This window comes from Callorhinchus milii, unplaced genomic scaffold (assembly GCF_018977255.1).
Source record: "Callorhinchus milii isolate IMCB2004 unplaced genomic scaffold, IMCB_Cmil_1.0 Scaffold7, whole genome shotgun sequence".
In the NCBI taxonomy this organism is placed as follows: Eukaryota; Metazoa; Chordata; class Chondrichthyes; order Chimaeriformes; family Callorhinchidae; genus Callorhinchus; species Callorhinchus milii.
Window position 1 is genome coordinate 8789222 of NW_024704748.1, and position 111970 is coordinate 8901191.

Consider the following 111970-nt stretch of genomic DNA (forward strand, 5'->3'; position numbering starts at 1 on the left):
TACTGCTAGGTAAACAGAGGCATGTGGAGTAAGGAAACTAGCCTAAGGATTTGCCCAGCCCGGGAATCAAAACCAGGTCATATCGCTTGCCAGGCGAGCGTGTAAACCACTACACTACAGGATTCCACACTGAAAGGCTTTCAGAGGCTAGATTGTGAGGACTACTTTGGCCGGTTGGTGATTTGATGACAAGAGATAGGATTTTACAGTTGCATCCAGGAGCATGAAAGGGGAAGACTTTTTGTCTCCCGAGGGCAACAGACTGTGGGATGATTTGACAGGAGTGCTTTTGGAGTAGAGGTGGGAGTATTTATAAGGACATGCAGAGTAAAGTGGATTAGAGAGTCTGGAGACACAGCATGAAACTGGAATGAGAATAGATGGCATCAATGGAAGACACTGACACAATGGGTTAATTGGCCTCCTGTCTGCAGAATCTCTGTGATTCCTATTTGTTAGAGGCAGGGCCTGGTGGGATATTGTTCAACTGTGGTAGTAACTTTATGATCAGCTGGTAGACAACCGAATGAATCATTCAGGTCACATTCCTCATGCACAAATGTAGCTGATGCGACTGTGCCCAGGGACATAAATATTTATCAATTATTGATTTCTTCCGACGTTCAAAGTGCTGGCTGTACAGGAAATAGCTGCAGTGTCAGGAGAGTTCAAATAATAGAGGCAGTGAGACTGTGAGTAAGTCAGTGACAACTTACTTTGGAGTACAGGCTCAGTGTGGTCTTAACTCATCACACTGGAGGGTGCCTGAGGCTGGACGGACAGTGTGGGGGATGCTTTACTCCGCCTTGAACCCATCCTGTCACTGATCTGACGGGAGCTTTACTCTATCTCTATACTTTGCTGTTGCTGACCTGGGAGTGTGCACGGACAGTGTAGAGGGAGCTTTACTATCTCTAACCGGTGCTGTCACTGACCTGAGAGGGGCAGTGTAGATGGAGCTTTACTCAGAGTCTAACCCGTTTTTGGGGGCAGCCGGGTGTCTGACATGTGGAAACTCATCACCATGAGTATCCAAACCAGACTTAGAATTCCATATATGTACACCGCCTACACATGGAAATTTCCCTATGTCTGGAATGGAATGCGCACTCTCTCCCTGAAGGCACACATCCTGCTTAACTAATTCTGGAAAGTAATAGGTGCAGGTTGGCAAGATCCAAGGTTTGGGGAGCCCTTAAACTTACATTTAGGTGTCAGCCTTGCTCAGCGAGTAGCACATTCGTCTCTGAGTCAGAAGGTTGTGGGCTCAAACCTACGTCAGGATTTTAGGTTCACAGTCTAGGTGGACACTCCAGTGCGGTGCTGGGAGTATCTGCGCGTCGTGGCTTGAATGAGACGATCTGAGCCTTGCTGAGGTTAATGATAACTGCAGCGAGCAGCATGTGATAATCACAGAGCAGTGGGGGCAACAGACATCAATCCACATTGTTGAATCCGTCGCGATTTGAGCGTCTGACTGCTGCGTCACTGTGCGGAGGGAGGACGGGTATTAATTTGTGAAATGCCGTTAAAGACAATCAAAGGGAGCAAGGGAAGCGGCAGCATTCGCAATGGGCAGGACACAGTGTGTATAACAGCCTCAAGCGTTACCCTGCTCAATGTCAGTCCAGCCTGTACCACTGCACCCACCCCTGCGCCACTCCCACCCTCCCCACCCCCAGCATTCAGATTCTTGAATTGGCCGAAAGCTCCTTCACAAACTCTCTCTCATCTCCTGTCTGTCCCTCCCTACTCCCCCCTCTCTCAATCTCCACCCCTCTGTCTCCTACACTGCAGACAACAAACACAAACCTGCAATGAAAGTCTCAGTCTCAAGGAGATGCGGACTTTTCCGTCACATATATCAAACCGAATTAAATGTGTTTCGCACCATCACAAGACTTCAAATATCTCGCAGTTTAGTGTTAAGTTGGTGATGGGTCGAGGCTACAACAACAATAAAATTACATTTATGTCATGTCGGGAGGACATCCCACAGTGCTGGACAGTCAGTGTTTCAGAGGCTGAGAGCAGGGTGGGAGAGGGGGGGGGGGGGGGGGGGGGGAGTGTTACTCATACCACAGCCTCTCGATCATATTCACATCCGTTAATCTCATCCTTTAATTCTCCTCTTCCTCCGTAGGCTCCTTTTTTCCTTCCCTGATATTTGGTTCCGCAGCCATCACCTGTTGACTGTGTATTTTGTGGGCGAAACACAGCAACCAGTTTGTGCACAGTAATGTCCCACACACAGTGAGTTACCAATTTTATTTGGGGGGATTGTTGGCCAGGACACTGGGAGAGAGAAACTCTTTTCTCTTTTCACAGGATCTTTAACGTCCACCTGAACAGACAGACTTGGTTTAACGTCTAATCCAAAGGACAGAACCTCCGACAATGCAACCCCACGTTGTATTGGAGGCTCAGATCAGACTATGTGATTCCAAGACCTGAGGTGAGGCTTGAACACTAAACCTTCTGATTCAGAGACAAGAGGGCTACCACTGAGCCAGCCTGGTTCTGTCTCCTCTGCCTGACCTTGTAATACAGCTTGTGGGCGGGAAGGACGGTGTTTAATGACCATTCCCAGCATTCCCAGTCAGCAGCACCGTGACTCTGTAACGTTCTCGTGCCTTGCTGAGCGCTTGCTGAGTTAGCAGCTAGACTGCAGCTCAGCTTCGGATGTGACTACAAAATCAATAACTACTCAGCAATTGAAATTGCTTTAAGGGTGATTTAGATGCTGGATTACTTCAAATCTCTTTAACACAGGGAACGAGTTCATTAGCCAGATTTTTAAAAATAAATTTAGTGCGTCCAAATATTTTATTTCTACTTTTCTACCCACTGGCCTCCTCTCTGCCCCTCACGAGGGTGTGGTTCTGCATTGGTTGCCCTCCGGTATCCCCTCCACCCTTCTCCCACCCCCCACCCCCACAACCCAAGTGGCCATTATTCACATGTGTGAGCCTGGGCAAAGAGTGTTGGCAGATCAGTCACAACTGAGCTTGACCTCTCCCCTCCCGGTTGCCAAATGCACGTACAATTTTAGAGAGACAAGGACCCTGGCCCACAAAATACAGTCAAGTCACTTTGCAATGTATTCTGTGAAGCGCTCTTAGATGTCTCAAATACTAAGGCATTATATTAAGTACAAGGATTATCGTTATTATTAAATTGATGCCCTCTAGAACACCAGAACATTGGAGCTTACAACATATAGAAGGAAGAAAGGGAGTGGCGAGACTATGAAGCATTTCAAGGTCAGGAGAAGAGCGTTAACATTAATCTTTTGGGAAGCGATGTGGGTGTAAAGGCTGGACACAGAATATTAACGAGCGATCCGACAGCTCGCTGGCTCTCAGACTGGGGATTGGGGCGTGAGCTGTGAGAGGAATTTAAAGTGAGATGGAAAAAGTACAGCAGACGTTAAAAAAATCAATAAATACATACCACAAAGTGGTTCTAATAAAATCTTCAAAGAGTCGTTTAATCTTAGCATTTAATACAGCGCCGTATCACGTCGTCGAGACGTCTCAAAGCGCTTCGCAGAATATATTGTAAAGTGTATCGACCGTGTAATTTGTGGGCTAATTTAATTTTATTGCTCAATGTTAAATCAGGAATAAACTGTGAAGCATCTCACTGCTTCAAACCGCTGAGTAATTATGTGCGTCTGGGCAGAGAACGCAGCATTCAAAATGCAGGCAATGCAGATTTATCAATGTTAAAATATATACGTGTTTGTTTTAAAAAACTGCAATTGCATTGTAGACATTGCAGAAAAGGAGCAGAGGTTAACACGTCGAAGACAGGAAAAATAGTCCCTGCAGTCCTGTGCAATGACAGTGGTGCAACTGAGGTACTCTGCAGTATTTGAAGTGGTGCATCCGTGGGCTGCAGTGATTTTTAACCAATGCTCTGGCTCCTCGGGAGCTCACCAGGAAAGATACCCGGTAGTTCCATCTCCCTCCCAGATCGATGTCATTAATATTGCAGCCCTGGATATTCATAGGCACTGCGCTGGACCAGTGACAAGGTGCATCATAAATAGGGCTGGGGGGAGACTGAGCAATTGGTTCATCAGCTTTCACACTGCAGAGACAACGAGAGCCAGAGACTAGTTATACAGCAGATAGCCACATTGCAGGGACTTGTGCTTACGAGCCACGGCTGAGCGAGACCTGAAGGAGGCTCTCGACTGACAGGGGCTGTGTGTTTGTGTGCATCAGTGTAGAAATCCACTCTCTCCACCATGGATACTCTAAAGAAAGGTCTGTTCGCTGCCAAGGAAGGAATGGTTGCTGCGGCTGAAAAAACCAAACAGGGCGTGCAGGACGCTGCAGAGAAGACGAAAGAGGGTGTAATGTATGTAGGTAAGGATTATCACTGAATGCCTACAACTTAAACAGGGCACCAGAAACTCTCGTTGGCATTTCCTACTGTACTGCTCATTTCGCTTGGGGGATTTGACAGTAATGCACCTATTAGCAGAGCGAGCTGGGTGTGGCCACTAGGATAGTGCCAGGGGTGGGTGGGTGGGGAAGAAAAGGTGTTCATTTGAAAACTCCCCTCATTCATTTCAAAAGTGAAGCAAAAAATTTTTTTGTTTGTTTGTTTTAAAATTTTTGTTGTGTCAAATGTTTTGGGAACATTTTGTGATGTTAATGTCAGTTCATGTTAATTAATAAAGTAAAGATTTGTATTGTTATTACTGTTATTATAATAATAATAATAATCTTTGTATTTGATACAGTAGCCTATCAAGTCATTGAGATGTCTCAAAACGCTTCACCAAATATATTATAAAGTGAATTAACTGTGTATATTGTGGGCGAAACAAATACATTTATTTATAATTATTAGAAAGTGGGTTTTGTGGGATTGCAAACTGTGCAGAGTACCTCCTCGCCTTGCATTTGGCTTTCTGGGGCAGGATGTGCATGTCCCGTAGTGGGAGTCAATGCTGGCTGGTGGGACGCTCCCACTTCTGCTGGCTTGTTCGATTGCCGACAGCAACAAATTACATTTACACAGCGCCTTTCATGTCAGGAGGACGTCCCAGGGCGCTAGATAATCGAGGGTTTGCACCCAAACGGGGGTGGGGGGTTGGATTCTGGAGGGGTGGGGCCAAGAGGATGGGGTAGGTCTTGAGACGGATCTGAAAGGAAGTGAAGGAAAGGGTCCCACGTGTCAGAACAACCAGAGTGATAGTTTGCACTGTGTTGTTTTGGTGTTGATTTAACGGTGCAAAATACTTCTCAGTCGTGTTCCCTCCCTCTCTCTCCTCCCTTCCTCGCCTCCCTCTCTCCTCTGCTCTGGTCTAGTCTGGCTGCAGTGTGAGATGATGGTGAAGCGTGATAGAGGTGGGAGGAAGCGAAGCTGGTGCAGAAGGTCAGCACTGTGATCAGTAACTGATGGGGGTGGAGGTGGGGGAAGGGGTGAGGGTGACAGAGGGAGGAGAGGAGGAGAGGGAGGGCAGAGAGGGAGGAGAGGAAAAAGAGAAGATGGAAAAGAGGGATGGAGAAAGGAAGGGCAAGAGGAGAGGAGAGGGAAATGAGGGAAGGAGAGGGAGGGAGGAGATGGAAAAGAGGGAGAGAATGGAGGGAGGGAGGTAGGAGAGGAGGAGACAGAGGAAAGGAGGAGAGGGAAGGAAGAGAGGAGGTGAGAGAGAGGGAGAGAGAGGGGGAGGGAGGGAAGCGAGGGAAGGAAGGTGAAAAGGGAGAGAGGGAGGGAGGAGACGAGGAGGACGAGATGAAGGGAGGGAGGTGGAGTGGGTGTGCTGTTCTTCATTGAAGCTCTAGATTCAACACCAACCTTCATTTCCATTCCAGATTAGCAGACATAGCCAGAAGCCAAAGAGAATGGCAGCCTGTGTACAGCTGCGGGAGGAATATCTCAGTCAAAATACACAGTCAATTCACCTTACAGTATATCCCGTGAAGCGCTTTGAGATGTCTTCTTTGAACCTGTCCCTGAATCTCACCGTGTCAGTCTCACATAGTGTGGAGGGGAGGTGGGAGGCAGCATCAATGGAGCTTAACAACCATTTGGGTCTGTGCCCAGAAAGTCAGGTTTTATTGATGTCCTGCCTCCCCCACCACCACTAAATGCAACCCTTTCTCCTGTAGCATTAACAAAACATTTAGATCAATCTTTCAACAACTACTCACAGGTCAGGTACACCGCTGGTTACATGCCATGCTGTTTCCCTTCACCTCAGCACTTTCCTTTGAGATGTTATGTTGCTCCCCGTCCCTTTTTATGATCTCTCTAAGTGGAATTGCACTGGTATTGCAGTTAAGCACACAAAATAGACCCACAAAATACAGTCACTGCATTTCACAGTCCTTCCAGATCACCAGGAAACTGTATTGAACCAGGACCTTAGTGTCCTGAGCTGCAATGGACAGAGAAGACCTTTACCTCCTCTATCAGTCAGAGCTGATTAATCCTATGTCCAAGCTTAGAGCTGAACCTCCAGGCTGCACAATGGCTCAGCATCTCTGATCAACTCAGCTCTGATTTGAGATAAGGTTTGGATAAACACAATAACCTCACATCCATGAAAAATTCCCGTTAAAACATGTTTAATTTCCCATGAAGGCTAACAGATGTATTCCCCATCCAACCGGAGTCTGAGCCCAAGACCCAGCTGAGAATGAAATTAAAATTCTGACCTTATTAGAATTTTCCACCGTTCGCCTCGCCGCTCTCCCTTATTCCATTCACAAGATGCAACTTATCCCAAATTCCGGGCAAAGGGCCTTTATCCTCCAAACCTCTTGTGATTGCACGGTTGCAACCAAACTAGGTAGAAATATGTATGAAGCCTGAAACAAGTCGATGGAGTCAATGTTAAGAATCAAGAACAGCATCAGGAGATCACCCTCTATAGGTGGCATAGTATCACTACAACATGTCTCAGCGCACACAGTGTGACCCGGCCTTAACATTCTGAATTCACAATAAATTACAATTATATAGTTAGTGCCCTCCAAATTGGCGCTGGACAGTTAAGGGTTTGTACATGAGCCGGGGGTTGGAATCAAGGGGGTTGGAGGGTAGCAGGAGTGGGGCTGGGGGTGTGGTCAATGGCACAGTCAAAAAGGAAGGTCTTGAGATGGGCCTCGAGTGAGAGGGGACGAGGCGGGATTTGGGGATGGAGTTCCAGAGGATGGGAGTAGAAAAGCTGAAGACTTGTCCACCTATGGTGGGCGGGCAGGGTGGGGGAATGGAGCAGGCCAGTGCCTGCCGAACAGAGGGAGCTGATGTACACTTGTGTAACTTTTTTTTCCTTCCCTCCTCCTCTCCAAAACAGGTACCAAAACAAAGGAAGGCGTCGTACATAGCGTGAACACAGGTATTGAACTGATCTTTCTCTGATTTGAAAAAATATAACTGTCCTCAGATCATTTACCATTCATTATTAACATTTGCTTTGGTTGGATTGTGCAGTGGCTGAGAAGACCAAGGAGCAGGCTAACATGGTCGGAGGAGCTGTCGTCGCTGGAGTCAACACAGTGGCCAACAAGACGGTGGAAGGGGCAGAGAATGTGGCAAGTTCAACTGGAGTGGTGAATATGGTGAGGTTAACATTACATTGAAGCTCAGTGGTAGCACTATCGTCAGAAGGTTGTAGGTCCAAGTCCAACATCAGCACTTGGAATCACACAATCTAAGCTGACCCTCCAAAGCAGTGCTTGGAGTGTGTTTCATTGTTGGAGGTGCTGTTCTTCGGATGGGACGTTAAACAGAGGTTTCCTCTGCCTGTTCAGGTGGATTTGAAAGATCTCATGGCGCTATTCGAAAGGAGAACAAAGTTTTTCTTTCCTGGTGTCCTGGCCAACAATCTCCCAAATATAAACTTGGTCACTCACTCCATGGCTGTTTGTGGAGACATTGCTGTGCGCAAATTGGCTGCTGTGGACATCCACAAATACACAGTCACCGCAATTCACAGTCTTTCCGACATGATGAGGCTCAGTACCAAATGCAAGGATTATTATTATTGTTGTTTGCAGACCTATGCTACAACAGAGGATCTGAGAATGTTGAGGATACTTTAAAGCCTCTCGTTTGCTATGAGCTCTCCCTCTGCCATGTGTTTTTTCTTTAAAAAAGACAAATGATTGTGGGGCAGTGCAAGGTATTAGTGTTGGGGAATGGGGGCAACTAATGCAGTGAGCTATTGGGCACCAATGCAGTATGCTGAGGTAATGATATCACAGGCAAAAAGGGGCCCTCAAAACTATAGTAGCCCTGGGCCAGATTAAGCTTGATGGGGACCCGGGGCTATTATAGTTTTGAGGGCCTCTCTTTGCAAGTTCAGTTCTTTCCCTTTACCAGTTTAGGACGCTATATCAAATGCAAGGATTATTATTATTACCAACACCAATGCCGACAGCGATGTGAAACACTCGATTGTCAATTTACCTTCACAGAGACACACACACACAAACAATCACAGACAGAGACACACAGAGACAAAGACACATGGGAACACACAAGGACAGAGACACACACACAGACAAAGAGACAGAGAGAGACCCACACACAGGTGTCAGTGGGGATCCTGCACAAGGCTGCGGTCACTCACCAGGAGTGAGGTCTGTTTCCCGCTGCTGCCACCGTCCCAGCATCCCCCGTGTGGCCGCGACTCTCCCGCCGATCACGACTGCGCAACAAGCCCTCCGACCTGGGAGAAGCCTGTGTCTGCGGGGGTCAAAGTGTTACAGAGCCATTGGCCCGAGGCACAGCCACAACTGTGTTTGGGGGTCCTGGGCTGCTGTGTCACCCCGGCCCTGAGTACAGGTACAGACACCGCTGATCTGTTGGAAGGGCGCAGAGTTGACATTGCTGTGTGCAAAGCTGGCTGCCACTTTCGCCCATAAAACACACAGTCACTGCACTTTACAGTGAATCCTGTGAAGCACTTTGGGGCATGAAAGTGCTGTACCAAGTGTAAGGATTATTATTAAGGATTTTTGAGTCTGTGCCGGCTCTTTGAAATGAGCAAGTAATGTCAATCCCACTCCCCAGCTCTTTCCCCGTAACCCTGCAAACCCGTCCTCCTCATATACCCATCCACCGCATTTTTAAAAGTTGTTATCGAATTGGCCTCAACCACCCTTTCAGGCAATCTACTTTACAGTATATTCCGTGAAGCACTTTGAGACGTCTCAAAGACTTGATAAAGTGCTATATCAAATGCAAGGATTATTAAGGATTATATACTGGACTAAAGTTAAAGGTGATACCCTCTCCCGTTTGGGTATATGTGAGTGAGGGGAGAAAGAGCAAGGGGACTTTAGTTAGACTTGTTCTTTGGTTCGATATTATTTGCCATTACTTAAATGCACAGCTGATGCCTCCACCAACGCTGGTCCTCCTAGCTGCTGCATCCCTCCAGATGTTCTCACGTGCATTGTTTAATCCGACACTTTGGAAAGTTTGCTGCAAATGCAGATGCAGCAGTCATGTGATGGGAGTACATGCTGGTATTTCTGGTCCTCCACCCTCTGGTGTTCCCCTCCCCGCCACCATAAATGAGTTTGCACGCGATTACTGAAATAGGATCAGACATTAATGGATTCATCCTGGGCTGACTGGCAAATGAAATACTCTGCATCTGCTTCCGTCTGGGTGATTTCACTTTGTGTAGAACAATCACTGATGTGTTCAAGTCTTAAAATAGCCTTCACAGAGATTGGTCATGTGATGCCAAGCTGCGGAGTCAAATAGCAAATCTGCTTTGAGATACAAATGCTACAGGAACGCTCACGCAGTCTGCAGTGAACCTGTACTGAGGTGTAGATTATATCGAGCTGTACAGTAAATCTATACTGGATACAGATTCTGTAGGGTGGGTTGGTGTACAGGCTACAGCACATTATGCCGTAACCAATTTTTAGCTTCCACAACCTGAAAAATGTACACAAACCTCTGTTTATCTATCTGTAGGTAGGAAGCCTGTTGTGAGTCGATTGGCAGATTGCTTTCCAGAGGTAATAATTGCTTCAAAGAAATGATAATAATGTGGTCACTCAATCCACGACTGTTGGTGAGACACTGCTGTGCACAATTGGCTGCCGCATTTTGCCCAAAATACAGTCAATTCACTTTGCAATATATTCTTTGACGTGCTTTGAGACTCTCAAGGAAATGATAGGCACTGGCTCTCTCTGCAGGAAGTGCTGATCTGTTCTGTTCTGACTGTTTGCAGAATGAAGTCCGTCGGGAAGTCCCGGCTGGGGAGGCTGAGGGAGAACAGACCATGGAAGAACCACTGGTTGAAGCTATGGAGGCCACTGAAGAGGTTTGTGTGGTCTGCAACAGGGGAACTGAAATCACTATCGGCCTCCCCCCCAGCCCACGCTCTCGTCCACACCCCAGCTAACTAAACAACAACAACAAATTACACTTATATGGCGCCTTTCACAACAGAAGGACACCCCAAGGTGCTGGACAGTCAGGGGTTTGGACCCGAGTTGGAGATTGGGTCAGGGGTCGTGGAGGGCAGGGAAAATAAGGGTAGGAAGGTGATCAAAGTCAAAGAGGAAGGTCTTGAGACATTGCTTGAAGGAGATGAGGGAGCAAGGTGAAAGGACTGTGGGATGGAGTTCCAAAGTTCCAGAGAGGCTGAAGGCCTGCTCGCCAACTATGGGGCAGGCAGGGGAGGGGGACACGGAGCAGGTCAGTAAGGAGTGAGCAGGGCAGAGCTAGGGAGGAGCAAGGTTGTAGAAGACTTTCAAAGCAATGACCAGGATTTTGAACTATCCTCCGGGGGATGGGGAGCCAGTAGAGCTGGGCATGGTTAGGGGGTGATAGGCTCACAGAGCTTGGTGCACTCCAATATGATTAAGTAATATTGGAGTGCAATATTACTTAATGACAGGCAGCTGACAATATGCCTTATTCTGATGCTTTGCTTTTCCCTCTACAGACTGGAAAATGAAAAGCCAACTCATCTCAGAAGATTATCGGTGCACTCCCCTCTTTCCCCTCCCCAACTTTCACACCAGTAAGGCCATAATGAATTGAGGACCACAGGTACTAAAGCAGTGAAGCTCTCCAAAGTCACACTTATTTCACTCTTATTTCACTCGTTCTGTGGTCAGCATACAAAGTCCTTTGAATAATCGACTCAGAGCTGCTGTGGATCAATAATTGTGGTCACCTGTCTGCCATTACCCGCACACACACCCGTCTTGTGTCTCTGTGTGTCCTTGTCTGCTTTTCTTTCCTTGGATTGACCGATTATTGTTGGTTGGTTAGAATTCAGTTGGTAGGAATCGCGAGGTTTAGTGCATGCTGCCCACGTCTGTGTCTTTCCCACTCATTAGTTCTGACGCTTGCAGATTTTATAATAAATGAAAAGTAAAATAAATTTGAAAGCTTAAAGTGTCCGCTCTTTACCTTCTCGCTCCTTTCTCCTTCAGAACCAATACATTGAGATAAAATTTTATAGCAGAGAAGGAGGCCATTCGGCCCATCGTGCCTGTGCTAGCTCTTTGAAAGTTCTATCCAACTAGTCCCATTTCCCACACTTTCCCCATAGCCCTGCAAAAAAATGTTTTGAAGTAAATATCTAATTCCCTTTTGAATCTTAGCTGTCCAAGGTCTGCAGCTCAGGAATTAGTTAAATGCACTGGACACAGTCATGCATTTATTTTGTTAATATTTCTGATCATCAGCAAATGTTAGGATTAAGTTTTGTTTCTAATTTTGGCCCCGAACCATAACAAGCAGCATTCCCAGGTCAGCCCACAGCATGGGTTAGAGACAGTAAAACTCCCTCTAACAGTAGCACAAAAACACAATTTCTTAGCAGAGAACTAAGATTCTGTTCAGCACCTTACAGCAGGGGCTTCACCTGCTCAGTAGAGAAAGTTCAGAGGGAAGTATGTGAGATGTGGTAATTAATATAGATTAAAAATTAAACCAAAAGCAGTCTTGCCACAGAACTCCCCCAAAATATTTGAAAATGTTTAAAGTAAATATCTTTCTTAAAAAAAAGTAATTAAACAGCAACACTTGTGGGTGGGGGGAGGGGTCGTTTTATTGATTAATTGGTTATGAATTATTGATTACAGCAATTCCTTTGTAAATTAAAGAGACAGTAAAACATAGCAAAGGTTGTCAATCACTTGATGCTGTTGAGCATTGCTAAAAGGGTAACTTGGCACTGGATAGTTTTGAGCCAACATCTTGAGCTACTTGCTTTCCTTTCTGCTCCGCCAACGAGACGCCTTTGTCCACAACTGAAAGAATGGAAGAGAGAGACTGTCAGTTCTGATCCAAGTCCTCCAGGAGAAACCCAATTAAAAGCCTGAAGCAATGCCTGACCATTGCTTCAGGCATTGCTCTCAGCTGTATGCAACAGAGAGAGGAGGTAGTGCTCTGCACATGGCAATAATAATAATCCTCACATTTAATACAGTGCATTATCACATTGTTGAGATGTGCTTTATAAGCACTTCACAGGATATAAATATACTGAAAGTGGATTGACTATTTTGTGGGCGAAACGTGGCAGCCGGTTGTGCACAGCAATATCCCACAAACAGCCGTGGAGTGAGTGACCAATTTTATTTGAGGGGTTGTTGGCCAAGACACCAGGAGACAGAAACTCTTATCTCTTTTTGAATAGACCTCGGTTTAATGTGCGAAGGATGGCACCTCCAACAATGTAATACCTTCCCAGCACTGCACTGTAGAGAAATGATCAATGGCAGGTGAGGAAATGAAGTGAGTAACCAATTTTATCTGGGAGACTGCTGGCCAGGAGACTGGGAGAAACTCCTGTCATTTTTCAAACGGTACCATGGGACTTTTAACACCTAGGCAGCCAGGTTCTCGATTTCACGTCATCTTGGCAGCAAGGGGAGAGCACTCTGTACCTTGGACACAGTGTTGCAGATAAACGGAGGACTAATAAGCAGATTGAGGCAAAGGAAGAGATTGTACCTGCATTCACGGTATCCTGGGCTTTCTGTGCAAACTCAGTAGTAGCACCCTCCGCCTGTTTTGCTGGAGATAAGAGAAAGGAGAGCAAGGGGTGAGGATGTGCGAGAACAAATCGAAACACTCCAGGTCCCCACTGTACACATTCAATGGTTTTAACATGATTGAGGATTCTCACATTTACCATGATCATATTCTCAGCATTTTGCGGGTAGACACACTCCTTACCTGCCATTTCTCTTAAAACTTAACTTTTAAGCATTTGCTCACTGTGTTCGCCTTCCTATCAACAGCAACTTGCATTTATACAGTGTCCTTCACCCGGGGCAACGGAGCGCTAGACAGTGGCGGAGGCTGACTCCGAGCTGGGGGGAGGGAGATGACCGTAAGCACGGTCAAAGAGGAAGATCTTCAGTCATGATCTAAAAGAGGGGAAGGATGGGGCGAGGCGGAGGGATTGGGGGAGAAAGTTTCTAACCTTTGAGGTGTAGCGGCTGAAAGCACAGCGGGGATGGTGGAGCGGAGGGGACTAGGGTCAAGCAGGATGCTGGAGCCAGTTGAGCGGGGCAGCGGATAGTGGAGTGGGGAGAAAGGAGATCAGAAAGATAAGGAGGTGCCAGGTCTCAAAGGCATTTGTAGATGAATGAGAGGAATCGATCCGTTGTGTGATAGGGATCTGTCTTTCCTCTCCTTATCCAAGTTTACCCCCAAATTCTAATGAATTAGCTGCTCATCTCATTGTTCCTTGTAGCACCTCAGTGGTGAGGATTGGTTGCCACATTTGTCTATATAACATTCAATTTCATTACTATTCAATTCTATTTTGTAAAGTGCTTACTGTACAGGTAAGAAGCTATATAAATGCAATCCAATTATACGCCCCTCTGGAACAGATCTCTCCACTTCGTCCCTTGTCTATCTGTCTTCAAGTTCCATCTAAAAATCCACCTCTTTGATTATGCCTATGGTCACCTCGCACTTCCCCTCTCCTCCCTACTCAGGGGGTCAATCTCCACCACTATAAAGAACTGAGACATAATTCTATGTGAAAAACGCTATACAAACGCAAGTTGCTTTTATTATTTTCTTTTCTCCTCTCAACTCAACAACTTGCATTTATATAATAATCTTTGCATTTTATATAGTTTCTTACCATGTCAAGATGTCTCAAAGCACTTCAGATAATATATTGTAAAGTGAATTGACTGTATATTTTGTGGGAGAAATGCAGCAGCCAATTGCACACAGCAGTGTCCCACAAAGTCATAGATTGAGTGATCAAATTGTGTTTTTTTTTAATGGGAATATTACTCCTGGAAAGCAATCCGCCAATTGACTAACAACCAGGGTGCTACTTACTGCTAGGTAAACAGAGGCGCGATGGAGTAAGGAAACTTGCCTAAGGTTTTGTCCGGTCCAGGAATTGTACCCGGGTCCTCTCACTTGCGAGGCGAGTGCTCTAACCAATACATTATAGGACTTATATAGTGCCCTTCACATCCGAGCGCTTAAAAGCAGTGGCGCCTGATGCCGAGCCGGGGAAAGAGGGGGTGTGACCGTAGGCATGTTCAATGAGGAAGGTCTTCAGACATGATCTGAAAACGGGCAAGGAAGGGTAGAGAGATTGAACTCTAAAGGCGACTCTGAAGGCACTGACTCAAGGGAAAGACTGGGCGTGCCTGTTATATGGCTGAATAACATTCATCAATCTTCTGAGCTGATGTTATTCAATCTTGTATAATGCACTTTCACAGGCTTCACAGTTGCGGAGCACAATGCTGAGCCGGAGGGAAGGGCGAGGTGACTAGGTACGACAGATTGTAATCCCAAATTGAGCTGTAACTCTCTTAACATATTCCACACCCTCACTTCAACACTTCGATATACCCAACACTCTTCACAGTAACACAAAATCTAGTTAATCCAGAACTCCGCCATTCGCATACTCACCGGCACTAAACTCCGTACCCCCATCACAGCAGTTCTCACCAGGCTCCATTGCCTATCATCAAACGGATTGACTTCAAGATTCTCACACTCGTTTTCAGTGCCCTGGCACCTCCCTACCTTTCGGAAATCCTCACTTCCCTGCTGCTTGCCTCAAACGGGCCTCCTATTTGCCCCTCGTGCCCTCCGCTCCACCATCGGTGGTCGGGCTTTCAGGCACTACACCCCCAATCTCTCAAATTTTCTCCCTCAATTCTTCCACCTTGACCCCTCCTTTCCCATCTTCAGGTCACGCCTGAAGACTTTCCTCTTCAATCGTGCCTAGTGACCTCTCCCCTCCCTCTGGCTCGGCATTGTGCTCTGCCACTTTCAAATGCTTTGAGATGCTACCCTACGTGAGGGTGCTATATATATCTGCTATACACTTTCTCATATACTGTACATTACTCATCCTTCATTATAAAACTCACTAATTCACTCCACGCCCCTTAATAATAATAATAATAATGCTAGCATTTGATACAGCGCCTTAGCACATCATTGCGACATTTTAAAGAAGCCTGTGCATGTTTGTGGGTGAAATGCGGCAGTCAATTGTGCACAGCAATGTCCCACAAACAGTCAATGACCAAAATATTTTTTTTTGAGGGATTATTATTAAAAGCCATCCGCCAATCAACTAACAACCACGTTCCTACTTAGTGAGTTTTAGGCAAATTAGGTAAGTTTCCTTACTTCACATACCTCTGTTTACCTAGCAGTAACTCACTCCACACCCCTTACTTTTTACTATAGCCTACATCCCTCAAAATAACACTCAAAATAACAGCGCACAATATAACATTCTATGATATATCCCACACTGCCCATCAAAAAAATTTGATATACCCTGGGTCTTGGGTGATTCACTGTAACATTTGACCAACTCACACACCACTTCAGACAGGTATAGAATATGTATGTACAGCTACAGTACCTCCTTCATTGACTGCGGACTGCACGTCTGGGATGGAACATTTCTGACTGAAAGACATTTCTTCAAGCAAGAGATGGGACACGTCCGTGAGATGAGATGAGATAGTTGCAGGAGATGAGGCTGAGACACTAGTGCAAACTTGTTTGTTTGGGTAAATGAGCACAGGGCTTTTATTCTATCGGATAGGTCCGCCCAGTCAGGCTCAGTCTGACATAGCACGCACATGTGGGTGTGTGAGATAGATTTCTGTTTGCTCAGAGAAAGCAGATGATTGAGCCCCGAGGGCAGGGAGGCACAAAATAAACTGGATAATTGTAGTAGAGAACATAAAAGAAGCAGGGGCTGAAAAAAAGCTATTCAGTCGATCCAAGATGCACAATTGTTTGGGATTATTAAAGAAGGAAATAGATACTTGGGGAGAAAGGATATTAAAGGAAATATGGAGAAAAGGTGGGAAAATGGCAAAAGGTTTCAAGATCCTCACTCGTGTTCAAATCCCTTCATGCCCTGGCACCTCCCTACCTCTCGGACCTACTTACTCCCCAACCCATTACCCGCTGCCTCCGCTCGACTGGTTCCGACCTCCTGCATGTCCCTCATGCCCTCCGTTCCATTATCGGTGGCCACAATTTCAGCCATTACACCTTGAAACTCTGGAACACTCTGGTTCTTTTATCCCTCTGCCTTGTCCCTTCCTTCCCCATCTTCAGATCACACCTGAAGACCTTCCTCTTCGACCGTACCTACGGTCACCTCCCCCTCCCCCTGGCTCGGCATCGTGCTCCACTATTGTCAAGCGCTCTGGACTCTACGAGCTCTGCCTGCACAGTCCAGATCTTTTAGATCTGCATCTTTCTTCTTTTCATGATTTTAAATACACGTAATTAACTTTCATGGGTGATAGAGACATGTACACACACGAAAAAGAAACAATAGAGCAGATGAAGAAAGCGATTAATGGACGTGTGGAATCATGAGGGAAATGATATGAGCTGCATAGTTTTTGACGAGTTGGAACTTGTAGACTTTGGCGAAGAGAGAAGTGAGAAATCTAGGCTCAATGTGACTAAAGCATGAACAAGAGTTTCAGCTGTAGTGTTTGAGAAAATATTCTATTTGAAAAACAGGCAGATGGAGCTCAGTTTGACACTTCGGAAGACGGCACCTCCGATAGTGCTGCACTCCTTAGTACTGCACTGGAGTGTCAGCCTAGATTATGACTTTTAAATTCCAACATTGAACATGCAACCTTTTGACCCAGAAGTTATAGTTCAACCAACTGAGGCAAATTGTGATGTGTAACATCTGGAACTTGCCTATATTCCAAGGAGGGATGATGTGCTGAGGCTGTATATCCAGAGGAGACACAGGTTGAGGTCCTTCTGCGGAGAGAGCTGATTATGATAGTCACATCCAGTCCTTCCTTTGAAACCAGCCTCAAATATTACCTGAAGGGCTTCATGAATCATTAGAGTTTGGTGTCTTGGTTTGGGAGATGCATTTCTGATAAGATCTTAAGGATCTGAGCATTGAATCCTAGTTGGTTTGGTTGCTACAACAACTTGCATTTAAATAGCGGGCTTCACGCGTGGCAGTGTCTCAGAGCACTTAACAGTGGGGGACTCTGATGCTGAGCCGGGGGAGGGAGGAGGTGACCAGAGGAGTCACCTCTGCAATATAAGAGAAATTCTCATCAAAATCCTGATCCCAACCTCTGGGTACAAATCCTTGACTGTCCAGCGCCTTGAGATGTCCTCCCGATGTAAAGGCGCTGTGTAAGTGCAATTTGTTGTGGCTGTAAGAGGAAGATCCCAATTCCAACCTGTCCTCTACGTTCCTACCACCACAGCCTACCACAACCCTCCAAATTAACTGCGTGTTTGTGGGACTTTGTTGGGAGAATATGGTTGCCATGTTAGCCTAGAGTTGCAGTCACTACACCTGACTTCTCTCACTCATCTACAAACCCCTTCACTCCCTACCTGTCTTACCTGCCTACTCCACCATCTGCTGCCTCTGCTCGGGTGGCTCCAGCCTCCTGCTTGTCCCCTCTGCTCCACCATTGGTGGCCGTGCTTCCAGCCACTACTCCCCTAAGCTTTGGCACTCTCTCTCCCACTCCCTCCGCCTTGTGCACTCCTTCCCCTCTTTTAGATCACGTTTCAAGATCACCTTCCTCTTCGATCGTGCTTACTGTCATCACCCCCTTCCTCCCAGCTCAGCATCAGGTTCCACCAGTTAAGTGACACAGAGATGCTGCCCCGAGTGAAGGGCATTTTTATAAATGCAAGTTGTTGTTGACATTAATTTTCTGTGAAGCTCAGGCTCAAAGTGCTTCACAAAATATACTGTAAAGTGAATTGACTGTGCATTTTGTGGACAAAACACAGCAGCCAATTGCGCATAGCAATGTCCCACAGTGATGGATTGAATGACCTCATTTTTTTAACATAAAGGGATTACCTTCGGAAGGCAATGCAACAATCGACAATTGAGTAACAACAGGGTTTCTACTTACTTCTAGGTAAACAAAGGCTTGTGGAGTAAGGAAGCTTGCCTAAGGTGTCGCCCTGCCCAGGAATCAAACCCAGGTCCTCTCACTTGTGAATCGAGCCCTCTAACCACCTTAGCATAGTGGTTATATATACTAGACTTGGGAGGCCATCCAGCCAGCAAAGATTCATTTTCTTAATCCCTGGGATGAAAGTGTTAACTACAATTAAAGGCTCTGTCATACTGTGAAAAAATTAGTGTGCAGGAAGGGAAAATGAACCCAACATTGTGATGGAGCTGGATTATCAGTCGGGATGGTTAACTTGGGTATGTATACTCTTTAAATTAATTCACAAGCTAAATTAGTGATGACTTTGTCCTCTTGTAGAGAGATCCAAAACAAAGGGGCAATCTTAAAATTAGAAATAATAATTCTTGCATTCATATAGGGCCTTATCACAACATTGAGACATCTCAAAGTGAATTGACTGTATAATTTTATGGGCAAAACCCGGCAGCTTCTTGCGCACAGCAGTGTCCCACAAACAGTCACGGAGTGAGTGATCAAATTATTACTTTAACATTTATTTTTGGAAGAAAATATTACCCCAGAAAGCAATCCGCCATTCGACTAACAACTGGGTCCCTACTTACTGCTAGGTAAACAGGCGTGGAGTAATGAAACTTGCAAAGGTTTCACCTCACCCAGGAATTGAAATTTGAATGTAACTTATATAAATGTAAGTTGTTCTACATACCTTCTGCAAGCTACAAGGTAAGATACACGCTACATACCTTCTGAAGACACACTAGAAACTTTCTGTAGGATATACACTAGATACTTTTTGTAGGATACACACCGCAGAAAAGTCACGGGAAGCACCTCTGCACATTAGTGTGATGTAAAAAATGCTGCAAGGACAGAGTGAAACAAAACGGTCACAATACATCAGCATAAGAAAGGTTTTTGTTTTTTTTAAATTCAAAACTTTTAATAATCGGTCAATTCACCTTCATGCAATTACAAAGAATGTAGAAAAGAACACAAGACTGTGGTTTTAAAAAGATTCATCCCAGGCATATAAATTACATTGGTTACTTCATTCCACCCACATGGGCAAAGGCCAAAAACTTGACAATTCTGACATGCTTAATCTGACAGAAATACGCAAAACATTCTCACAGCGTCCCTTTGTTTCGTTCCCGACCTAAACCGAGGTACACAAAAGAGGTGACAAAACGTACTCCAAAATCTTTTACAACGATTTTGGCGCCATTGATAATACCCTGGGGGTTGTTACAAGCGACCCAACCCTAACAATTAGATCTAGGCGGTTCAAAGGAATCCAGTTGCTATGGTTGAAAGTGCATCGTTGTAAATCTAAACAGGCAAGATTACAAAATGGCCTTGCCAAATCATTTGCCTGTTCAGTCTGCAAAACAAAATAATCTTCATTGCAGTATAAATTGCTCTTACTTGGACAACCCCACTTTACGGGTAGCCAATGGGTGCCAAGTCTTTATGGCTTTACTTTACATATATATTGGGTGGGCCGAGGAGGGAAGAAAGGTCAAAAGAAAAAGTCTATAGGCAAACAACGAGCTACTGCTCATAAAGGAACACCAATATTTTTATATCCTATATGTGTTATTCAGACAAGTGTTTGAGGCAAGTTTGAAGACTGAAGGAGACTGACTAACTGCAGACTTTTGACAGCTGTAGGTTTCCAAAAAGGCTTGCAGAATCCCGGACACTTCAATCCTTCTCTCTCCTCCCCCACTCCAACCTCCAGTCACAAAGAAGCAACAGAGACATGCATGCACTCCACAGCATTAGCTCATCTTTGCTGACTCACAAACTATAGTCATATGCTTTGTTCACAAACCCGAGTGCTCTCAATAAAATAAAAGCATTCCTTTTCTTCAATGTGAACATGTGCATTAATGCACATGCCTTCTCTTTAAGCCAGCTATTGTGTAGTACAGTGTAGAAATTACCACATTGGGTTTTTTTTAGGGGGAGGTTGGGAAAGAAGTAATGAAATCTCCCCTTGGTGGGGAAGATCCTATCTGTGCATTGATTACCTCTTTTTCCCCACTTTATCCACTCTAGGTCTCAGTTATGGGAAGGGGATTCCAAATCCCAGATAACCATGGCTTAATACAGCTGTGCTCTGGCAGTCCATACACTCACATACTGCTGAATAGAAAAGACCATTGCTGTATTCATCAATCCACTGCAGTGTGTTGCTCAGCAACGACTGCCTGTAAACAGTGCAAAAACTTCCTGAAGACAGTAGGCTTCTAAAGAAGCACACTACCGAGAATTATGAGGGCTGACTAGCACACATATGAAACAGTAAAAGAAACATTGACAATCCCTTGAAGAAACCCATCCCATTGAGGCGTGGTACAATTAAATTTAGTGGCAAATAGTCCAGGCCCCAATCTCAAACTGGTTCTCATCTGCGGGTTTGTGTAGAACAGGACTGGCTATCAGATCCAGAACAGAATGTGCCACAGATGAGGCTCCATTCATTGGTTCCATAAAACGTGGTTCTAAGCAACAATAACAACATCTTGCATTTATATAGCGCCTCTCACGCAGGGTAGCGTCCCAGAGCGCCTGACAGTGGCGGGGTACAATGCCGAGCCGGGGGGAGGTAATTGTAAGCAGCAGTTCGAGGTTGCAAAGGTTTTCTGTAAGCCTTAATATCGACACTTAGACAGTGTTAATTAGATGATTATTCAAGCTATTGACTAGTTCCGACAGCTTCTATTGGAGAACTAGTGTTTTGATGGTTTAAAAGGTAAAAAAAACATTAAAAATCTCTAGTATTATATGTAAACGTGTGATATGTTTGAGGCCAGTGAGAGGGGGAAGGGCGATTTGAAACAAACATTATGAAACAAACTCTATGTAAAGGTCAGGCCAGCCTCATTATACACTTTGAAGACTTTCTCAATGGCGTTGACGTAAGCTGAGGTTCTCAAATCCAGACCCAGGTTGTATTTCATGCCCGTGCGCATGATTTGCTGAAAGAGAAAATAAGATTACAACTAAATACACAAAAATTACTCACTAGAAATAAAATTAATAATATCCAACACAAGAGTCATGCAACACAAAACCACACCCAAGGCAAGTTCCCAACTTCAGATGAGTAATTGGGAGGTACTGAAAGCAGTTCACATATTTTCATATGCTTTGCAAAAAAACCATTTAGAAATGTTTTCTATTTGCAAGTCGAAAGCAAAAATACTTTTAGCGTCGACACAACTGATGATATAATAGTCTCATAAGACAAGCCTTCGCTCCAATGGGTTCAATGACCTTGGAAGAGGAAACAATTGTATTTTAACTTATACTTGCAAATATTGTGTGCATAGGAAAGTGGGTAGCCTAAAAAATTTCCATACCAAGCATGTCAGCAGACTGTCTCATCTTAGGTCACGCGAATGAATGTCACTCATGGACAGGTTGGGAATCTCACTTGGAGAAGGGGCACATAATGCTGTAGGAAACACTGGGTCTAAAGTTTGCTGGTCTAGCATACAGATCATTATTAATGAGCTTTTCCATAACAGAATATCCATTGTACGGATTTAGCATAAAAGTCATAGACTCATACAACATAGAAGAAGGCCATTCGGCCCATCGCGCCTGTGTTGGCTCTTTAAAAGAGGTATCTAATTAGTCACACTCCCCCGCTCTTTCCCCATAGACTTGCAATTTTTTTCTTTTCAAGTTTATATCCAATTCCCTTTTGAAAGTCTTTGCGATTAGACTTTGAGGTTGACTCAATGTCTCACTGGCATGAGGAAACTTTATTTTCTTGGGGGTGGGGCTTTTAAGATTACTATAGCTGTCCTGAATCTCACTAGGGTGGGTATTTGCTGTAGCTGACTGGAAAAACACTGCAGTTCCCAGCATTGCCAACCTTCCCAATGTTGTGATTAGTCAGAATTGCATCAAAGGCAATGATGGGGGGGAGGGAGGGAAAAAGAGGGAAGGAAAGGAAGATGCAGATAGTTTACTGAAAATTGAACCATGGGAAAGTGTTTACAGAACAAACCAAAATAGTAGGTCTTGTGGGAATGATTATATCTGAATTAATCAGGACAAGGCAAGGCCTTTGTCGGTAAACAAGATACCAAACTGCAAACGTAACATTGCCAAGGGCTAAATACTTAGCAGCTGCGTGTGGCAGAATAGGTCTCTCCAATATTGAAATGGGGGAAAGACACAAATTTATCCCTTACTGTCCAATGATCTCTGAAGGGACTCGCTTATTCAATTCCTCAGTGTACTTCTCTGTGTTTGCAACTGAAGCTTGAAAGGGGACTGGATCTTGTTACATGAATTCAATTGGATAATCTAGGACGGAATGTTAGTTCTCAATTTATTACCACTCCCTGAATCAGGAATGGAAGATTTCATTCCCCCACTGCTCTGTGCTGCAGCTTGAAAGTATAATAATAAACCTATAATTTGATATAGCGCCTTATCACATCGTTGAGATGTCTCAAAGGGCTTTACAGAGTATACTGTAAAGTGAATTGACAGTGTATTTTGTGGGCAAAACAAAGCAGTGTCCCACAAACAGTTGTGGATTGAGTGACCAGTTTAGGCTGACACTCTAATGCAGTGTTAAAGGAAATGCTAAGAGGAAAAAATCTTTCAAATGAGACATTAAACCGAGGCCTTGTCTGGGTGAGAGTTAAAGGTCTCACGGTATGCTTGAAAAAGAGAAGGTAGATTCTCCTGGTGACGTGACCACCTTTTGGCTGTTCAGGGACCTTGCCGTAATATCTGTCTACCAAAACCAGTGCTTTGAGATGTTATCAACATGATAAGGCACGATAAAAATGCACATTCTTTCCACTATTCCACCCAAGAGGAATTTGTTTTCTACATGTACGTGTCCTGATGGGATCTTTCAATAATAGGAATTCTTGCATTTGATATAGTGCCTTATCATGTCTTCGAGATGGCTCAAAGTGCTTCACAGAATTTACTCTAAAGTTAATTGATTGCATGTTTTGTGGGCGAAACACAGCAGCCAATTGCACACAACAGTGTCCCACAAACAGTCGTGGATTGAAGTGACCAATTTATTTTTTTTAAAAAAGGAATTATTACCCCTGGAAAATTGATAAGCCAATCAACTAACAAGCAGGTTCCTACTTAGTGCTAGGTAAACAGAGGTGTGTGGACTAAAGAAACGTACCCAATATTTCACCCTGCCAGGAATTGAACCCAGGTCTCTCGCTTGCAAGGCGAGTGTTCTAACCACTGAGCTACAGGACTCCAATATTAGATGTGGGATTTTTAAATGCCAAACAGCCAGCAGACCAGACCATTGTATTTGTGCTCGTGATAGGCAAAAAAAGGAGAAACTTCACATATCAGTGAAGGTCCTCTATGAAATCTGAAGAATAACTAAATCAGTGCTCGGTTACACAGCAAGGGATGGGAATCAATATAAAGGCAACTTGAACTCCACAGCCGGAGGTGAATCTGCAACTCTTCAACCCCAGTCCTTACCCTGGCTGAGCGCTCCATGGTGTATGCAAGTCCAGAGTGCACAATATCCTTCTCGGAGGCACCCTGTGAGCGAGAGAGAGAGCGAATGATTTAGTAAAACCAGCACTTCACACACAAATCCTGTTGTTCAGGGATGGCGCCTCTTTTTGCCTTTTCCCCTTTATTGGGTCAGTTAATCAGTTAAAGCGATTATTCCAACCTAAACAAACACTCTCCATTCCAAGCACCTGTGGCTCTTCTCTCAGGTTTCACAAGAAACTGGTGTATAAGGTAATTCAAGGCGAGACTGCACACTAGCCAGGAAACAACAACAAATTAGTGTGGAGCTTTTCAAGTTGGTAGTATGTCCCAAGGTGCAGGGCATTTAAGGGTTTGCACCCGAACTGGGTGTTGAAATTAAATGGGTTGAAGGGTAGGTGGAGTAGGAGTGTGGCTGAAGGCACGGTCAAAGAGGAAGGTCTTGAGATGGGCCTTGAAGGACGCAAAGGAGGGGGTGAGGCAGAGGGAGGGATTCAGGGATGGAGTTCCAGAGGGTGGGGACAGAAAAGCTGAAAGCCTGTACACCAACTGTGGGGCGGGGGACATAGAGCAAGCTAGTATAGAATTAAGACATATTGAAAGTTACCATGATTTGATCCCAAGATCTCTACATTTAGCAGCAGAGCTTGATCAGTCAGTAGGTGGGTTTAAAATGGTCGTAGTTTCACAAACCAGCTTACAGAGAGCTGATGGAAAGTAGCCAATGACAGGCCTCAACTTAAAAGCCATCCTCAACAGCAGACAACACCTGCTGTTCACTTCCACCTGGTTTTATAATGAGAATGAGTCACTGCAATGTGGTCCCCGCATGGATATTATAAAGAGATCAACACAGGAAATGAGAATACTGCTTGTAGACATGGGCAAACACCCTGAGACAAAGTCAGATTATGAACTGATGTCTGGTTTAATTGAACGGACTCCTAGTTTAAATGCGAGTCTCTGGTACCTTAATGTCAGGCTCACAGGTTGGCAGCAAATGAATCTCCCTCTGCTCTCAAAGTTATTTTATATAGGAGTAGATCTGTCAAGCAATTTACATTGCACCATCTCAGAACGGAACCCAGCATGTGTTCGATAGCAACTCACACTCCCTTTCTTGCTCAGTGATTCTCATTGCCTTTGTGAAGTGTTTTGAAATTTAATAATAATAATCCTTGCATTTGATTTAAATTGGTGCTACATCAAAGCACTGAGAGTCCCAAAAGTGCTTCACAGAATATATTGTAGTGGATTGACTGTATACTTTGTGGGCGAAACGTGGCAGCCAATTGTGTACAGCAGTGTCCCACAAACAGTCATGGATTGAATGATCACATTTTTTTTAAAAAAAGGATTATAACACCCGAAAAGCAATCCCCCAATCGACTGATAACTGGGTTCCTACTTGCTTCTGGGTAAACAGAGGTGTGTCTAAGGTTTCGCTCTGCCCGGGAATCAAACCCTGGTCCTCTCACTGGCGAGACGAGTGAGTTAACTGCTACGTTACAAGACTCCCATTCTATTTGAAAGATGCCAGATACAGTAAATGCAGGATGTTGCAGAATTGGTCAGACATCCTCCACACGTAGGAGAGCAGATGTCTGACAGATTTCTAAGGAGGCCAGAAGCCTGGTGAACTGAAATTCACAGCATCCTTTATTCGAGGGAATTAAAACAGCTCAGAAGCAGGATCAAAGGCTCATGTAGATCACACAAAGACTCTGCTGTGCTCCTCTCAAACCCGGAAAGGGAAAGTTCTTTATCGTGAACAATTAATAATAATAATCAATAATAATAATCCTTGCATTTGATATAGCGCTTTTCACGTCGGGAGGACGTCCCAAAGCGCTTCACAGAACACACTGTAAAGTGAATTGACTGTATATTTGTGGGCGAACGCGGCAGCCAATTGCGCACAGCAATGTCCCACAAACAGTCGTAGATTGAAAATGACCAATTTAATTATTGTTTTTGGTTTTTTGGAGGGATTATTATTAGGCGTGTGGAGTAAGGAAACTTGCCCAAGGTTTCGCCCTGCCTGGAATTGAACTCAGGTCTCTCACTTGCAAAGCGAGTGCTCTAACCACTGAGCTACAGGACTCCACGTGACTTCAGTGGTCGAGAGGAGCGCAGTGCATGATAAACAAAACTGAGCACTACACAGAAATCTAACCATTCCTGGTCCTGTCTAGTACAAATAAAGTGACACGCTTCAACATTTATATCTGCTAACTTTGCTCAGCAAAGTCTTATTTCATAATTTCTTTCCTTCCAAAGCAAACATACAGCTTCTAGATCTTGTTTGAATGGAGCGCCAAGGGAATTACAATCTTTCAGGCTCTGTGACCCTATAAGCCCCATCATCGTCCGAATCCACTGGCTTCCGATCACACAGGGGATACAGTTCAAGATACTGGTCCTCACCTTCAAAGCCTTTCATGGCCTTGCTCAGCAGGCTCTGGCCTGCTTCACGTCCCCCGCCTCACCCGACCCACCATTAGCAGGCGGGCCTTCAGCCACTCTGCCCCCACCCTCTGGAATTCCATCCCACAGTCCCCCCTCCTTGCCTCCTTCAAGACTCGCCTCTTCGACCATGCCTTCGATCACCCTCCTTTCCCCCTGCCCGCCACCCTCCCCGATCCCGACCCCCAGCTTGGGTCCAAAACACTGATTGTCCAACGCCTTGGGACATCCTCCCTACATGAAAGGCACTACACAAATGTAATTTTGTTGTTGATGTTTATTCTGTGCTGCCCTTTAATCTCTTGCTCATTTTCACTTAGGAAAATGAATCAAACAGACACTAAACCTGAGTATAATTATCCCTAATAATGACATTTTTTCCCCCCATCACACCCATGCCTCCCAGGACCATGAAGCAGAATTGGTTAAAAACACAAATTCAAATCTAAATTGAGAGCAGATTCCCCCACTCATGCATTTCACATCACATTTTCCAACTCGCCCCAATTTTCTCCTTTACTTCCCTCCTGATTGAAGCTGCTGACTGAAATGGCCTGAGCTAGGCTTTCGTGGCTATGTTTTAAGAGGTTTCATTTCAGAGGCTAGACATTCAACCAGAAACCTGATTTCAGCCCTCACTGAACATAGGAAAAGAAGCCATTCAGTCCACCAAGCCTGTTCCACCAGTTTAATCACATCACCACACACCTCACGTAGTTTGTCCAGACTGGTTTATCTGTCCACTGCGGATATGGGAAAGGAAACCCAATCGGGAGACTCACCGCAATCCTGGCCTGGAATTCCGCTGTTGGCACAACTGGTATTGTACCACCATGCTTGCCAAATTTCCTCTCCAAACTTTCTTGGACAGACACTGCAAAGAAATGAGCAACCACTTAATTGTAGAGACAAAATGGAACCATGTATAGCACCAACAACAACTTGCATTTATGTTGCGCCCTTCATACAGGGCAGGGTCTCAGAGCACTGTGCAGAAAAACCCTGTCCCCATCAATCCCAGGGGTAATGATAATCTTTGCATTTGATACAATAATTACATGATATCCCTCCTCAAACTCTTTTCAGGGGATAATAGTGGCACTATTCTCTCACTCAAACCCAGGTACAGGGGCAATAAAACACCCATCACATTCCACTATCCCATAATGTTGCAATTTTATAATAATGATCCTTGCATTTGACACAGTGCCTTAGAATGTCATTGGGACGTCTCAAAGCACTTCACAGAATAGTATGTGGCACTGATTTTTGGGCTCACCATTCGGGACAATGTTCCACCCAGCTGTGGGGGAGTGACCAATTTTATTTGAGGGACTGTTTCCCAGGACACTGGGAAAAAAAGCTTCCTCCTCTTTTCAAATTGTGCCATGGGATATGTAATATTCACCTGAACAGGCAGACTTTTTTTAAAAAAAGATTAATACTCCTGGAAAATACAGATCTGTCAACCGACTAGTTGACAGATCTGTTAGTCTATCTATCTATCTGTCGATAGACTAACCGACTATCTGTTAACCGACTAAGGGTTCCTACTTGTTGCCCCCGTTCGACAACCCATTTGTGCAGAACAATTAGCAGTTTCAACCAAGCTTGTTGTATGGAACACCTTTATGCTAGAGAATCAGGACTTAAATAAAAGAAGGCAAGTTGGAAAGCAGCCCTGAAATATGAGCATTCTTGCAGGAGGATTCAGTGAGTCAGCCACTCGCTGAGCAAGCTACCAGTCACTGATCCAAACAATTACTGAGCTAGGCAAATAGAGGCATGTGGAGTATGGAAACTTAACTAAAATTTCACTCCTGCCTGGGAATCAAATCCTGGTCCTCTTGCTTGGGTGACGAGTGCTCTATTTAATACCCTACGGGACTCCACTCCCTAACAGCCTAATACAAGGCTTGCCTCCACACATGCCTTTTGCAGATCTTGTTTCAGCATTCCTTTTGTTTTATGAGAATGAGGAGCAACATTTTCAGGACCTCTCAGAGAAACACCCCATGAAAACAGATTGGTGATTTATTAAAGAGAGAGAGTGGGTGCGTGTTTCATGCCTTGTGAGCCTCGACTGGATTTGTTCTTAGCTGGATCATGACAACCCAAGCTGTAGAGGCGACAGATCAGCATAAGGTATAATAATAATGTTTAAATTTGAATAGCACCTTTCGCTCGGGGCAACATCCCAAAGCACTTCAATTGAGTGTATATGTAAAGTATAGTGACTGTGTGTTTTGTGGGTGATGTAGCTAATTTATGCACAGCAATATTCCACAAACATCAATTAAGTTAATGACCTTTTTTTTATTTTGAGGGATTGTTGGCCAGGACACCAGGAATAAGAAACTCCCTTCTCTTTTCAAATAGTACCAAGGGATCTTTAACATCCACTTGAACAGGCAGATGGGTCCTCGGTTTCATGTCTCATCCGAAAGACAGCACCTCCAACAATGTCTCACACCACTAGCACTACACTGGAGTCTAGTCACTCTAGACAATAAAAGTTTCAAGTCCCTAAGTGGGGCTTGAACTTACAACCTTATGACTCAAGATGTGACAGTACTACCACTGAGTCAGCCAGTGATATGTATGATAGTTCTCCAACAGTACTTAGCAGAAAATCTTTTCCAACTCCCCTCTCCATGAGGGATCAAACTGAGCTGCCATAGGAGAATGCACCACCCAATTACTGTGCTGCTAATCATTGCTGCTCAGTCTGCAAAATCAGGATTCTACACTGCTTTCTACCGAGTTAAGAAAATGCGAACGTTAATGTGGTAGACTACTCACAGAAATCCTACTCTACTTACTGAGTACACATCTACTTACTGAGTAGGTGGTAGTTGGAGTCCCGTTCGTATTTGAAGGTCAGACGGCCGTAGCTGACGTGGTTCAGGTTTTTCAACCATTCAAAGTAGGAGACGGTGACTCCTCCGGCGTTCAAATACAGATCCTGTAGAGAAACACAGGGAGAACGGGAATGTCAGGCACAGGGAGAAGTGGGAAAGTTGGGCAAAGGGAGAAGTGATAGGGGGAATGTGCTCTCGAACTGGATTTACTTAAGTCAATACTCCTGAAAGTTTTAATTTTGGCAAGCTGGGTCTCCTGACACATGAAGACTCCCATCACCATGCTTAAGAACAGTCAAACCACTCAAGAGTTCTACCTGTGCATGGAAATTTCCTTTTGTCCAGCATGGAATGCATACTCTCATGGAAAGATGCACCCTGACCACTTATTCTTGGATAGTATATTAGGTGCAGTTTGGCAAAAGCCTAAACCAAGGTTGTGACACCAGAGTATGTGCTGGGGGAACCGCTGCAGACTAACCAGCTAAAACCACTGTGAACATGGTTTGTCCAGCTAGGACCCGTTAGGGCTTTGGCTTGCAAGATTAACAGGAGCTGAGTGGGAAGACTCCTAGCTCCCAGTGACTGGTCTGTTCCTCCAAATTCTGCTAATGAGCCAGGCTGACTAATTTGACATCAACAGTTCCTTGGATTACTGCAGACTCTCCACCTGACGAATTGGACTACCGAGACTGCTACAGAAGATCGAATGATTCCATATTCTATCAAAGCCAAATCGCTTACCTTCAATGTTGAATATCAGAATCTCAATAGGAAACTTAATGCATCATCAAATAGTTAGTTCCAGCACCCCTACTGTTAGCTAGAGGCAACTAACCCTCCTCTGAATACTGACCGGAATCACCATGATGTTCCTCTCCAGGAAGATCCTGTCAGCTTCAGGAGTTATTGGTCCGTTGGCTCCTTCAGCAATGATCTGCAAAACACAAGGCTCCAGTTAGTACCACCAAGGTTCCGAGATGATATAATCACAGAAGGCATTAATGTAGATAAACAACATTTCCTCCAGTGCTGGACCCAGATTATGCATAATTTAGATATGTAACAGCAATCTTCATTTATACAGCACCTATCATGTAGGGAGAACATCACAAAGCAGTTTACAAAGACTGAGTGGTAGCCCAAGCTTGGAGAAAGGAGGTAGTCAAAAAGATAGGGTTTGTGTTCAGGTTTGGAAAGCCTACAAGGCGTGGGCAAGGATGGGGGATTTGGAAGAGTTCTACAGGGTGAGAGCAACGTGGCAGAAAGCTTGTCCATCAATGATGAGACAGGGGAATATTAATAATAATCCTTAGATTTCATACGCCTCTGTTTACTAAGCAGTAAGTAAGAATCCGATTGTTAATCGATTGGCAGATTGCTTTGGCGGGGTAATAATCCCCTTTTAAAAAAAATTTGGTCATTCAATCCATGACTGTGAAACGTTGCTGTGGGGAATTGACTGCCTGCCGTGTTTTGTCCACAAAATAGTCAATTCACTTTACAACATACTCTGTGAAACTCTTTGAGACGCATCAACAACATTATAAAGCGCTATATAAAATGAGACATCTAAAGGATGATTATTATTATAAAATAACCTACTGTCTGACCCATAGGCAGTGCCAAGCTATTTACAGGAGGTGACACAACCCACCACGAATCATTGTGTAGAACAGAGAGCAATTTTAAAGCCCGTCTGTGGCAAGAGTACTTTAGTAGGTATGTGAGAGACATCAAGCTTTCAGTGCAGAGGACACGGGTGGGGCACTGGCAGAGCAATGGGGTCATTAAAGTTGCCTTGAAGCAAATATAGTTGTGTTTGCATGATGAGTTTGAAGATCATATTTCACCGGATGGTTCATTAAATAAATAATTACTTAGCTACTGATGAATAAGTCAGCCCCTGAAACGTGCACATCTGTCGCACTTCACTTTGAGATGCTTGACAGGCAATTACTGTAAAGTGTAGGAATACAGAAACAGCAGGATGCATTTCAGACCAATTAACCTATTCCACCAAATTTTACTGTCAAATATTTTAATCCCATTACAAACTTTACAACAAAGTCCCCTAAACACGAATGAATAATCCAAGGGATTGTTGGCCATGATCCTTAAAGTCCATGTGAACAGGCAGAGGGGTCCTTGGTCCAACATCACACCTGAAAGAAGACTTTTGAAATGCAGAACGCTCAGAGTACTGCATTGCGAGTCAGCCTACACTGTCAACTCCAGTCTCAACATAAGGTTTGAACCCATTATCTTTTAATGTGAGAGGTTGATGTATTGAGGATCTTGGGGGTTAAAAGCTTGTGATTCTAGAGTGAAGAGAAGACTGAGGAAGGCGAGGAATTCTACTGAATGGGGTTCTGGGAAAGAAAGAGTTGGTTGAAAAAGGTGGTGCTGATCGAGTGCCTCACCAGCCTTAGAACAGTGGTTGTGGCTCACATTCTATAATGATCATAGAGGATATTATGAACCATGTTTAGACAAGCTAAGGCGCTTAGGTCTTGAGAGAAGATGACTCAGAGGAGGCATCACAGAGGTGTATAACATTTTAAATGGGATTGAAAAAGTAAACCTGAAACAATACTTTAGGATGCACCAAGACAGTAGAACAAGAGGATGCCGAGTTGTAAAGGGCAATTTCAGGACAGACACCAGTAAGTTTTTCTTTACTCAGAGGGTAATTAATGACTGGAGCAGGAAGCTTGGTTGAGGCCAACAACAACTATTCCATTTATAGAGCGCCTTTCATGTCAGGAGGACGTCCCAAGGCGCTGGACAGTTGGGTCAGGACCTGAGCAGGGGGGGAATGGTCAGGGTGAGGGGAGGGAAGGGAGGGAGCGAGGAGGGGGTAGAGAGTCGAGAGGGGAGCTGAAGGCACGGTCAAAGAGAAACGTCTTGAGACCGGCCTTGAAGGAGGAAAGGGAGGAAGCGGCGAAGGCACTGGGGGATGGAGTTCCAGAGCCTCGGGGCTGAGAGGCTGAAGGCCCGGCCACCGATGGTAGGGCGATTGGGGCGGGGGATGTGGAGCAGACCGGAGCCAGAGGAACGGAGGGTATGGGCATGTAGGTAGGGGGATAGTAGGTCAGAGAGGTAGGGGGGAGCAAGGCCATGAATGGTCTTGTAGGGGAGGATGAGGATCTTGAATTCGATCCTCTGGGGGATGGGGAGCCAGTGGAGGCGAGCGAGGGTGGGAGTGATGTGGTCGCGAAGCCTGGTGCGGGACAGTACATGAGCTGCGGAGTTCTGAATGACCTGCAGCTTGTGGAGGAGGTGCCGGGAAGGCCAGCGAGGAGAGAGTTCCCATAGTCCAGCCTTGAGGTGATAAAGGCGTGGACCCGAGTTCCAGCAGCGTGAGGGGTGAGGTAGTGCCGTAGTCTGGCGATGTTTCGCAGGTGATGGAAGGCGGTGCCAGTTGTGGCGCGGATATGAGGAAGAAAGGACAGCTCAGGGTCGAACAGAACACCGAGGTTCCTGACTGGCTTTGAAAGGTGGAGAGTGCAGCCTTGGATGCTGATGCTGTCAGCGCCTGAAGTGCGGAGGCGTTGACGGGAGCCAATCAGGAGGGCCTCAGTTTTGTGCATGTTGAGCTGAAGAAAGTTGTCTCTCGTCCAGGACTCAATGTCGGACAGGCAGCTGTCAGGACATCTTTGGTCGTGGAGTTGAGGGTAGAGGAGGAAAGGTAGAGTTGGGTGTCATCCGCATACATGTGGAAGTTAACCCCATGTCTGCGGATGATGTCACCGAGGGGGAGCATATAGAGGGTGAAGAGGAGGGGACCGAGGACAGAGCCCTGAGGGACACCGCAAGAGACAGTGAGGGGCTGGAGGAAAAGCCGTTTGTGGAAACAAAATGAAGATGGTGGGAGAGGTACGACCTAAACCACTCAAGGACAGGGCCTTGAAGGTTGAGGTGGGAGGACAAGCGGTGGAGGAGGATAGCGTGATTGACCGTATCGAATGCTGCCGATAGGTTGAGGAGGACGAGGAGGCAGAGGGAGCCCTGGGCGCAGATGGTCAAGATGTCATTGATGACCTTGACCAGGGCGGTTTCTGTGCTATGGGCAGCACGGAAACCCGACTGAAGGGGTTCAAATAATGCATGGGTGGAGAGGAAAGAGCACAGCTGGAAGGCGACAACTCTTTCAAGGACCTTGGACAGGAAGGGGAGGTTGGAGATGGGCCGCTAGCTTGATAGCTGCGACGCATCAAGGGAGGGCTTTTTCAAAGTGGGAGTGATGATGGCAGTTTTTAGGGGAATGGGAACAGAGCCAGAAGAGAGGCATGAGCTTTCTTTATTCAAACCAATCTCATGACCTTGTGAAACACAGTTTTGGGTATTTCACACAAAGGGGGATCTCCTCCACTGGGACAGAAATAGAAAACCAAAAGCTGCCATCACAACTGCTGTGCAAATGCTACAATGCTTCTGTATACTCAGTAAAGAATTAAAATATGGTTATATGATGTCAGCTCCCCAAACTCCCTACACACCCTTGACAATCCCTACCTCGAAGCTAATCAAATACATTTGCCTGCTCCGCCTCACCCCCTGCACAGAACACTGGGACTCGTTTAATAAACAGCTTGTTGCTGTGATGGTAGTGGGTAGTCTAGAGGGAGGAGATCACGTGGGCTTTCTTTATTCAAACCAATCTTATGACCTTGTGAAACACAGTTTTGGGTGTTTCACACAAAGGGGGATCTCCTCCACTGGGATAGAAATAGAAAACCAAAAGCTGCCATCACAACTGCTGTGCAAATGCTACAATGCTTCTGTATATTCAGTAAAGAATTAAAATATGGTTATATGATGTCAGCTCCCAAAACTCCTAACACACCCTTGACAATCCCTACCTCGAAGCTAATCAAACACATTCGCCTGCTCCGCCTCAGCCCCCTGCAAGCCAGGTTTGCTGCTCATTCCTCTTCCCCCTCCACCTGAGCTTAGCCACAAGTTCCTTCCACTGTGGAAATTTTCCTAAACCTCTCGCTGTTTATAAAACCTTTGCCTCGCTCCCTCCCTTGCCTCCTTCAAGGCATGCTTCAAAACCCTCCTCTTCGATGGTGCTTTCGGCCACCCTCCCTAATCGCCCCCCCCACCCCCGCTCAGGTCTTAATCCCTGACTGTTCAGGCCTTGGACGTCCTCTCGACGTGAAAGGCACTTTACAAATGTAATTTTGTATTGTATCCTCTTCACCTACACTAATGGCTGAAGCGAGCTGGGAAAGGCTCAGGCGGCCCCCACTCACCTTTGCCTTGACCTTGTGGGCGTTTCTCTTTGTCATTTGCTTCTCTCCGGCAGCGGGGATCAGAATGTCACACTCTGCCTCCAGGATCTGCCCTTCGTATGGCTTCGCTTTGGGGAATCCAACAATTGTTCCGTTTGCCTGTAGCCACAACGCCAAACATTTAGTTACTCTGTGACAGATAGAGAATCCTGCAGCATTAGAGAATCCTGCAGCACAGAAGGCCATTCGGCCCATTGCGTCTGTACCAGCTTTTTGAAAGAGCTACCAACTAGTCACACCCCCCACTCTGACCCCATAACTCTGCAAATGCTTTCTTTTCAAGTAAATATCCAATTCCCTTTTGAAAGTCATTACTGAATCTGCTTCCACCAGTTCATAACAACTCGCTGCATACATTTCTTTTCTTCTTCTCCTCTCTGGTTCTTTTGCCAAATATCTTAAATCGTAAGTGCCCATCTTCTCCCAAGTTGTGACATGCTAAGCCTCATTCATAACATAACATGTAGGAGCAGGAGTAGGCAATTCGACCCTTCGAGCCTGCCCCGCCATTCAATCATGGCTGATCTTCTAATCTAACTCCAGCTAATAACCTGACCCTGCCTTATCCCCATATCCCTTAATCCCTTTAGCAATAAGAAATCTATCTATCTCAGTCTTCTTTTCTCGTTTTTCTTTGGAGATAAAATTGCATTCTAAGCAGTGCTTTCCTTCGCATCTCAGTGGCCACTAGTTACCTGCAGTCAGGGCTGAGCAATAGATTGTGATCAGGAGTGGGAATCCTGGCTGATATCTTCCCTCTCCAGCTCTAGGATGGCAAACTCTTGTGTGAGCAATCACTGAAATGTCTCCAGAATTGCAAACAAAAGGCATCTGATTGAGGTTATGTAACCTTTTCCAGTCACTGTACAACCCACCTCTCATCAAATATTGGTATAGCAAAGCTCCAGCAGGTAGAATGCATGACCCATACCAATATTTGTTCTACCCACGTCAGAAAAAAGCCAGATCCGGGAAAATCTCCAATTATCAAGTCTAACACTGCAGGACTTTGTTCAGTCAATAAGGCTGCATTCTACATAGCAGTAGCTGCAGAACCAATTAGTAGCAGATCTGCAGAAACACTATTTCAGTGAACGAGTAGTAAATGTATGGAACAAGCTCTCTAGGGAGATGGTGGAAGCAGAAAGTTTAGATTTTTTCAAAAGCAGATTAAACAGATTTTTTTTAGGAAATAATATCTCGGGACACAGTATATAGGTTGGGACGTGACATGTGCAAGCAACTGCCAGGATGATGGAAGGCAAACTGGATGGACCATGGTCTTCTTTCATCTAGCAATTCTTATGTTCTACCAGTACTCCCACCAGAGGACATTTAATCCCAGTTCTCTTTCCCTCCTCTGCACACTCCAAGATTCCCATACCAGTTTATAGTCTTCCAGCTCCTTGGGATCGATGCCATTGTCGTTCCAGATAGCCCCATCTATTTCACCAATTCCCACACACTTGGCGCCATAACGATGAAGGTACCTCATGGAGTGCAGACCCACATTCCCGAATCCCTGTAGGAAGGCAGATATAATCACTTCATCCTCAAAGAGGCACACTCACCCATTATGGTTTTATACTTTTTTTTATTATTTTTGCTTTTGTATCTCCTTCCCCCCCCTTTTAGATCATCAACTGAAGACACTCCTCTTCAAACGGTCACCAACTTCCCCCAGACTCGGCTTCAGGCTCCGCCACTGTTAAGCACTCTGAGACACTGCCCCGTGTAAAGGGCGCTGTGTAAAATGCAAGTTGTTGAACTGACCTGAATGACAAAAGTCTTGTCTCCAAAACCTGGGGTCATGCCCAGCACACTCATGTAGGAGGCTTCATTGATGAAGTTTTCAATCCCGTGGAAGAGCCCGCGGCCTGTAGCAGAAATGCGGCCATGAATGCCACCCTGGCTGATGGGCTTCCCTGTTACACAGGCGTGAGCATTGATATCCTGGAACACACAACAGCTCTGGAATAAATATTAAGAACCTCAACGTTCTTCCCTCTTTCCCACCCTGGCAATCTATTTTCACCGAAATACCCAAGGAAAGTTCAAGTTTTCATATTCCACAGGACAGCAAACGGAAACTGAATACTGCAATGTGTGAGAGAATGCGTACAATAAGTCTGTTAGGATGACTAACAGTTGCCTGCAAATTGAAATGTAATAACTTCTCCATCCATACCAGGCAGACATTTAGATGCATCTGGAATGATTCGTAGTATATGTGGCCTGCCACCTTGTGGCAATGTTGTGCTATTACAAACATTTCGATCAAGGTAAGATTTTGTTCGGTCAGTCGGGTGTCTGACCATTGCAGAAACCCATTACCAAGTTTGAGAGTATCCAAACCAGACTGACTTCCACAGATACATGCCACTTACGCATGGATATTTCCCTGTGTCTGGAATGAAATGCACACTCTCTCCCTGGAGGGACGCATCCTGCTTACGTAATTCTGGAGAGTATTTGGCGTAGGTTCGCAAGTGCCAAGGCTTGGGGTCGTGGTTGGGGTACTACTGAAGTTTAACCAGTTAAACAATAAGTGCCTGGATAACAGAATAATATTAAATAATAAGGTAGCAATCACAATTCCAACCTCTCACCACTGCTTAGGATCTGGTTTAGTTAATGAAGTTGTTTGTCACATAATAGATATGCAAACGAGTAAACTGGTATAGGAAGGATGCCCTCAACTAACTAGATTTCAGGCAATAGATAAAAATATAACACAGGCAGTAAATTCATTGCAAAGAACGTTTTTAAATGAGATTATACTTCAAATCCAGAATCTATTGGCCAAACTGGATGATCCAGGGTTGGGTTAAGCCATACAGAGTGGGCAGGTCTGAGATTTCACCCTGAGGCTCAAACCAATGGTTGTATGTATGGCCTCTCTGGCTTATTCACAGATTACTGTCCAATAGAATTGAGTTAGGACATTCCCTTCAGAATAAGCTTGGAAAAGCTGTTTGAGGCACTCACAAATACATGGCAAGTGAGAATTCAAAATGGTGGCATCCAGACCTGTTTGGGCCCCTACCACTGTTCAGAACTCATGTCAACACTGTTCCATAAATAGGAATGTGACGTGATTAGGAATATCATAACCTTGATCCCATAAGAGTTTAGGTGAGAGATGAAAATAATGAGACACAACTGAAACAGCTTCAACAACGAAAAAGACCTGGGTGACTCTGATCCGCTTGACAGAGCTAGAAGTTCTGGATTATTTCCAAAGCAAGTATTGAGCCTTGGGCCTGCCATCTCTGAGCTCATTAGCTGGAAGGGACGCTGTCTGTTTTCAAAGGCCACATACAAGGTCCAGCCCGATTCCCCAGCAATCCAGATTTTCAGCCGCTTGATGACAGAAAAATGAACAATTTATATGAAGAGGCAGTCAGTCATAGAGTATAATGGCCAGAAGTCGAAAAATAAAACTGAATGTGCTTCTTTCCTTCCTTGAAGAGATCATTTCCCCGCATTTTCTAGTGTAGCCTTCAATGGAACTTCAACAGACAACTTAGAAGGCTTAAGAGAGGTTTGAAATACAGCAGTGTATCCACAAGTAGTCTCTCGCTGGCCCACCTGCGCTAGCACATGCCTCACCTCACCGTTCTAGCTGCCTTCAGTGGCTAGATACATCGACAGCTTATTCGCTATCTTCTGCTTGCGATATTTAAACAATCACAATGCAGGCATTTACTGGCATTTTTGAACACTGAAAAACACTAGTAAATGCCAGTAACAGCATTTTAATTACACATGGCCAGAAATTCTGGTTTGCCGGACTCAATCTCCACCCCCAATAGTCCTGCCTGCCAGGGTTTAAGTGATCAGAGCCCAAATACTACCACAGAGGGAATCGACCTGCAGACAGGCAGGCCATATCCCTTTCCTTGCTCACCATGTTCATTGGAAGAAGTGGAACACTCCGCAAGGCAAAGAAAGTCTGCTTCCATCTCTCAGTTACTGGGATGTATTAGCAAGCAGTAATAACAAACAGAACACCCGCAACAAACAGACAGCTTTAAATGTGTTCATCAGGCTGTCTGACATTCTCTCTCCCACCTCCCCTCCCGCCAGTACATCTACAAAGCAGACTATTAGGCCCATTCTCATGACTCCCTTGGTGTTCCCACCTGGTGTCCCATTGTGGTGGCAAAGGTGTCAGCGATCCAGGACATCTCTCTCTCACCCGTACTCATATCAGGGGCTGGTACATCAATGCCAGGTCCTAGAACAAAACACAATTGGTCTTGCTTTAATCTTTTAAGTTGGTCTTAAATTATATGCTCTCTATTCTCTTTCCTTCTTCCGCCACCCACCCCCCGCACTACCAATTTCTTTGTTGTGTTCTTAGACTGTGATCATTAGACTTACCTATGTGGTGGGGACGACAAAATGAAACAAAAGAAATTCATAATAAAAGCCTGATCCTGTCCTGACACTTGGGTTTTCCAGCAGAGGCTATTGGGGCAGCAGGAGCTGTTTTTTCCCTATAAATCAACACGTCCTAAAACCAATTTTAGTTGATGGACGTACTACTCAATTAGGTCAGAATTCTGTGCATCCATGTAACAGGGCCTAAAGTAGGGCAGTAACTTCCCGCAAAGATTACTTGCTCAATTCTCAATGTTCTTTTGCAGCTGTCTTTTAAGTTTTGGATCTTGTATTGATTCTTCACTTGATATCATTTAAATAAATAAACATCCTTTAAGGCAGCACTTGATATGCTACTCTGAGAGACCATAAGAGCAATCTCATTAAATAGTATTCAAGATGCAATATTTACCTCTAGGTAAACAGAGGAGTGTGGAGCAAGGAAACTTGCCTAAGGTTTCGCTCCAGGTGATGGATTCATGTGATATGTGTTTGGCTGGGACATGTAGCTTTGCAGGATCAGGTCTTTTATCTGGGTATGGATAAAAATCTTCAAAGACTGAAGAGTCTGAGATAGGTAATAATAATAATCGTTGCATTTGATACAGCACCTTTTGTGGTTGAGATGTCTCAAAGCACTTCACAGAATATGTTGTAAAGGGGAGGATTAACTGCATTTGTAGGCGAAACGTGGCAGCGAGCTGAGCACAGGAATGTCCCACAAACAGTTGTGGATTGAAGTGAAAAATTAAATTTTGTGGGTGGGGAGGGGATTATTAACCCCAGAAGGCGATACACCAATCAACTAATAACTTGGTTCCTACTTACTGCTAGATAAACAGAGGCATGTGAAGAGTGGAGTAAGAAAACTTGCCTAAAGTTTCACCCTCCCCAGGAATCAAACTCGGGTCCTCTCACTTGCTCGCACTAGCCACTACACTACGGGAGAGGTGAGTGAAGCAAGTACCCTATAATCTTCCCCAGCCAGTCTCTCACCAAATTTCTAACAAGGCTCCACACATTATATTGGCCAACACACCGATGGTACCTACTGCAGAGCAGCCCAGCCTTTGTTACAATCAACAACTACAGCAACATGGTGTAGTTGGTGTAACTACAGCAACTCTACCACACAGTCTCAGGATGGGACGCCTTATCCTGGCCATGACGACTTACCAATGAACCCTTTCTTCGCCAGCTCGATGGTGAATCTTCTTGTGATTTTCTCTAATTCTGAATCCTGCAAGTGATGAAGAGTAGACTCAGTCACAGTCAGGCACATTTGACAATGAAACACAGTGAACATACAAAGCAAAATCTGGATTGGTCCAGTATCATTGTGAAAACTCATAGATAATTCCAAAACAACTCCATTTCTTATAACTCTCAGTTGATTTCCTTGTCGGTAAAAAGAGGTTAGAGGTGTTTATCCCACACATTTAGAGGAGGCTGTGTAAACCTGTTCTTGTTTTAATTAGCTTGGAGCCTGGTTTTATGTAAACTGAATAATGCTACCACAGGCACAGAGGTGCAATGTGCTGGTACATGAGTCACACTCAGTGTGCCATACCACTGCAGCAATTGGAAGAAGAAAGCACTTTTTTTTAATAAGAGGCTCACCAGTGTTTAGTGAAATGTAGTGATTTTTTCCCACCAAACACAACATTTAATTGCACCAGCAATTAGGTCTCACAAAAAGCATGAGGTGAATGACCAATTAGTAATTAATGGGGAGGATTGTTGGTCAGGAAACCAGAAGAAACTCCCACATCTTTTCCAATACTGCATGGCATCTAAACAGACAGAGAAGCCCTTGTTTAACATCTCATCTTAATACAGTGCTGCTCAGTTCTGCACTGTAGTGGCAGCCTAGACTATAAATTCAAAGTACCAAAATAGAGTTTGATTTATACATCTTTCAAACTCAGAGGTAAGAGAGCTCCCACTCAGATAGTATCAGCTCTTGTTAACTCAGGGATAGGGAGAACAATTGCAACTGTGACCTTCCTAGTCCACATGGCTTTCTTGGCTTTATCAAGGAGCCCACCTCAGCCTGCCCAATATATGGAGTCAGGAAAACAGCATTCCTTATTAAGGTCAGAAAAAACAGACTTCGCTGGGAACACTCAGCAGGTCAGGCAGCATCTATGGAGAAAGGAAAGTGAGTCAACGTTTCGGGTCGTGGACCCAAACATTGACTCACTTTCCTTTCTCCATAAATGCCTGACCTGCTGAGTGTTCCCAGCGACTTATGCTTTTGTTTCAGATTTCCAGGGTCTGCAGTATTTTGCGTTTTCCTTATTAAGGTATTCTGTTAAAGAAATGTGCATATTTAACCCAAAGCATTTATTTACAATAAAGCGTAATGGCTGTGTCATTTGGTGGCCTGGCAGACAATTTGGCTGCAGCAATGTTCCACAAACAGAGGGCAAAAGAGGGGGGCAGAGAGCGACAGAGAAAGGGGCGAGGAGGGGGGGAAGAGAGAGGGGGAGAGAGAAAAAGGGGGGAGGGGGAGAGAGAGAGTGAAAGAGAGAGTGCAAGAGAAATGGGTATTACTACGTAAAGATCACTGACTTGGTGGAATTCTGAAAAACAATTTTTCTGCCAAAATAAGCAATTGTTCACATGTGTGGAACAAAAAGTTGCTAGCGGTAGTTTGGCTCCCAGCCCTTGGCTCAGGCAGAACCAAGAATGTTAACCAGGGTTTTGCGCGATACGCAGAATATCGTCCAAGGCGAAGAGGATGACCAAAGGCCTGGTCAAAGATACATTTTTGAAGGGGGGAGGGAGACGACAAGCAAAGGGACTCCAGGATGGGTAGATAGGCTGAAAACCTGACTGCCGATAGTGGGGGCTGGCAGGACGGGGGCATGAAGGAAGGTTCAAATAGAAATGTTCCAAAGCACTTCACAGGTAATTACTGCCAAGTGTAGGAATTATTTTTGTAGGAAATACAACCACTTTAATACCCTCAATCTCCTCTCTTCTTGCCTGCTCGATGATCTCCAGACTAGGTAAACTACTTACACAAATGAATTTACTGTGGAAGTATTTATATAATTACTAGCGGTTGTTAGTACCAATGATCTGGTGGATTGCTGGGCAGGACACTGTGAGAAACTCCCTTCTTCAAATCAGTGAATTGCTAAACAAGCAATAATCTTATCGGAAATGTGCCATCTCCACCAATGCAGTGGGCGAGAGTGTTTTAAATGACCAATACTTCTAGTGTTTGTTTCGCACATGCAGGTATGCAGAGGCACACACAATACCACATACACGAGCGCATAGATTAATTCTACCGCCGTGTGAACCACTTTCCTTTTCGAGTCAGAATAAACTCGCCGACTCAGTCACAGCCTGACAGATCTCAGCTGGCTGGGCACCAAACCATTTCAGTGAACTCAGAGATTCAACAGTTTAAACACAGTCAATCAGGCAATACTAAAGCAGATTACAGGGCTAATGAAGGGTTCAGATGTCAAAGCAGTTATTACTTGTTCAGATGATTGAAATTATCCAAATAAGCAGAGGCAGTAAAAGCTCCAATTGCACCTAACTATTGAGATACAGTAACAAAGGTTGCAGAAGCCAGTTCTTCAGTCAGTCTGAGTGGGTGTTGGACTACAGTGACTGTGTGCGTTCCAATCCACACTGAAAAAGCTCCTGTAGCATCACAGGCTCTCAAACTAAATCCTCGACAACCTTCACCTGCTCCTGGGAGTACACCACCATTTATATAGTGCCGTTCACATCGGAAGGACATCTCAAAACGCTTCACACTATAGAGCTCAGTTTTATTTTTACACTGACATCTATTTCCCATCACTGTTAAGGCACGCATTCAGCAACATATGGATCTATCACACACCAATTACTGAAAATAGCAATGAGTTTATATGGCTAGTTTCATTCAGCAGCATATAATACCTTGTCTGGGTGCAAATTAGTCAGACCATGTTTACTACACATGAGCCAGGCTGGGCTGACCCAGACATAAGAGCAATAAATATTAAACGTAAAAGAAGAATGGGGGTGCACTTACTGTGTATTTCTTTGGGTTAATCTTCACTCCAGCTTTGGCACCTCCAAACGGCACATCTAGAAAACAGATCAGGCCATAAGAAATTAGGTAAGTGATGTCATCCTTTGGGTGAAAGGGCTCAAGACGACCTTCAGGTTAAGAGTTTAGCTTGGTTTTTTTCCTGCCACGCTCCTCCGCTCCCCCCATCCCAGATTATTTGTACAAACAACAACAAATTGCATTTAAACAGCGTTCTTCACGTTGGGAAGACATCCCAAGGCGCTGGACAGTCAAGGATATGCACCCGAGCTGGGGGTTGGGATCAGGAGAGGTGAAGGGCAGGTAGGTTGGGGGTAGGAGGGTAACCGAAAGTGAAGGTCTTGAGATGGAGGCAAGGGAGGGGGCGAGGCGAAGAGACTGTGGGATGGAGTTCTATAGGCAGTATTCAAAGCCCTATGTAATAGAGATAAGCACAATCTAAGTCAGGCACCAAAATGCTCTCTTCTCTTCCCCCCCTCCAATAATGGATCATCCGGTAACCCAACCACGAGCCATTTTCACGATGACTGGAAGACATATGAGCCAATAGATAAAACCAGAATGATGTGTTTAATAATTCTTTGTATTGATTTTTCAAATATCTGGCTTGCTTTTGAAACAAGCTAGATTAGTTCTGCGTGAGTGATTCTGCTGCGAGGACAAACCAAGGGAAGAGGGGACATCTTGAGGTCCTCAAAGGGAAAAAGTTTATAAGCGGCAACACTTAGACCAACAAACTAGGTGCTAAGTGACTGGACTGTGGCCAGTGTGGCGATTGCCTAGCAGAATGCTAAAAATGCTCTTGTCCTCTCTCTCTATTTAAAGTACAGGGTATTCACTCCTCACTCCTCACTCCTGTTACCACCCACCTATCCCCCTTGTTTTTCTTTACAATTAATTATTTTTACTATCTGTTGCAGGTGAGTCGAGTGCAACAATGTCTGATTCCACTAACTTCCTCCTCACTCCATTCATGTTACGGAAGATGTCACATTGGGGTGGTCCAAACATGGCGATGGATCATTTTCTGTCAAGACTCTGGACGTCTAAGTACAGTTAGATACTTGTACTGAATATAATTAAGTACTCCTAAATACAATTACCATCTTTCTTCAATTGTTGGTCAATCACTATAGAAAAAAAACATGGGGGCAACAGGACTTTGTGAACACACTGTACTTAATGCATGCTTACAGCACAGCCACTACCAACCACCATTACTCAAAACTACCCTCTCCCCGTTGAGAAGTTGTGAAAGCTCAGAAGATGGGACAAGCTGCAGCGTCTTACCAAGCTTTTCAAGTTCTGTACCTCTTTTCAGGAACTTCTGTAAAATTTACAGACAGCAATACGCTGGAGGTCACATTGTACCTGATTCGATCAGGCCAACACTCCATTAAATTGTCTACATTTTTAAATAAACTTTCTTACAGTTGAAAACAACTTGAAGCTTAAAACCATTAGATACATAATTACTTCTATTTGATAAGAGTAAATAAGGAGAAACTGTTTCGACTGGCGGGTGGGTCGGTTACCAGAGGAGACAGATTTAAGATTGGAAAAGAACCAAAGGGGAGATAAGGAGAATTTCTTTTAACACAGTCAGTAGTTGTGATCTGGATGGTGGAAGCAGATTCAGTAATAACATTCAAAAGGGAATTGGATATTTACTTGAAAAGAAAAAACTGCAGGGCTATGGGGAAAGAGGTGGGGGGAGTGGGACTAGTTGGCGGCTCTTTCAAAGAGCTGGCACATGCACGGTGAGCCAAATGGTCTCCTTTTGTCCTGTAGGATTCTATGATTCATTTAAGTGTGGAAACCATTATGTTTTCCTAAAGTGGAGGAGGCAGAGTTTAAAACGTATTTTGCTGCCTAGAATTACAAAGGACATGTTTGTAGTGAAATGCGGGTGGGGGAAGAGGAGGAAAGGGAGGAGCATATCCGAAATTGAGGATCAGAAAGTTGAGATCAGCACTTACCAACCACAGCACACTTGTAAGTCATCAGAGAAGCCAGAGCTTTAATTTCATCTACGGAGACATCCATGCTGTAGCGGATCCCTGTAATAAGAGAGAGAGGCTGCCAATTACTAAACTGTTATCACAAAGCACTTAGGAAGTTGCAAAACAAAGAGTGATTCAAGCACAACACCTCACAAGGAGGCCCACATTGCGCTGTTAAAGCCATACATACCTTTTACAGCAGACACACAGTTTTTTTGCTCGCCCTTCTCTACTAAAAGTCTGAATAATTAAATACTTCGAGGGGGATGGTAAGGAATCCTTAGGATAGAAATTAACAGGAACTGCTACAATAGGCCAGTGCATTCCACAAGCTCTGCAGTACAGCACCCAGGGAACATGTAACCTCATGCACGTTAGTGCAAGGATAGCATTGTATTTTGCACACACACTCATTACAATGATCCTTGTTAAGCTACACAGTACTGCAGACTTTAAGATTCTTGCCCTGATTTCCAAATGTCTCCAGTCTTGCCTCCCCCTATGTATGTAATCCCCTGCTCCCCATGAAGCTAACATGATCTCTCAGCTCTCCTGATTGTCTTCCAACAAGTAACATGTATATGGCGCATTCGCATAGCATAATAACATCTCCCTCCCCACTCCTTCCAATAATAATAATAATCCTTGCATTTTATATAGCCCCTTATTACGTCGCATCAAAGACCTTCACGGGGCATACTGCAAAGCGCATAACAAAGTCCCATAAACAGCCATGGAATGAATGAACAATTGTATTTGGGATTTTGTTGGCCAGGCAACCGGGAGAGAGAATCTCCCTTCTCTTTTCAAATAGCGCCATGGGATCTTTAACATCCACCTGAACAGTCAAACGTGACCTTAGTTTAACGTCTCATCCGAAGGACAGCACCTCCGACAATGCAATACACCTCTAGCACTATACTGGCGTGTCATCTTAGACTATGTGATTCCAACCCACAACCTTCTGACTAATAGGCAGGAGTGTTACCACTGTGCCAGGCTGCCACACAAACCATTTGCCCCCGGAAAGCGTTCCGCCAATCGATTAACAACTAGGTCCTACTCACTGCTAGGTAAACAGAGGCATTTCGAATAAGGAAAGCCACTATAGGTGTAGGAACCACCAAAGCAGAGAGGAAATGTAGCAGCATGTACTCTTTAAGAGGTTTTTAAAAATTGAGATAAATGGCTCGTGGTCATTTTGACTACAATGGGCTATCTTTTGATAACTGAATTGCCTGCGTCAAAGTTGCTGTTGCTAAAAGCTGTTGGTAAAATCTGGTACTAGCAGGTTGGATCAGGCTAGGTAAAAACACTTGGCAAGTGTAACGAAACTATCACAATGTGACTAATAAATAGCCTAATCAATGCTGCACTCTGCACTTGCATGTTAAAAGCTTCCAGTACAGGAACCGTTCAGCAAAGTATATTTGCAGGTAGTGTGTAGAATATTTGCGAGGACATTGTACTGAGGGCAATACTTACATTTCCATTCTCTTATTGGTTATACAGTAAAACTCGCACAATTCGGATCTGTATAAATCATAATCACCCAATTCATACATCTGTCCAAGTCCTATTCAAGAGTTTATATTCAATGCAAGTTTGACATAATTTATACTTTGCATAAGTCATTAAATGTACAACCTCAACTAATACAATTTATACGTGAGGTTTACTGTATTCACAGAGGGCTGGATACAGGCTGCCCCTCCAGGCCTGAGGAATATGAAACTTGAAAGGGATTCATTATCTCCAACAAGATTACATTTGTATTGCGCCTTTCACATTGAGAGGAAGTCACAAGACGCTGGACAGAGTACAGCATTTCAGACCCAAGCTGCGGTCGGGGGGGGGGGGTTGGAAGGGGGGTGGCTGATGGCACGGTCAAAGAGAAGGGTCTTGAGGCGGGACTTGAAGGAGGCTAAGGAGGGGGCGAGGCGGAGTGACTGAGGGATGGAATTCCAGAGGTTGGGGACAGAGTGGCTGAAGGCTCTCCCGCCAATGGTGGGGCGGGTGGGTCGGGGGATGTGGAGCAGACCAGAGCCGGCTGAGTGGAGGGAACGGGCGGTTTGGTAGGGGGTTAGGAGGTCACAGAGGTAGGGTGGGGCGAGGCCATGGTGGGCTTTGTAGGTGAGGACCAGGATCTTGAACTGGATCCTCTGAAGGCTAGGGAGCCAATGGAGTCGGGCGAGAATGGGGTCATGGAGTTTGGTGCGGAAGAGGACACAGGTTGCAGAGTTCTGGATTATCTGCAACCTGTGGAGGGAGGAGTTGGGAAGGCCGACAAGCAGGACGTTTGCATAGTCGAGTCTGGAGGTGATGAAGGCATGAACAAGAACTTCAGCGGTCTGAGGGGAGGGGTAGTGGCTATAATAAACAGTGAGCAGGAATCACTCAGCAATTACTAATTCTGCTGCATATAACAATGTGCTTCAGCCTGGTGCAGTGGTAGCTTTCTCACTCTTGAATCAGAAGGTTGGAAGTTCAAGCCAAGATTCAAGATTTGAACTCAGATAAGCTGACAATCCAATGCAGCACCTTGGGATGGGGGGTTGCATTGGATATTAAACCAAGGTCCCGTCTGCCTGTTCAGGTGGACATTAAAGATCCCATGGTACTATTTGAAAAGGAAAGGGAGTTTCTGTCTTCCGGTTTCCTAGCCAACAATCCTCCAGATAAAATTGGTCACTCACTACATGGCTGTTTGTGGAACACTACTGCGTGCAAATTAGCAATCGCATTCGTCCACAAATACACAGTCACTCTTGTGAAACAGTTTGGGATGTCCTCTCAACACGAAAGGTGCTATACCAACTGCAAGGCTTATTATTATTATGAATATAGACACAATCTGGAGACAAAGGGAAAACATTGATGGTCAATTAGCATCTGAACAAGAACTTCCAGTACTTCCTGAGCTTCTTTGTTTACCTACTGTGATGAAAAGGTACCATATCTAAGTATGTGACTACAATGCGTCAATTCCTATAGGTGACAATAATTATCCTTAGATTTGATTTAATGCCTTATCACATTGTTGAGATGTCTCAAAGATCTTCACAATATAAAGTGAATTAACCGTATTTTGTGGGTGAAACACGGCAGCCAATTGCGCACAGCAGTGTCCCACAAAATCATGGATTGAGTGACCAAATATTTTTTTAAAGGTATTATTACACCCCGGAAAGTGACCCACCAATTGACTAACAACCGGGTTCCTACTTACTGCTAGGTAAACAGGAGTGTGGAGTAAGGAAACATGTCTAAGGTTTCACCCTCCCCGGGAATCAAATTGGCGTCCTCTTGCTTGTAAGGTGAGCTGGCTAACCATTACTCTACAGGACTCGACGTGAATAGTTTCCAGCTCAACATTCACCTCTAGCTGACTTTGCCAACGTTCCCTCACAGTATCCTGAATACTGTGAGTGGGTGGGTTTGGGCCTTTGCTGGGAGTGGGAGCAGTTTTCCAAGACTAATAAGATCAAGGTTGTACAGCTGTTTAATGAGACCACTTCCTGTTCAACAACAACAACAAAATTACATTTGTACAGTGCCTTTCACGTCAGGAGTACGTCCCAAGGCGCTGGACAGTCAGTTTCAGTCCCAAGCTGGGGATCAGGTTCGGAGAGGGTAGGACGGCAGGGGGGGAAGCAGGGTGATCGAAAGCACGTTCGCAGAGGAGCGTCTTGAGATGGGTCTTGAAGGAAGCAAGGGAGCGGGCGGAGGGACTGCAGGATGGAGTTCCAGAGGGTGGGGACACAGTGGCAGAAGGCCCTCCCACCAATTGTGGTGCAAGCGAGGCGGGGGACATGAAGCAGGCTGGAGTCTGCTTAGTGAAGGGAGAGGGCAAGATGGTAAGGAGTTAGGAGGTCGCAGAGATAGGTGGGAGCAAGACCATGGAGGGCTTTGAAGGAGAGGACCAGGATCTTGAACTGTATCCTCTGTGTGATGGGACACCAGTGGAGTCGAGCGAGGATGGGGGTGATAAGAGTCACGGAGCCTGGTGCGGAAAAGGACACAGGCTGCAGAGTTCCAGATGATCTATAGCCTAGAGGGAGAATTTGGGGAGGACGACAAGCAAAGAGTTTGCATAATCAAGCCTCAATGTAATGGAAGTGTGTATGAGGGTTTTGGCGGCCAGTGGCGGAGCCAAGCGATGTTGTGGAGGTGGGGGAAGGCACAGCAGGTCATGACACGAGTGTGGGGTAGAGTGGATAGTTGAGGGTCAAACAAGACGCCAAGGTTCCAGACTGACTTCGTAAGGTGGAGTGTGCATCCACGGATGGTGATGCTGTTAGTACCTGAGGTGTGGAGGCGCTGACGGGAACCAATCAGGAGAGCCTCAGTCTTGTTGATGTTCAATTGAAGAAAATTAGCTCTCATCCAGGACTTGATGTCTGACAGACATTCTGTCAGGACAGAGGTGGTCCTGGAGTCAAGGGTGAAGGCAGAGAGGTACAGTTGAGTGTCATCTGCATACATGTGGAAGTTGACCCCATGTCTGCGGGTGATGTCACCACGAGGGAGCATATAGATATTGAAGAGGAGGGGACCAAGGACAGAGCCCTGAGGAACACCGCACGAGACAGTGCGGAGTCTAGAGGAGAAACCGTTCGTGGAGATGGAAGTGGAGGCAGTGAGAGGTACAATCTGAACCAGTCAAGGACAGAGCCGTGAAGGTTGAGGTGAGAGGAGAGGCGGTGGATGAGGATAGAGTGGTCGACGGTGTCGAAGGTAGCACAGAGGTCAGGGAGGACCAGGAGCCCTGGTCACAGATGGACAGAATATCATTTTCACTTTGACCAAGGTTGTTTCTGTGCAGTGGGCGGCACGGAAACCTGATTGGCGGGGTTCATGAAGGGAGTGGCGGGAGAGGAAGGAGCGAAGCTGGAAAGTAACAACTCATTCCAGGACCTTGGAGAGAAAAGAGAGGATGGAGATGGGGAGGTAGTTTGAGAGTAGAGGGAAGGTTTTTTAAGGATAGGAGTGATGATGGCTGTTTTTAATGGGTTGGTAACAGTACCAGTGGACAGGGAGAGATTTACGATGTCTGTGAGTAGAGGGGCAAGGAGGTGGAGCTGGGAGGTAAGGAGAGGGGTAGGGATGGCGTCAAGGTGGTCGGTTTCATGCGGGCTATAGTGGTGGTGAGAAAGGAGTGGTCCGAGCCTTAGCTAGTAATGGACTGACAACTGGGGCTTGCTAGTTTCTGCAGTTCATGTGTCACTATTTGCGTAGATGTGAATAACCGTAGCCAGAGTTCAACATCACGTTCTGCCTATTCTCAGGTCAGCACATGTATTGCAAACACTCTGTTAACCAATAACTATCTGAACAGATTAGCAGACACAACCTAGATCTGCTGGAGCAATTCTGAACTCCTGGCAATATTAAACTTGCTTCCGCAGCACAAACAATATCTACAGGGTGTCCACAAAGTCCAGGTACCAGCCCTCAGTTTTCTTTTTCTTCTTCTTTCAATTAATTTTTACTTTCTGTTGCAGATGAGTCGAGTACAACAATGATAACTTATATATAACAATACTGATAACTTCCTTGTCATTCCATTCATGTTTCCAAAGATATCGCACCGAGCATGGCAAGGGATCATTATCTACGATGAAAATGATGGCGCTCACTCACACCTCTGCACTTCTAAATACACATAAACACTTGGACTGACTACAATTAAGCACTTCTAAATAATTATCACCATTCTTCCACTTGTTTTAGTTGTTGTTCAGTGAACTATAGAAAAGAAAATGGGGTTGAACAGGTCTTTGTGAAAATTCTGTAAACATATTGCTTATAAAGTTCAACAAAACTTTCAGTGCATGTTTATTGGAGAATGTTTCCTACTTGGGGAAGGGGAGAATAGGAACTATAGCAGTTAGAATCCATATTGCCTTCAGGAATCTGGTCTGCGTGTTGTTAATGGTGGTCAGTTCTGGGAGAAGCTACAGGAGATTAAATTTGCATAGACTTTGGAAGGAAGGTTTCATGGGGCTAACTGCATTTCCTTGGCTCAGCCTTCATGTGGTCTACCATTTAAAAAAAACAATTTGAACTATTTTTTGAGCAATTTGTCTTTAGACTGGACCCATCCACCGCATACACCAGTGACAGCTCAGCTCCTCTTCAGTTTCCGAGTACCCTGTGAAGCTCCAGAGAGGGAAACTTGTGACTTGCAGGATTACAGTGATATGCTACACTTTTTCCCAGCTGTTACATACACAGTTCTTTCCAACCAAGAGTGCAGTCATCCAGACCTTTGCCATCAGCAATACAGCTTGTGCCACGATAATACTGCGCACTTTCTTAAGGTGCTGTGGATACAGAACTGAATGAAACTGACAGTAATTATCACATGCCAACTTGAAAACGGTGTTCAATTTAGCACTGCTATGTTATCTACTGGTTACTGGTGGGAAAGCCTTGTTCCTCTTTCAAAGTCTGCAGGACAAGCTCTTTTACACTTTCAGCTTGTTGCCACACTGAATTTGTTCCTGGAGGGTGGAGAACGAGTAAGGAAGTGAAGAGCGTGCATTTTAAATGCTAGAAATCACACTTTATGAAGATTTTAGTGTTTCACGGTGTTTCTGTAGCTCAGCTCTCTCCCAGGCTCAAATGCAATAGGCAGACTGCAGCCATTGCTTTCAACTGCAGAGCTCCAAACTCAACAAAGACAAGATGTTACACTCAGAACATTTTTGTAGCATGAATGTTTTTAAAAAAAATCAAGGCTGAGTCATTCTCCACAGAGAAGTAAACAGATCTGCTTTGGCACTACTCCCCAAATCTGACTTGATATTGATTTACTTTGGCACAGCAAGTCATTACATTGATGTATTAACCCATTAACACAAATGAGTCAGAATAGAATCTATTCCGTGGGGAAATGTAGCAGCTAATCCGCAATAGCGAGGTCCAACACACACTGATGTGTGGAGTGAAGAAGAGGAAATCTAAAATCTAAATAAGTTTGTGTTAATGAGTGTGCAGCTTTCTGTAGCATCAGTGCCAGATACATCATGCTGCTAACTGCACACCTGTAGAATTAAGTTGCCATGTTGCCTTGCTGCATCCCGTCAGCATGGCAACCACTATATCCGTTTCTGCACATTCATTCTGAAAACGTCACTCCCTTTATACATCTTACTTTCCGTGTCATCGGTTTCTATTTCCTCTCACTCTGTCCCCGTAGCTCAGGATAAGTACCATGGTTCCTCTCGCTTTTTAACCCATCTGTACTGTATTAGTTCTTACTCTGAGATAAATAGACAATGTTTTGTTTAGTATGATATTGCTGTGCCAACACAACATCATACTGCCAATGTGTGTAGACTTTCGGCCTTTCAATCTGGGCTAGATTTGAACTGCAGAGAAAATCGGGCAGTGTGCTGAACTCAATGCACCACTGTCAATTTATTAACTATTAAAGAAATATTAGTAATAATATTTAATGCACTGATACACTTCAATTCCTGCGTCTATTTGACCCAACACTACATTTCACATAGGGTAGCGTCCCAGAGCGCTTGACAGTGGAGGAGCACGATGCCAAGCCGGGGGGAGGGGACCGAAGGCACGGTCGAAGAATAAATTCAAATTAATTGGCTGCTTATTTATTGTTATAGGATGTAGTTGGGGCAGATTGTCTGCCATGTTTGCTCATCTAATCAATTATATTTTGCAAAGGTTGAAAGACACTGTATAACAGTTATTATTGTACAAGAAAGAGAGAGAGAGATGCACTCTCAGCTGATTTATTTGGGGGCATGGAATCTGGTTCATTTTGTTAAATGCTGTATTCCTCCATCTGACATGACGCCATTAGCCCAAATCTTTTCCCATTGACATCAGCACTCATCCGTGTTTTAGACTCCCAGTTTTTGCTAGTTGACAAGTACCAATGAGTCTCACATGTCAATAAGAGAAACAATTTTTGTGAAGGATCTGTTCTCCATTTGAAAATAGTCTAACTGGGCATTGCCTCTTCAGACTGTGTGACACATTCAATTTAGTGCTAGTGTGGGAGAACATTTATTAAACTTTCATGAGGCCTTTTCGGAGTATCTTATGTGAAATAGTCTCCTAAGTTGCCAGTATATTTTATTGGCACACTAATATTTCTCCTACTACCATTATTGTACCGGTTATACTATAATAGAGAAATGCTGTTCCACTCTGAATTCACTGCAGTTTGCCTAAAAATATGCAGCCACTACACTTGACAATTATTACCTGTGAGGTACTTTGGGAAATTTTATGATAGGTGGTAATGTCAAAAGTAAGGCTTTAATATTAAAGACTAGATTCTCAAAGTGATTTGATCACAATTTTAATCATTTGATATGAATATCTTGGCTGTCAAATAAAAAAATGCTTCCCACAGACAAGTTAAGAGCAAAACAGATTAAAAATGTAGTCTGACAATTGCACTCAGAATAATCCCGTCTCCGGATTGAAAGGACAACGCCACATCATCTGTACTCAAAAATTATACCATCATTATTTTCTATAGAATATCTGCATATATGTTCCTGCACTACATACATCGTCTCTTCAATCCTCATTCCTGCTCTGCCTGTATCTTATTGCTAATATTTCCATACCAGGAAAATACTTTAGACTCTCTGCCAAGCTTTTGTGTCAAGGGCCAAAATGCCAATCAATCTCGTACCTCCTCACCCAGCTCTATTTCAATCGTGCCATTTGTGGAAGCTGTTAAATGGAGACCAAGCACTTCCCTCAGGAAGGCGGGGAAAATGAATAAGAATAAGATATATTAAATAGAGGCCAGTGTTCTATTAAATTAGAACTTTCACTTTCTTTATGGCGATTGGGAGAATGCAGCCTTCTGATAACATTTGAAAGGTTCTACTGGCAAGAAACAGAGGTGGCCCAAAATTGAATTCGAACTCGCTCAACATCCCATATCTGGGCAGCGTGTGAATGGAGGTCAAGAAACATTGGGATGTCAAACATTGGGAACATTCTATCAAATGGAAGAGGATCACAAGCAGCCCATGGGTTATACAATAAGAAACAGTCGGTTTATAGAATTGGATCACAAGCTAAATTGTCACGATGGCTATGTAAAGACATATTCTTGAATTAAGCAATTCGTTTGCATGATATATATTCTTGCAACAAACACAAGAGGGTGGGGCAGAGAATTGCTGTTCCTGTAAGACACCTGCAGAGTGGGTACTAAGCCTATGTAACACTACATCCAGCAGTCCCTTTGGGAGGACAATCGGGGCAGGTATTGCTGCAGCAAACCTTTCAAATAATATGGATCGGTTTATTGCAGCAGTTGTCCATGAGGCTTAGAAGATGGGGGGGCGGGGGGTGTTGTTGTTGTTTCAGCAGCTCGATCAGAGAGGGCATTAAATAAAACCGGTGCCTCCTTCACGGGAAGGGTCATGACAGGTATTATTACTTCACGCACAAAATACAGCCAATTCACTTTACGCTGCTGCTGGATAAGTAGGGACAGGGACTGCAGAGGTACCCCTGGAGGAGGAGGAGGAGGAGGAGAAATATGATCGGGTCGTGTGCTGCAAAAGGGACAGGTAACTGGACTGCAGCCGCCGCAGCCGCCGCCGCCACCACACCCGCCCACTCACCCACCCACCCACACAGCCTTTGCTCACCTCCTTTGCACGGTGTCCTGTGCTGACTGTGCTGAGCTCTGTAGGCCTCGATCACCTCCCACTCGCCGTTGTCCCTCTTGATGGGGAAGGACAGGGCCAGGACGTGATTGCAGGGTTTGATGATCTTCAGGATACCCCGCACCCGGTTCCTCTTCTGCTCGTCCGTCTCCCGGGTCTTCAGGTCCTCCACCAGCTTGTCCTCCACGATCATGGCGCCGCGGTCGAAGAAGCCCTCCACCATTTTGAAGAAGTTGGGGTCGTCGTCCTCGGCGGCGGCGGCGGCGGCGGCGGAGGGATCGCTGCAGTAACGCCTGCACTGGAGCAGGGCGGCCCCGCTGCACAGGCGCTGCAGCCCGCTCTCAGCGGCAGCGCTGGGCGAAGCGGCGGCGGCGGCGGCGGAGGAGGAGGAGGCGACCCCCCGGGCCAGGAGCTCACCGAAATACCGGTACATGGTGACAGGCTGACCGGCGGGGATGTGAGGGAGGGAGAGAGGGAGGGAGGGAGCTCAGCTGAACGGCGACTGTCTCCGCACCCAGTGACAGCACAGCCCAGAGCCGGTCTCTCTCGCCGCCCCCCGCCACCCCCCGCCGTTCCTATGACCGACGACGACGACGAGGAGGAGGAGACGGGGTGGGGAAGAAAATAAGCAAACACACCCCCTTCCCCCCCCCCCCCGCCCATCCCGCCCATCACCCTCCCCGAAATACGTCTCTGCGCATGCGCCCAGCCGTGCCAGCCCACACTGAGCATGCGTGTGGGGAAAGGATGGCGGGGGTGGGGGGGGCACCCGGGACAGCGCGGCCGCTGCTCGTTTGGGTTCGAATGACCAACGGTAGCGCTCGCCTCTTGAGTCCAGAAGCGTGTGGGCTCAAGGCCCACGTCACAGGACTCGGAATCACACCGTCTTACGTTGGCCCTCCCAATACAGCGCTGAGCCGCGTGGCGTGGCGTGGCCGGAGGCGCCGTCCTTCGGCTGAGACGTTAAACCCGGGTCCCGTCTGCCGGTTCGGGTGGATAATAATAATAATAATAATCCTTGCATTTGATATAGCGCTTTTCACGTCGGGAGGACGTCCCAAAGCGCTTCACAGAACACACTGTAAAGTGAATTGACTGCATATTTGTGGGCGAACGCGGCAGCCAATGGCGCACAGCAATGACCCACAAACTGTCGTAGATTGAAAATGACCCAATTTTTTATTATTGTTTTTGGTTTTGGAGGGATTATTATTAGGCGTGTGGAGTAAGGAAACTTGCCCAAGGTTTCGCCCTGACCTGCCTGGAAATGAACTCATTCCGGATGTTGTCGATCCGGCGGCACCGTTCGAAAAGTTTGGTCCTGGTCAGCGTTTCCCCCCCCCCCACCAAAATAAAACAAAAACAGAAGTCGCTGGGAACACTCAAGCAGGTCGGGCAGCATCTATAGAGAAAGGAAAGGGAGTCAACGTTTCGGGTCCATCCACGCCCCTTCGTCAGAAATTCCCAAAATAAAAATTGGTCACTTCTCTCATGGCTGTTTGTGACATTGCTGTGCATAATTATGCTGCTCTGTTTGCCTGCATATACTTTGGGCTAGAAACGCATTTCCGGCAATCCTGACAGTATGTGTGAGGAGGTGGGGGTTGTTTACGGGGCATGAGGACATGTTTAGTTTCCATAAAAAGCGAGTGTGACTTCCGAAGGCTTCTTTATAATATAATAATAATCCTTGCATTTGATATATCGCTTTTCACGTCTTCTCGATGTCTCAAAGCGCTTCACAGAATAGACTGTAAAGTGAATTGACTATATTTGAGTGCTTTTTGGCTTCACATGTTGGAAGAAAGTCAGTGGAGTTATCTTATGCACACTGGCGTTGGTTTACCTGAACTTCTGCTGAAAGAAAGAGAGAATCCGTGCCCAGATAACTGGGGGACAGGGTGGCTAAAAATTAAAGTAAGTTGCAGCCCAAAGTCAACCAAATACCCGAAAGTATCCCAATAATGTGAATTGCCTGCTATGGGTAGCGGTGAGGTCAATTTAGCTGAGTCATTTTGCAAGTTTGCAAGAGAAGGTGGGGGTGGGGTGGGGGAGAGGAAGAAACTTTTGCAGGTATAGACAGTTTTATTTACCAACTCAGGCACCCGCCCAAAGCTATTTTTCTCACGCACAATACGCACAAACACCCGCCCAACCAACCAACCAACCGGCCCAACCCACATTGGAGAGGCGGGTGGCGATCAGCTGACGGCAAAGCGGCCAATCGTATCGCGCGGTTCACACAGCTCCCCGCCCCCCTCTCGCCAGCGCTTCGAGAATCTTCGGCAGCTCCGGATCCCCCCCCCTCACCCCTCCCCCACTACTCTCTCTCTCTCCCCCCCATCACTTCCTCCACACCCACCATCAAAAGGGCTCCGTTCCAACTTTAAAATGATATGTCTGACTCGTGACAAATCCACCGGACACACCCATTGACGCCCCCCCCCCCCCCCCCCGAGCGTTCGGTTTCATCGCCATTTGAGATGATAACATTTTTTCCGTTCGGGTCTTTTCCCAAAGCCATCGCCATCTTGAAGTTGTCAGTGGCAAAAGAGGTAGGGGAGGCTGCGGGCTTTCTGTAACTGTTCTCTTTTTCCTCTCCCCAACTCCCCCCCCCCCCCCCCCCCAAAAAAAAACCCACACACACACACATACACAAATTTAATCAGCTGTTTCTATTTTATGTCCAGCCTGATAGGGTTAAGCCATTTAAAATATATTCTGAATGACAACACTGTAAACACGAGGTTGTTGCTACACCCAACTGTGTATTGGAGTATAATAAATAAAATTGTAATCCTTGCGTGTGGTATATGCCCACGTCATGAAGACTGCTCAGAGTGCTTCACAGGATATGCTGTAAAGTGGACTGTATTTTGAGGGAGAAACATGGCAGGCAATTTGCACACAGCAATGACCCAGAAACGGAGAGAGGACAGGTTTGCAGGGCTATGGGGGGGGGAGAGCGAGATTGATTTGGATCGCTCTTTTCAAAGAGCCGGCACAGGCACGATGGGCCGAATGGCCTCCTTCTGTGCTGTATAATTCTATGGTTCTAAACAGCCATGGTGAGTGACCAATTTTATTTGGGGGGTTGTTGGCCAGGACTCCGGGAAAAACTCCCTTCTCTTTTCAAATAGCTCTATGGGATCTTTAACGTCTACCTAACAGGCAGATGGGACCTTGGTTTAACGTCTCATCTGAAGGACACCTCTGACATTGCATGTTAGACCTGATGTGAGGCTTAAACCCACAACCTTCTGATTCAGATTTGAGAGTGCTATCAGGCTGACTCACATTGAACTAATAGTCAACTGATGCAAGGGTTGCCAACCCTCCAGGGTTGTCCTGGAGTGTCCAGGAATCAAAGATTAATCTCCTGGACACTGCTGCGATCTACCCAGGAGAACAAGCATAGGGATTTCTCAAAATGAATATTGAATAGTGAATCAGATTCATCCTGTTATCAGCTTCTGGTTTGTTTCATACACACATGGAGAATCCCCAATCTAATCGATATTTGAAATGTCAAGGCGTGCTTGCCCTCAACCATCTTGTTGGTCTTCTGATGCTGCACTGCTTCACAATGACTGTTTAGTAGGCAAATGCAGCAGCCAATTTATACGCAGGAATGTCTGACAAACAACCATGAAGTGAATGACCAATTGCTTAGCGTGGGGCAGCACACTGGGAAAAACTCTTCTCTTTCAAAGAGGTATCCTGTATATATTCTGTGAAGCGGTTTATAATATCCTTGCACTTAATATAGCACCTTATCATGTCTTCGAGATGTCTCAGAGTGCTTCACAGAATATACTGTAAAGTGGAATGACTGTGTGTGTTTTGTAGGTGAAACGCAGCAGACAATTTCACACAGTAGTGTCCCACAAACCGTTGTGGATTGAGGGATTACTGCGCCCGGCGAGCGATCCGACAATCGACTAACAACCAGGTTTCTATTCACAGATGTGTGCAGTAAGGGAACATGCCTAAGGTTCGAGACATTCTGATGTGAAAGGAGCCATATCAAATTATTATTATTATTTCAAACAGCACCATGGAATCTTTATCATCACCCGAGCAAGCAAACGGGACCTTGGTTTAACGTCTCATTCGAAGGTCGCTATCTCAAGTGTAACACACCTCCAACATTGCAACAGAGTGTCAGCCTCGACTCTGAATTCCAAGGCCCAATGTGAGGCTTGAACCCACAACCTTCTGACTCAGAGGTGAGAGTGCTACCAAGTGAGTCAGGCTGACGCACAAATGACCCACTAGCCTGGTAATGTGATAAAATGCTATTATAAGATGTCCTGTAAGCAGAAATATTAAAGTTATAGGTAAAGGTGCATTGTTACATTTGCCTCGGGTTTTTAGATGAGGTTCTGAAAAATGCTCATATTTAAAAGATTTTCGGTGGCAAAATTTTCCTTTCTCTTTGGTGTCTCTTGCTCATCCTACATATCCCTGATTGAGATCAGCTGATCAAGCACAGTCCAGAGATTGAAGATGGGATTTTCCTGGTTTTATTTTCACTCCAATTGAGCTTGCAGTGGAGTCTTCAAATGCACTGTAACAGTGGGGGAGTAGAATATTATGAAGTACTGTATATGAAACTGGATGTACTCATGGATGTACTCATGAATATTTTAAGATCGTGAGCTGGCCTTTGGGAAGACGAGACTGTTGTGACATCAGCACTGGGTCACATATAGATTCTGTGAACTGTTTTGCTTTCTCACTGTCAAAAGGCCACCTGACATTAATTGCACCAGTTAAATCTATGGAAAGCAAAGCTGTAACAGCAATCATTTGTTGGCACGAGCAAGAGGCCAGCATTCTCATTCACGCAGAATCTAAACTGGCAACAGATTCAAAGTCTAGAGTCCAAGTCAGTTTCACTGTGTGATTGGACATCCAAATCTAAACCAGTCAATCAAATGCTTAGATTCTGACACACCTCCACTCAGGGTGAACTGTTGAATGCAGTAACACAGTATTTTTGACACGCTTTATGAAAGTTATGTTCTTGTGTTGCAAACTTTTGATGTAATTCACATTGGCCATAGCTCTTCTATAGTAGAAAAATACTACCTATTTTCTCCCTCCATTAGCCACCCCCCAAAAAGTCCAGCTTGTTTATGAATCATAAATTTGGCCCATCGGGGCTGTGCCAGCTCTTTGGAAGAGCTACCCAATCAGTCCCACTCCCCCACTCTCTCCCCAAATCCTTGAATTTTTTTCTTCTTGAAGTACCTTTTGAAAGTTGTTATTGAATCTGTTTCCACCACCCTTTCAAGCAGTGAATTCCAGACCTTAACAATTCTGTATTCAAAAAACTCAGAATCTCAACAGTTAAACTATTTCACCCACAAAAAATAGTCAGTTCACTTTACAGTATATTTTGTGAAGTGCTTTGAGACGCCTCGACGACCTGATAAGGTGCTATATCAAATGCAAGGGTTATTATGATTATTATAATTTGAAAGGTCTGCCCACAAAAGTATTTAATCTTTTTGGCCCTTCCATTGAGGTTTAGGTTGGAGCTTCAAAGGATTCATTCCATTTGAAGTATGAAACAACTTGGCTATTGACTTTGGAACAATCCTTGGCATTCTTAATTTTCCATATGTTAACAACTGAGTGTCACCAGCTAAGATTCAATGATCTCCAGACATCGCGGAACCTATGATGTTGCTGGATATTTTATACATAAAGCCTGACAGCTTTTGATTTAGACAATTGTCACAGTCACAGATTTGACTTTTTTTTAACCTGTGTCCCTCCTAGATTGATAAATTGACTGATTGGAGGGAATTAATAATAAATTTTCAAATTTTCTCTTTGGAATCTAATGATTTTCTGCATAAACCTTTGGGTTCATAAACTAAATGTAATCTGATAAGAATACTTTGCAAGCCAAAGCATGTTATTTATAGAGCAGCATTAGTACAGTGTAATACAGATTAATTACACTGCCCAGTATGGTATTTAAAGTGGTGTTGGTTCAACATAGTATGGTTAGACTGGCACTGTTATAGCAAATATAGACTGCCGTTGGCATAGAATAAGTGGTTGGCACTGGTATAGTGTTGTCTAGATGCACTGGTACATTATGGGACTAATACAATGGCATTAGTACAGCACAGTATATATAGACTGACAGTGCTACTGTATGTTACTGATAAACTGTTACAGAATGGCTTTACCTTGACATGACTGAGCCAGTGCCTCAGTCATGTCAAGACTGACTGATACATTGTGGTACAAATTGAATGGCACTGCCTCAGTCATGTCACATTAGCCACTCTGGTACATGTGAGCAATGTAACGCCCAGCCACTTGGGTAGAATTTTGTTTGGCTTGCATAGTGAACTTTAAGACCTTTATTTTATGTGAGCACAGTAATTGCAGAGGCACAGAAATGGACATGAAAATAATAATAATAATACTTGCATTTGATATAGCACCTTATCGTGTCATCAATATGTCTCAAATACAATACAATACAAAATTACATTTATAAAGCACCTTTCATGTCGGAAGGATGCACCAGTTATGAGCTAATAGATTTGCAGAACGTGCTCAAGAAGCTGAATGACCTACTCCTGTTCCTATGTTCCTATATTCCTAGTGTTTATAGCACCTTGGGACGTCCTCCTGACGTGAAAGGCGCTACACAAATATAATCTTGTTGTTTTATAGGATTTACTGTAGAGTGTAGCCCTGTATGTTTTGTACGCAAATGCAGCAGCCAATTTGCATATAGCAATATCCCACAAACAGCTATGCTTTCAAAGCCAAGTTTTACTTGAGGGATTCTTAGCCAGGACACCAGGAGAAAATCCCTTTTTTCAAATAGCACCATTGGACCTTAAACGTTCAAATGAACAGGCGGAAGAGGCCTCAGTTGTAATGTCCCAACTGAAGGATGGCGTCTCTGACAATGCAGCATTCCCTACGACTGCACTGGAGTGTTGGGCTAGATATAGATTTTCAATGATAAACATATTACTGCAATTTCCTTGGTTACTGGAAATGGCTGTAAGAGTGGATAATTTATTGAGAGTAATTCAGGGTGGATTGCTACCTGACCCAGGGCCCGAACCTCCAACTGAGCCAACATTGTTGATTTGTTGTTTAGTTTGGGTCTAGTTTATGTGATATGGATGGCAATTCAGTTGCTGAAGTAGTTCATATCAGGACTTGGATTCCTGTTAAAGACAACTACAGCTGAGCTGGGTATCAGCTTGAGCTCAATACCATCCCATGCCTGGTACCAGCCAGAGCTCAGTATTAACCTGAATTTAATCATTCTGGACTCTGAATCGTAGTTACTTTCATTGTGATTTCTGGAGCTGCAATTAAGTATAATAGCAGTTATAAAATGTCTGTTAGAGTTGTTGGATCTTATTTTTCATCTAGCTGGACTGACAATATCTCGAGATAGTGTAGTTTTGATTTTTTATGGCAGGAATAAAACTGATACTGTTTGCCAGATTACAGCACTACCTCACCCCTCACGCTGCTGAAACACTGGTCCACGCCTTTATCACCTCAAGGCTGGACTACGGGAACTCTCTCCTTATCGGCCTTCCTAGCACCTCCCTCCACAAGCTGCAGGTCATTCAGAACTCTGCAGCTCGTGTACTGTCCTGCACCAGGCTTCGCGGCCACATCACTCCCACCCTCGCTCGCCTCCACCTCTCCGACCTACTATCCCCCTACTTACCTGCCCGTACCCTCCGTTCCTCTGGCTCCGGTCTGCTCCACATCCCCCACCCTAACCGCCCTACCATCGGTGGCCGGGCCTTCAGCCTCTCAGTCCCTAAGCTCTGGAACTCCATTCCCCAGTGCCTTCGTCTTGCTTCCTCCCTTTCCTCCTTCAAGGCCGGTCTCAAGACCTTTCTCTTCAACCGTGCCTTCAGCTCCCCTCTCAACTCTACCCACTCCTCGCTCCCTCCCTTCCCTCCCTTCACCCTGACTATTACCCCCTGCTTGAGTCCTGACCCAACTGTCCAGCGCCTTTGGACATCCTCCTGACGTGAAAGGCGCTTTATAAATGCAATCTTGTTGTTGTACTTTGTCATATGGGATTACAGTATTACTCTCCAATGGGAATCAAAACAGTCCTCATCAAACTAATGGGCCTCATTTTAAAACTAAGGTCTCTAATTTAGATGACCAATCAATAATGGATAAATGTTTTCCTCTCTCACATCAATGTGTATTGCACTATACAACAAGGATGTTTCAGGTTTGACCGACATTTGTGCTGAGTTAGCTAATCTCAGATGGGATAATTGGATGTCCACTTGATTCCAGAAGGAAAATTCAACTGGGGTTCCTTCTCCTGATTGCTGTCCAGTACATTTGTTATCAGGCTTCCACTAGCAGTCATACAGCTTGTCAACACAGGGAAATGCCTAAATTGTCCAAAGGCTAAATGCTTTTTTGGGCTATGGTAAATTATAGATTACTAGCTATGATAGATAAACATCCTGAGGCTTCTCCATAGTTCAAGTTCCAAATGTTTGGGTAGCAATCACATTGAGAGAGTCTTTCCTATGCAGAAATTTATATTAAGCAGGGAAGGTGAGCTTCAGCAGAAGATTTGAGTGAATGTTGACCATGTACCAATCAGCACAATGTTCTGGATTGCATTATAACTTTGAGCTTGGTGAAAAGATAACATAGAAAATAGAAATATTCAGTTGGAGGGAAGTTTTAATTTTCTACATTTAAATGATTGGAGTTCTGTTTACATTCGTCTCTGTAACTCTCACAGTAGTTAATCTCACTTGGTCTCCCTCCCTAATTTTTCATGAGATGCTAAACCGACATCTGTCTCCTTGTTCAGATGGATGTTAATGATCCCATGGCATTATTCAAAAAGAGAGGGGAATTTCTCCTGGTTTTCTGGTAAACAAAACCCCCAAATAAAAAAAATGTGGTCACTCACTTCATGACTGTTTATGGGACATTGCTGTGCGCAAACTGGCTGCAGTGTTTCACCCACAAAATACACAATCAATCCACTTTAAAGTATATACTGCAAAGTACTTTGAGACATCTCGATGGCATGATAAAGCCCTATATCAAATGCAAGAATTATTCTTATTATTATTATTTTCTCGCCTCAGAACACACAGTAGCAGCTATAATGTCTTTGATCAAAAATATGCAAATAATACGTTATTTTCATGTTGCCCCAAGGTTGTTGGTAGAAATTGTTTGGTGCCATCTACATACTCAGACATCTACATCTCTGTAGTTGAGTCATTACTCCCATTCTTGCCAGACTCCAGTAGCTCCCAGTATTCAGGCAGATTGACTTCCAGATCCAGACTGCCACACTCAATCTTTTCCATCTCCTCCTCCTTCTCTGTCTATTTACTCCTTACCCACTTCATGAGTGGCGAAGCCTTCAGACACTATACCGTCTCTTTGGAGCTCTCTCCAAAAATCCCTTTGCCTTTTCTTTCCTTTAAAACCCTGATCTTGTGCCTTTTCTTCCCTTATTGACAAACTATTTTGCAATTTTGCAGTGGAAGATGCTATTGTTGCAATAGATTCATGAAAAAAAACTGAATCAAATCGAATAGGTATCTTTTCATTCTAGAACAAGTAGATTATTCCTTTATCAGCCAATACGAATTTTGTTAGCAAGAACGACTGAAATGGTCATAAATAGATATTGGGTTTGGATTTTTCAATTTCTATTTACTGAACAGAAATGCTCAGGTTTTCTCTTGAGGAAAGCTGACTGTTACTAGGCAACTTTAGCAGTGTTTGATTACAGAAGCTGCATATTATGGCCAGTTTACATTCTATCACTAATCCTAGATGACAGCTTTGTGATGAAGCACAACTTTCAGTTGTTTTTTTAAAGAGTTCTACACACGCTAACTCCATCAGGAAAACAGCATGTCAGGGTAAAGATTCATTAACGAACCAGCATTAGAAGCAAAGAATTGGGTGCAGTTGATTATAGTTGTTAGTATTTGACTAATCTTCAAATAAATGAGATTTTATCTCATTTCTTTATTTCTGCCCACTTATCTGTCTCAAAACACAGACTTTTGCCTGAAACAGAAATATTTTTTTTACATCTGAAAGTAGCTGTAAAGTGGATGTAAATGTTTTTAGATTCTCTGCTGTACAAGGCTGAGCTTGATAGTTAATGCAATCCTTTTTATTCCCCCATTCTCCCACAGCTTTAGTCTAGTTAGAACTGGTCCTGTTCCGTAGTTTCAATGCAATTAGAAAGGAGTGCCCTTGACATATGGAGTACAGTCTCGTTTATACTTATGTAACACCTCTCATGTTGGGAGGAGGTCTCTCCATGACTCGTTTCTAACTTTAGAAGAGTGTTCGACAGGATACCCGTAGAAACCCTTCTATATATTGAATAGTGCAATGGACTTGTTAGTGTCCACCTGAAGCAGGATCCTTCCATCTTTCCATTATAGGATCAAGATGTTTCTTAAATGAATCCAGTGTTTTGTCTCTACCATTCTTTGTGGGAACTTGTTCCAATTACTCACATTGTTTAGAAATGTTTCCTGGCAACTAAAATAACATTTCCTTTTACAACCATGATACTTTTGCATATCAGAAAGTCTTTCCTACATTTATTTTCTTTATCCCATTTAGCATCTAATTTACCTTTATAAGTAAAGTTGTTTTGCTTCAAACAAAGTGACAGATAATATTAACATTTTCTTTCACTTTTTTCGAAAATGAAAAAATATTGTGGTAATCATTTCGACAACAAGTCATAAGTTTGCCATGGATATAATAGGAAGTGCAGCACGAGGGAAGTGACAACTATGCCAACCTTACAACCCAGAAGGTGACCATTTTTATAGTTGAAAAAGGTAAAGGAACGTTAAAAAAAGTTTAATGATGGGAATTTATTTTCCTTGATTTAGGGAAAGAGCCCTAGCTTATCTAGTTTACCTACCATAGTACTCATACCATTGACGTTTGCCTGCCTGCAGTTGTATACTAGAGTTTGGTTGCATGCTTGTCCTGTTTTTCCTAGTCATAATAAATCTTATGGTCAATAGCAAAGGGAGCCGATGTATTTAGTTTTCTTTGTCTGTGTGGTAAAGTGTGTGTTTTAACCTGTTACACAGTGCATATTGATGTGTGCTTTGACCTTGGATCACTCTCTGCCTTTTACCCACCCATGCTCCTGGTGGTATTTTGGCAACCAAGTTGAACCATTGCACTTCCAGCCTGCTCAGCATTCCCTTCTGTGTGCAATTAACTGATGTTTCAAGCTGAAGTGATCTAACAGAAGATCAGTCAACTTAAAGATTTGTGCATATTTTACATTGATGGTAAATGTTTGAAAACTACAGTTCAATTGCTCATTGATCAGGATGAAAACTCATAGTCTCACTGCATGAATTCCTGGTCTCCTCCCAGCTCCAAAGTACGAGTTTCAGCAATAGCAGCATTTAGATCACTTTGGCCTAGGTGGTAGCATTCCTTCCTCAAAGTAATTTCCATATTTCCCTGATGCTCTTGGATTTGTTTCCTGTCTGTTTAATCTAGATATTCCTATGGAGAAGAACCACAGATTGTCAAAGATCTTACAAAGATTTTGCATAGATTAGAAGAAAGGACAGTTCAGCCATGTGTCTCACTTTCTCTAAGGATTTTATTTGTTTACGAGGATGGGAAGTTTGGGGCATCTTCAGGCGTGATCAATGTCTTCTGCTTCTTTGGGATTGTTCAAGTCCCTTAACCTGTCAAGTTTAACCTGTGTACTTTAACCATGGCTAAAGTGAGCTTGGGAAGGTTAGGGTTGAATTTTTTTAAAATTTGTTTTCATTTTATTATTATTATTTTCACCCATTAATGAATGTTGGCAGTGTGTGTCTGTCCAAGTGTGTGAGTGGGTAGGTGGTTGAATGGGTCCAGGGGGAGAAATAGAGCCGGTAGAGAAAATCACATGTTAGTCTGGTGTAGTTCTACAACAACAACAAAAAATTACACTTGTACAGTGCCCTTCACGACAAAAAGATGTCCCAGGGTGCTGGACAGTTGGGGGTAATCAGTTCTAACTCAGTATCCACAGATACAAGGTCCATCAAGGTGACTAGAGACCAACCAGGAGCAGAAACCCTAGCTTGTTTTTCTTCTCCTCAATCCAGGCCAATTGTAACGTCTTCCATCCTATTCTGACCCTAGTTGAAATCTACTAACTTAGCACAGCTAGGGATCAAACCTGGGACCTTCCCTGGTTTGTATGGCTCAATTACACACCAGCAATTCAGTCTTTGGAAACTATGTTTCAATGTTCAAAGATATCCATTCTTAATAAACAGGCTAGACTGTGTGTATGCCAGGATTTAATATGTAAATGACCTCCAGCTTTTATTCAATGAATTACTTTTCTTCTGAAATAGAAGCGTGGTGCTTTCATTTCACATACAGCTACTGATTACATTACAACTGATCACAACTCTGTGCAATATGTGCACAGGGTTGTTGTCTCTGTTTGTACATGTCTCAATTGCATCTGTTTATACAACCAACAGCATTCAGACCAAAGTCTAATATGAGTGAAGAATGACCTTGGTTCTGACTTCTTAACTGACCATTGGTGAGTTCTCCAAATGCACACGTCTGTAAGTCAGGGGAAAGAAAGAGAAAAGCTGGGGTCAAATTGGAGATCCAAGGGCTGGGTCACTATTAATTTCCCGCATGACCTGCCTGGCAGGAAGCCACTTATTCTCGGGTCTCTCGATGTTGCTGAACCAGACTTCCTCTCCTAGAGAGGCGACCTTATATTAGAAGTCCACTCCTCACAAAGCATGATTTGCAAATACAGCTGAACTGGCTCCAAAGTCTCATGAATGCTAGGCAGCTCCGCAGAACTCCAAGGCACTACTGCTGACAGTCCAGCCACCCTTGCTCATTGGCAGGATTTAGAAGGGCATACCTGTCAATTGGAGGGCAGGGACTCTTCCCACTCAGCTCCTGTTACCCCCACAAACCAAAGCCCTAACAGATCAGGTGGTCCTAGCTCGACAAGCAGTGAGAAACCTTGCCTGACAGCGTTCTCAATGGCAAGCTATGCGGTTTTAGCTGGTTGAATCACACTACTCGGTTTACAATACCGTACCCTTGCAAAAGGTGTACTGCTCAGACTGTTAAAAATCATGACAGAGGAGCTCAATCCTAGAAATGAGTCGTGAAAGTATTGGAATCTGACCGGGGCAGCCACTTTATGGCTGATATAATTAAAGCATTGACCCCAAATCAGGGGATAAAACAGAATCTTATGTTCCATATCACCCGGAAAGCTCAGGAAAAGTTGAGCAGATCAACAGTATTATCAAAAATGCACTGAAAAAGCCTGTTTAAAGAAAGGGAGTAAATGGAACAAAAAAAATTCCATGGGTTTTGATGGTGGTGAACAACAGACCTCTGAGTGACAAATCGGGACTTACAACTGTCTATCTGTTCCATGGGAGACAAATGATCACTCCATTAACTCAAAAGCCTGCTAGTATCAGCTCTGTACAGCTAGAAGAGTGAAAAGAATCTCTAGCATACATGATCAATGAATGCAACGAAGGGCATGAGAGCAAAAACAATTGAGAGTATCAAGAGGGAGTTTTCTTGGCTTAGAGGAGCCATTATAAGACTGGGACTTTGCGGAACAGGTTTCATGAGCCAAACAAAATGTTAAAAAATTTGAATCCAAAGACAGTACGCATTCTGACTGTGGAAGTAAAACCGTCACTATGGCAACGTCAAACAGATAAAGTTGTCTACAGAAAATCAAATGCTGAGGGAGAGCATGGTGCTTTAGCCAACCCGGATCACCCTTAGGGTTAGGGTTAGTGTGTGTACTGTCTTTGGATTCAAAATTTTCAACACTTTGCTTGGTTTATGAAACCTGTTCCGCAAAGTAACAAAATACTAGCAGCATTGAGAAAGAGACAGAGGAGCTGCAGAAACAAGTGCTGTGAAAGGACTTGAGAAACAACAAGCACTGGAAAGTCTTAACTGAAGAAGGTTGCATGAATGTCGAAACAACTTCAAGGAAATGAGTAAAAATGGCCCAAATCTGCTAAATAATTTACCAATCTCTGAAAATTCCTAAGAGGGAAGAGGGTTGTAACAAATGGTTTATGAGCTGCTCTATGCAACATTTAACATGGTTTGTGTAAGAACATATAGCTTAATACTTGTTGAACAAATTACTGTTGTGAGACTTTTTGTTTTTTAGCACACTCAGAAGGAGGCTACAGAGAGAGAAATACACAGCTGAGGAAAGCGGAGAATAGCCAGAATCATAGAAGGACATTCATGCAATCCCTACCTGCATATCGATAAGCAGACGGTACACAAGCAGGTTATTGCTGACCTCAGATGTCTGGTAGTGTGAAGAACACTAATTGATGCAGTCCATTGTGCTATAAAGCATTGGGACTACCTGACATTGTGTTAATTCTCATCCAGCGAAGTTTCACAAAGAGAGGGAATTTGCACATCACAGGGAAGAATCTACACAGGCCACCGAGTATACCATGCGCTTTACATAACGCTGGTATACATTAAGGGATGAGAACTGTCGCAACCCCGAAGTACACTCTGGGGTCCCTGAGTCTTTGCTCTGGCCAACCTGTGCCTAACATTTTCCAGAATTAGGTAAGCAGGATACATCCTTCCAGGGAGAGAGTGCGCATTCCATTCCAATAATTATCTCGGAATTTCCATGTATAGGCAGGATGCATGGTACTCTGTTTGATTTGGATCATCACTTAACCATGGGCCAATTGAGCCAACCCTCTGTGGTGGTTTTGGTTAGTCCGTTTCCTCCAGTGGGGTCTGCAAGGGCACTGCTGATGACAGCACAACCAGCCTAGCTCATCGTCAGTCCAGTCACTGGGGGCAGGGAATCCTCCCACTCAGCTCCTGTTAACCATGCAAGCCAAAACCCTAGGGTGGCCCTCGCTGGGGAAGGTTTGCAAGAGAGCTCAATGGCAAGCTATGCGGTTTTAGCTGGTTAACCTCCAACAGTACCCCCAATGCACTCTGGGGTCCCCAAGTCTTGGCTCCTGCCAAGCTGTGCCTAATACGCTCTGTATTTAAGTAAACAGGGTGTATCCTTTAGGGAATGTGCATTCCATTCCAAGAATTGTCCTGGAGTTTCTGTTTAGACACAGGCATTCTTTTTAGGTTTCAAACATTAATCGTTGGGAAGTGAATGTTTTAAAAGTTGGCTGAGGAGGAACAATCATCAAGTAATGTGAACAAAGCATGTCCTATAGTAGAAGCGTGTCCTGTGCTTCATGTGACATTGTAACACCATTGAGATTACAACATACGTTACCAACATTCCATTACCAGCAGTGGGAAATAGTGAAGTGCCATAAATCTGATATGGCAATCTCTCTCAACAACAACAACAAGATTCCATTTACGTCGGGAGGACGTGACTACAGCTATTATTAACTGAATGTGTACTTCTCTTCTGAGTATTATGGATTTGATGGCAATGCTGGAACTAATCTGATCGATTCTGCTATCCTTCACTCCAACACAAAATCACAAATCTTCAAATGCTCACTTAGTGGCTGAGCAATTGCATTCCCAGATTCAATCACTGACCTAATTGTTTTTGTAAATATGGCAGCCATTTTGTGCACAGCTAAAGTCTCATCAACAGCCATGCGGTGAAAAATGATTCTCTCGAGGTTTATTGGTCAAGACTCAAAGAGAAACTCCTTTCTCTTTTTGAATTATGCGATGGGATCTTTACTGCTCACCTGAACAGGAAGATGGGACCCTAATAGCAGTATAACATCTCATCCATGTTTAAACATGAGCTCAAGCCCTGATGTCGGGACTGAATCCAGAACTTTCTAATCCAGATGTGATAGTACTACCTACTGAACCAAACTAGTTCCCGTTAACCTAAAATGTTAACCTAACTTGAATGCATTCCACCACTGCTATTTCACACCAGGAAGCCTCTCTTCCTACATCTCATTCCATTCAAAATAATGTGTCGACAGTGTAATATATAACTAGCCTGAGTCAAAAGTGAATACATATGTCAAATATTGTACCGTGTAATGTTTTAGTGGTTAATATTTAACACAAAACAAAATGAATAGATCACAGCTCAATATTTCAAACAAGCAGATGTATATTTTCAAACAGAATCTGCCTGAAGTTTATAATTGACAAAATTGCTAATTCAAATAAATCACTAATACTTTGTTTGGACTGATATCTGATTTGTGACAGTGGACTATACAACAACAAGAAGTTGTAAATTCAAAGGGGATAGGGATCCTGCTTGCAACAACAACAACTTGGATTTATATAGAGTCCTCCATGCCGGACGGCGTCTCAGAGCGCTTCACAGTAACAGATCCCGGGACTGAGCCAGGGGGAGGGGGAGGAAAGTGACCAAAGGCGAGGTCGAAAAGAAAGGTCTTCAGCCGAGATCTGAAAATAGGAAGAGAGGGGGCGAGGCGGGGAGTGAGCAGAGGGTGGAGCAGAAGACTTGGGGGATGAGGAGGAGGCCAGACCCAGTGGAACTAAGTCAACGAGGACTGTTTTGAGGAGAGAGGTCAGAGAGGTAGGGGGGTGCAGAGGAGTGGAGGGATTTGAAGACAAGGGTGATGAACTTGAAGTCGATCTTCTCTGGGACAGGCAGCCAGTGCAGTCTGGCAGTTTCTGTTATGAGTTTTATGATCCCAACTACTAGCTCGGGTGCACATCCCTGACTGTCCAGTGCCTTGGGACGTCGTCCTGATGTGTAAATGCGCTACACAAATGTAATTTGTTGTTGTTTATGAGAGGTGAGAAAAAGCATGCTCCTGAAACAGATCTGTAAATAATCCTTGGAGCTGTATGTCAGAGTGCTCGTGGGACCCTCAGGGGCTGTTGGATATTTTGCCAATTTATCCTGATTTCTTCTGAAAGCACAGATGCCCAATGGTATGCTTCCATTGGTGCCATAAATCATTTTCATGATGTGTAAGTCTGGATAGGATTTTTTATATCACCATGGAGGCAATTCCAGGCAAAACCTGATTCTTTTCTAACTACCTTACAAGAGTAGTTACTGGATAATAATCTGGAAGGAAATCCCTGAATATTTTGCCCTGCTATTGAGCTGGGTGCTGATTCTTATTGTTATTACCCAACTGCACAATCCACAATTTCAACCTAAGTACTTTTTGATCTTTATGAGTGAATATTGCACTGACGGGTGAATGTTTGACCCACTGTACAAGGTGTTCACAAAGTCCTCTTACTCCTCCCTGTAACAAAACAACAATATAAGACTACGGAGGAGCTATCAGAGATGCATTGTCACTCCCAACTATATTCTGGAAGATGTTGCACCGAACATGGTGACAGATCATTATCTGCTGTGAAAATGGTAGCGCTCACTTACACCGATCCTCTAAATACAGTTAAACACTTGTACTGAATACAATTGAGTACTTTTAAATATAATTACCATTTTTCCACATGTTTCAGTTGTTGGTTAGTGCATAATAGGAACAACATGGGGGTAACAGGACTGTAAAATTGAAGGCGTAATTAAATATTTTCAAAGCTGGTACACTTTGATCTCAGACTGAAATAATTAAAGCAAAGACTTTCTAATCTGCAAATCTTCAAGAACAGCGACAGCAGTGAGCACACTTGCTTTTGATACGATTAGGGCACTGCAGTAACATTAATGATAGGTTGTGATAGGATGAATTGACCTCTGTAGCCTTGTTGCAGCATCAGTCTTTTCCTCCTCCATCCCCCCTCCCCCCCACCATACACACACACACTATTTCTGGATTGACAGATGCTGGTGCATTTCATACTTGAACTGTTATGTGTCCAAACCAAATTGAACTGCGGAGCATATGGAGCTCAGACACTTTCTAGCCAACAAAGTAACAAAGTTCCAGGAAGTCTTTATCCACTGGGGTGATTTACAACATTGTTGGCAGCTTTTTGAAGATTAAAGCTTATCTGGGTCTGTTCTGCACCTGCAATACAATACAATTCATATAACACCTTTCACATCAGGAGGACGTCTCAAACTGCTTGACGAAGCTAGATGAGCACCTGAGCTAGCGGAGGGAGGTCAGAGGGCCGGTCGGTTGTATGAGATTGGAGCTGAATCGTGCATCACGTGTCTTCTCTTCACAGATAGTCATGAGAAGTTTCAGAAAAATAGCTTCTACTGCTTGTCAGGGATTTGTAGAGTTTACAGCGTATTTCTGATAATGGGAGCACCTTTTATATCCCCAAAAACTGCCTTTTAAAAGAAAAAACGTGTATTTTTACAACACCTTAAAATGTTGGAATGTTTCAAAGCCTCAACAGTAAATGCTGCCAAATGCTTTGTTGGCAAATGTTTCAGCTATTTTGCACATAGCAAAGACCCACAAACCATCATGAGGTGAATGACCAATTTTGTGCAACCCTGCTACTCCTATTTTCTGCTCTTATTCCAGTTTTGGCCATGACTACAGTTTTTGTTTCCCTTCTGATTGTTCTGAAATGGTTAACTAGTTGAAGTCAGACATAACCTGTTTATGAACTTGTTAAGATAATGATATACAGGATTGCATACATAAAGACCAGTCTTGTGGGTGTTGTCCCTCCGCATCCTATTGCTGTCAAGGTTAGAATGGTCTGTTGCAGTATATGACAAACAGCCAGTGGAGCAGATAGTGTAATTAGTGTTTGTTCCTTTGAACCTGGAACCCAGTCGATGAAACCTTCTGTAAGGCAGCAAGACTTTGGCTGTTTCAAACAGCTGGGGAGGGAGGGAGGGTGGAGAAGGAATGATTGAAGTGAATAAAATAAGTTTAACACTGAAATCTCTTTATGTTTGTGTTACAATTGCAATTAAAAAAAAACACCCAACCATGCAGCTAAGATTCTGTCAGTCTGCATTATACATACAGGCAGTGCTACACTGACAAGTGCTTTGACAGACCATGGAGTGGAAATGTTGTCATCTGCTAATGGCTAAAGTGAGTCAGAACTGCGGATTGCAATTCCTGTGTTTTTTAATCCTGGGATTTGGGGTGTTTAATACCCAAAATTTCAAGATCCCGAGGTGCTAAATTTTATCTCAGAAAAATGCCAGGGAACTCAGCCAAGATTATAGGCACTTCACAGCAGCCTCTCCCCGAGCTAGTCACTGGTGACCCTCCCTCCTTGCCTACTTTAGCAACACAACAGACTGATGGAAAGAGTGACAGAAAAAAAATCAGTGGCACATACAGATAATAATTACTCATTTGATTTAGCACCTTGTCACATAGGTGAGACACCTCAAAGAGCTTCATAGAATATATTGTAAAGTGCACTGACTGAATTTTATGGGCGAAACGTGACAGCCAATTGCACGTAGCAATGTCCTTCAAACAGTCGTGGATTTTTTTTTGAAGGATTATTACCCCCGGAAAGTGATCCACCAATCGACGAACTACCAGTTCCTACTTACTGCTAGGTAAACCTTGGCATGTTGAGTAAGAAAATTTGCCTAAGGTTTTGCTCTACCCGGGAATCAAACCTGTGCTTTCTCACTTGTGAGGCGAGCAAGCTAACCACTATACTACAGGACTCCAAATGCTTCATTTGATTTAGCCCCTATAGCATCTCAAACGCTTCACAAGGAATTGCTGTCAAATGTAGTGACTGTTTTTAGATAAAGATAGCACAGAAATGTCCCACAAACAAGGAATCTTCCCAAATACAAATGGAAAAACAGCAATTTGTTCAATCATTGCTAGAAAGAAGCAATGAAGAGAACAGCAGGTGCCCCATCTAGATAAGATGCATCACCAATCTTGTTTGTTCGCATAGTTCCTTGTTAATAATTGTTATTGGATTTCCCAATACGCTGAAAGCAACTTTGGAGACAAGACATCAATTCACTTGCAATTTTCAGCCAAGGTCTAATAGTTAACGGTTGATTTAAGTTGAAAGGCCAGACTCAGCAACTTCATTAGTCATTGAAAAATAATGGCACGACTGCAGTGTACCAGCCCTTTAGCTGCTTCAGTGCCTGGTAGCCAAGTCTTTACTAGTTCAATCTGCTGTTTGGTTCGATATACAAGTACAGCTAGTGGCTTTAAATGCTACAAAGAACCAGAAAAATAAGCAGTTTGAAGTCTGAATTGTCTAAACCCTTTCCCCTTTGAGATCTAGTACTTCTCACGTCCTTTCTACTACAGCATTTTGAATTTCATCTTTTCCCCAGTATGACATTTTGGATTTAGTATTTGTAATATCTTGCAATAGTAAACAGGGAATTTGAAAGCTGTACTTTAGAAGTTATTGCTTTATCTAAAGGAATGTTGACCAGGACACAGGGAGAAACCCTATTCTCTTTTCAAGTAGTTATCATAAGATCTTTTCTGTGCCTCTGAGCACACAGGTGGGATCTCAGTTTAATGACTCACTTGAAGGATGCATCTTAGGTAACGTAAACCTCCCTCAGTTCTACACTAGAGTGCCAACGAGAATGCTAGTAACTGATCTAAGAAATGGCTTGAATCTGTATTAGAAAGACGGTAAGGAACATAAGAACTGGGCTAGGCCATTTGGCCCATTGTCCACACCCCCATCATTAGTGCTCCATGTGGTGAGTACCCTATCATCCGCAGGTACCCCTGTTGCCAGCACCCTATTATACAGGCAGTCCATTTACAGCTCACATCTTTAAGGAGAGCTTGGAGGAGAAAGCCCTGAGGAGGACCTCAGCCAGTCCTCCGAGCAGCCCCAATCCACAGGTCCCTTGTTGCCCCCTCTCCCAACTCATCAAGTGATGCCCAGCAACTTTGTTTTCAGCGGGCCGCTCGTCGGGGTGTCCTTACCTCTGTTTGGCTAATGGATTTGTCAGTCAAGCCAAAAGCTCATCTGTCTTAAAGAGGACTGATCCTTTAACTAGGTTTTACTCAGCTCCTCCGGGAATATTTTAGTTTGCTAGCTATGCCCTATTATGTGTCACTTGTCGTACTGTTGTAGAGGCATGCTAGCAATGCTTCAGTTAACCCCCAGATGGAGAGTACTGCATGGATGAATCTATTTATCCTGAAAACATAATTGCGATTTTTCAATATGCAAACTCATTGTCCACCACACTATCTGAATGCAGTCTTAAATGGTATTTAATATATATTTCACTCAAAACAAATCCTCTTGCTTATTGCTTGACCAATAATCCCCTGCAACGATGTCAACGGAGCACCCATCCTCCATCACTGATGGTCAGGTCAAAGCTGCAGTGGTAAGGCTCCTACATCTAGTGATTCCTGACCTGAAGCTCTTGTCTGAGCTCTGATTACAGCTTACTTTTAGTTTTGAATATTGCAAAGAACTCGGATTATTTTATACGTAAGAAGATTTAAACCAGAACGAGCTGTACATCCTAATTGCATTCAGCTATTTTTAACCCAAACTTTTTTTACCAAAAAATGTCAACTTGAGTTAGTCATTAATGTTTCACCTTTCCATGACCAGCAATTGTTAAACAGTTGGTACCACACGACTTGATGCAATATGTGGGTCGTTCCTCAGGGCCCTGTCCTTGGTCTTCAATATCTATATGCTCCCTGTCGGTACATGTCATCCACAGACATAGGGTCAACTTCCACATGTATGCGGATGACATCCAACTCAGTTTCTCTGCCTCCACCCTTGACTTCATGACCACTGCTGCCCTGACAAAATATCTGTCAGGCATCAAGTCCTGAATGAGAGCTAACTTTCTACAAGACCAAGGCTCTCCTGATTGGCTCCGTCAGCGCCTCCGCACCTCAGGCATTGATAGCGTCACCATCCAAGGATGCACACTCCACCTCATTGAGCCAGTCTGGAACCTTGGCGTCTTGTTTGACCCTCAACTATCCTTTCTACCCCACATCCGTGTCATGACCTGCTCTGCCTTCCCCCACCTCCGCAACATTGCTGGCTCAGCCAATGTTTCACACTGCAGGCTGCTGAGACCCTCATAACATCCAGGCTTGACTATGCAAACTCCCTGCTTGTCGACCTCCCAACTCCTCCCTCCATCGGCTGCAGATCATCCAGAACTCTGCAGCTTGTGTCCTCTCCCACACAAGGCTCCGTGACTCTATCACACAGCGGATACGGTTCAAGATCCTGGTCCTCACCTTAAAAGCCCTCCATGGCCTTGCTCCTCTCTACATCTGCAATCTCCTAACCCGCTACCAATCTGCCCGAACCCTCCACTTCGCCTTGTTGTTGTTGTGTGTTGTGCTGGGGTATTGTCACTTAAAAGTCACACTTTATTATTATTATTATCCAATTCACAAGTATTTCCTACGAGAGTACACTGAACAATAATCAGGAGCAGGACACTAGCTGGTTTATTTTCTCCTTTCATCTTGCCTGGGGCACAAAGGAGAAACTTAGTCCCAAACACCTACCTCAGCTGAGATTGGCTAACTCAGCAGACCTGGAATTAAATCAGTGGACCTTCTTCCTGGTCTGTATGGCTCAGTACAATTGTACTGTTAAAAGTCCCCTTTTTGTTATTATCCAATTTTTCAAGTATTTGATAATATATAATAGTATAATGGCTGTTAGTGGGACACTGCTGTACGCAAACTGGCTTCCGTGCTTTGCCTACAAAGCACACAGTCAAAACCACTTTACAGTATATCTCGTGAAGAGCTTTGAAACGTCTCAACGACATGATATAAGGCATTATATCAAATGTAAGGATTATTATTGTTATTGTTGTCATTCATCACCAAACTAGGGCGATAATATACCAGCTTGGTCACTAGCCATTGATAAGTGGAGATTTGTGAACATTAAGTTGGGGATGGATTTAGGCTCAGCTCTGATGGTCCCATGTTGGAATAACCTCTGACATTTATTGTCTGGGCTCATACATGGAGAGCAACCACACACAAATGGCGCACAGAGATCTATACCTCTGCATGAGAAACTGCATCCTGCATGTGTTGCTTCGTCTAAGATATGGTCTTGTCCTGAGGTTAATTCTCTTGAAACATTTATTTTATTCAATCTGTTCTACCCCCATTCCTCTCCTGAAAATATTACATTCCTTTATCTTTGATCCTGGGGTACACTTCCATACCCTTTGATGCCTCACCAAGTGGCCATTCTTCATATTCGACTCCAAACAGTGAGCAAGATATTTGATTAGAAGGCACATTTTAGCTGAGCTCAATGTCCACACATGTGCACCTTCAACCCTGAGTAATTTCCATTTCATCCCATAATCTGGTGACTGAGACCCAGTACAGCACCCACCTGGTGAGCTCACTAAGATCAGATAACGAAGCATAGACTAACTGAATGTAAGACCTGTCTTGCCTGCATGACTAGGCTACACTAGACTAGCCTTTATGATGAGGATTAACTCACACTTAAGCTTTTGTGTCCCACCCTACCCCATCCCCTCCATTCCATGTAGAGATCTGCTGTCGACTAACTGGGGTCTTCTTATCCAGCACAGATGCTCAATTTTGCTTTCATAAAGTAAGTGAGTTAAAATGCAATATTATTTTAATTTTGAAAGTGATCGGAGGAGAATGAGTCTTGAACATGAAGTATTCACCCTGGGTTTGGGCTCCCCGCAGAGACTAGAGGTGTTATTGCATCTTGCTATACAAATGTAATTTTGTTGTTATTGTTTGCTTGACATTTGCACCATGTATTCCATTCACCCACTGGCACCCTCCTACTTCTCAGACCTCCTCACTCCCCAATCCAACGCATCTCCGCTCAACTGGCACTGGCCTCCTGCTCGCCCCTCGCACCCTCTGCCCCACCATTGGAGGTCGTGCTTTCAGTCACTCTGGAACACTCTCCCTCAATCCCTCCTCCTTGCCACCTCTCTCCCCTCTTTTAAGTCCTATCTGAAAACTTTCCTCTTCGACCGTGCTTATGGCAACCTCACGCCCCACCCCATGCCTTGGAGTCTTGCTCCGCCATTGTTAAGTGCTCTGAGACGCTACCCTGAGTGGAGGGCACTATATAAGTGCAAGTTGTTGTTGTATTAAAAGAAAACCAGAAATGCTGGTATTCTACTACATTGTAGGAAGGTCATCATCTGAAAGAGAACGAAAGGCTTCCCTGCTTGTCGGCCTTCCCAACTCTTCCCAGGCTCCATAACCCCATTACCCTCACCCTCGCCTGGCTCCACTGGCTCCCCATTCCTCAGAGGATTGTTCAAAATCCTTGTCCTCATCTTCAAGGCTTTCCACGGCTTTGCCGCTTCCTACTCTGTGACCTGCTAATCCCTCATCAACCTGTTCCACTCCATTCCCTCAGCTGACTCCATCCCCCGCCTGGCCCGCCCCACCATCGGCCTGCAGCCTCTCCGCCCTCACCCTTTGGAACTCCATCCCACATTCCCTTTGCCTCGCTCCCTCCCTTGCCTCTTTCAAGGCACATCTCAAGACCTTCCTCTTTGACTGTGCCTTCGGCCTCCCTCCTACCCTCCCTGCCATCCTACCCTCGCTTAACCCACCACCCCACCCTGTTCGGGTCAAAATCCCTGACTCTCCAGTGCTTTGGGACATCCTCCCAACGTGTACAAATGTAATTTTGTATTGCATTTAATTAAAATTGGCTGCTGTGTTTCGCACACAAAATCTACAGTCAATTCACTTATAACAGTATATTTTGTGAAGCACTTTGAGACGTCTCAATGCCGTGATAAGGCTCTATATCAAATGTAAGGATAATTATTAAATAGGAAGAGGGTGAAAGGCTCCTGGGGAGAGCAGGAGAATTATAAACACAAATGAGCATCAGGAAACATAATTACATCAGGAAATGTGCATGTGGAATGTAGCTCATGGGAGGGAAGAGTAAAAGAGTTGGAGATAGTAGTAGGAAGCATGAAGTATCAGTGTGCATCACAGCAAGAAAAGGAAAAATCTGTGAGCAATATAGTAGAACATTTATTTAAACAAAACTTTCATATTTTTAACAATAAGTTGTCCAAAGAGCTATGAAGTAATTACTGTAAAAGTGTGGTGACTTTTTTGTAGAAAACACAGAGCTATTTAGGTGCTGCAAGGTCACACAAACAACCATCAGATAAATGACCAATTAAGCTGTGAGCTCAATCTACTTTTAACTGTGGCCTGATTTTTAAGGACAGGTTTCCTCCCGGCTTTGAGCGAGTGTATGCTGATGCTAACTGCTTCCCTCTCCCCTTCGTAATGTTGCTGTTTATGTTAGGCCCTGTGTGTTTCTGCAGGAACAGTGCCTCAAAGTGCTATGATTTTGCATATTGAATTATTTTAAATCCCTCAACTGCATCTTTGCTCTTTACATTCCAGAAGCAGATGTTAGTTCTGCTGTTGTTGAAAAATATATTTATCTGGTTGTTAATCTCACATGACTCAATCCGCCTACATTTTCCCCTTTGCCTGATCTAACCTGTTAATCTGTGTTTATACAAAACTGGAATACAGGATGAAAAATACATTTAAAAGAACAGACAATTACTTCCTAGTATGTGCATATCTTAGTTTAAAAGGGTGTAAAAATCTTAACCTTATTACTGTGAACATAGATTCCCATGGAAGATACAGGTCTGGAAAACACCATTACATTCATATCTAGCAAAGCTCTACATTTGTTTTTGACTACATCCACGACTGTTTGTGGGACACTGCTGTGCACAATTAGCTGCTGCATTTCACCCACAAAACACACAGTCAGTCCACTTTACAATATATTCTGTGAAGCGTTTTGAGCTGTCTCAACAATGTGATAGATGCTATATAAAATGCAAGGATTATTATTGTAATAAATTTGGTTTTAAAAATTCACACAGTGCTCTGACTCTCATTTGCTTCCACTGAATTGTTCGGCAAGTATTCCCTAGATTTTTTGACTACATTAAACATGGATTTATGGTACTGTATCTTTCAACAAGGAACTTGCTATCTGGACCCTGTTCAAAAGGGTTCAAAAGCATACCTTTTAAAAAGTTACAAAGATTTATAATAAATTACATTAGAATATACAGCACAGAAACAGGCCATTTGGCCCAACTGGTCCACATGAGCCTCCTCCTGCCTTTCCTCAACTAAGCCTTCAAGCATAACCTTCTATTCCTTTCTCCCTCATGTACCTATCTAGCTTTACTTTAAATACATCTATGCTATGAATTAAATATATATAATTGATTCTAACATACTTCTTTTTATTTGAGCTGATTTTTAAAAGATAGTACACTGGACTCAATGTTGAAGCTGACAGTGCAAGGGAGTTAAGAGTTACAGGAGAAATGCAGCCAGTAGCACAAGGCACTGGCTAGGTGAGATTACAGTGTGGCAGAGCTGAGATGCAAGAGATTTAAACAATAGGACATTGTAATGACCAGCTGAAGCTATTGGCCCTGACAGTGAGAGGGAATTTATACAGTCGATATTTCTTTGTCTCCAGTGTGAGTATATTCATGAAAATGCAGCTCCTTTGAATTATCGTTCTCAGTAACAACTTGAAAGTCAGCTGTCATCAGTAATCACTCTTTAATAAATTCACAAAACTTTAAAAATAGCCAAATAGACAAAACAGAACAAAATATTAAGACTGGTTCTGTTGGCTAGACTGAACACTGCAGGTCTTTATTTCCGTGAATAGGCTCCTGCACAACCAGACAACGATTTCCTTTTCCTTTGAATAATGATCTACAGAAGTAGAATGATTCTGCTCTTAAAAAAAAGCCACACGCAGATTACGTGCTTCTGAGCATTCTTCCCACTAAAGTAGAAGCAGTTACCAATAGAAATGAGAAAGATTAGAAGGTATAAATCATCTGTTTTCAGTGGGCTGGACTTCCTCACAGCTCTACCTTATTATATCCTTCACTGGTTCTTTTCAATTCACTGGATTCTTGAAGTTGCTTCAATGTACCTGGAGATTATAACAGTTTAACTATGATGGCCATTTTGAATTTCATGGCATGGTTAGGCTGCTATTGCTCTCTCTGGTCTAGTGATTTAAATGCTCATAATTTTTTAAAAATTGAATCAGCATTTTCTGCTAAGACATGATCACCTCCCACCACCACGTCTCTCAGTTGCGCTTGCCATATTGCAGACAATGCAGGAAAACCTTTGAAATACTTTGAGATATCCTCTCAGCATGAAAGGGACAGATCAAATGCCAGGATTATTATTATCGCTCCTCTTTTCCTCCAGTATGACTAACCCGGATTTCAGTGATTATTTATGGGGGTTGTTTGCTGGTTATTCTCCTGTTCTGGTAGCTGTCTTCTATAGTTCTTCCATTTTACCACTCCCTGTGCTTGCAGGATCCCTGACTCTGTGAGCTCCTGGGTACTTGCCTTGCATTTCTTTAGCAGCAGTTGGTTACAAAGATAAACTCTGAGATTAATCAAGCTGCCTGGCAACGTTCCACAGTAATTAATGAGCTGTGTCAAATGATTTCCAACAATACTTTCACATTTTCCCCCAGTCCCTTTCATTGCAGCTATCTGTATTCAGAGGAGCTGGGTGGGTGTAGCGAAGGACTGGCACTGCTTATCAGAGGGACACAGGATTACTGTTAAGTTTATCGCCGGAGCAGCAAGCAGTACATAGAAGGCCTGAGTCAAGTATTCAGACCCAGTGCCTTTCATTCTTTGGAACAAAGTCTTTAAGGACTTAGCTACTGCTTCCATCTATCTAACAACCACTGCCATTCTCACCTATTTTATGAAATTTAACTTGTCAGAGGATTTAAGTGTTCCCAAGCTCCCCAGACTGGCTAGGATCAGACTCCCCTGTTATTGTGGGAGCTATATCAAATGCAAGGATTATTATTGTTATTGGTGGCATTTTTGTAATGTTTAGTGAGATGCAATTCGCCCGGTGCCATGGTTCTTTGAACTGCAGCAGCTCTTGTAGAAAATGTTCAAAGTGTTTTGTAATCCTATTGCACCATCTAAATCCCTTAAGTATTATTTTTCAACATCAGCCAAGTAACTCCAACAGGAAAGATAGAGTGAAAAGAAATCAAATCTCCCTAGCTAAAGAGCAGACATTCCATTAGGCCCTGACCTGGGCAGCTGATCTCAGTTGTTCATCACAAGCTGCAGAGTGCTTAAAGAGGCATGCATTAGCAGAAAAAAAGATAAAAAGGGATTGGGCTATGAGCTAAGGAGAATGGAATCAGTCTCCTGTGGATATCAGGGTTGCATTAATCAATACAGGTTTCACAGGAATTGACAAGTTAGGAAGCAGCTAATCTGGCTCCGGTGGCCGAGAATACAAATCTTTCTTTGCAAATTTTCTCCTCTGACAAAAACAGAGATTAGGCTGAAGAAGCCCTTCACCCATTTGACGTCATTACGAATGCCCACCCTATCATGCTTCCCTCACAGCATTTTTAAAAAATGAATCCAATGTCCTAGCCTCAGACACACTACTCGGTAACATATTCCAATCGGGAACATGTTACCAAGAAGCTGTAGGGTAGCTCCCTTACGTTGTAGTGACTAAATTGTACACAGTGCTCTCTGTACAGCTTGACCAGAGCACTATATAGCTCGAGTATAACTTCTGGGGATTTAATCTCAATTGATTTCGTAAAACGGCTCATCATCTTTACATTTCTTCAACGGCCACAGGTTTTCTATGGATCTTCTTCAAATGTGCATTCTATGAATCATTTTGTATAATGGAGCTTAAAGGCTGTTTTGTGAGAGTAACCCTGTGCTATCTGTTTAGAAGTGTTAATTATAAATAACCACTTTACTCCAGATTGTACAATGTGGTGTAGGAGGTTTTGTCTCCTGAGTACCATCTGCAAATGGGGGTAGGGACAATTATAAACCTCTCACTAAAATGTTAAACTAAAATGTTTCCATTTGTTAACCCATTTTTTATGTTATCTTAAACAGGTATAAATGTTGAAAGAGGTTCATTGTGTATCCAAATATTTGGAAGGATTGAAGAGCCCGCCATCACACAATGGCCAGTAATAGAAAAACAGTTCACATTTTCCTCGGAGCACCAGTTATTCCAGCAAAGCAGCAAAGTTCAGCACAGAATATAACTGGGGACAGCTTGGAAAAGTGGCATCAGTGCCATGTTAGGTATGATAAAGAATCTCTCACTATTGCTCCTAGAGATTGTGGAGCCAAGGACTTTGGGCAACATCTGAATGGCCATGAAGGAATGCTGCTCAAGGACAATGAAGAATCTTCCATCGTAGGGTACAGAAGTGGTGTAGGCTATGGGACAACCTCTAAGGAATGGTCGTTTCAGATCTGTGGTCCTACTTGGCAGAAACAAGGAGGGAACATCCAGTCTAGTACCAGACAGATGGGTGACCAGCACCACAGGGCATTAAATAATCAAGAACATTCTGAAAGAGATTTCAAAATAATCGAAGAGCATAAGATGAACCCTACTCGCACAGGAGAAAGGTTCGAAAGATCTGCAGGATGGTATCACCAGCTCATCAACAGGCAAAATATTCAGGGTAGTAGGGGATCCGGGAAGCTCCTGCAGCCTGTGGCTACTGAGGAAATGGACGAAGATCACCCAGATTCTACTAACAGGATAGAGGAACAGAATGCTATTTTGCCACAAGACTCATCTCTTGTAGATTGCTCAAAATTGCTTCAGGCTTCTCTCGTGGAATACTTACAAAGCAGTTTTCCAGAAGAAGCCAAGGCCCCAACAAGTTGTGCAGAGTCTCTCAGCATGCTGCCTGCTAGACAGGGTGCTATTCTCTCACAGAAATGCTCTAACAACCATCTCAACACCCAGGGAGCTCGTGGAAATGAACCGTCACAAATGGAAAAAAACATGAAGCCTGCTGAAGTCTCCCGTCAACCCTTTGCATCGAAGCATAGTCCTGATATGCTGTCCAGATCGTGTGCCATTGAATCAGAATGCAGGCTCATTGACATTTCAGATAATACCGCAGAACTCTTCAGCTCATTAAGTGAACAGAAGCCATTGCCCACCGATGAAATGATATGTAGGCATGAAAGAATATCAGAAGGTTCAGAGCTGCTCTTCAGCCCCTTTAATGACTGGTCCAAAGGTAATAGTGAGGTTAATATTGAATTGTACAGCGGAGGAATCCTGTGCTCCCAGATTTCAAACAGCGCTCAGCAGTCTTTCAAAAGATCAAGAGTGGCTGATAATGAACGTGAGGAACTATGCCATACTCTAATAAAACCTTCAGTTTATGCACTTAAAGAATTGCCAGCATCCAAGAGAATGAAAGAGAATGACTCTGAGAGAATTTCTGATCTTGGACACTATCTGAAGGCAAAACAGGACACACAGCAAACGTCCAGAGTTGGCTATGTAAAAACAGAACGGCTCGGAAACTGCACTGACGGAGGTAGGAAGTACCACCTCTTAGTAGCAGTCCTACACCGCTGCCAAGTGAAGGAGATAGTAATCAAATCGGGACCATTTGCTCGAAACAGAGTTCCTATAGCGACTATTGTAGTCACAGACAAATCAGGGGCCAACCGGAAGATTGTCTTGTGGCGTGCCACTGCTTTCTGGGCACTGATAGTCTTTCCAGGGGATATTCTAATAATAACAGGTAAGGTAGCAGAACCAGAGACTCAACCATTTCAGTACAGTTGATGTATGATTTGTAATGTTACAATTTATTCCTTAATGTAAGTAAGCAAGTTAACTGTCCAGATGCAAAATGTAAGCATTAATTTCTGTTCATGTAAAGAAAGAAAATAGGTGGGAGTTGGGATAATATCTATATCCAGTAGAGAAGCCAGCATAAGGCTAGACTTGATAGGCCTGTGTGCAACAACCTTCTTCTGGGAAACTGCCAGTCTACGAGTTAATGCATTAGCAACTTGAATCCCCTGCCTTACCTGCTGCACAAGTGTGAGGACCATCACCCCTGCCTTAGCTGTTGATCTCCATTTTCATGATCCACTCACATTGTGCTTTATTACATTCTCTGTGTGTGCTCCTTTTAATCCATATCTGCTTTGTTTCTACAAATGACAGTACTTATTCTCACCCCTTTTTTCTGTGTATTTTTTAGTCTTTAATCAGTCTTTTCCATCTTTCTGCATGCATTTCTTTCTCCTTATTCCAACCAAATAGCTTTGCTTGGCCTCTTTGGATCTCAAAGACAGCACAGAAAGAGGCTGTTCAATGCATTGAGCCATTGAGATACACGTGATGTCTTTATTAGTGAATACAGTATATTATATTGCAGCTTTACAAATGATAGGAGAATGCTTACCTGGGAATCCACGTCACTTCTTTGTCCAGGCTCGTTTCTTTGCTAAGGTATTGCCGAGAGTCATTGTCAAAAGGAAACTTTTGACGGAAATCTCCAACACTTAAACCAAGCCTCTGTGCTTCTCTCAGTGAACTGGCAAAGGAAGCTGGAAGCAGATGGCTGAAATAACAATCTGCAGGCATAGTATTTCACCCCTAGAGATGGGCAGTGACACATCAGCAAAGTCTACCTCCTTACATGAACAAGATGTTTTCATTGCCAATAGTACTTTAAAAGGATCATATGTCATTTTGTGTGCTTGGATTAAGGAGTGGCAGGTGAAGAAGTAACTTGCATTTTAATAATAATGATAATAATCCTTACATTTAATATAGCACCTTGTCACATCTTTGAGATGTGTTTTGTGGGTGAAACGGCCAAATGCGCACAGCAATGTCCCACAAACAATCGTGGATTGAGTAACTGGGCTGTTAGGAGTCCTTGATTTCTGCCATTGGAAGCTCTTATTGAACTAATCAAATACTTTGGAGTCGTTTTATCACAAAAGGTGTTTGGGTGAAGGCACTTAAGCCCATTTGATCTCATCTATCCTCAGTACCCACACTACTTTCTTTCCATTACATCATTAAGATGTTTCTTAAAAGAGTCCAGTGTCTTGGCCTCTGCCACGTTTCCTGATAATCCACTTCATGGAATCTTACATTTGAAAATGAATTGGAAAGAAAGACAGTAAGTGCTATAGAAACCACTCATTAGATGTGTTGAGGTAAATATTGTGGAAGGTGAAAGCCCTGGCGCTTCTCACTGGATTGTTCTAGCAGTCAGGAACTCCACTCGCCTTTTTTTCTGCTTAGTGACTTGCCAAGTATTGTTTTTGATGAACAGAATTAGAGTTGTGCAAAGTAACAGGATGTCTTTAGCAGTGTGGGAAAGGAACTCTGCCAGAAACCTTCTAGGGGGAGGAGGATGCAGGAGGAAGGTAGTTGCAGTAAATTCTGTTCTGTGATGTTAACTTTCAACCTTTTAAAAGCTTGACTGCAATAAACTTCCCTCTCCTTTCAATATTCAAACCTGGGGCTTGAATGCATAACATTCCATATTAGACATTCATCTCTCACAATTAATTCTTATAACCCAAATCTCAGTTCTAACCAGATGGTTATCCAGCTGTCCTTTTGTAATTCCATCAGCTTCAATCTCCTTTAAAAGCTTCGCAATTGGAACATTGGCAAATTCTTTCTGAAAATCTTCATAGATTACTCTCTACAGTCTGAGTACATCTTAATTCTCTGCTCCGTTTCTATATTTATTTATTCCCATGTCCCCTGAATGTCCCCTGAATCCTGGGTATTGCTCACTCATCGGTAATTTGCCAATCTATCATCTGTCATGTGTCAGTCAGGACATCAGTCAGTAGCTTATCCAGCAACTAGAATCCAGGCCATGCCAGTTACCAACAGTCACACGCTCACATACCTTTTAGCACTATCACTGGGAAGCAATGAAGAGTAGGAACTTGGTCATCTTTTCTGATAATAATCTTTGTATTTGATATAGCGATGCATTTCGTTGTTGAGACATCTCAAAGCGCTTCACAGGATATACCATAAAGTGAAGTGACTGTATATTTTGTAGGAGAAACCCTGATATGGGACCGTTTTGTATAGAGAACACAGTATCTGGACCAATTCCATTTTACTATCACCTCACTGGCACCAACCCACATTGCTATTCTAAGAGCTGAATTGGGGCTGTGTTAACTCTCCCACCCATTTCTCTCTCAAATGCCAACAGTGTCTCACCAGCAGCTCCACACAATTAAAGATTATTTTTGGAGGTTTGTTTTGAATAGCGATTGAAAGTACAAATCGACAGGACCTTTATATCATGCAGGGCGGTACCAGTTATTCTCAAGCCTCTTAATCAGCCAGGACCACATTTCCTCAGACTCTAAGGGAATTAAAAACATTTAAGAATAATTGCTGACGGTTAACCCTTTGGAGCACTGCAGTTTCACTAACACAGAAGTACAGTAGAAGAATGATGAATATTCAAAAAATGAGTTGCAGACCTTATACATCACTATTTATTTATTACAATACAGTATTGAATCTATTTACAGTGACTCTCTTGCTCCAGATCATAAGGAGCTCTCTAGGGCTTTAACACACTGTTGAGAAGACTCAAAGCACTTTACAGAATATACTGCAAAATGAACTGACTGTATAGTTTGTGAGCGAAATGCGGCAGCCAGTCATGGATTGAGTGACCACATATTTTTATGGGTAAAATGACTGCTGTTTTATTTGACAAAAATGGTCATTATATTTGAGAGTAATACCTGTATAGTGCTTTACATGTTTTGATTGTAACAAGGCATAATAGGTAGGATCTTTCTGTCTAATGTCGATGTAACCAGTTTTTATGTTTCTCTGTGCTCCTCATGGTTCCTGTAACTTTAGAGGGTGTTTCATCCAAAGCTGTCCTGCTGCTATTTTTCTGTGTTCTGGCGCTTGTTATGGATATCTGGCAGTGGGAGAAGCACAGGTGACATTGTTGACTCTCCATTCCAATAGAACTAGATTGCCACCTGCTGTTCCAGTTGCAGCTACTGCAATTAATGCTATTAGAGGAAACCACATATGCAGTAAGGATTTATGGATGTAATATTTTAAACCAGATTCAAATCTTCCTCTTATTTTATGCTGACACCAGGCATGCACACCAGCGAATCTCCAGTAACATCAGTTAGATCCTTACTTTCAGTCAAGTCCAATCCTAGTCTTTCAGCTCCTCCATAGTCTTGTATTGCTGTTTGGTAACAGGGGATAAGAGGACTTTGTAAAGAGAGATTTACTCTGTATATAACCTGTTCTGTAGCTGACCTGGGAGTACTGGTTGCGACAGCATAGAAGAATATTTACTATGCTTTTGATCTGCTCTACCCTTACAGATGTCACTTTATACAGAGATCACTGGCGGGGAGAGGAAATGCTGCAGGCTACCCAAAGGAGTAAAATGATCAATTTGGGACCCTGCCTCCTAGTTCAGCCAGCACAGTGTAGGTATTTCATTCTATTTTATACAGAAAGTACAAATGTAGGTTCCCAATGTGCTGGGTTTAGGGACAAAGTAAGTTCCCCGTTTTACTCCAATAGCATGTGATGCATGTCTTTCTAAATGCCGCAGAGCTAGTTAAGTTCAGGTGGTTATAACCACCACCTGAAATCAGCCACGTGTATTTGTTCTTTTCGTGTGTACCCACTGAGCTATGGGGAGGCGAGAAGTGTGTTTTCAAACCGAGACAGTGGGATTGGGTATTTCTCTTACCCTGATATCAACAGTGTGCTCGCTGGGGGGTGTTCGTTCATTGTGTGGTGCCATTGTATTTTAGCTGGGTCATTCAGCTTGTGGATATGGCTACAATGATCAGTAGGATAACTAATTAATTCATTCATATTAATAATTAACTAATTAATGAATTTAATTAAGCTGATTCATCAAACTAATTCATTCATATTAATATTAACTAATTAATGAATTTAATTAAGCTAATTCATCAAACCTCAAATTATACTTCCGAGTATATTAAAAATAGCCATAGTGGCATTAGCCTACACCTGAAGACACCGGATAGTTGAAATCTTTACTTATCTTTATTTACTTAGCACCTTTGGTCACTCTTTAGACCAGTTTGTGGAGCATAAGCCCAGCATGTTTCACCAGTGGGGCCTTAACCTTACTAACTTGATCTTTTAACTCCATCCCATACCTAGTCAGTTTTATAGTTAAACATTTGCAATGCTGCCTGTTTGTGGTGTTGTAATATTTCTGTTTGTTTGCATAAGGGTCTCACACAGTGAGCGCTGCTGCCCTGGAGGAGCTCATTGTCTGGATTACTGGACAAAAGTCTTACCTTCTGAGTATGGGATCCAGAAACCATCAGCATCTTGCCTCTAAACAATATGCGAGCCTAGATAAACTGCACCCAGATGTGGTGGTCCATGCGCTTCTGAGAGTCGTCCTCATCACCGTTCTCTCAGGTCTGTATCTTCTGACCTTTCTAGCTTTTCCTCTTACCAATTAGAGTGGCATTGCAGATGGATAAGAGCATATAAAAACCTTGGTTTCAATGTGGAGGTACAATATTCAAAATTGAGGAGGTAAAGTTGAACTTGTACAGGACCTGACTTAAGCTACAGTTGGAGAATTGTGTACCGATTTGGGCACCCCATTATACGGGGGTTATAAAAGCAACAGAAACGGTACTGATTAGAATCACTAGCTTGTCACCAGAGATGAAGGGATTGATCAGTTATGAAGAGAGTCTTGAGAAGTTGTCAACTTATCTCAATTGGTAGCACTCTCCCTCATTTCTCTCTCTCGTTCCTTCTGCCCCCCCTTCCCCCCCCTTTTTTCTGTCTCTCTTTCCCTCCCTCTGCACGTTGGAGTCCTGTAGCTCAGTGGTTAGAACACTCACCTCGCAAGTGAGAGACCTGGGTTCAATTCCCAGCAGGGTGAAATCTTGGGCAAGTTTCCTTACTCCACATACCTGATAATAATCCCTCAAGGAAAAAAAAACAATAATAATTTGGTCACTCAATCCACAACTGTTTGTGGGACACTGCTGTGCGCAATTGGCTGCCGCGATTCGCTCACATATATATTCAGTCAATTCACTTTACAGTATATTCTGTGAAGTGCTTTTAGACATCTAGAAGACGTGAAAAGCGTTATATCAAATGCAAGGCTTATTATTTATTATTATTTTACTTACTTTCCCTTTAGCTGTATTTACTTTTGTCCACAGAACACAGTCAATCCACTTTAGAATATATCCTGTGGAGCACTTTGAGACGTCTAAATGACATAAAAAGGCGTCTATGAAATGCAAGGATTATTATTATTACTTCAGTCACAATCTCTATTGTCAGTTTATCTATTACAGCTCATAAATAACATTGTAATAACTAGTACTTTTAAAATTCTATTACTTAATGTTTCAAGCTCAAGAAATATTTAAACCTTCCTGTAGGAACTGAGAGAGCAATGTTTGTTTCGATATGTTCTATATAGAGACTGCGTACTTGTATGGTGGAAAGGAGCAGCAGAAAGTGTTGCTGGAGGTGGAACAAGTCAAAGGTCAACAAGCCCCACTGATACTTTGGGGAAATTCAATATCCTGGCGTGCTCAGATTCAGAAGAAACAAGGTGAGGTAAACTCTTATCAATAAAGTATATACTGGACAGTTTGTGAGGTATGACTGAATACTAACACTTAATAATAATATTAATGCGTCCTTCCAAGGAGAGTTTGCATTCCATTCCAACAATCTATCTCTGGAATTTCCACGTGTTGGTCGGATGTATGGAATTCTCACTTTGGTTTGGATACTCTTAAGCACTGTGGTGGGTTTCCGCATGTGTCAGACACCCGGCTGACCAAAACAAAACTTAACACTGAACCGTATGGGAGGTTTGACTGAATACTAACACTGGACATTGTGCACGGTGTGTGAGGTGTAAATAATGAACCATCCACTGAGGGTAAGGTATGGTTGAAGCTTAATAATGAACATATTCATTATTAATAAAGGAACAGTCTTTCTAACCTCTGGATTACTGCTTCTCGTGTTTATTTACTAGCGAGTCCTTGTTTTTGTCATTCGTTTAGATCATGTTTGGAGCTTTAGAAACCTGCTAGTCTGTCAGAATGCCATCACAGGGGACCTAGAACTGCACAGTACTCCTTGGTCATCTTGTGAGTGCCTGTTCGATGATGATGAAAGAGCAATTGAGTACATGACAAAATACCACTCGGGTGAGACAGCTTCTGTCAAAACCATGGCCCTTTCAACCCTGTTGAGTACGAGATACTCAGGTGCGTGGCCAGTGATAACTGCATTACATTCACCTAAGGATTATTGGATGATTTGCTCAGCAGCAAATCTCTGTGGATTTCTGTGGTTGTAGTGAGTGTGATAAGAGTGAGACATATTACAAATTATTTTATTTCCAGTTGTATTAATTAGCCCAGTGTAATAGGGCAATGTTTAATAATGTTATACCCACCGTTATCAATTATTATTGACAGGTTAATGCTTGAGCTGCATAGCCAAGGACAGATAACAGGAAGTTTTTCTTTATCCCAGAATGCAATTAATAATAATAATCCTTGCGTTTGATATAGGCGCCTTATCACATTGTTGAGACATCTCACAGAATATACTGTAAAGTCAATTGACTGTATATTTTTGTGGGCGAAACTTGGCAGCCAATTCCGCACAGCAGTGTCCCACAAACATTCGTAGATGAGTGACCAAATTTTTAAAAAAGGGATTATTACCCCCGGAAAGCAATCTGCCCAAAAACCGGGTTCCTACATGCTGCTTACTGCTAGGCATGTGGAGAAGGAAACTTAATTAACAATTGGAACAGGTTACCAGGAAGGGTGCTGAGGCCAGGGAACTGAATTGATAAAAACTTTATGCAGGGTAAAGTCTTGGAGTGCTGATAAATAGCTTGGTGTTGTAATGGGAGAACGATAGGATGGATGTTCTGGAAGTTTTAGATCAGTTGGACTGAAAGGCCTTCTCCATCTGAACTAATCTTATGATCTTGTCAATCGGCTATTCATGAAAGGAGAGAAAGAGCTGAATGTGATTGCTCACTTTCAACAAATTTTCAACAGCTACGTATACTGAGAACCTGCACCAGGGAGCACTGTAGTGCTATTCTAAACATTGATGGAGATCAGCAGAGCTGGACCCTGCCACTAGATAGCATTAGAATGCAAGGTCTAATATCCTGTGAAACTCTGAGCAAACAGACTGATATCCAATAATATCATGACTCTATTTGACATACCATCTTACCATCCTATGATTATTTTAATTTCAATCACTTCATCCAGTAACATAGTGATGGTTGCAAATAATAACATCAGCTTCCTGCAGTGTTATAGAACCCAGGATTATAGCATACAAATGATGTGGTTTATGATATCATCTAAATTCCTTGATTGAATTAGTGACATTGTGTAATCCACTGCCAGCTTGTCTCCTCAAAACAGTAACTGCAGGTCTTTGTAGAGAATAGAACTGAAGAATCACATAACAAATTTCATAACTTCCAACATAGGCTCAATTCAAAGTGGGATTTTGACTTTAAAGCTATAAATATTTAGCACCAACTTTGGTTTGGATCTTAGGGATCACAAGAGGTATTTATTTCAATGTTATAGACTTTCCTTAGTAGTAACAATGGTGGAAAAAGTAGCTTTTTCTTCTTTTTAATCCACCTTTCCTCAATTGTTTATTCAGCGACCATTCTACAACTCAGAAAGCAATTATGACAAAAATGCTCTTTGATGGTGAAGAGTGTTTTGCCCACAAAGTACACAGTCACTCCACTTTACAGTATATCTTGTGAAGCACTTTCAGATGTCTTGATGATGCAATAAGGGCTATAAATCTGAACTGTCATATCAACTTATTTCATTTGTACAAACAATGCATCTAATATCATGCTACATATGATAGTGCTTCAGCCTAGTAAAACAGAGCATTATATTCAATTTTAAAAAAATTTGGTCTTTTCAAACCCTGTCCAATCAGATGCAATCTTGTTAAACTAATTTTAATTTGAGTTTCATGGCGAGCAACAAACATGAACTGCAATTAATCACAATTCCACTGGAACTGCAGACCTCTATACTGCTTTCTTTTACCAAATGACACAATCCCTGCTTGTGTCCTTCTTTTGTAGGAGACATTCAATTCAAGGCCCACATTGTTGGCATTCAGTGGAATGGTTCTTGTACACGGAGTTCCTTGTTCAACATGGATGCCCTGACACCACTGGAGACTGTCCTATCCTCTCTATCCCATTTTACATACTCAGGCTGTGGAAAATGTGGCTCTGAGCTGGGACTGGATGACAACAATGTGTACCAGCAGTGCATTCCATGCTTACCATACAACACTGTGCAGATCTATTACAGGTCAGTATTAAGTGCTTCTTCTTTCCACGGATATAGGAAAACCTGCAAGCGTCAATGGGTTCAGGCATTTCAAAAACCATAAGAACAAGTACTTAAGTGTGTAAGTAGCAAAACAAGAATGTTGACATCAGATGATGCCTTTTGAAAGGCCTGAATGTTGTTGAGTGACTGGCTGTGTGACAATGAATGAGAGAGAGATTGGCTTTGTGAGTGGAATAGTAGCTGATCAAGGAGTGTTGGGTACACAGTATAGTTTACTCTGTATCTAACCAATATTGTTCCTGACCTGGAAGTGCTACAACAGTACAAATAGAGTTAATCTCAGTATCTGATCTGTGTTATACCTGTATATTATAGTGCCCTTTGATATAGACAGTGCCTTGGAACATCCTTCCAATGTGAAAGGCGCTATACAAATGTAATCTTGTTGTTGTAGTGTGGCTCACTTATAGCATGGGTTTACTGACCTGATTCACCTGGCTTCTGGCACTAATGAGTCGTCTTACTACACTAAAAAATGTCACTTCCAGACACCATGTGCCTGAAATAATAATAATCCTTGGATTTGATATAGTGGCTTATTACCTCTTCGAGACTTCTCAAAGCGCTTCAACTAATAATACGTCCTGCATTCACATCAGCTATTTGCCAGAAGTGCCTGTGATATCACTTCACAAAGGAAATGACATTGTCTGTGCTTCTTGCGCATGGCACTCAGGAAGTAACATCAGCGGGCGATCTAACAACCCAGAAGGCAGCCATTTTGAATGCATTGCTTACAATGCGGCCTCTAAACTATTGGATTCATCTGACCATGCTATAACTTTATTAATACTTGCTGTTTGGGAGGACTTGCTCATTGGGGGTACTTTGGGGGATAACATAACATTGAGAATACTTCATTTTGGCAACAGTAACAGCAATTAATAGTTCATATAATTATACCGCACAGAAGGAGGCCATTTGGCCTATCGTGTCTATACCGGCTCTTTGAAAAGAGCTATCCAATTCAATCCCACTCCCCTGCTCTCTCCCCATAGCCCTACAAACTTGACCTTCCCAAATAATTATCTATTTCCCTCTTAAAAGCTGTTATTGAAACAGCTTTCAGGCATTGCATTCCAGATCCGAACAACTCGCTGTAAAAAAAATTTCTCCTCACCTCCCCTCTGTTTCTTTTACCACCTATTTTAAATTGGTGTCGTCAGGTTACTGACCCATCCGCCAGTGGAAAGAGTTTCTCCTTGTTCACCCTTTCGAATCCCCTCATAATTTTGAAAACTTCTATTAAGTCTCCTCTTAACCTTCTCTGCTCCAAGGAGAATAATCCTAGTTTCTCTCGCCTCTCCTGATAACTGAAGTCCCTCATTCCTGGTACCATCCTGGTAAATCTCCTTTGCACTCTTCCAATGCCTTGACATCCTTCCTAAAGTGTGGTGTCCAGAACTGAACAAGGTACTCCAGGTGAGGCCTAAGCAGTGTTTTATAAAGGTTCATCATAACTTCCTGACTTTTGTATTTTATGCCCCTATTTATAAAGCCTAGTATCCATTATGCTTTTTTAACAGCTTTATCTACCTGTCCTGCCACCTTCAAAGATTTACTTATATGAACCCCCAGGTCTCTGTTCCTTCACCCCCTTTAAGATTGTATCATCAGCTAGTATTGCCTCTCCTCATTCTTCCTCCCAAAATGGATCACTTCGCATTTCTCAACATTAAACTTCATCTGCCACACGTCTGCCCATTTTACTAGTCTGTCTATGTCCATTTACAGTCTCCTACCATCCTCCACAAGTTCTTAATTGTGGAGTTCCTCTCTCCTTTAATACAGTTTTATGTTGACGCAGGCATTAATCCCAGATACTCCACTGATAATTGTGTATACGTCTCAAATATCCTGGTCTATCATACCTTGCAGTGAATTAACTTTTCCCCCATGCCTTGCCATTGCACCCTGCTGCTGACTGTTGCCAGTTTTGTTAATCAGATTCTAGCCTGATCAGCCTCATTAAATATTTTATATTATATTCGTGGAGTCCTGTAGCTCAGTGGTTAGAGCACTCACTTTGCAAGCGAGAGACCTGAGTTCAATTCCAGGCAGGTCAGGGCGAAACCTTGGGCAAGTTTCCTTACTCCACACGCCTAATAATAATCCCTCCAAAAAAAAACAAAACAATAATAAATTGGTCATTTTCAATCCACGACTGTTTGTGGGACATTGCTGTGCGCAATTGGCTGCCGCGTTCGCCCACAAATAGACAGTCAATTCACTTTACAGTGTGTTCTGTGAAGCGCTCTGGGACGTCCTCCTGACGTGAAAAGCGCTATATCAAATGTGAGGATTATTATTATTATTATTATTTTTTTTTTTCTCCTTCATAAATAGGAGATCCCAATCTGCTCTTTCATACTCTGAAGACTTTAATCACATTAAAATATCAACAGGAGCTGACTGCTGAAAAGACAATGAGTTAGACTCATTGCAAGAAGGAAACTAAACTCACATAAACATCTGAAATAACATATCACTGAACTGTCCTAAATCTTAGTTAATTCAGATCATCAGCAATATTAGCTTAATATTAAGCAAAAATATTACTATATAATGACAAATTTTGTCAAGTTTCAATTTTGTCTCTTTACATCTATTTTCTTGAAGGTTGTGACTCATGCGGTGGACGCTTGCATAGTCACAGGCAAACTTCTGGTAGCTCATCTATCCCTACCCCTCTCCTTAGTGTGTTCTGTGAAGCGCTTTGGGACGTCCTCCCGACGTGAAAAGCGCTATATCAAATGCAAGGATTATTATTATTAGTGTGTTCTGTGAAGCGCTTTGGGACGTCCTCCCGACGTGAAAAGCGCTATATCAAATGCAAGGATTATTATTATTACCCCCTAATAACAGACATCATCAACTTCTCTCTCTGTCCACTGGCATCATTCCCATCCCCTTAAAAACAGCCGTCAGCCCTACCCTAAAATAAAGCTTCCCTTAATCCATCTCTGTTCTCTAATTACTATCCTATCTCTAATCTTCTTTTTCTTTCCAAGGTCCTGGAACCAGTCGTTGCTCCCCAGTTTTGCTCTTTATTCTCCCACCTCTCCAGTCTGGTTTCTGTGTTGTTCACAGTACAGAGACAGCCTTAGTCAAAGTTACAAAGGACATTCTGTCCAACTGTATGCAGGGCTCTCCCTGTCTCCTCAGCCTTCTCAATCTTTCTGTTGCCTTCGACACAATTAACCATTCTAATTTTTCTTCACCGCTTCTCCTCTCAGCTCCACCTTCATGGTTCTGTCCTTGCCTGGTTTCACTTTTACCTTTCCCATCATCTCCACTTTGTACGGTTTCTACTTCAGCCCTTGTATAGTCACATGGGGTGTTCCTCAGGACTCTAGCCTTGGTCCTCTCTTTAATCTTTAAATGTTCCCATGATACAATCTGCAGACATGCGGTTAACTTCCACATGTATGCAGATGACACCCAACTCTATCTCTTTATCTACCCTTGAGTCTAGGAACACTGCTGTCCTGACAGATTGTCTGTCAGACATCACGTCCTGGAAGAGAGCTAACTTTCTCCAGTTGAATGTCGACAAGCTTGATCTTCCACGCATGCGCACACACACATATTCAACCAGTGTCACTGGATAGTGGTCAGAAGCGCAAATTCATATTCTGTAAGCCAGGTTTTCTTTGCCTCTATTTCAGGCCCACCACCCTTGTGGTTACAGATGAAGATTCCATGATTGATGTCCACGTCTCATCCAAAATCATGGAAAAGATCTTTCACCACATCCCTCCTGGACGGCTCTGCAAAGTCCAAGGTAAATGGGTTATGTATTATTTCAAATACCAAAATTTAGCAACAGCGTGATGAGCTACAGCTTATGAGCTGGGACTGTTACTCAGCCATCATTCCCAAAGTGGTGTCAGATCAGGGCTTTCCCTAGAGCAGAGGTTTCTAAACTTTCTGGGCTCAAGGCTCCCATGACATTAGGCATCCTAACTAAGGATCGCCACACAATAAATCCATAGAAATACGCCATCCACTTTGCTGGTATAAGGTGTTTCGTTGTTGAGGTGCTGACGAGTGATCCATGGAAACGTGCCTTTCTCATATGCTGCTTGGGCTGTGCAGGCTTCTTGCAGGGCAGTGAGGCATAACCGCTTGGAGGGCACGAACCCTCTTGGTTCTGGCGCAGATTGGCTCTATTCCACAGCCATTCACTGAAATCTTACAGCCTGACAAAGTGCTTAGATTCCTTATTAGATTAACCATACTGCGAGTTACTGTGAGCCTACCTTTAGGTTGAGAGGTTGTTGCAAGGATTCTTGGGTAGATCAGAGCTCAGCGAGTCCTGCATTCTCTGGTAGTACTCCTTGGGGGCTTATCTAAAGGCCCAGCTCCTTCCTATTTCAAATGATCTCCTCTACCCCATGCTCTGGGCACTCCAGGTTGTCCATCATTATTATTCAGCACTGCAAAAGGCTGCCCTGAAATATAACTCCAGGTAGTAACTTTCCAACTGTTTGGGGTTATTTACAAGAATAACCCAGGTAGTGAAAGGTTTTGCATAACTGCTTAGCAGCCTGTCATTCAGTGTGGGAAATTCAGTTGGTGACATCAGATACATGAACGACATCTGGAAAATTAAAATACCTTCCCTGACAGGCTTTTGCTCTGTTTGCTCTTGCACTTAACTGAGTTAGTGAGCTTTATGCTATGGTGATGGATACATGTTTGTGTGAAAACAGACTTTTCTCATCGACTCCTCAAGCTGTGCTTTAGTCAGTTACCAGCAGTTGCGTGGGACTTTAATATAACATTGCCTTAATTTTTTGAAATCTGGACCCTGACGTTTCTCATGGTTTTAACTTTAAGACTTGTCTTAAAACTGAAGATCATGATGAATGCTTTAATATTCTTAATCTGGTAACTGATTTTCCACCGTTAAGATTAATTAAAGAATTTTCTAAAATTCTGCTTTATTTTAAGATATTTTAGGGCTAAGATAATACTGAGTTCAGGCTTCTGTTGTCTTAACTATTTGTTCATATTATGCGGCTTTTGCTACCACCGAGCAGAACTGTCAGTCATATCTATTCTATTCTCTCGATCTCCAATGTTAATGTACAGAATTCTCTGAGGAAAATGAAAGGCAAATTTCCTGATGTATCCCATGAAGAGAGAGAGAGTTCTTTAGTGTTTCACTGTTTCTCAACGTCACATTTGGAACAAGATCGTGTATCAATGGCATTCCAGTGTGTTACTAAACAAATATTTTATGGAGTGTGTTCTCCATGAAGTGTTCCATTGAGTAAATACACCATGGAGAGTGCAGTGCTGAGCTGAACAGACTGCCAAGGCTCCAGGTTTAGTCAGTGCTTGGGGCTAATTTAGCTGATATCAGACTGGGTGGTAGCAACATTGCTGTAATTGATCATAAATATTGTACTAAATATTCAAGCATGTACTGAATATTCAAGATCACACTGGACAGACCACTGAGTGAGGTATTGGGGATAATGAGCACCAATTGATGAATAGTCCAGCATGAGCCCCTGCTTCAGTATATTCCCCTGCCACAAGGCATGGTCTTCAAAAGGAGTAACATTTCTATAAATTAAATAAACTTGTGAAATACTGGTTTGTGTATTGCAGGTCCATCTGAGAAGGTGTCATATGGGATGGTCATAGCAGAGCTATGCTGCTCCCTGTTTGGTGACTCTAACGACCGCTGCTTGCTGACTGTACAGAGCCAATTCGACCTTGATGAAAACAGCGTCTCCATGAAACAGGATTTCTACTTGTTGGACTTCCACCCAAACGTTTAACCTATGATCTGGTTAGAAACTCAAAGCTACCACTGGAGCCTGCACATGGTGCTTGGGAGGGAAAGTGGGCATCATTTAAATTCAGCTTCATGAGTCACATCAATTATTAATAAATAAATAAATCTGCCTTCAAAAAATAAATTGGTAATAATCTACGACTGTTTGTGGGACCCTGCTGTGCACAATTGGCTGCTGCGTTTTGCTCACAAAATATACATTCAATTAACTTTACAGTATATTCTGTGAAGCACTTTGAGACGTGATAAGGTACTACATCAAATGCAAGGATTATTATTACTAAATGGGAGCATATTCCTGGCTGCTTTGTTTTCTGTACACTGTCACAGGTAAAGTGTTAGTTTTTGACACCTTCATGTTTCCATGGAGTGCATTTTGCTAATTAATTGCTTGTATCTATACCATGACGCATTACTGTTCTCAGGAACTTCAGAAACCTGAAAGCTGAAGTAACCCTCCAGAGGCAAACTCGTAAGCAAAAGACACACAAGAGATGTCTTCCTTTGTGGTTTATTGAGGACATTTATACTGTCCAGCGCCTTGGGACGTCCTCCCGACGTGAAAGGTGCTATACAAATGTAAAAAGAGAAAAGGGAGACATTTACTGCATTTTAGGAGGCTTCGTTCCCAAGCAGTTATAATAATAATAATCACTTAAGCACAGGTTTGAAACAAATAGAAATGTTTCCAAATTCCCTGTATCAGAACCAGCACCACAACTTCTTTCTTGATGACGATAAGCACAGAGATTACTCCTTGACCCTGTGGAAATAGTACAGATTGTTAGTCATCGAGATCATCCCATCTGAGCCTTTAGAGCACTCTGAAGCTGAGTGTATTATAGGCATAGAGCAGCTGGTGTGATTGAAAACTGTGCCCATGACAGCAGGTAACGTCATTTTCATGAGCTGCCTTTTGTTAGGAATTTTATTGCATGTGTTATTGGCTATTTATGGATTTATGCTTAGTTATATTCTTCTTTGCTAATGTTCCCACACCAATTTTCTCCTCTCCTGAAAATGTTTGACCTTTTTCTTTCTGTTGGGGTTACTGTCACCCTCTGAAACTTTGCACAAGTGACCACCGTTCATGTGTAGGTGTTGGCAAGCTGTTTGACGTGGGGTTTTGGGGGGCACAACTGTGCCTATTCCTACCCTAGTCTGGCAACCACTCACATATATCTTCAGTAAGGTGGGAGGCTGGGTCAATGATCAGAGCTGAAATTCTTATCAGTGTTACATGTAGTGATTTGCGCAGTGTGCAGTTATAAAGGGAAAATCCTTTCAGCTTGATGTTAAACATCTGGAGGTCTGAACTCAACTGATTTGGCAATATGGCCCTGCTTGCCTTAATTATTCTGTTTCATACTGAGTGACGAATCAACTCATTCCCTTTGAACTTTCCCCTTGGAAAGTCTGTCTCATACATGGAGAATATGGAGTACAATATTTGTGTTTCTGTGTTGAATACCATCTGCCACTCATCAGCCCAGGTGCATACCTTGATGAGGTTTCTGGAATGTACCATAACTTTGTGAGTGCATTATTTATCCCTGGTGCAGCTAGAGAGAATAGGGTCTCGGCGGCCTGAGGGGAGAGGCAGTGGCCACATTCCACATCTTTCTGTGTAAAGAAAGACATCTTGTTGTTTATCTTCAATCATCCCTTGCAATCCCTGAATCTGTCCCTCTTCACCATCTCCTGGCTGGCTGTATGTGAAAGTTTTTCTCACATTAATAAGTTGTCTTATTAACTTAATGCAAGTTTATAAATATTAGAAAATGTAGGTTTCTGTTATCTGTTCACGGTTGGTGCCTAATGAGGTCAGTGCGAAGTATCAACATGCAGCAGAACAAGGGTCATTAGGCTACTTTGTCAGGAGAAAGCTGGCTTCAATAATGTCAGATATCCTGCCAAGCCAATTAACACTGGCCACTTCCTTAATGTCAACCTCATTTATCACAACAAATGTAAATTTCAGATTCATTGTCAGCTGGAAGGTTACGTTCATTAAAACTGTTAATACGGTATGCCTTTTATTCAGACTGTGTCTGGCCTGAAACATAGCACAAGAAACATATCGCACAGGAAATCGTTGCCCCCCCCCCCCCATAGAACCTATACTGATGCTGGCTCCTACACTAGGCACTAATTATACTAGATCCCCTGATCTTTTCTTCCACATTTTTATATTGCTCTACAAATATTTATTAAAATTATTTTAAAATTTGTCTTATGTTCACGTTCTAGTACCTGCTTTCCTATTTCCACCCACAAAGATATAGGAAGATGATTCTCCCACCCCTCATCTTATCCAGGTACCAGCTGAACAGATCATTGAACACATTTCTTGACCCAAGAGAAGTACAGCCACTTGACTCTTTTAATAACATTCTTGACCATATCAGACATTTGTGGGTTCAAGCCCCATGCCCCCAAATTGAGCTCAGAGTTGAGGCTGATGCTGCAGGCAGAGCTACTGCATTATCCGAATTGCTTTCCTGTAGATGAGGCATTAAACCAAGGTCCATCTGCTTGGTCTTCACATTGAAGATCTCATTGACGAACAATCCTTAAAATAAATGGTCATTCACTTCATTTCTGTTTGCGGTACCTTGTTGCCAAAATGGCTGCTACAGTTTCTGTAGATATAGTGAAGTGCTTTGAAACATTTTCAAAAGATAAGGGTCTATTAAAATGTACCTTTCTTTCTTAGGGTTTGTATTCATTGAAAGTTACCCCTGACATTGAATAGCTTTATTACTGTTGCATTAGTATGGGGTGGATGGAAGAGTGTCAGCTTCACAGTATAAAATTACAACTCATATGATCTTAATTTTTATAGAAGGTATAAGGATAAAGTCATAAGGATTGGGTTCCCTGGCAGGGTTCCCAGGGTTCTTGAAGCAGAGGTTACAGAGGCAGCTCTTGCTGTTGTTGGTAGGGAACTTGCCAATGAGTAACAATAAACATTTTACTTTCAAATTCTATAACGTTAAATGTGGAGTTACACTTGGTATCTGCTGTTGATTGCCCGTTTTGAAGTGACCCATTTTCTTGGTTGATTCAGACAATGTTAGCTTATGGTTGTACTGTCTGAGTGTGAGAAAGCAGGGCAAACAAGCCGAGAGTAAGCCCGCATTAATTAACTTACAATAATTACACAAAACTATGGTATAACAATCTCACACTGTGAAAATCCAAGCTGCTCTATTTATAAGAGCATGAATCAATCAAGCAGAAAAGATCAAAAGAAAAACTAAAGATGCTGGAAATCTAAGAACAAACAAGGTTGAGAAGAGATCAAATTTTGCAGGGATTTAATGAGATAAATGAGGAGAAACTATTTTTACTGTTTGATGAGTTGGTAATTAATGGGTATAAATTTGTTGTCAAACAATTTGAGAAAGAGGCATGGATTTTTATTTAGATAAAGGATTATTAAGATAAGGAATACCCCATTGAAAATAGTGTTTGGAACAGAATCCATAATAGCTCCTAAAAGGGAATTGAGCAAATATTTGAAAAAGAAAAATATTAAAATGTATAGGGAAAAGGCAGGGGATGGGAACTAAATAATAATAATACTTGCATTTGATATTACGCCTTATCAAATTGTTGAGACGGCTCAAAACGCTTCACAGAATATACTGTAAAGTGGATTGACCATATATTTTGCGGGAGAAACACAGCAGCCAATTGCACACAGCAGTGTCCCACAAACAGTCGTGGAACGAATGACCACATTTTTGTTCTGGCATTTGTGCCAGTAGCCACTACTAGAAAGCTACTATCTACTTGAAGCTTAAAATCCCTATTAAAGCTATAAGCACAGTGCAAATATCTCACTGAAGAGAAATTCTTAATTTTACAGCATGTAAAATAAGATTTTTGATTCTGCTGATTGTTTACAGATGATATTATTCTCTTCTAATTGAAGTCTTTGCAATTCGGGAGCACTCTGCCATGCAAGTAGAAGATCACAGGTCTTTACTGAGTTATTGGCTGTCAACCAGGGCAACATTTGGTTAACAATTGAATTCAGCAACCCCTGAGATTGAGAGGGGAAAATTAATCAGGGTTTCTGCTCCTCATTGCTATTCAGATACCTTCTCCACCCCCTTCCCTCCCACTGGAAGCTGTGCAAATCTATATCTGGTATTTCAATGTGTAGTTGGGAGGCATGGAATTCTCAGTTTGGTTTGGATTCTCTTCAACATGGTGACGGGTTTCCCCGTGTATCAGACATGCTGACCGGGAAAAAAAAAGTATGAACATCAGATGATGACAGGATTGGGGTAATATGCAAGGGGTGACATTGATGTAGCAAGTCACTCCCTTGTGTATTTAAAACAGCAGAGTTGGTGCTAATTATAAGATGCTGTTGACCAGATTTACCATTTTTTTTCATTATTACTGATGGATAATCAGGAAAATCATGGTCTTCTGTTTGTTCAGCTATGAGGGAAAGGATACAATGGCTGCATAACTTCAAGACAGCTTATTCAAACTTCCAAATTTTCATCCTCCAATTCCCTTGCAGAGCATTGATGTAAGAGAACATCAAAGAACTGGAATGCATTACCTGAAAGGGTAGTGGAAGCCGATTCAATTTCAACTTCTAAGAGAGAAGTAGATGGGTATTTGGGGAGGACAGGATTGCATGGCTACGGAGGGAAAGCCGGCCAGTGGGATTGAGTTAGATTGCTCTTTTAGGAGCTAGCGCAGATGCGATAATAATAATAATAATAATAATCCTTGCATTTGATATAGCGCTTTTCACGTTGGGCGGACGTCCCAAAGCGCTTCACAGAACACACTGTAAAGCGAATTGACCATATATTTTGTGGGAGAAACACGGCAGCCAAATGCACTCAGCAGTGTCCCACAAACAGTCGTGGAACGAATGACCACATTTTTGTTCTGGCATTTGTGCCAGTAGCCACTACTAGAAAGCTACTATCTACTTGAAGCTTAAAATCCCTATTAAAGCTATAAGCACAGTGCAAATATCTCACTGAAGAGAAATTCTTAATTTTACAGCATGTAAAATAAGATTTTTGATTCTGCTGATTGTTTACAGATGATATTATTCTCTTTTAATTGAAGTCTTTGCAATTCGGGAGCACTCTGCCATGCAAGTAGAAGATCACAGGTCTTTACTGAGTTATTGGCTGTCAACCAGGGCAACATTTGGTTAACAATTGAATTCAGCAACCCCTGAGATTGAGAGGGGAAAATTAATCAGGGTTTCTGCTCCTCATTGCTATTCAGATACCTTCTCCACCCCCTTCCCTCCCACTGGAAGCTGTGCAAATCTATATCTGGTATTTCAATGTGTAGTTGGGAGGCATGGAATTCTCAGTTTGGTTTGGATTCTCTTCAACATGGTGACGGGTTTCCCCGTGTATCAGACATGCTGACCGGGAAAAAAAAAGTATGAACATCAGATGATGACAGGATTGGGGTAATATGCAAGGGGTGACATTGATGTAGCAAGTCACTCCCTTGTGTATTTAAAACAGCAGAGTTGGTGCTAATTATAAGATGCTGTTGACCAGATTTACCATTTTTTTTCATTATTACTGATGGATAATCAGGAAAATCATGGTCTTCTGTTTGTTCAGCTATGAGGGAAAGGATACAATGGCTGCATAACTTCAAGACAGCTTATTCAAACTTCCAAATTTTCATCCTCCAATTCCCTTGCAGAGCATTGATGTAAGAGAACATCAAAGAACTGGAATGCATTACCTGAAAGGGTAGTGGAAGCCGATTCAATTTCAACTTCTAAGAGAGAAGTAGATGGGTATTTGGGGAGGACAGGATTGCATGGCTACGGAGGGAAAGCCGGCCAGTGGGATTGAGTTAGATTGCTCTTTTAGGAGCTAGCGCAGATGCGATAATAATAATAATAATAATCCTTGCATTTGATATAGCGCTTTTCACGTTGGGCGGACGTCCCAAAGCGCTTCACAGAACACACTGTAAAGCGAATTGACCATATATTTTGTGGGAGAAACACGGCAGCCAAATGCACTCAGCAGTGTCCCACAAACAGTCGTGGAACGAATGACCACATTTTTGTTCTGGCATTTGTGCCAGTAGCCACTACTAGAAAGCTACTATCTACTTGAAGCTTAAAATCCCTATTAAAGCTATAAGCACAGTGCAAATATCTCACTGAAGAGAAATTCTTAATTTTACAGCATGTAAAATAAGATTTTTGATTCTGCTGATTGTTTACAGATGATATTATTCTCTTTTAATTGAAGTCTTTGCAATTCGGGAGCACTCTGCCATGCAAGTAGAAGATCACAGGTCTTTACTGAGTTATTGGCTGTCAACCAGGGCAACATTTGGTTAACAATTGAATTCAGCAACCCCTGAGATTGAGAGGGGAAAATTAATCAGGGTTTCTGCTCCTCATTGCTATTCAGATACCTTCTCCACCCCCTTCCCTCCCACTGGAAGCTGTGCAAATCTATATCTGGTATTTCAATGTGTAGTTGGGAGGCATGGAATTCTCAGTTTGGTTTGGATTCTCTTCAACATGGTGACGGGTTTCCCCGTGTATCAGACATGCTGACCGGGAAAAAAAAGTATGAACATCAGATGATGACAGGATTGGGGTAATATGCAAGGGGTGACATTGATGTAGCAAGTCACTCCCTTGTGTATTTAAAACAGCAGAGTTGGTGCTAATTATAAGATGCTGTTGACCAGATTTACCATTTTTTTTCATTATTACTGATGGATAATCAGGAAAATCATGGTCTTCTGTTTGTTCAGCTATGAGGGAAAGGATACAATGGCTGCATAACTTCAAGACAGCTTATTCAAACTTCCAAATTTTCATCCTCCAATTCCCTTGCAGAGCATTGATGTAAGAGAACATCAAAGAACTGGAATGCATTACCTGAAAGGGTAGTGGAAGCCGATTCAATTTCAACTTCTAAGAGAGAAGTAGATGGGTGTTTGGGGAGGACAGGATTGCATGGCTACGGAGGGAAAGCCGGCCAGTGGGATTGAGTTAGATTGCTCTTTTAGGAGCTAGCGCAGATGCGATAATAATAATAATAATAATCCTTGCATTTGATATAGCGCTTTTCACGTTGGGCGGACGTCCCAAAGCGCTTCACAGAACACACTGTAAAGCGAATTGACCATATATTTTGTGGGAGAAACACGGCAGCCAAATGCACTCAGCAGTGTCCCACAAACAGTCGTGGAACGAATGACCACATTTTTGTTCTGGCATTTGTGCCAGTAGCCACTACTAGAAAGCTACTATCTACTTGAAGCTTAAAATCCCTATTAAAGCTATAAGCACAGTGCAAATATCTCACTGAAGAGAAATTCTTAATTTTACAGCATGTAAAATTAGATTTTTGATTCTGCTGATTGTTTACAGATGATATTATTCTCTTCTAATTGAAGTCTTTGCAATTCGGGAGCACTCTGCCATGCAAGTAGAAGATCACAGGTCTTTACTGAGTTATTGGCTGTCAACCAGGGCAACATTTGGTTAACAATTGAATTCAGCAACCCCTGAGATTGAGAGGGGAAAATTAATCAGGGTTTCTGCTCCTCATTGCTATTCAGATACCTTCTCCACCCCCTTCCCTCCCACTGGAAGCTGTGCAAATCTATATCTGGTATTTCAATGTGTAGTTGGGAGGCATGGAATTCTCAGTTTGGTTTGGATTCTCTTCAACATGGTGACGGGTTTCCCCGTGTATCAGACATGCTGACCGGGAAAAAAAAAGTATGAACATCAGATGATGACAGGATTGGGGTAATATGCAAGGGGTGACATTGATGTAGCAAGTCACTCCCTTGTGTATTTAAAACAGCAGAGTTGGTGCTAATTATAAGATGCTGTTGACCAGATTTACCATTTTTTTTCATTATTACTGATGGATAATCAGGAAAATCATGGTCTTCTGTTTGTTCAGCTATGAGGGAAAGGATACAATGGCTGCATAACTTCAAGACAGCTTATTCAAACTTCCAAATTTTCATCCTCCAATTCCCTTGCAGAGCATTGATGTAAGAGAACATCAAAGAACTGGAATGCATTACCTGAAAGGGTAGTGGAAGCCGATTCAATTTCAACTTCTAAGAGAGAAGTAGATGGGTATTTGGGGAGGACAGGATTGCATGGCTACGGAGGGAAAGCCGGCCAGTGGGATTGAGTTAGATTGCTCTTTTAGGAGCTAGCGCAGATGCGATAATAATAATAATAATAATCCTTGCATTTGATATAGCGCTTTTCACGTTGGGCGGACGTCCCAAAGCGCTTCACAGAACACACTGTAAAGCGAATTGACCATATATTTTGTGGGAGAAACACGGCAGCCAAATGCACTCAGCAGTGTCCCACAAACAGTCGTGGAACGAATGACCACATTTTTGTTCTGGCATTTGTGCCAGTAGCCACTACTAGAAAGCTACTATCTACTTGAAGCTTAAAATCCCTATTAAAGCTATAAGCACAGTGCAAATATCTCACTGAAGAGAAATTCTTAATTTTACAGCATGTAAAATAAGATTTTTGATTCTGCTGATTGTTTACAGATGATATTATTCTCTTCTAATTGAAGTCTTTGCAATTCGGGAGCACTCTGCCATACAAGGAGAAGATCACAGGTCTTTACTGAGTTATTGGCTGTCAACCAGGGCAACATTTGGTTAACAATTGAATTCAGCAACCCCTGAGATTGAGAGGGGAAAATTAATCAGGGTTTCTGCTCCTCATTGCTATTTAGATACCTTCTCCACCCCCTTCCCTCCCCTGGAAGCTGTGCAAATCTATATCTGGTATTTCAATGTGTAGTTGGGAGGCATGGAATTCTCAGTTTGGTTTGGCTTCTCTTCAACATGGTGATGGGTTTCCCCGTGTGTTAGACATGCTGACCGGGGAAAAAAAAAGTATGAACATCAGATGATGACAGGATTGGGGTAACATGCAAGGGGTGACATTGATGTAGCAAGTCACTCCCTTGTGTATTTAAAACAGCAGAGTTGGTGCTAATTATAAGATGCTGTTGACCAGATTTACCATTTTTTTTCATTATTACTGATGGATAATCAGGAAAATCATGGTCTTCTGTTTGTTCAGCTATGAGGGAAAGGATACAATGGCTGCATAACTTCAAGACAGCTTATTCAAACTTCCAAATTTTCATCCTCCAATTCCCTTGCAGAGCATTGATGTAAGAGAACATCAAAGAACTGGAATGCATTACCTGAAAGGGTAGTGGAAGCCGATTCAATTTCAACTTCTAAGAGAGAAATAGATGGGTATTAGAGGAGGACAGGATTGCATGGCTACGGAGGGAAAGCCGGCCAGTGGGATTGAGTTAGATTGCTCTTTTAGGAGCTAGCGCAGATGCGATAATAATAATAATAATCCTTGCATTTGATATAGCGCTTTTCACATCGGGCGGACGTCCCAAAGCGCTTCACAGAACACACTGTAAAGTGGATTGACCATATATTTTGTGGGAGAAACACGGCAGCCAATTGCACACAGCAGTGTCCCACAAACAGTCGTGGAACGAATGACCACATTTTTGTTCTGACATTTGTGCCAGTAGCCACTACTAGAAAGCTACTATCTACTTGAAGTCTTTGTTACTGACCATTAGAGTAGAAGCTTAGATGTCTGGAGGATTGCTGCCCAGGGCACTGGAAGAAACTCCATTCTCTTTTTATAATGAGATATCTAACATCACTGAACAAATAAATGGAAGCTTGTTTTAATGTGTCATCTAAAGGATAGAGCTCTACTGCTGAATTAGAATGGAATGCCAGGCTAAACTATGAGTTCACAGTGTACCCAGGCTTGGTGCTAATGTGTCATGACCTACCCTATCATTGAAAATATTAAATCACTTTTCAAATAAATATCTTCTGTACCAGCCACTAGCTTAACATCCCTATTAAAGCTATAAGCACAGTGCAAATATCTCACTGAAGAGAAATTCTTAATTTTACAGCATGTAAATTAAGATTTTTGATTCTGCTGATTGTTTACAGATGATATTATTCTCTTCTAATTGAAGTCTTTGCAATTCGGGAGCACTCTGCCATACAAGTAGAAGATCACAGGTCTTTACTGAGTTATTGGCTGTCAACCAGGGCAACATTTGGTTAACAATTGAATTCAGCAACCCCTGAGATTGAGAGGGGAAAATTAATCAGGGTTTCTGCTCCTCATTGCTATTCAGATACTTTCTCCACCCCCTTCCCTCCCACTGGAAGCTGTGCAAATCTATATCTGGTATTTCAATGTGTAGTTGGGAGGCATGGAATTCTCAGTTTGGTTTGGATTCTCTTCAACATGGTGACGGGTTCCCCGTGTATCAGACATGCTGACCGGGAAAAAAAAAGTATGAACATCAGATGATGACAGGATTGGGGTAATATGCAAGGGGTGACATTGATGTAGCAAGTCACTCCCTTGTGTATTTAAAACAGCAGAGTTGGTGCTAATTATAAGATGCTGTTGACCACATTTACCATTTTTTTTTCATTATTACTGATGGATAATCAGGAAAATCATGGTCTTCTGTTTGTTCAGCTATGAGGGAAAGGATACAATGGCTGCATAACTTCAAGACAGCTTATTCAAACTTCCAAATTTTCATCCTCCAATTCCCTTGCAGAGCATTGATGTAAGAGAACATCAAAGAACTGGAATGCATTACCTGAAAGGGTAGTGGAAGCCGATTCAATAACAACTTTTAAGAGAGAAATAGATGGGTATTTGGGGAGGACAGGATTGCATGGCTACGGAGGGAAAGCAGGCCAGTGGGATTGAGTTAGATTGCTCTTTTTGGAGCTAGCGCAGATGCGATGGGCCGAATGGCCTCTTTCTGTGCTGTATGATTCTTTGATTCTAAGTGGCAGTAATTCTCATCTATTTGGCGTTTGGTATGTTAATAGTGCATACATCTTTAGTTCTCCCATAGAGCCCATATATTAACAAGATGGAACAGCACATGCCAAGATCAAACCTGCAGTGTTCGTAATATATATATAGACTCAGCATCACACCAGTCTATTCGCTCACTGAACCAACAAGAGAGTTTACAGCACCAGGCTTTAATGCCATTTTATTTTCTCTGTCAGGGAAAGGACAGGCAGATATTGACAACACTTCTCCACTACACAAACAGAACCCGGAATGTTTTTTTTAAATCATTTTTAGATTAAACCTTTTTTTTGTCTTTTGTTGCCTCATCACTTGCATTAAACAAATGTATTGTGGAGCCCATTATCAAGTATTAACTGTAAAGGGACCAGGCTTGATGGCCTGACTGTGTTGTCTTGTTCAATGCTCCCCAATGTTCTTATTGCAATTGAACAGTACAACAAAGCTTTGATGATTATGTTTAATATATTGTACAAGTAATTGTTCACATCATTCTCTTTTCCATTACAAGAAAAAGATTTCAGGTCACAGGACTGAACAGGCATTTCAAGGTCAATGATACATATGATTCCAGATGAGAGTATCGCATACATGTGTTGTGTGCAACAGTGCACAGTAATACAATGTAAGTTCATGAACATTAAGGGGTATTTTTTCTTTTGAAAACATTGTTTGGTCGCTTGCTGTATTTTAGAGGTGAACACTTTTAGTCTAGGGTTAACATTCCATTGTAATGCTGGGGTGTGCAGCATTGCCAACCTTCAGATGAGATATTAAGCTGAGGCCTCATCTATCTGTTCAGGTGGACATAAAAGATCTCAAGTCAAATACACAGTCACGAAACTTTACAGTAAATCTTGTGAAGCCCTTTGAGATGTTTCAATGACAAACAAATCCAAGAATTATTATATCTCCCCCTCCCAAATTCTCAACAGAATTTTCTTAACACAAACTCTTTTCAGCTTCCTGCTGCTCTCAGTATACCAGGAACTGGGAGTCAAACAGTGTAAAACACATGGTGCTATGTTAGGAGAAAGTTCAGATTATTACGGTTCTCTTCCTTTGGCTTTTAAAGGGATCTATAAGGGCTTTGTTCTAATCATCTGTATCCAGAACTACAATACATACAAGTACAAATTTACATTTTTATTGTGCCTTTCAAGTCGGGAAGGTATCCCTAGGAGCTGGAGCACT

The 111970-nt window shown here is 43.1% G+C and overlaps 3 protein-coding genes and 1 long non-coding RNA gene across 8 annotated transcripts; 2 read left to right on the forward strand and 2 right to left on the reverse strand.

Annotated features, from left to right (window-relative positions):
* Positions 1-4001: 4001 nt before the first annotated feature.
* sncga (synuclein, gamma a) lies at positions 4002-11403 on the forward strand. The gene is made up of 5 exons (XM_007899310.2): positions 4002-4376; positions 7322-7363; positions 7459-7586; positions 10226-10318; positions 10946-11403. The coding sequence occupies exons 1-5, from the start codon at positions 4256-4258 to the stop codon at positions 10955-10957; spliced, it is 396 nt and encodes a 131-aa protein (XP_007897501.1). The 5' UTR covers positions 4002-4255; the 3' UTR covers positions 10958-11403.
* Positions 11404-12043: 640 nt separating this feature from the next.
* On the reverse strand, positions 12044-16044 carry LOC103182318. 2 transcript variants are annotated; one of them, XR_488305.2, is made up of 3 exons: positions 15890-16044; positions 12970-13032; positions 12044-12263 (listed from the first exon to the last, which is right to left on the reverse strand). It is a non-coding gene; the product is annotated as an uncharacterized LOC103182318 (long non-coding RNA). The 2 variants fall into 2 exon arrangements; XR_488306.1 differs by lacking the exon at positions 15890-16044 and adding an exon at positions 14917-14947.
* A 3307-nt stretch (positions 16045-19351) lies between these two features.
* On the reverse strand, positions 19352-55269 carry LOC103182301 (glutamate dehydrogenase, mitochondrial). The gene is made up of 13 exons (XM_007899268.2): positions 54686-55269; positions 45003-45083; positions 43006-43061; positions 40137-40200; positions 38720-38814; positions 36348-36527; positions 35959-36096; positions 34536-34673; positions 30131-30211; positions 29255-29378; positions 27196-27287; positions 23930-23992; positions 19352-21417 (listed from the first exon to the last, which is right to left on the reverse strand). Exons 1-13 carry the CDS (start codon positions 55134-55136, stop codon positions 21298-21300), a joined length of 1683 nt encoding a protein of 560 aa, XP_007897459.2. The 5' UTR covers positions 55137-55269; the 3' UTR covers positions 19352-21297.
* shld2 (shieldin complex subunit 2) lies at positions 54554-99954 on the forward strand. 4 transcript variants are annotated; one of them, XM_007899291.2, is made up of 9 exons: positions 54554-54604; positions 83637-85306; positions 88932-89039; positions 89827-90021; positions 91055-91189; positions 91653-91859; positions 93746-93980; positions 97691-97806; positions 99645-99954. In XM_007899291.2, the coding sequence occupies exons 2-9, from the start codon at positions 83707-83709 to the stop codon at positions 99815-99817; spliced, it is 2769 nt and encodes a 922-aa protein (XP_007897482.1). In that variant the 5' UTR covers positions 54554-54604; positions 83637-83706; the 3' UTR covers positions 99818-99954. The 4 variants fall into 4 exon arrangements, with proteins under 4 accessions (XP_007897482.1, XP_042192790.1, XP_007897471.1 ...); XM_042336856.1 differs by lacking the exon at positions 54554-54604 and adding an exon at positions 54974-55130; XM_007899280.1 differs by lacking the exon at positions 54554-54604 and adding an exon at positions 58901-58932.
* Positions 99955-111970: the final 12016 nt, after the last annotated feature.

Bases quoted from the DNA above. Each gene is read 5' to 3' on its own strand.
- sncga (XM_007899310.2), top strand. From the start codon at position 4,256: ATGGATACTCTAAAGAAAGGTCTGTTCGCTGCCAAGGAAGGAATGGTT. The intron at 4,377-7,321 runs GTAAGGATTATC...TCTCCAAAACAG, and splicing joins AGAGGGTGTAATGTATGTAG to GTACCAAAACAAAGGAAGGC. The intron at 7,587-10,225 runs GTGAGGTTAACA...GACTGTTTGCAG, and splicing joins CAACTGGAGTGGTGAATATG to AATGAAGTCCGTCGGGAAGT.
- LOC103182301 (XM_007899268.2), bottom strand. From the start codon at position 55,136: ATGTACCGGTATTTCGGTGAGCTCCTGGCCCGGGGGGTCGCCTCCTCC. The intron at 45,084-54,685 runs GTGAGCAAAGGC...CTCTTATTACAG, and splicing joins CAGGACACCGTGCAAAGGAG to GGATCCGCTACAGCATGGAT. The intron at 40,201-43,005 runs GTAAGTGCACCC...CATCACTTGCAG, and splicing joins TTAACCCAAAGAAATACACA to GATTCAGAATTAGAGAAAAT.
- shld2 (XM_007899291.2), top strand. From the start codon at position 83,707: ATGGCCAGTAATAGAAAAACAGTTCACATTTTCCTCGGAGCACCAGTT. The intron at 90,022-91,054 runs GTCTGTATCTTC...TGTTCTATATAG, and splicing joins CCTCATCACCGTTCTCTCAG to AGACTGCGTACTTGTATGGT. The intron at 93,981-97,690 runs GTCAGTATTAAG...CCTCTATTTCAG, and splicing joins ACTGTGCAGATCTATTACAG to GCCCACCACCCTTGTGGTTA.